This window comes from Cibotium barometz, chromosome 35, assembly GCF_041138505.1.
Source record: "Cibotium barometz isolate CiBa-2024 chromosome 35, ASM4113850v1, whole genome shotgun sequence".
Taxonomy (NCBI): domain Eukaryota; kingdom Viridiplantae; phylum Streptophyta; class Polypodiopsida; order Cyatheales; family Cibotiaceae; genus Cibotium; species Cibotium barometz.
In genome coordinates this window covers 26,159,333-26,303,511 of record NC_141080.1, presented here as the reverse complement: position 1 = coordinate 26,303,511, position 144,179 = coordinate 26,159,333, and the positions used below count along the sequence as shown (strand labels likewise).

Sequence of the window (144,179 nt, the reverse complement as noted above, 5' to 3'; positions counted from 1 at the left end):
GTGAGCTCCCCCCCAGATGTATCCTATCTCTGACATAACGATAATGAATCTCGATATGCTTAGTACGTGCATGAAACACTGGGTTTTATGCCACTAATATAGAAATCCGATTGCTAGTGAGTACGGTAGTGGGTGTTTGTTGACACTCACATTAAAGATCATCAATCTCCTCAGCCATACACAATCTATTGTGGTTGTAAAGGCTGCCTTGCACTCGGCTCACAAGTAGATGTGGCAATAATGGGTTAATTTTTTCTCAACCATGATATACATGAATGCCCCAAAAAGAAATAATTCCCACTGGTGGATTACCGTGTATCATAGTCACCAGCCCAATCTAAATCACTGTAAGCATGCAAGCTGCCCCCTAGGATATAGTAAAGCAAGATCCAAGTGCCCTAAAGATAGTGGAATATTCGCTTCACTGCTTGCCAATGCTTTGTAACTAGGCTGTGCATAAATTTGCTATACTAAGAAACCCCAAATTGAATATTTGAGCGTGTGTTACATAAGTATATAAGGAAGTCCATTGCTTGGCTATAAACACTCATATTACAAGGCTCTCAAACATCATACATGCTCAATTTGAGCCCTGGTTCCATCGGAGTAGAGATGGGCTTACATTCTTGAAACCCAAACTTGTGCAACAACTTTTCAATGTACTTTGATTGTTGTACATGAATCCCAACATCCTTCAATGCAAATTGTATGCCCAAATAATAATGCAACAATCCTAAATCTGTTATCTCAAATGAGGTTCGCAATTCAGCTTTGAAGGCTGAAATTTTATCCTTATCATTCCCAGTTAGCAACATGTCATCATCCACATGAAGAATGAGCATATTCAAAGTGCCATGATCCTTTTTCACATAGAGGGTGCTCTCTATTGGACTATTACAAAAGGCCTAGCTAGACAAATGAGACTATTGTAACCCACAAAAATGCATTTCATGGCTTTTTCATCAAGCTTACCTCGTAATTGTTGAGGTACATGTGTATAAGCAATACATCCGAAAACTCTAAAGTGTTCAACTTTAGGTTTCCTCTCGTGCCAGGCCTCATATGGCATTATGGTTTTCAATGCTTTGGTAGGGCATCTATTCAACACATATATGGCACACATGATTGCCTCCATCTAGAATTTGTGAGGCAAGCCTTTGCCTTAACCATAAATCTAGCCATTTCCATCAATGACTTGCTCTTTCTCTCAGCAACACCATTTTGATGAGGAGAATATGGCATCATACATTGATGCTTTATGCCCTTTTCTACCATAAAAGCTTTGAAAGCAATGGACATGTATTCCCCCCCTCAATCTATATGGAGGGTCTGCACTTCACAACTTGTTTGATTTTGAGTCTGTGCCACAAAACGCTCAAAACATGCAAATACATCAGATTTTGCTTTCAAGGGATACACCCAAGCAAATCTAGAGTAGTCATCTCGATAAAGATTACAAAGTATACATGCTTTCCAATAGATGGTGTCCACATAGGACCACACACATCATTGTGCACAAGTTGTAATTTCCAAATAGCCCTTGTTGATCCATCTTTTGGGAATGCATTTATGCACATCTTACCCAATATTCACCCTTCACATACATATTTTGGTGGCGGTTCTACATGAGGCATGTCTTGCACTATTTGATGCCTTTGCAATGGCATCAGATTGCCATAATTCACATTCCCAAACCTCGCATGCCACAATTTAGCCTCTTGCATGGCACGTGTAAGAGTGGTAACCACATGAGCATCATGCTCTCTCCTGTCAAACCTGTCAATCTGATATAACCCATGGTACAATGTGTCGGATGTGACTAAAACATAGCCACCTTTATAGTCTTTGATTATGCCCCTGCCATTCTCAAAGTTCACTGCATGTCCTCTTTTAACAAAAGAGGAGACAGATAGAAATTTCTTCTTAATCCTAGGCACATACAAATACATCTGGAAGACATAAGTGTACACCATCTACTATTATGAGGATCACCTCACCAACACCCTGAACTAGATAAGAAGAATTGTTTGCACATGTTACTCATTTGCCTTCAAGGGAAGCCACAAGATTCTTAAAGAAATTCCTTTGTGAGCAATGTGTTTAGAAGCACCACTGTCAAAGTACCATATGTCATGTATTTCATTGACACTGAGAGACATATGCTCTAATGATGCATCATATAACTGCAAGCAAGAAAATTCCACTCATCTTGCACAAGATTTACTGACATATCATATTTTACTACATGTGATGAAGAAGAATCTACATCTATGCCTCTTTCCTTTTTCTTATCCTTTGCAAGCTACTTTCTGCACTCATTTAAATAGTGACCCGACTTTTTGCAGTAGTGATACTTGCCCTTTTTCTTGGGCTTGTCTGCATCATTTTTAGCCTTTTTCTTGGGCTTGTGTGCATCATTTTTAGCCTTTTGTGAAGGTTGTCCCAAATCAGCCTTTGGCTGAAAATTGCTTTTCGCTTCTCCTTTGCCCTTGCCTTGGGCAACAAAAGCCCCATCATTGTGCCACACATGACGGAAGATTTGTTCTTCTAATCCTACTCCTCTTGTAGCAACAAACCAACCAACTCTTCAAACATAGATTGGTTCTGGGTTTCCCTGCATAGATAAGAGTGAGCGATGTGTGGAAGTTCAGGTAAGTTTCTAGAAGTGATGGTAGTGTCCTAGAGACTAACTCCTTTTCATGAATGACCTCATCAATGTTAAGCAACTTCTCCCAAAGATCTTGGACCTTCATAAGATAATCAGCCATGCTATCCCTATCTTTCATGGATACATTTTCCAACTCCCTTTTAAGAAAGGCAACTCTGGCCTCATTCTTAGCTTGATACTACATGGTCTCCAATACATCCCAAGCTCGCTACCATGAGGTCTTGCAAGTCCTGATATGCGATATGATTGATCGCTTTACTGACAAAGCAATCAAAGCCATCGCTTGGGTATCACGAGTATCCCATCTCTTCTACTCGCAGCACTGGCCAAGGAGCAGTGTAAAGAACACCACAAGCAAGCCCGCCAGCCAGGGAGTAGCATCGTGAAGAAGCTGCGCCAGCGAAAAAAGCAAAAAGTGGACACCATCGGCCCTCCATTAGCAATCCCTAGCAAGAGAGAGTATGGTGGTCTCAACGTAAAAAGCAAACAAATCGCCGACACCAAATGACGATAGAGTAAGTTGAGCTGCACCTAGCCATAATCATCTCAGTCAGAAAACGTTGTTGAACTGTGTGATGATTAAGCTTTATGGCTTTTACGCATGTACTGTCATGTGGCATTGTAACCGCCTCAACCTCTTTAACAATGACCTAGCTCGTCCTCTGCATTAACATCGCATTACCTAATACACACACACGAGAGAAGTGCTCATTTTTTGCATCATTCTTTTTACATCATTTATCATTTACACTCATTTCATCCAGTGATAGCCCAAGCCCAACCTAAGGAGGTACCTTAGGGGTGTTTCCAAGGTCTTGTCACCTTTCCCCAGCTCAACTTGCTTGTATGCAGCAGCAACAAGAAATACATGCACGTTAGATAGAGGCCACTTGTCCTCCGCTGACAACCCACTTGACACACACGAGGCTAGTATTTCTCATGGTACGACCCAGACCTTACCATTGACCTCTAACGACCCCATAGATAAGTCTGTAGTAGTGGGGCTGAAGGCGACCCACAATTTGGGAGCATATGATGTAGATCTAAACACTTGCCAAATGAGCTTAGACATGGACAAGGACCTCTTAGACACTAAGTGGGATGATGCCATAGATGTGAAACCCGATGAGGTTCCGCATAGGAGGTTTTGCATAAAACCCTTGTGGAGTTGTTTAAAAGAACCCAAACTTTAGAGAAAAACCAACGAGATATCTTGAAAAGACTTTGGGACATACACCATCGTTTGGGGGGCTAGTCTCAACAGACAGCAGTCTGGGAAGGGTGGGGCATCGAAATTTAAAAGAATTTTTTGAAATGACAAGGGACATAGGGGAAAGGGGGGTCATGGAGAGGGCAAGAGAGTAAAGGGGGACAAGGGGGCCATTGAGAGATATAAAAATCTCACAAAGAAAGGAACCCCACACACATGCAAAAGAAAAAGCAATATAAAAAGCAAAAAAGGATAATTTATGCTTTCACTGCTTTGAACCCGGACATAGTAAGGCATCTTGTCCTAAGTTCAGTGCTCAACAAAATGCCAATGAGGTGAAGAAGGATGCTAAGCCTTCTAGGCAAGTACACACGGTGCAGGTGTTGCCTCTCCAGACCACAATGTTTAGGGAGGTGACAGTCTATCACACTAATAACACTCACACTTGTAGTGTTACCACAAGCAATGTGGCAGCCATCATTTGGGCCACATAATTTGATCCGAATGCATGGTTCAATCAATGATTGTAGAGTCATCATTAATGATCCGACAACAGTGCCACGCACAATTTTCTTAACTATGCATTAGTTAAGAAATTGAAATTAAATGAAACCTATAGCGATCATAAGTACATTGCCTCATTGGCAAATGGCTTTGATAAGACCGTTTTGGGCACGGTGGTTTTAGGAGTGCCTATCTCAATCTAGGGTTATGAGACCAAACTTGACTTTTAAGCAATGCACTTGACTAGAGCTGATGTGATACTAGGGAAAGAGTGGTTATTCCACTTGGGCCCTAGCCTGCATCATAGTCACTAGCACAACAGCTTTGAGTTTATGCATGAGGGTAGAATCATTACATTACATATTGAGCATGATGTGTCGACGTCCTTGTTGATTTCTTCCATGGAGTTGTACCATGCCATCGAGCTCAACCAGGTTGATCATGTATATTCTTGTACTCCTTGTTTTGAATATGTTATTGTTTTGTAGTTGAAACAGAACACATTAATGACTTTGGCGGAGACCCACTGTGTGTAAACCATGTTTAGGTCTCCTCTCTCTGCAAGTTGTAGTGAACTCAACAAGCCCTTGAAGAAGAGGTCATAACTCCTTTAAGAGATCAAGGGATGAAGACTATTGCCAAAAGTTAGACTAGACACTTGAGACATTGAAGAGGCATACATTGTGTAGTTTATTTACATAGTTTTTTTTATCTATCTTTTTCATTCAAAGAAGGTTGTTTCTGCGATCATGTGCTGCTATCTTTCCTAGGTTTATATTAGTATTATTAATAGTAGTATTGACAACTCTTGGTGATAGTCCTGGGTGACAATACTTGTGGTAGTTTAGTTGATAGTACTAGTGTTAGTATTGGTGGCAATACTATTGCTATTTACAGTCATAGTCCTAGGTTTATATTAATACTATTAATAGTAGTATTAACAACTCTTGGTGATAGTCCTCATCATGACAATATTGTTGCTAGTATAGGTGATAGTACTAGTGTTAGTATTGGTGACAATATTGTTGCTAGTTACAATGATAGTAATGGTGACAATAATGTTGCTAGCACTGGTATTGTTGTTGTGTTTTTTACATTGGTGTTTCTCTTTATGCTCTATTTTAAATTTAATATAGTTTAAATTTTAGGTTTAGTTACAATAATGGCATAGAAGAAAGCTCCATTATGTAAGATGCTCAGTTAATCCACCCTTCCTCATTTCCTACATGCCAAACTAGAGAAGATGCCAGAGTGGGGAAAAGCCCAGAAAAATGATAGGAGGGGGCAAGCTGAGAAGCACAATAGGAGGGGGTATGGTTGCCACTTGGAGTACCTGTTTGTAGCACTTTGAAGAATGAGTGGAGGCAGGAGTTTCTCGACTTGTATGCCTGTATATATGAGACTTTGACCATCACAAATAGAGAACTAAGTACTATTGTGGTGCATGCATTTACTACATACATGTCTAGTATGGACTGGGTAGATTTTTCCCTGCATCATCAAGATAGTAGATCCCACATCCATGAACAATTCCAAGGTATAATTTAGCATGTTTCATAGGTTAGACATGGAGAATAGACAAGCATGGCATGTCTACGGACTAGGCTATTTTGTCCTTGCATTGGGGTAGTAGATCCCAAGGTATAACTTAGCATGGTTTTTTGGGAATTGCATGTTTTGGACACCTTGCCTTATGACATTTCTTAACATTATGTCATAGTAACCTGCACCACCATAAGTTGTTGGGAGGAATGACAAGCGAGAAAGATGCGGAGAAGATGGTTAAAAACCTCAAAGGAAGCCAATTCCACATCAAAAAGGAAGTCGAGAAGCTCGAAGGCTCAACTCAAGCCCTAGCATAGTAACATGCACCACCATAAGTTGTTGGGAGGAATGACAAGCGAGAAAGATGCGGAGAAGATGGTTGAAAACCTCAAAGGAAGCCAATTCCACATCAAAAAGGAAGTTGAGAAGCTCGAAGGCTAAACTCAAGCCCTGGCATATGATTGATGAGGAGGCTTTAGGGTGAGATGGCAAGCTAATACATAGGCTTGAACTTGTAAAGTTTACATTCTTTGAAGATTGTGAAATGCACCAAGGATGAGCAACACATGATTCGGTTCAAGTTGAACTTATGTATGATGGTGTAGATGACCACAACATTCCTGTGCTCCAATTTCACACCCTCTGGCAACACAATACACCTCGATGTATAATTTTTTAAATTATAAAGTAAGATTATATATTATGCATATTATTCTAATAATTATTGCCTATGGAAAGTCAGTTTATACATATTTTAATGTGTATTTGTTTTATTTCTTGTGGACATTTGTGTATATCGCCGCATGTGACTCTATGCTTGATGTTATTGTGACTCCATGCTTGCATATCTACCACCTCATTTGTTGTTGTGACTCAAACAAAGGCCTCTTGATGTTATCGTGACTCCATGCTTGCACATCTACCACTTGATTTATGAGACAATGGACCTTCATAACTCCTTGAAATGCCACCATTGTATGTGTAATGGAATCACTGAGGTTCCGCACATGCATGGGCTACAGCCGTGGGTTTCACTCCTCTGTTTGTTGATATGTATTTTTTTGTGTTTACACAATATTTTACTACTTTTATATAGCTTTTATGAATAGTGTTGGAATAGTATAGAAATAACAGTCATGCAGATATGGAGTTGGGACACTAAATTTAATCAGTCCATTACATAGAACAATATTACTCTAAATGTACAGTTGAGGCACTATAAATCAGTCCATTATATAGAGCGATTCAATTAGTCCATTATATAGAATAATATTACTCTAAATGTATAGTTGAGGCACTATAAATTTATCCCAAAACACTCTACAGTACTATCATATAATAGTATTAAATAGAACAAGTTGTGGAGTTGGCCCATAAGATTGTCATCACTATATAATATTATGTAGAACAAGATGTAGATTTTCCCTACAAGACTATAGTCATCGTATAGTATTGTGTATAGAATAATAATAGTCCAGATGTGGAGTTGGGACACTACATATTTATCCCAATAGTACTGTTTTTCAATATAATATGATATAATAGTACTCTAGATGTGGAATTGGGAAACTACAGAATAGTCCCATCTAGAGTGTCATTACATAGTAAGTCATAATACAATATTAAAAAGAATAATAGTACTTTAGATGTGGAGTTTTGATTTGTCCCACAAGCTACACTGTTGTGATAATACTATGTAGTGGTACTATTCTACAATACTATGTGCCTGAGATACTAATGTGTAATAATATTTCTGATTTATGGTACTATTGCACTACATGGCCCAAAATTCCAAGTGAATCATCATGAAAACAAACATCTCAAGAAAGGAGATTATATCATACTCTACACTTTTGAAGATATGGGGTAGTACACAACAATGTACCCCTTCACTTTATGTTTCCTTTGTTGCATTAAGAACTTGATGGCCACCATAATCTCCATATGCACAAACACTTAGTACATCTATAAGCAGCACACAAATGTTTTTTTAAATGGAAGTTTAGTAAATACTCGAGATAAATGTGTCCCTTCTAGACTGAGAATACATTTACCCACCCATCCAACCCTAAATTGAATACATTTCCCCACCTATACAACCAACTTGAAACTGAATACATTTCCCCACCCACCAACTCTAGATTGAATACATTTCCCCATCCATCCCACCAACTTTGGACTGGATACATTTCCCCACCCATCCCACTAACTTTGGACTAAATACATTTCCCCACCACCCATACTTGAGATAACAGTGTCCCCTCTAGACTGAATACATTTCCCCACCCATACTCGAGATAATTGTGCCCCTTTGAATACATTTCCCCACCTATACTTGAAATAATTGTGTCCCCTCTAGACTGAACCATCCACCAACCCTATATGTAGAGGCTTTCCACACAAATTATGAAACAATTTTAGGGCTTTCACATAAATTATGAAGTAATCAACATTTTTAGAGTTCTTACGTTGTGTAGAAACAATTATTAAATTATCTCCAACTTCCATAAAACAACGTGGACTACCTACAATAGCTCAGTGATGTTGGAAATTGCCTACATTAGCTAGTTCCAACTTAGTTAGGTGCCATGAATGAGAATGATGCAAACTTGTATGCTTGTCCTAAATCTTGTCCATACATTAAGTACAAAATCATGACAAGAGAATGGTCTCCCTAAGATCTTTATATCAATAAAGACAAAGCCAGATGCTTGAATAAGAAGGATTTCCCCTATCAATTAATAGCGGAGCCAGACGCTTGAATAAGAAGGATTTTCCCTATCAATTAATAGCGGAGACAAACGCTTGAATAAGAAGGATTTTCCCTATCAATTAATAGCGGAGACAAACGCTTGAATAAGAAGGATGTCCCCTATTAATTAATAGCGAGAATGCTTCACAAGAGAGGTCAAAATGACATTGTTTGTGATAAGATGTGTACATGAAAGTAAATTCCTCCCCATTAAATATGCCCACTCTGGCGACACTTTACAATGGATTTCACTGCTCTTATAAGGTTCTTCAAGCGGGCTTATGGATGCTTGCACTTTTTGGTTACATTGTAGAGTCAGTTAAATGAAAGTAAATTCCTCCCCGTTAAATATGCCCACTCTGGCATTAGTGAAGTACACTTTGCAATGGATTTCACTGCTCTTGTAAGGTTCTTTAAGCGGGCTTATGGATGCCTGCAATTTTTGGTTACATTATAGAGTTTGTTAAATGATGTAATAAGTTTACCACAGCCCTTGGCATCTATAATTTCTCTTCATCCTTTCGAGAAGTGGGGCATTGACTTCATTGGCCTTATTAGCCCACAGGACATGACATGCTACATCATAGCTCCAAATGGCCAAATCTAAAGCTACCAAAAAGGTAGATACATGATCCCATATTCCTTTATGCCACAAGCAAATGGCCAAGCTAAGAGCACCAACACAATCACACATAAGCTTGTCTTGATTTGTTGGAGTGATAGGGTGTTTAATTAAGCTATGAGAGAGTTTCATGGTAAGTGAACTTCCTATACTATTTGGCTAAGTTACATCATATTATGTTATACATCGCGATTGAGTTTCCTTGTGCATGTAGGCTCAAGGGCTTGAACAACCAAAGTTGGTGGTGGATGAAGGCTAAGGAGATTTCAAAGAAAAGGCCCACCAAAAGGGGGGTTATGGTGTGGAATACATCAACAAGATAGCCCACCTTACTCTCTTTTTTGTTTCCACCATGTATATCCTCAAGTTGGATGATAGGCTTCTTTTGTAATAGACATCAAGGAGATAGCCCACTTTGCTCTCTTTTTTTGTTTTCGCCATGTAGACCCTCTACTTGGGTGCTCAAGTTAGGTCACATGCTTCTTTTGTAATAGATAGACTTTGGTTTCTTCAGGCATTTTATTAAGTGTGCCCTTATGTATAAATTGGCGATCTTGCTAGCAAACAACGCAATGAATTGTGTTTACTTTTATTCTTTATTGTGCCTTGGCCTTTTGGGATATTGTGTCTTTGTTCAATTTTTCTTCAATAAAGTAACTTAAGTGTTGTATAACCACTTAAGTTGCTATAGTGTGCTCAAGTTTTTTACATTGCTGTAAGGCTCTCTCTTACCCTCATGGTTAGTGAGGATTACACCAACTTTTATGGCAGGGTTTATTACAATATTTATAATTAGATTTTTTCAAATGCTTGGGGTGTTACTTAAAGCCTTGCTATTCCCTCATAATATAAGGGTGTTGACACACTACGGGCCTGCCCACAAAAAAGGTTGAGAGATGTGGGCAAGCACCTTTTTGATAAACAATTGTTGGGGCAACAATACCCTTTACAAACCGTGGGCATACCCACGAAAAAAGAGTCCTGCAAAACTAAGAGCTGTGGGTAGGCTATTCCGCCTGGAATTGGAACGATGGTTGTTGGGCTCCAGTCAGCAAACACATTAGCGCTAAGGGTGTATGAGCGTGGTCACAGTCTATAAAAAAAATGTCAAACGGACGGGTGATTGTTTGGTTGGGCAAAACTTTTTCGTGGACTTCAAAACACCTAAGCCTTGTAGGGCTTAGAGCCTTGCTATCCCCTCATTATAAATGCTTATATAAGCCTTGCTGAAATTTTAGATGACATTAGGCAGAAGAAGGGTCGACCCGTCCCTCGACGTCTTGCCAGGGCGCCCACAAGCTTGAGGTGGGCTCGAACGCAATCACCCTCCCGGTCCATCTTTGAGCAGACTTAACTTTGCAGGTTTTGAAGGAGAAACGCCGCAATGAAACGAGTGTTTGGAGTGAAGAAGGAGAAGGTGCCCCCTCCCACAGTCGAAGAAACCACTGAACGGGTAGATTACACACTATCTTGCCCATCAAATTCCTCTTTGAGCTCAAAATTTTAATGAATGATAAGTAAAACTGCTGCTTATTTCAGGGTTTTATCAACATAGAGTTTATGTAAGCGTTAGATCAATTCGTAATTTGGCTCTTCAATTATTATCATGATGTCATAAGTAGGTGTGTTACAGGTAATTCGACGGCGGTGATCACACAAGTAGGGTTGTTATATGTAGGCATGCTATAGCATTTAATTAGTGCTAATTAGGGGTTTTAACATGTAATTGGGCGGAATGACATTAGTAGGGGTGTTCCTTGTAGGTATGCTATAGCATCTAGTTAATGCACGAGGATGGCTATTATGGTTTCCCCTTCCTTTGTGTCATCTACAGTGCATTTCCTCCCTTTTCAGGGCTCACATCAAGGCTCACCAGCTTGGTTGTTTTGATTGGCTCAAAAGTCAGAACTTGGGTTCTCACCCACTTACCAATAAGGCTGCCACCTAGTGTCCATAAAAAGAGAAAACTTGGGCCTCCAAAGGAGGCTGAACATGGGATTACCACACAAGGAAGAACCGATCAAGACGAGTTATAGTTTTCAAAGGAAAGGTTGAGTGTCCCACCTTTTCATGAATGCATTTGGCAGTGTATAAATGATGTCATGTCCCGAACCTGTCTTGATCAAGTACTAACCTGGGGTTGGATAACCAAAGGTTAGGATGAGAAGCTAACCTAAAATCAGCTGGGCTGAAGGTTAGGACTAAAAGTCAACCTATGAGTGTGGGGTAAGGCTGAGCGAAGCTTAGGGTTAAGATGAATCTTAGGGCAAGGGAAAGGCAAGGGCTAGCCAAGGCTGGGCCTATAAAAGAGCATCTAGGGCTCAGTATGGAAGGGAGGACAAGACATCTATCAAGCAAGTGGAATCTCTAGGCCAAGAGCAGCCTAGTGGGCATGGACACACCCGGGACTTGAGTGGTGTTCTGCAACTTGGGTAATGCTTTAGTTGTGGGATTTGAGTGGTGCTCTGCAACTTGGGCAATTCTTCTTAGAATATTCCACTTTTGAAACCTTTGTTCTCCTGGAAGAGGTGTTTTTTCTCTTCTTTTGATAGAAAATCCAAAGCCGTTTTGTGGACTTCTCATTCTTCTTAGTGCTGCCGGGCTTTTGATCTATTGTTGGAAAGGTCAAATACATTGTCTGGCCCTTCTTGGTTGTCTCTGGATACATCTATGAGACAGAGGGAAAGAGTGGATAGATTTACGGCTTTTTTTTAGGTAAGTGAGGCTGCATTTGACCACCTCTCAAGAGTTCACGGTGGGTAAGGTACCGAAGTAGGTGCCAGGTGCCCACAAAGGTGTCCATGTCCACGTTCATTAAAAAGGGACCACACTTTAATGAAGTTGTGAACCTCCAAAACAAAAAAATAAGCCATAACTCTTGTATGTATAAAACGAAGGTTTACACACTACTTACCACCTGTTCACATGCCATGGAAACATGTCAGCAAAAATTGCGTGCGCGGAAGCCTTGCTTTACTTGATCCAGCTGATTAGGAACACTTACGCAAAAGCAATGAAAAGACATTAGAGAGAAGAGGGAGACGAACTGTATTTTCAGTATATTGACATGATACAAAAAGATGTGCATATCTCTACAACTTCCATGGCCTTTGGCCTTCCAAAAGAGGACTGAAATCTAGACCAGAAGGACTGCCTACTGACTGACTTAGGACCTGCCCCAATTGGGGATCAGATGACTAAAGACTAAGTTTAGCCTAGCTATTTATAGGACTCAAAATTCACAGGTCAGCCAGTTTATCTGCTGTTGGCCAGATCTTCTTGTCCGCGATTTATATAAAATGCCAATAAAGCCTGAATATAATGGTCAGCTTGTTTTTATGATGCCCACGTCTGAATACATGCGAGCTTCCAGATGTTTAGAATAGCAAAGCGATGGCCAAACGCTCCTGTATGTGAGTTGGTTATAGGCTGAGCCATGTGGGCCTCCTACTCCCTTGCCTGAGCTCGCTAGTGCCCTAAATAAGATTGTTGCCTAACCAAGGATTAGATATGAGGTTAGCCATGTCCACATGTGTGCACATGACATTCCCTCCTGTTTAACTTGATGATGGGTTGGAAACCCTTCATTTTAGAATAGCAAAGCGATGGCCAAACACTCTTGTGTGTGGGTTGGTTATAGGCTGAGCTTCTAGATGTTTGGAATAGCAAAGCGATGGCCAATCACTCCTCTGTGTTGGTTGGTTATAGGCTGAACCATGTGGACCTCCTTCTACTCCCTTGCCTGAGCTTGCTAGTACCCTAAATATGTTGCCTAATCAAGGATTAGATATATGTCCATGTGTGTGCACATGACATTCCCTCTTGCTAAACTTGATGATGGGTTGGAAACCTGTCATTTTTCCTCCCTTGACTAGTGACTTTGTACTTTGACTGCCTGACTTTTGACACTTTGATTGAAAACCTTGTCATTTTGATTCCACTCGGTTAAAGAACTGTGCATATGTTCCACTTTGTCCCAATGCATGGAATCCCTTTCACTTAACACAGCTATGGTCTCCTATCAAGAATGATCATGCCTGATGCTCCACCTATCCTAAGGGCCAATGGTATGCTCCTTTGAATACACAACTGCTTTTCCACTGGCTTTGCTTGCTGTCGACCACCTCATAAATGCTACCTTGGCTGCATTCTTCCATGGATCTGTGCACCTTTCTTGGGACACTTGAGTGCTTAGATGGTTGAGCGTGAATGCTTTGATACCAATGTTGCATGCATAGAAGCCTTGTTGTACTTGATCCAACCCTAAGTCTACTGATTAGGAACACTAATGTAAAAGCAATGAATAGATATATGAGAGAAGAGGGAGATTCACTGTATTTTCAGTATATTGATATGATACAAAAAGATGTATATGTCTCTAGAACTTCCATGGCCTTTGGCCTTCCAAAAGAGGACTGAATTCTAGACAAAAAGTACTACCTATTGGCTGACTAGGACTTGATCCCAACTGGGGATCAAATGACTAAAGAATTAAGTTTGGCCTAGCTATTTATAGGACTCAAAATTCACAGGTCGGCCAGTTTATCTACTGTCGGCCATATCGTCTTGTCCACGACTTATGTAAATTGCTAATAAAGCGTAAATATTATGATCGACCAATCCCAATGATGCCCACGTCTAAATATTAATACTTATCACCTGTTCACATGCCACACAACCATGTCAGCAGACAGTTTCATACGCATGGTTCACGGGCGGGCGTCCCCTTACCCGGAACCACACATTGGTCAAGCAAGCATGAAAATAGCATGCAATTGCAAGCAAGCACATAAAGATGCTATGCAATGCAGCATTGGTATGGACAATCCCCGTTCATGAGACTATACCAAAATAGACGTGCTCCAGGCAAGTACACGAGGTACTAGACCCAATGGAACACCAATCCACCAAGCATTTCCGGGCATGTACACGGAGGCACAAGTCCCAACGGAAAGCCAAGTCTACAGTATCACATGAGTGGCATCAATCCTTGGCATAAACAACTGCCATGGACACCAGTCCAATGTACATACATGATAAGAAAGCACGGGTGGACCAATTGGGTGGCCAAATGGTGACACAATTCATCGTAACTTGTTTTCCCTACTTCATATCATATATGACTGGCATTCCTTTGTTTCCTTCCATCTCTGGCCTGAGTACAAGCAAACTTGTTTCCCATTTTGGATAGCCCTCGTAGCCATCAACCATGGCCTTCGAAGTATGATGGGATAGCCATCTTCCTTTGTTGGCATCACATGCATATCCACTTCGTATTCTATACCACATATTGTAATTTTCAGAGCTTGTATAACTCCCACAAAGTTTACCCTAGAGTTATTGGCCAACTTGACTTTGAATGGAGAGGATGAGTCTGTCTTCAAACCAAGTTTATGCATGGTATCCTCAGTCATAATACTCACCTGGGCTCCACCATCTATGTAGACCTTGGAAATCTTGTGTCTTTTTATCCAAGCATCCAAACTGGGTTCCACATCAACTTGTGGCTTCAATTTGATCAGATTTGAATGAACTATTCATTTCTTTTTGGGTAATCTGATGCTGACAACCCTACTCCATTGCCTCCTCATCTTTGGTGCTAACTTCAAAAGCTGAGACCATGTGATGTTTGGCCCTTTCCCTGTGTTTTAAGTCTTTCAAAAGGTTATAAGGTCTCTAACCATGTCCTAATGGAAAATCAGAGCAAGGGTTACCTTTCTCTTGATCCTCTTCTTCTTCTTACTTGTTTCCAGTTCCTCTTGCTTATCCACATCTTTGCCTTTGTCATCCTTTCCTCTTTTTCTTCTTACACAATCTTCATAAGTTTTAGTTCTTTCTCCTTCTTTTTGATTTGATCTTAGTTTCCTCTTTTGCACTGGCATGAGATTAGCCTCTTCATTTGTTTTCTCATCATCTTCCAATTCAACTTTCTCAACCTTTATGATGTTGATGTTTCTGTTAGCTCCCTAAATTGGTTGAATAGGTGTATTTACTGGGGCTGGTCCTCCTACTTCGAGAGGCCTTCTTTCTTGCATAGGTGGTGGGGGTAGCTCACCCTCTTGATTAAACACCCTTCCTACTTGTTCCGGTCTTTGTAATATGGCTAGTTTGATTTGGACAGGAAGTACTCTCCCCGGATCTCCTCTAGGATATAGACAGTTATTCATTCCATAGCCTCTTTCATTACAATTGTAGTATACATATTCTTGTTGTTGTCTCCTAATTGGTCTGTTTTGTTTTCTTGGAATAGCTTGTCTTTGTCCCAAACCTTGCATCATATGCAGATTAAGATTTTCCAATTGCTGAGTAATACTTTGAAGTAGATGAATCTGTGGCACATCCTTGATTTGTTTGATCACTAGCTCCCTGATCCTCTTCAGAAATCTGCCCTTATCCCTAGTCATTTCCTATTCAAATCTAATTTTCCTCTCCTTTTTCTTAGCTACAGTAGTGGCTTTATCAAAATTTTGAGGAAATTTACCCTGCACCTTGTAGTCCTTCTATAAATGTCTTTTTTTTTATAAATCCGGTCCAACGCCTTGTAGTGATACTATCCACTTCCTCCATAAGTCGTGAAACTGAGCTTCAAGATGAGTCCAAATACCTTCTAAAGTTTCTCCACTCCCACATTTTGTCATGAAAGCTTCCAAAAACAGAGGCCAGCTATTCTAAGTATTAGCTGGCAAGGCTGTGAACCATACTTTGGCTTCATCCTTGAGAAATAAGTGTATAGTCCTCAGTTTCTCCTCAACAGTGCCCCTTCTTGACTGAAAGTTGAAAAGCTTGAGCTCATCTGTTATGAGACTGATAGGAAACACTAAAAGGTAAGACTAGGAAAGATTATTTATATGTAAAAGGTCTGCATACAAATAAGGTTTAGGGGATTTCAAATAGGAAATACCTAAGCAATGGTTAATAGGCATTAAAGTTAAAGTAAAATAAGAAGTAGATTGTGCACAATGGAAGCCCAAGGGACACAGAAGAGAGCGCCCCCTTCTAGGGGTAGTTGAAGAGGCATTGGTTAATGAAAAGGCAATGTCTAGCCAATGAAAGGTTAAGGGACTGAAGTTGGAAGGTCATGCATTACTTCAGGCTATTTGGGATGTGGTTGGGTGGAGAATCAAAGTACTAGTCTTACAAGTCCTCAAGCTTATAATACAAGGAGCATTACATTGATATCAGAGCCAAATTCTTGCTCTTTCATGTTTCCATTGAGCCACTCGTTGCTAACTCTAAGTCTACTTATACGCATTATTTTCTACACCTTAATCTCTTTTCTATTCATTTCCATAAGCTAATCACTATATTTCTCAAATCTTCTCCATACAAAATACCTCTTGCCTAATAAATTGGGTATACTTTGGAGTTCTATATGGAGCAAGTGGAGTACAAGACAGCTTTGATGGTCTTTTTGCCCAGCAAGAAATGAGCTTGCTTGCTAAACCTGTCCACAATTGTCCAAATTGTATCATTACCCTGTTGGGTGCGTGGCAAGTCCATAATGAAATCTATTGTAATACTTTCCCATGGCTGCATGGGAATAGGCAATGGCTGAAGCAAACCTGGTGCCTTTTGCCTACCAAATTTCACCTTTTGACAGTTGATACATGCACGTACATGTGTCTCTAAGTCCTTCCGCATACCTGGCCAAAAGAAATACCGCTCAATCATGTGCGTAGTAGGCATTACGCCTCTATGACCAGCATATGGACGAGCATGGCACTCATCCAAAACCTTTTGCCTCGTGTCCGACACCACACATAGGCAATTATCTTTCATGAGATAACCCTCTTTGATCACATATGAGGCATGTGCATGACCAGCCATCAAATCAGTATAAATAGTGGCAAAATCAACATTCGTATAATACAAATCACGCATGGTAGACAAGTCCCCATGAGAGGCAACTGAGATAGCTGCTATATATGGCTTTCGTGACAATGCATCGGCCACTACATTCTTCTTTCCTGGGGTGTGCAAGATCTGAAAATGAAGCATAGAGAGAAAATTGGCCATTCTCATATGCTTCTCTGACAACTTAGTTTGGGTAAGAAAATACCTCAAACTCTGGTGATCTGTCTTCACAGTGAAATCAGCCCCAAGAAGGTAATGTTTCCATATAGTAAGTGCATGAATTACAGCCAAGAGCTCTTTCTCATAAATGCCAAGAGATAGCTCTGCATCATGCAATCTACGGCTCTCATAAGCCACGGCATGTCCCTCTTGATTAAGAACAGCTCCTATGCAATTTCCAGATGCATCACATTCCACACTAAAAGGCTTTTGCAAATCCGGAATGATCAACACTGGACCATGAGTAGTTGCATCTTTCAATTTGAGGAATGCATCCCTCGCTAGATTAGTCCATTTGAACACGGCCTTCTGTTGGGGTAAAGGCATTATGCCCACCCTTCCACGGCCAGAAGTAGAGGAAGGAGAGTTACCATCGATCCGAAAGGACCGGGAGGCACAGGCACAGATGTGGGATCGTGTCAACGCCAGGGTCCGTTCGTTTATCTTCCTCAATTGCACACCGCAGGTAATCAATCCTGTAAAGCATATGACGTTGGCTAGAGGTATATGGCAGCATTTGGCTTCTCTTTACAACAGGGTATTGCCCATGAAGAGGATTTCCTTGGAAGTACAGATGCGGGTTATGAGCCCTGCAAAGTCGTTGACGATGCAGGAGCATATTAACAAGCTGCAGGCTCTTCAGTAGGAAGTTCTTCAGGCTAGGAAGGAGATATCGTTAGAGGACATGGTCATAACGTTGCTGTCGCACTTGCCCTCTCAGTACTCAGCATTTTACTCGTCTTTGATTACCAGTGGTGGCAGGCTCAGCACCATCACGTGGGAGGAGCTTGTGCCCATGGTCTTGGACCAGGAGGAACGATTCTCGAATCCTCCTCAAGGTGGAGGTTCAGAGGCCTTAACTGGCCAACGGTCGAAAGGCTGTAACACGGGCAAAGGGAAGGCTTCATCGGAGAAGTCTTCTGAGAAGAAGTCTGTCTCGCTGACCGCAAGAAACTAAAGACAGAGAGGACATGTAATGATTGTGCTGAGAAAGGCCACTATTGGAGGCAGTGTCCCAAGCAGAAGCCCGAGAAGGGTGAAGATTCCTCAGCAGCAATCATGAAGACTCCGGCTTTTGTGCACCTGGAGGTGATGGACACCGATGTTTCATTTTTTTCAGGCAGGGAGGAGGTTGGAGGATTCTCTGCAAACAACAGATACTCGGGAGTGGATTCTAGATAGTGGTGCTTCCAGGCACATGACTCCTTCCCGTTCAGATTTACAGGATCTCTGCAGGTATTCTGGTCACATTCATACTGGGGATACATCCACTGTCCCAGTTCACAGTGAGGGCAGGTTGGAGATAGTTCCCGATGGCAGAGGGGGGAAGCATTCCTCCCAGGTGTTGTATGTTCCGTCACTTGGTTTTCATCTGTTGTTAGTGCATCAGGTTTGCAAGACTGGCGTACGGGTGGAGTTTGATGAGCATTTTGTTGCTCTCCGGGACAAGGCAACAGGCCATGTAGTATGGAAAGGCGGAGTGGAGAATGGAGTTTACAAGCTTTCAGCACTCTCTCTCCCAGGTTCTCAGGTTTGTGATGAGTGGCAGTCTAGTAATGGCCACTTAAGTGTGGTCACGTTGCAGGTGCAGGCTTTCCGGGACCAGATGGTGGATAGCTTGCCAGTTGATGGCAGCAATTGGCAAGAACTTTTCAGTATTGATGTTGGTGGTTCTTGTGTTTGTCAGTCAGAGGAAACTGAACAGGTAACTTATGCTATGATGTCTCGTAGTATTCGGGACAAAGAAATTCCTGTAGATAAGGATGTTCTTTCCACGGGAACCTCTCGAAAAGCCAGGCAGGTGGCAGTTGATTACTTGCAGAAGGAGGTGAATTCTCCAGGCTTTGTGGTTCCGGATTCAGAGGGGGTGGTTGACAGGTTTCAGAAGGCCGTGCGTGGTCTTCAGCAGGTTTCGAGGACTTGGCTTTGCACCGTAACAGGTGTTGATCCTTGTGAGCAGTGTGATGCCTCTGTGACTCAGAAGCCGAATGGCTCATTGATTTGGTTGATGGACACCAGATTGGACGTGAGCTTCCTGATGAGGCAGTGGAGCTCATGGTTGCAGATGACTCTTTGGGAGGCAGGATTGCGTATCTTGTGGTTTTTGCGGCGTGCGAAGGATCATGGACTCTTTTACACAGGAGGGGGGTTGATGGATGGAGTCCGACTCCACGGTTGGAGTGACTCAGATTGGGGAGGAGATCTTGACACGAGGAGATCTACTTCAGCTCAGGAGCAGTAAGAGGCAATCATCTTTTGCCTTGTCGTTGACAGAGGCAGAGTACCGGGCTACTTGTGAGGTGGTGAGGTTGCAGAGGTTGCATTGCAGGATTGGGCTTCCATTGGAGGAACCCATGGTCATCCAAAGGCACTTTGTTCGTGAACAGATCGTTGCTGATGACATTTTGCTAGTCATCTCCTATCTTTACTGAGACACCAGGGCCTCTGTTGTGGGTGTGCCCGCCCGTATTAGGTGTTTTCTCATTCCATATTTTTTTCCTATTTTTACCAGATGTGGGAGGCTGTCCTTAGTAACCAGGTGTTAGCCTATGCGTCCTGCTTCTCTTTACTGCTGGCCGACTCCACACGTGTGAAGGCTGATTCACTAGAGCTGGCCGACTGAAGTTGCTGCAGGTCGTGGACCATTTCTGGGCTGGCCGACTGGAGAGGACCTGGTCGTGAGGCTGTCGGCTGTCCATAATGCTGGCCGACTGCTCATATGGGGCCATATAAAATGGCCCCATGGCCTCCACATCTTTGTGTATCACTTCGGGATCTTCTTTGTGTATATAGAGCAGAGTTACACGCCTCTATCTCTCCCTCTCTTGTGCTGTTTTTCTGCATTGCGTTTGCTCTTGTGTTCCCAGATTTGGTCATCATCTCCGCTGCGCATTCTGACAATAGATGCATCCCTAACACCACCATACACTCATGCAAATCCTAAGTGTTGGAGATTATTTATGTGATGAACTTCTTGCAGATTAACAAACGAGGTGACTCCGTTGATGAGAAGATCAAGAAACTCGATGCTGAACTTGTCAAATATAGAGAACAAATAAAGAGAACCAGGCCAGGTCCTGCACAAGAGGCAGTAAAAGCCCGTGCAATGCGCATCTTGAAGCAGAAGAAAATGTGAGCTCTGTAGTTATGCTGTTGTACTACATCTCCTGGGAAGCTGCATGTGGGCTGTCATGGTGAGTGTTTCCTTGCAGGTAGTGGTGAAACATGGCTAACTTTTAAGAACTATTTCTGTTGCCAGGTACGAAGGTCAAAGAGACACACTGTACAACCAAACATTTAACCTTGATCAAGTTGCATTTGCAACAGAGGGAATTAAAGATGCCCAACAAACTGTGAGCATGCATTCTTGTCCTTCTGTTTTAAGAGCATTGACATGGACACGCGTACGCACATGCACACGCCAAAACATCCAACACCCATGTCCAAAAACCTTCAAATGTCGATGCACAAAACATCTTTTAAGAGTATTAACACGCTCATGCACATGCATGCGAATCAAAACATGTCTTCTCAAGGGCATGCCCACTCCCATGCCCGAAATGTTCTTAAAGAACGCCCACACCCATGTCATCTTTCGAGTATGCATGCTCACGTGCATCAGCCTGCACCCCAGCTCACACCATTCATCTCCCTCTAAGGGAATCTTTGTTTTCTGCAGATGGCTGCAATGAAAGCAGCAAACAAGGATCTGAAGGGAACCTTGAAGACATTGAAGATCGAGGATGTTGATGTAAGCAATCCCAGTGTTCAGTATCAGAGGCTGCGGGCTAATGAGCATGCTAATGATTACTGTTTTGTATTTGTAAGCTAATATGTGCTTGTTTGTGATTAACAGAGAATGCAGGATGATATGATGGATCTCATGGATATCAGCAATGAAATACAAGAGTCATTGGGACGAAGTTACAGTGTTCCTGATGACATTGATGAAGATGAACTTCTAGGAGGTGATTATCTGCATTCTGAAAATTCCTAAAGCTTGTGTCTTAGTTTGACTGACAGATTTGCATGTTATTGTGGTATTACGTCAGAGTTAGATGCACTAGAGGCTGATATGGGTACAGAAACAGAATCCAGTGGAATGCCTTCTTACCTTCAGCCAGATAAGGAACCGGAACTAGATGCGGAACTTAGCCTACCGCATGTACCCTCTGGGCAGTCCACAGGCCCACAACCTCAGGTGCACAATTTTTATAGTAGCATCTATCTATTCAACTACAGCTTTTCTATTATGAGATTTGGTTAGGTTTCATTTCCGTTTGAGAGAGAGAGAGAGAGAGAGAGAGAGAGAGAAGAGAGATATTATGGCCCATGGGCCTATGAGACCAAAGTGATACAATAATGTCCATGGCATATCTCATCATGGAATGGAAAATAAAATAGAAACAAAAACATAGCTATCTCACTGGGGTGATACAAAACTGTCCATGGAAACTCATCATGGAATACCAGGAACATGAGAGAGAGAGAGAGAGAGAGAGAGAGAGAGAGAGAGAGTAAATGTCTACGAAAATTTCAAAAATGAGTGACAATATCTTCATGAGGGAACTAGATCATGTAAAAAGAAAAGAACAAGTAGCTACACACACAGTAGTGATCATTTGAAGAGAAGATAACCTTCGGAATAGCTACCTGAATCATATCATATCATGAGAGAGAGAGAGAGAGAGAGGTTTATTAACATTTTTGTCTCTGGAGGACGAAATGGGAGAGGCTGATGAGCCCAATAATGAGACTGTATGTATCAGTACTGTGGGGGGGGAGAGAGAGAGAGAGAGAGAGAGAGAAAGAGAGAGAGAGGTTTATTAACGTCTATTTTCTGTCCAATTCAGGCAGCTGACGAGTTTGGGCTGCCAACTGTTCCAAGGGCATCGCTTCGCTCATAGTTATTTTTATGTACATTGTGGTGGATTTGTTAGAGATCCTGGTGTCGACACTTCATTGTACATTCTCGTACTTAGCTAGTTTAGCTCCTTGTACACTACATTAACTAACCGGAAAAGAAGAATAAACAGCTACTTGAAATGCATAATGTTTTTGATTGGTTAACAATATATTAAAATTTTCTAATTATTTCTTTGTTGTGAGCCTAGACCATTCATTCAGATTGGGGCCTTTGTTTGTTGGCTAGAGTGAGACATGGAGCTCTCACTCTAGCCCAAAGACCTATGAGACCGAATACATAATATAAAGCCCATGGAAGCCTTGGGCCTAGTTTGCAGACCAAAAGAAAACATTATGAAGAAAAAAACTACTAGGTAGTGAGATGAGTAGCAATTATCAGGGGTGTTTGCAAAAATTGGCTCTACCCTTGTTAAAAATTGTCAAATTTTCCTCTTTGCAGGCCACTCAAACTATGGCCAATCTTGCATTCTGATGCTTGAGTTGCATATGGTCAATTCCTTCACTATCCATATCTGAGAGAGAGAGAGAGAGAGAGAGAGAGAGAGAGAGAGAGAGCATAAGCATTTATCTATGAGGATGATGGGAAAGATTTGGAGAAGTTATTCTTGAGAAGCCAATAAAACAGTAAAACAAAAGTGGTTTAAAATATAAAAGAAATGAAATCTAGCAAACACAACAAATACTTAAAACATGACATATCGATAAATAACTTTGCCCAAGTAATACTTTGATCACTTTGCAAGATTAACAAAAGATGGGGAAGAAGCAACAAGGTGAGTAGTGTAAGGTTTTCTTATTGCTTGTTTTTTTTAATGTGAAGAAGAGGAAGAAGAAAACTTTCTTCTAAAACAAAAGAGGGGGGAGAAGTAGTAAGGTGAGTGGTTTGAGTTTTTTAAAATGCATGTTTTTTCATTTGTGAAGAAGAAGAAGAAGACCTCTTCTTGCTATTTCCATTCTTCTATATTCTTCTGTCTTCTTCTTCTTGGAGAGAGGGAAAGAGAGTAAGGAAAAACTAGGACGAGATACATGAAAGATATATTACCTCAGAGAAGAGAAAAAAAACCAAGTGTTAGAATATTTTACCCTGGAGAGTTCTAGGACATCAAGCTTCCACTTTTTAGACTAATAGGGATTGCAGGAAATGGGAAATGGAAAATAGCATGAGCATGAGGAATTTACAAAAAGGAAGGAAGAGCCAAAGAAGCTTTAAAAAAGGTGCTTTCTCGAGCAAAACGTGCATCACTAGTAGGGCTTGAAACTTTCCAAGTGTTGGTGATGACCCCTCCCCCCCCACTCACCCCCCTTTTTTTTCTCTTATTTGCAAACTTGCATGGGATTGCATGCAAACGGGTTGCTTTTGTCTTGCAAGGGATGGTGTTGGGAAATTGTTCATCCTTTGTGACTGTGGGCCATCTTATGAAAAGAGGGTGCCATTTCCATTCAAAAAATGCTAGAGGGCTCCCACTTGGGAGCATATAACAACTATTAAACACACATGCACGTTTAAGAAAGATTTGAGGATGTTGTTGACCAACTACACAAGACTTTGGGAGTCAATACACACATCTTCATCTCCTCCCTTGTGTTCATGATGTGCATTTCTACCAGTCACAACTCCCAATTTCTTATCAAAGCAATACCCAATTAGAAGTTCTTACTACCTCTCTATTACTAATTCGATGAATTCTTGTCAGATAAACGTGAGTCTTTTTGTTTTTGTATAGACTAAATTGGACCATCTTATTGTTACTACTATTTAAATGAAAGTTGAGGGTCTCTATATGATGCAAACACAGACTATCGATAATGAAGAAAAGATATTCATATCTAGAATTTATATATATAGTCTTTTAGAAATACTAAGTCTAGGTTACCAATTAATCAATTAACCTATACATACGTTGATTGTTATCTCTTCCCACTTCAAATTTTCATACTTTAATTAGATATTTTTGTAGTCTTCGTGACTACTCACAATGATACTAGTAATTTGTTCTTTTTTTTTTTCATTTGTTATATAATAAAAACTTTTTGAACGACTAGTTAAAATGGATTGGGCTAAAGAAAAAACTTTTGATGCTACTTTCATCGATTTAGCCCTCCACACACGGTTACGAATTCTTTTCCTTCAGCTAATGCTTTCTTCTCTTGTTGTTTTGCCACTCCAAAGCCCCTCGAAATCCGGATGCAATTTCAAGAATATTTTTGCGATGCTTTCGAGCCATAGATCCGTGTTTTACCCTGGTCATTAGATGTCTAGCCTCATAGAGGATCAGATTTTAACTTTTGAAAAATCCATTTATTTTTATGTTCCTGCTGCTTTCACAGATAGTTCCTATCCTAGTTAGACATACCACAGCAGGCAGACGGAGAGATTGTTGTATTGGAATATGTTTTATAGAATCAATAGAATCTAAGTCTATTACTACATGGATTTAATAACACTACGTCCGTATCCCAACCTTCCCACATGTAATGACTATATAGACTTATTATCATTAAAGGTATAGACAAAAAGGTAAATAATCTTCTCACTCCTTTAATTATGTCTTGAGAACGTATATTCCATTCCATGTAATGCATCCTTGTACACATGACTTGTACATGATAAACCAATAAAAATTCACACAACTTGTACACAATCTAGAATCAATCAACATTGTTGGAAGGGTAGAATCCTTCATTTACAAATCAACATCGGTGGAAGGGGTAGAATCCTTCATTTCTAAATCAACAAGGATGATAAACATCTTAGGAAAGTTAAACATGCCTACCCACCCTCATTCTGAAGTTGGAGCCAACACAGGGGGTACAAGATTTGGAGCAAACTATAAGTACAAAATCATGGCTCATTGCATGATAATCACATGACTTTGCTTAGTGATTATTGTTTTTTTAACCTGATTTTTTTAGTGGGTTTTGTAAATCTATGTTGAAGACATTTTTCCCTAAAATTGTGTTGAGTGTGGCAGTCCCTAGAATGCTTGACCACACCAAGGACTTTCAAAGCACTTCATGTAGATCTTGAGGAGATCTTATATGCAGGAGAGAAAAAATCTATGCTTGTTGTGGGGGAGGGGTATTCTTCTATAATACTTCTCACATTGTCCCAACATCACAGAATGGCTATGGTGGAAGACTTGAACCTATCCTTCTTCCACAAAATCTATGCTTCTTGTGGGGAAGGGGTATTCTTCTACAATGCTTCTCACATTGTCCCAACATCATAAAATGGCTATGGTGGAAGACTCGAACCTATCCCTCTTCCATCAATGGGTAGCCCTAAATGGCCCCTCCTTGGCAACCTCACCATCGAAAGCTTTTGACATAGGCTATGTCAACATCCATGTCTCCATAAAGTGCACATATGAATCATATAGAGCTAATTTGTCGTGGTTCATGCCACTTCATATTTTATTTTTATTTTCCTTAGGTGTTAACACCCACTATATATCTTTGCAAAGGAGAATGCCATCAAGTTTCATGAATTCCTTCCCAAAGGCAGGACACAAAGGAAGTTGAACATAAAGGGGTCTTGATCAAGTGTTCAATGCTTAAAGAGAAGAAGATCATTGTGAGGTTTCACATAGGCAAGAAAAATCTCACAATTGTGTTCCCTTTTTACAGGCGGTAGAAGTATACTAGAAAGAATGGATCACTATAAGCAAGAGGTTGAGCTTCCATGACACCAAGTGGTGAGGTTGAGCTTCCATGACACCAAGTGGTGAGGTTGAACACAATCAAGTGGGGTTCGATGGAGTGGAGAGGAGGGTGGTGTGTCTAAGAAGGAGATGGATCACCGTAAGCAAGAGGTTGAGCTTTCGTGATACCAACTGGTGAGGTTGGACAAAATCAAGCGGGATTCGATGGAGTATAGGAGAGGGTGGTGTGTCTAAGAAGGAGATGAATTAGTTGTAGAAGAAGAGGGTGATAAGGGGAAGTTTCCTCAAAGTATCGATGCAAGCAAGGATGGTGGAGAGGGTCAAGGTGGAGATTGGGTTGGGAAAAATGATGTTGAATTGAAGGTGGTAGAGGTAAAGGGTAGTTGATGTGGGTGAGAGTATCCACCACAAGGGACTGACAACTTGTCGAAAGGTGTCAAGGTGGGCTATCCCCAAGAGACGAGAAAATCCAGCTTCTTTTGGTATGTCCTTTAATAACAGGGTATCATCCGAGGTGGTGGCTTCCAACCTTTTAATTTTACATGTGCCTATGAGATCGTATTCTCTTTGCATTGTAGGAGTTCTTGGAAAACTTTATCTCTATCCTCTTTGCATTATAGGAGCTCTTGGCAAACTTTATCTCTATCCCCTTTGCATTGGAGGAGCTCATGGTGGTAAGCTTTATCTCGAGCCATCCACCTTGTGTGCAAGTAATTGAAAGATAATTGATCTATGTACAAATAGCAAGATTTACCCAATAGACCCTTTGTCAAGTTTAACACCTCCCCTCAGCTTTGCCTTCTTATGTAGGTTTCTTCTAACCTCCCTTTGACAAGATTTTCCTCCATGTTTCTACATCAAGTTAATAAAATAGCTAGAATAATATTAGCATTCTAACCCAGGATAGCAAGTAGATATCGCTTCACTCCTATGTAAAAACTTTTCAAAACAGACATGTGAGCAAAAAGTTATGAGCATTTTTATACGGGTATAAAACTACCCAAAATTACATAAAAACATAGGTAAATAAAGCATAACTGTTCTTTATGTATATGGCTACACTAAAAATTACCTACATAGTTGTTTATGTATATGGCTACACTAAAAATTACCTACATAGTTGTTTATGTATATGGCTACATAACTGTTCTTTATGTATATGGCTACACTAAAAATTACCTACATAGTTGTTTATATCTTGAAGAGAGCTTTGTGCCTATTATAAAAACTTTTTAGAACAGAAAACCGAGCAAAAGTTTCACCTTGTGTTTCTTGGGTAAAAGCAGTGCTAGCATCACATGTCCTTATTCTTCTCCTCCTACATGAACTCGTCTTAACATGTAAGTTCCTCTTGTTATGCAAGCATGCAACTGAACTTAAAAGAAAAGATGCACAAATCAAAGAGCTACAGCAAGAGGTAGAAAAGGAAAGGGATTAGGAACCAACTAGCCCAGACTCTACAAAGTTGATTAGAGAAAATGCTGAAAAAAGTAATTAATATTTAAATGGCCATGCATCTACCAGTGCTAGTGCCCAGCACAATACTTGTAGTTGGCATCCCATGCAATCTCCTAAATTTTCATATATCAATAATCACAGCAGATTATTGATAGTGCCTAGCACAATACTTGTAGTTGGCAACCCCATGCAATCTTCTAGTCCTGCAGCATCACAGCCCAGCACAGTACTTATAGTTGGCACCCTAGGCAAACTCCTAAATTTTTAGATATCAGTTGATCGGCCTTGGACTAGCCACTTTAAGCTACATGGAAAGGTGCCCATGGAATATATGCCCTTAGTGAACATGCTAATCTTTAAGGAAGACATCTTCTTAAAGAAACTAGATGCATGACATTTATGTTTAAAAAATGCAACCTATTATGGCCAACTATCAATCTTGGTGCTCACTCTTGAACAACCCATGTGCACAAGCATACAGGCCTATGGAATATATGCCCTTTCTACAAGCTATGTAGAAAGGTGCCCATGGAATATATGCCCTTAGTGAATATGTTGATCTTTAAGGAAGATATCTGCTTAAAGAATTTGGCTAACATTTATGTTTAAAAAATGCATTCTATTATGGCCAACTATCAAGCTTGGTGCTTGCTCTTAAACAACCCATGTGCATAGGCATACATTGAACAAACACTGCTAAATGTTGAGCAATTTGTAGAGCCCACTACATTGGGTAATGAAATGATAGACCATGCCATGTAATGGATTAATGGACAAGGCCTCACACTTATGTGACACATATAAGGTTATGCAGGCTAGTCCTTTGGCTGCCAATTATAACCCAATTAGTGTAGTAGTCCTTTATCACCTGATTGTGGATTAAATTGAAGCACAAACAAAAGGGGGCAGCCACCAATACCCGAGTCTGTGATCATGTAGGCTAAGTGATGTGTATGTATGTGTCTCCATTAAAGGGGGAAAAATGTCTATGTTATGCCAACCTTTGAGCTCAGTGTGAGCGAGATAAGGTGGAAATGGACAGTTATGCTGATGTATGTTCATGATGTAATCACCTCTAGAGTCAGTGATCATGTAGGCTAAGTGATGTGTATGTATGTGTCTCCATTAAGGGGGGGAAATGTCATGTCTATATATGTCACATTACCTTCTTGGGATGAGACCCATTTGGGCACCAAGAGGGGGTATTGAAATATGGTGTATGGGGCACATGTATGTGGGAGCAAGGTAGACAGAGCCTAGGATGCCATGAAATTAGAATGGATGGAGGCTAAGGTTATTAGAGGATGTGAATGGATGAATTTAAAAGGTGGTCAATGGTCAAAAAGTAGGCACATGGAAGGTGCAAGGGTGTACAAGACATGTGTAACATTTATGTGGGTGATGGTGAGTTGCATGTGGGCAAGGCATGTGGACCAAAAAGGAGATATTATCTCTTTGATGTATATGTAAAGGCCATATGTGGATGTAAGATGATGGATGTATGTCATTATCTCTAATGCAAGTCGTGATCATGTGATTAGTACCTCTCGCTCTCCCTTAATTATAGTAATTAGTATTGATTTCTCTCATTAACTATGGCATTTCTCATGGTTGAACCACCATAGCTTCTGTTTAGCACTCTCTTTCACATGAATGCTATGATTATCAACACTAATTGGCTGGTAGGTGTGCGAGGTTCTGTGGGAGTTCCTCCTCGACGAACGACCTTTTTTCAGCTTTTAAGAAGAGGTTTAGTGGGTTGGACGTGCTTGGACGGGGACCATGTGCCCATTGTGGCGTAGTTCTCTGATTTTGCATCGACAAAACCTCATATTCTCTCAAGGGCTTTTGGGCTCCTCTTGATTGTGGTGGCTCATCTAACAGATCAATATTAAGATCAAGCAATTTAGTGTCTCGTGGCCCCTCACCTTGTTCCTTATCTAGCCTCTTGGATGACTTTGCATACTTCGATGGTTCTTTCATCACCATGCTGGAGGAAAGTGGCTCCTTGTCTCCTTCTCGGGGTTCACCTCAAAACATTTTAGTGTACCATGTGCGATCCAAAGGAGGGGTATTTTAATTCAAATTTTGAAAAAATTTAACAGGATTACAATAACAGGAGGGGTATTTTAATTCAACTTCAAAAACAAATCCATTAGTTCATAAGTAAAGAGGGGTGGTTTTATTGGGGAAAATTTTTTAGTTAACGGGTTTTTTTAATGCCCCTTGAACGCACGTGATACATATGATTTTTTAGAAGTGCACCCCCTGAGGTCCCCTTCTTCAATGTCTTCTCTGTGCCTTCTCCAGATCCTTACATGAGGCCCTTAGGGTCTTGGCCTCCTGACTTGTGGAACTTGTCAAAATATTTTTTTCATGTTTAGATATTCAATGAAGTCTAGTGCCTCATCTTCTTCCATCCTATGAAAGGAGGGATATGCCACATGGTGATTACATCATGAACATACATCAGCATAACTGTCCATTTCCAACTTATCTCGCTCACACTGAGCTCAAAGGTTGGCATAACATAGACATCATCATAGGACATGACATAAAACATCATCACATCCACATATGGGCACATCTTGACCTAGGGCTTCCCAATCCCAAGGTTGACATAAAAATCACATAACTTATATGAAACAAGAATAGACCTAATCTTGAACTTCTAAAGAGAGTGTGTAATTTTCCCCATGCAACTTTTCACCACCAAACGGTGGAGAATGGGGCCACAAGCGGCTACATTATTTATAGGTTGGGCCATCTCTCTAAATCTTCCTTCAAATAGGAAACTACCCAACATGCTTTGCCTAGAGCCTATGCTTTGATATCATGTAAGAAAACACAATAGTGGAAACAGAGACAATACAACGCACAAAATTGTAAAAAGAAAGGGAGTAAATAATATAAATAATATTATTGCTTTCGCCCCTCCGTGTGCTCTGAGTAAGGAGCTTTGATGGATATTTAGATAGACTCTAGACGAAAAATATCTTCCTTACAAGAGTGTTTGAACATAATGAACTCAATCTAGAATAACTCTGGATGGAAGATGTCATGCTTACAAGAGTGTTTGAACATAAGGAACTTGATGTCTTGCTTACAAGCGTGTTTGAACATAATAAACTCGATGATGAACAAAGGCTACCAAATTAGTTTATATATAGTGCATGCATGTGGATCGGCCCCACATTGGCCAATTGGTCCAAAATGACCAACCAATTGTATCATTCGACTCTGACCATATTAGACTACAACTAAGTCTAGGACTTAGTGCAACTAACACGGCCATGCGAGACCATCTTCACTCTCAACAAACTACAGGCCGGTAACTCGAGAATAGTGTCCTCGGTTTATTGAACGCTCACTAATATGGTCATATAGATCGCATGAGCATGCATCCTACTTGGAAGAGTGCCAAGTCTACATAAGTCATCTCCTAATCATTTGGCAACCATCCATTGTCCAAAATGGAAACTTCTGGGTGCCCAAATGCTTACCATAATGCCTACTCCTCATATAGAGGGCCTTACAAAATAGAGCACATTTGTCACACCCTACATCTGTCACCCACTTACGCAGTAACAACACGAGGGTGAAGCATTGAGAAAATTCTTTTCCAACACTATGTAGGTAAGAGAATGATCTAGAAGAAGAGTTTCAAAACCCAAAAGGGCTTACAATGAAACTATAAGACTTATAATAAAACTATTATGAAGGCTACAATGAAGGTAATGTCTTATATAGTCATTTATAAAGTTAACTTTTTTAAAACTCGTAAAACGTTGAATAATCAAGGAACATTATCCCACATAAATCTTGAATGATAAGAAAAACCACCATGCACAAGGCTTGGTAATTTAGAACTTATTGTGTGTAAAAAAGTTAATAAAGTAAATTTACACATGCAAAACTCGAATATTAAAAAACTTACTATGTACAAAAAACTAGTTAAGAAAGAAATTTTAAGCATGTAAAACTCAAATATTGAAAATTTTACCATGTACAAAACCAAGTTAACATAAAAGATTTATGCATATAGCTCTTGAATATTGAAGAAATCACCCTAAACCAAATTAACTTTTTTTTAAAATCACGCACAAAAGTATTGTATAGAAAGAAAATTATAAATTCATCCAGGCATTCTTGGACAACGCTATGCATGCTTAATTGAGATAGCACCGCCGGGGGGGGGGGGGGGGGGGGGGGGGGGGGGGGCGGGGGGGGGGCAAGGGGTGCTATAAGTCAAGGCAAGCTGTTAAATTCTCTGCCCCCACCCCTAAACAAACTCCGGTGGAGTGCCAGGGTGGAGTGCCAGTCCATCCGCATGGCCGACCATAATGCCACCACTTTGGTAGCCGAGCTTTAATAACCACCATGGCACATGAAGCTCACAAGGAAAATCTCTTAAGAAAGATTAAATTGAAGAAGCTGAAGCAATCAATGCTACTAAATCATTTTGTAAAATAATGCAAAGAAGCCATCAAGGAAACCAAAGAAAAAATAAAGGCTCTGATATAAAAACTATGACTAGATAATTGCTAGATAGACAACTAGAGATAAAGCTTACCACCATCAACAATGAATATTACCCAAGGGGCATCCTCCAACTATATCAAATTGCCTACATGTACCTCAAGCCCCCCCTAGCAATAGGAGGTGCAATCATTGACAATGGCATACCTGCAAGATCTTTTCAAGGATGGATGAGGGTGTTGATATGTGGGATTTACCCAAAGTGTCGACGGACCTCATGAAGGTGGTGAAACTACTGCCCACCCCTTAATGGACTACGACGACCAGCAAAGTGCCAGTCCATCCACATGGTTGACTATAACGCCACACTGGGCACTGCCATCCACATGGCTGCCCACTGTACCTACTACTTTGTATAGTACTTTGTAATCATCAACTGTTAGGATCTTAAATGTAACTAACAAAAGGGAAGATGTATAAGTAGTGACCCATGCAGACTTAGACACAGTTAGTGAGTAGTGAGTGAGTGTCTACTTCTCTATGTTAGTTGAATGACTCATTGCCCCATAAACAAGGTGCTAAATAGCTAAATGGAGCACATAATAAGAGACTCTCATTACAAAAACACACATGTTGGGGCAAGATCAAAAGCATTGTATTCATTCCCTTCTCTCTTTTCCATTCCATACAAAAGGGGCTTTAAATAGCCTTGTCAATGTGGCTTTTCAACTTCCATGAATAGCTTCTTTCCCCACATCTCCACTCTCACGTAACTCTCACACATGTGTAACTCCTAATGACTTCTTGATGTGACATCTTGTAACTCCTATGGCTAATGAAATAGTCCCATGCTTTGTTATGCTAAGTAGTTTAAGTGCTAACCTTATAGACATATGGCCATAGGATATGGGCAGCCAAATGCTAAATCAAATCATGTGAAACATAGCTCAATGAGAGTCAATCTCAAGAATGTAGGTGTGGAAAATGTTTCCGCCCCCCTGCCGCGCCAAGTTGATGCCACCTAGGAATCTGTATGAAGGTGTGCCTAGGTGTGAGTATGGAGGAGCATTTGCCTGAAATTCTGATGTTGAAGTAAGTGTCATAGAAAACATCATATGACAAAAAAGATGATGAGCTCACTTCTAGGTCCAAAAAAACAAAATCATGTGCATAATCTTCCAAATAGTGCAAGAACTGTTGTACTCAAGCATACATTCTAGATTATCAAGGAATGTGATTTTCAAATCATCAACATGATGAGCATGATCTACCCATCACTTTGAATGAGCATGTAAAAACAGCCACCTCAAGTGGTGGAGATAAAACAACATTAAGAACTACCACATCGGAAAAGTCAAATGGTGAGACTGTCTGGATGGTCAAAATGTATGGTCGGACTGTAGGATCATTCCAAATATTAAGGCTGCAAATCAAGTTGATTGAAAAATGCGAGAAATTGGAATGGTTTGTACCTACCTCAGTCGATGAGATTCTGCAACCAAATCAAAATATTGAATTATTAAACACATAAAGATGTACAGTTTGGTTGATTGGGATTACCTAAAAGATCTTTTATGTACTTGCACCAACCAAATAATCAAGAGGTCCATTACAACCGTGGCAATAAGAACTAGTTAGATAGAGCACAATCTATATAACAGCTTGAGCTATGTTCACATAAATGAATAATGAGTGTGTGTGTGTGTGTATAGATGTAAATCCATCTTAGTGCACGTTAGTACATGTATTTTAACATTGATTGGTTGAATCAAGCTTAGATTAAGCTAGTGTTCTCCCCTGCTATCCATTTATTATTGTAATAGATCATTGCTTTATTATTGGCAAATATGAATCTAGTGACTAATGCCTAATTCCTCTGCTCTCTCTCAAATTCACAGCTCTCTCTCAAAATTCACAGAGCTCTCTCTCTCTCTCTCTCTCTCTCTCTCACACACACACACACACACAACAAAAATACCAAGTTGCAATGGCATCCTTCCTGTAATGACTTCGACATTGTAACAAAAAGGCACAAGATTAAAGAATAATTTTATAGGAAGGGATGCTGCTGAGTGGTAACGGAAAGGCACAAGATTAAAGATAATTTTTGAGGTTGAGAATTTTTTGAGATTGAGGTTTGTTGGTCTAAATGCACCAAAGGTTATAAAACCTTATAATCACCTTTGAAAAATAAAAGAGCATATCCTAGAGTTAATTACTGAATATGAATTTTTACTTACTTTGGCCTTTGGCCCCCTATTTTATAGTGTATATTCAGAATTTTATTTGTAGTGTATATTCAGAACTTTATTTGTAACTGTCTCACTGACATGGCATTTAATTAATACAACCTTAATATATGAGTGCCCCCTACCCCTACCCCTCCCTCTCCTCCTCTCTCTCTCTCCCTCTACTCGTAGAATGCCCTTTGAGGCCTTTTATAGAGAATTGTGTGACTTTAAATAGAAAGGGTATAGAGGTGAATGCACACAAATAGAAAGCATATAAGGGGGTCATCATTTCCTTGCCTTAAATGGAGAGGATATGGAGGGTTGAATGCATCATTTCATTGCCTTAAATAGAGAGGATGTGGAGGGTCATCATTTCATTGCCTTAAATAGAGAGGATGTGGAGGGTCATCATTTCATTGACATTTGCAAGCATTAATCATCTATTACATATTAACCATGGACAACCAAGGCACAAGGAGAGGAGAGAAAAAAGAAATCCTACATTTCTAAAAAATAAGAGGAAAAAATCCCATTGATTTGACCCTTTATATTTCGGCTTCCATTCTTGATTTGACCCTTTGTATTCCGGCTTCCATTCTTGCATTTTGCTTCTTAATGGCTTTTACATACCACAACAACACGCAGGTTGAGTACTAGTTACATACTAAAATAAAACCTTAGAAAAATACTCTTATTCTTGATAAATCTCACATAATATATTTCATGGAAATGAAAAAAAAACATTTTGGTGCCATATTATTGGCCCCCTATTTTGAAGTTCCAATTTTTTTGTTCTCATTTTATATCTTTTTCTGAGATGCACCAACGAGAGACACAGAGACAAAGAGAGAGAGAGAGAGAGAGAGAGAGAGAGAGAAGGGGCTGAAATCTGTTCTTCTCATTGTACACCAAATCATTCCTATGAGAAATAAGACAATGGAATGTCTATCAAATTTAAGGTTCTGTTTTTTAGGCTAGAGTCTGGCCGGCCATGGCCATTTTCTTTGCTAGGGTTTTTTTGTTTGCTTGTGGTTCGAATTATATACATACTAGGTTTTATTCTACCTCTAAAATTTTTGTTGTTGTGACTTCTCCCTGTTAGATAAGTTCTAGGGTTTGCTTATGGATCCCTTTGAATATATGTATATATATATACATACATATATATATATATATATATATATATATATATATATATATATATATATATATAGAGAGAGAGAGAGAGAGAGAGAGAGAGAGAGAGAGAGAGAGAGAAAACGACCACCTTTCATAGAAATGTTTATAACCAAATTATATTGTATTTATTCAATTTCTCAAACCTGACACTAACATATTTTCATCTCTTCATGATTTTATCAATTTCCATTTATCATAAACTATGAAATAACATTTCTATTTCAACACTAATAGATGTGCTATTTTTATTAGATGGCTCAACATGGATCACACCATTAAATTAATCTTACGACACCCATAATAGAGTAGTAGTCAATTATGGTTTTAGAGGTGTTGCTGATATGCCTAGGTAGACAAGAAAATTTTGAGGTAAATCACCAAGAGGATGTGTGGCTTGATCCTATCACATGACAACATTGCTTTTACAAAGTCACTACATCCCAAGTATCATGGGATGGCATTTCTCCATGTCCTCTCTATAACTTGAAACGAGTTGATGATGTACCGTTGACAAAGTTGAGAGCTTGCTACCATCCACTACCTTGGTTTTAGAGTTTAATTCCCTAGTGCAATTTATTTAAAGGCTTTCAAAGGCTCATGGAGCCATTAGATTCGTTCCTCTCCTCCATCAACATGTGAAATATTTTATATGCATTGTCTATTTCAACATCTACAATTTGGGGGTGTCTATCCACGTCTTTAATGGCACAGACTAGAAAACCAAATGCACAAGGTGTAGAGGAATGGTGGGAAATATATTTCGCATGTGATTCTCACCAACGGCTATTCCAATATAACAAATCATAGTGGAAGAATTAATAAGCATTGCACAAGTGCATTCATGGGAAATGCAAATGTGTGTGGTAGATGTATATGAGTGTTTATTGAATCATCACTTTATCAAGTGGGCGTGGAGATAGACAAGGAGACTCCCTGCCCATGAGAATGGGCAAGGAGATCTTCTCATGTCCTCTTCTTCCAAGAGTGTACAAAGACCCTAACACATCTTGGTCACGCTGCTCCATCAATGAAAATGTTCCTTGAAACCATGTGGAGGGGCTTTCTTCAACTTTTCCTTGTTTGATAACTTCTTGGCCATCAAAAGTTAGTGCACAAGGATCTCACATACACAAGCATTCAACTCAAGAGGAGTGAACCCTTACGAGGGATCTCCACCTCATTCTTGGCATATCAATCATGCATTACAAAGATATTTGTAGGAGTGCTAGGATTACTTTATGTACTTCAATGGTGAGCCTCTTTTTGGAAGATTTATGGTTCTTGTTAAGATTCATTGAGTGAAATTAAAACCGTACTGTTTATTTCATTTTTATATCTCTTGAATTTCTTTGAAGACCTAATTCACATAGCTTTCTTTCTAGATACCTATTTAATATTTCAATAATATTGGTCACAAACCAACTTAAGAGGGGTCAATCAATATTTGCATTTTTTTTGGAACACACGAGGGTGGTAGAGACTTGAAGCTATGGTGAAGATGATGATACATTTTAAAGGGCAACCTTGTTGTGTGCTCCCTAGTGGATGCTTTGAAGAGCTCGCTCACGTACCCTTAGGTCTTTTGTCAAATTGCATGTGGAATGGAAAATGGTGTGCCCCATGTTGAAGTCACCCATGAGATTAAATAAATTATACAAAGGTCTTCTCTTGGGCTAAATAAACAAAATCAAGGCACTTAGGATGCAAGGCAAGCATCCTATCTAGAAGGCTGAATTCAATGGAGATGGCCGTATACAAGAAAGGCTACACACCACTCTAGTAGCATTCATACTTGGCCGTGGTAGCGATTACATTGAGGCTGGTTTCAGACTAGCAAAAGACCCATCCTCCCATCAGGGAGGGATGGACCCCGTCCAACTCCCCGCATAGGTGTGGAGAGTGTTCTCTCTATCCACCCTCAGCTCTCGGTTCGTGTAATGTTCAAACTACCTCTACCGTCACATGCAGAGCATTTACGCGAACCAGAACAATTCACACAGTAACTCCACTTTTTGGCCAGTCTGTAGATGAAAGACATGGAATTAGGACACATGATCCCCCCCCCCGCCCCCAACACACACACACACACACACACACACAACCCCCAAACAGCAAAAAAAGGAAATGTGAGCAAGCTAGTTTTAGAGCCTCACCCTGCAGTGTACCGTGTAGCTGCATTTTGCGCATTCGCTCGAGCTTTTGCTGCAGCATCTGCTGAAAGACCCTTCATCTGAAAGCCCTCACCATTGCAGGAAATGCACAAACCAGAACCATCGCAAGCCTCACATTTGGCCTGCAGAGGCAATGAATGCGATAAGAAGAAATCAGGACTAATGAAAGCACATAATTTTCTATGCGCATACAAGGATGACCTGTCACATTTTCTTACCTTTTCTGATATTGCAGCACTTGATTTATTCTGATTCAGCCATATAAGGCCACCCACAGAAGCTCCAACAACCATTACAGTGGCTGCTGCAGACACTGCTTCCAGTGGTAAAGCCTTCACAATAAATCTTTCAGCCCACCGTCCATGTTTTTGAAGCTTATGAAATGAGATCTGAGATGTATTTACGCTGAAGCCAGTTCTTTCACAATGTTCAAAAGAATAAAGGCCAGTCGCCTCCAATCTGCTCAAGCAGCAAAATTTCATGCAAAGTAAGATACCTTCCATCCTAAGCCTTCTCAAAAGACCTCTCTCTCTCTCTCTCAAAACCCCATCGGATCTCCTCGCAGAACGCTCCTGGTTCGAGACTCGAAACCTGCAAATAAACAAATAAACAAGAAGGGGGTGCAGGCCTGACTCACCACCCAACCATGACAGCCGTGGGCAAGCCCACAATCTTGGCTGCCCCCACCGAGCCACGGGCTGAGCTAACTAGGTTGACGTACCGACCAATCTCTACCTCGCGACGTCCCATACCGCCACAAAGCTACCCTCGCGGGCCTCGAGATTGCTGTCGGCCTCGGCTACGTAAAGCAGGTGCACGTCTGCACTGGATCCAGGCTCCAGACCATAGAGCTCTCACAAATCTCGCGAGACTCTACATGACTAATGACTAACCTTGGCCACCCTTTTATAGGCTCTTGGCCGGTCATCGGGAGTCCACACTTGGGCGCTCGCCCGTTCATACTTGGGTGCCCGTCCGTTAGTCTATCCCTAACTCAGCTCGCCAACCAGCCTGCCTAGCTCTAAGCTTCTCCAAACCTCGAAGCTAGTCTTGTGTGCGTGTAGCACACAGTAGATACACACTGTGCACATGACATACTCCCCTTCCTCTAAGAGCTCACTCCTAAGCTCACTAAGAAGCCAGGGTAATCTCTCTAAAGAGTAGTCAATGTCTCCCATGTAGCGTCCTCCTCAACACGAATTTTTCACTTGGTGATAACGTATTACGCAATCTTCTTTCACGAAATCCAAGAATCTTTTCAGGTTCGTGTAGAACAAATATCATATCCTCGACATCTATGATTTCTTGAGGAGTAACTAACTAGTCTGTTCCACCCAGTACTTCCTTAAGTCTACTGACATGAAATACGGGATGAACTTTCACATGAGAAGGCAAATCCAATTCATATGCAACTGAACCAATCCTTCGTGTAATACGAAATGGTCCACAGTATCTAGGGGATAATTTCGGAGATCGACCTGTCCGTAAAGTCTCGGAATCTTTCAGAACTCGCAAATACACCATCGTTCCTTTAAAGTACTCTCTGGGTGAACGATGTCTATTAGAAAAAAATCTGTCTCGATCTTGAGCACTTCTAATAGATTCCTTCGCAACTTGTAACATTTCTTGCATATCTTGCAAAACATTACGTGCTGCATCATGTTGAAGTCCTGAGAATCCTACTGTAACAGGTGATCTACCATACATAAGCATGAAAGGACTAAAACCTGTACTCGTATGCTTAGTACTGTTATATGCAAATTCTAACATAGGAAGATAATCCTCCCACGAACTATCTTTTGGATACATATGCCACATGAGGGCTCCACACAGTCAGTGAGCATCAAGTAGTCAACCCCTGGAACAAACCTGTCAGGGGCTCTGGAGGGTCTTGTGGACGTCCGTACCCAATGACCATCATTTGCAGGATGTTGTCCAGCCTGCATATCACCTATTGGTGGTTCCTGTTCCATGCCATAAGGCTGAAAAATCATGCCCGGTATCTCCTCTAACTGTGGTATATCCATAGGAATATCTTCTGCCATCTCTGGCTGTCCATTTGGACCATTTTCAGCACCATTTAAGGGCTGGTTTTGCTGCTGTAATGGCTGATTTACAGCCCTTGGTTGTTGTCCATGATGTCCATCATCATCAAAGATGACTCTGCCAGGCTCCTGTTGCCTTGCAGGCTCCTTATACATGCATGTTTCATAAAAAATGACATCATTGCTGTGTATAATCTTTCTATTTACTGGATCCCAAAGTCTATACCCCATTTCACCTCTATCACCATATCCTAGGAATATGCATTTGTGAGACTTAGGATCAAGTTTGGTGCGCATTTCCCTGCGTATGTGCACGTACGCAACGCAACCAAACACTCTCAAGTGCTTGTATGACGGAGGCTTCCCTATCCATACTTCCTCTGGCACTTTCCCACCTAGCCTCGTGTTAGGTGACCTGTTTATAAGATGAACGGCTGTCATAACAGCTTCAGCCCCAAAACCATGAGGTAATGCAGCATGTGACAACATAGAACTGACCTTCTCCTGTATGGTCCTGTTCCTCCTCTCTGCTGTCCCGTTTTGTGGAGGATCATAAGGAGTAGAGAGCTCCCTCTTGATGCCTTTAGCATCACAAAAGTCCTGAAACTGTTTGGACATATACTCTCCACCATTGTCGGAACGCAAAGCCTTCAGTGTTTTGCGAGTTTGATTCTCAACATCATCAACAAACTTCTGAAACACTGAGAATGTATCACTCTTAAAACGAAGAGGATAAACCCACACCTTGCGTGTGGCATCATCTGTAAAAGACACAAAGTATTTTGCCCCTCCCAAAGAAAGCTGAGGCATCTCACATACATCTGTATGCACAAGCTCTAACTGAGCATCTTTCTGTCCAAGAGCTTTCTTGTGGGGGCACTGGAGTTGCCTACCATATATACAATGCTCACAAAACTGAAAACTTGAAAACTTTAGAGAAGGCAAGTAACCCAAACGAGACAATTGCTCCATTCCTTTGACACTCATGTGTCCCAACCGGCTATGCCACATAGAGATTTCCGGCAGCTCGGTTGCATTTACATTAGCATGGTGACAAACACCTGCATGCATGAAGTATAGAGTGTCCACCTTAGAGCCTCTGGCAACAACCAGTGAGCCCTTACTAATCTTCCACTTTCCACGACCAAATGTGGTAACATAATCAGCATCATCAAGCTGTCCAGTAGAAAGCAGGTTCTTCTTGATCTCAGGCACATGCCTGACATCATGGAGCATAAGCTGTGAGCCATCTGAAAAGCCTCACATCACCTCTGCCAAGAATCTTGCATGCATGGTTGTCACCCAAATAAACTACTCCTTCATTGCCAGCAGTATACCTGACAAACAAGTCTCTGCAACCTGTGACATGAAAGGAGGCACCTGAATCAATGATCCATGAGTGCATACCATGACCATCTCCTGCAAGTAGCGAATGGGCATCAAGTGAAGACGTGAATAGGACCTCATCCTCACTGTCACCTGCATGTGACACATTGACTTCTTCAATCTTGACTCCACTTTTACCCTTTGGCTTTACATCTTTGGCTTCATCTTTGTCTTTGTCTTTTCCTTTGCCCTTCTCCTTTTGATCATTCTTCCATTTGTAGCATTGCCTTTTGATGTGTCCCTTCTTGCCACAATAATGGCATTCCAAGTCCTTTTTGGAGCGAGACTTGCTCCTTCCCCGTTCTTGGCTTTTACCCCTTTGCTCGGATCTCCCATGTGCATTCATTGCATTGGACTTTCCAACAGAGTTGTTTTTCCTGTTCATCTCCTCTTGAAGGAGAGCACCCTCAACATCTGCATATGACAGCATAGCATTCGAATTGCTAGTGGCTGTCCTGAATGTGTCCCAACTCTCTGGCAAAGTGCATAAGAGAAAGGTGGCTTTGAACTCATCGTCCATTGCCAACTTTTGATTGATTACCTGGCTGACAACACCATTAAACTCATTTAGATGGGCTGCCATAGACGCCCCTTCCTTCATTTGAAGACCTATGAGTTTCTTCAACCAATACACTTTGCTTGAGGCACTTTGCTGGGCATACAAGTCCTGCAATCTTTGCCACATTCCCCAAGCTGTCTTCTCTTCACGAATGCTGAAAAGTAAAGAGTCTGACACAGACAACATGATAGTAGATCTTGCCAGCTCATCCATATCTTCCCACTCTTCAGCAGTAAGAGAATCGGGCATTACACCCCTTTCTTTGATAGGCTTGTGCTGCTTCTTCTGGAGCAACACATTATAGCACTGGGTTTGCCAAATATCATAATTATGTGAGCCTTCAAGCATCTTGATGTGAAGCAATGAAGAGCTCTCACCTGTGGTTGCCATAGCAATATGCAACCTTTGTCAATGCCTGACTCCCTGCAAGTGTGCAAACACTGCACCAAAAGCTCACAAAGTGCTCACAGTTGTTCTCCCAAAGTTTATCTCACATTGTGGAAGCACAAATGCAACTCTACTCCCACTGTATGTGATGAAATCACCAAAATCTGGTTGCTGCAGATTTAGGACAGCACCTTAGATGTGCTCTGTTCCCCTTCCAAAGTATTGTACAATAGTACTAAGTGCTAACCAATGATGTACCAAACCTGTACCGGCAAGTACAACAACTGAAAATGAACCTTTTCCTCACTCAAATCAGTGTACAGCCACGCCAAAACTTGCACAAAGTTGTACCAAATCTGTACCAGCAAGTACAGCAGCAATAAATGCTCTCCTGGCTGTCCAAATGAGTGAAAATCAGACTTTTACAGTCCCGACCAGTGCATACAACAGTCCCGAACAGAAATTGGGCAAAAGCCCCTTGATTGCAAGCTGATTTCTGAGGATTCAAGGCATCAAAGTCTTGCCTACTGCTTTGCCAAGCTCAACAAGCATAAAATCTTGAAAAGCCCCTTGATTTAAGATCAATTTCTGATCATACATGGTACATTGACGCACATGAAGGCATCCAGAGTCTTCATAATGCTTCCCCCTGGCCACATATACATGCAATACATAAAAGCCCCTTGATTTACAGGCACATTGAGTGCTTGACAGGCATCAACACATTGCCCAAAGCATCAAATGCGAGTGCCTGCATGCAAATCCACCCAATCGGCACAAAAGCCCTTTGATCTGCCCTGCAATTTGCTGCAATTTTGCTCGAATGTGCGATTTCTCACATCATACAGCATGTATGAATGCCCAATTGCACAATTACATCAAAAGCCCCAAATTTTGACATCCAATTTCCTGCAATTGATCCTGAATGTGACCAATGTCACCCAATTTTGCCAATTTTGCTCAAAGTTTGAGCAATTGGCACCTGTACCTACTCAATTGATAATTGTATCTGCTCAATTGCAAATCCCAAAAAAAAATTGAAGCAAATACCTTTGCAATTTTTGATTGTAGGAAAGAGGAGGGGGTTGTGCTGATGATGCTGCTGCTGTATTAGTGCAGAAGACATTGGGTGTTTAATGTTTGGTGGTGGCTTTGTTTGACAGTCTGTAGTGTCGACACAGGTCGAAGTACCATGCAAAACGTTAATGGACGTAAACGGGCAGCGCTGGCCCGTTTGTTTCTTGCGCTGCTGTTCGTACAGGTGTAGCGATGGCCACTATGTGCACAGACTGCGCCCAGCACTAATGCGTTTGTCTGGCGGCAGGGCGACGCTAGTGCGTGCGAGACTCTCCATGGCCGCCCGATTTGGCCTCCCGTTTGAGGTCCTGTCGCCCACGAGGCGGCGTCTAACGCTCAACGTGTTTGCTGCAAGCGCATGCACGCGTACACCTGCAAGCGTGTTCGCCTGAGTATGGACACCCACCTGCTTACGTGTCCACCTGAGTATGGACACCCGCCTGCTTACGTGTCCGCCTGAGTGTGCATACTCGACTGGTTCAACGCAGGGACACACAGTCGACCAGCAACCAGCTCTTCACACAGGCGACCAGTTGTGCATTCGCTCCGTACAGCACACGTAGACTCATTTTGCAGCTCTTCTACAATCGATTTCCAACTTTGCGCACTTGAGAACAAAACCCTAAAACCAGGGCTCTGATACCAGTTGAATGGGAGATTAAGAGTTAGGGTTTCATGTGAGAGACATACACAGAGAGAAGAAGGGAGAGAGAGAGAGAGAGAGAGAGAGTTGTGGGGATAAGTCCACTCATAGGAATGAGTGTGTGACTCCCCTATCACACATGTATATTACACTAGTACACATAGTGCACTTAGTACATTAAAAGTACTAAGTGTACTATGTACTATAACTTAAGGGCTCGTACACACTATAAGGGTGGGCATAATGCCTTTACCCCAACAATAGTCAATGCTCAATCCATCTCTAGTGATCTTGTGTCCCAAGTAAATGATGTCTGTCATAAAAAACTCACATTTACTTAATTTAGCGTATAGTCGATTCTGTCTTAAAATAGATAAGACAATCGTGAGGTGTCTAACATGATCCTCAAGAGTACGACTATATATCAAAATATCATCCAGGAACACCACCACAAATTTTCCCAAATGTTCACGAAAAAGATCGTTCATCATTTGCTGGAAAGTGGCTGGAGCATTGGTTAACCCAAAAGGTAAAACGAGAAACTCGTAATGGCCATACCTAGTCCGAAAGGCGGTTCTTTCGACATGCCTTTCATGAATACGTATCTGATGATAGCCAGTACGTGCATCTATCTTCCTGAAATATTTCGCTCCTGCTAACCAGTCAATCAAGTCATCTGATCTAGAGAGAGGATAACGTTTCTTAATTGTCACCTTGTTCAATCTCTTGTAATCTATACACATTCTCTAGGTGTTGTCCTTCTTTCTCCTAAGCAACACAGGTGCACCCCAAGGTGATTTACTTGGACGGATCTAGCTCATCCTCAAATAATCTTCGAGTTGTTTAGCCAACTCATCTTCCTCAGCTTAGCTCATCTTGTAAGGTGGAATACTGACAGGATGAGCACCAGGGATTAAGTCAATACGATAATCTACTGCCGTTTCAGGTGGTAAACCCGATGGCAGTTCCTTAGGAAATACATCTTGAAACGAGTCAAGTATCTTCTGTAATTCTTTGCTTTCAAATACACTTAATTCATTGACATCCATGGAAGGTATAAGAAATGAAGAAAGTGGAATCAATACACAATGGAAAGCGGTATACAAAGAAGAATCCATTATATTTCCAAAATCAACTGTATTTACAAGAGGTTCCTGAGAGGGATGTATACAATCACCTAAAATACTATACTGGGTGTTCCTTTGCTGAAAAGAAAAAGTATGACTAGACCAATCTATCTGGACTTGAAGAGTCTTAAACCACTCAATCTCTAATAACAAGTCTACATTTTCTAGGTGCATAACATAGCATTCCAGAGTATCTTTGTAGTCCTGAATCCGGATTGGTAGCATCTCCACCTTTCGATCCCATACTTGCCTTCCCGCAGGTAGGCGTACCTCTTAGGTATGATCGCTGGGTGTCGTATCAAGACTCAATTTCTGCACAAGTTTGTAGTTAACAAAGTTGTGTGAGCTGCCAAGGTCTAGAAGAATGTGGATTCTATGGCCATTTGATTCTCCATGAACTTGGAGAAGATCATGCAAGCCAAAAACTTTAGAGTTGAACAAACAATCAGAACATGTACTAGGGCGAGAAAGTACACTAACTGACGTACCTGTTAAAGACAACTAGTTAGCTGCCTTTGGCTTAGGTCCTGCATTGGTCTTTGCACCCTTTTGCTTCGGGCACTCGTTACGCATGTGTCCTTTTTCTTCGCAGATAAAATAACGGCCCTCCTTCTTGAGCTTCAAAGCCTTAAGGAGTCGTTTCTTCTTCGCTGGAGTCGAACTTGGATTCTTCGAAGATTGGTCCGAAGACTTTCCTTCAGTCATGTTAGTCATAGGTGCGGAGAACTTTCTTTTATGCTTGTTCCCCTGCTCGGTAACTGGTTTAGACTTGGAAGAGACCATTGTATCATCATAGATACGAGCTCAATGAATGGCTTCGTCCAATGTTTTGCATTTGTTATTTTTAACCTGTAAACGGTATGAGTTTGGTAAACCAGCTACGAAAACCCCAAAAGAGTAGTGGGATCCATCTTTGTAGCTTTCATCTGCAAGTCCCTAAACTTTTGGAGGTAGACCTCATAAGTGAGGTGCTGCGAGGTCATGGTCAAAGCGGTAAACCGGGTAACAACATCATAATCATCCTCTTTCTTGAGGAATTCCTTCTTGAAGACGTCTTCAAATTGTGCCCAAGTTGTTGGCTTAGGGTTGAGTTCCTTCCACCAAAGCAAAGCTTTGCCTGAGAGGAAACCTGCTGCTAACTGGATCTTTTTTCCATCATCATATGGATGAAACTGAAAATGGAAATGCCACTTATGTAGCCAAGTGTCCACGATCTCCTTGGTACGCTGCTTTTGCTCGCCCCCGAACTGTTCCGGAGTAATATTGGGGCCTAAAGCAGAGCCAAGGTATCCATACCCGAAAGAGTAGATAGGATAGTGGTCAAGAGAGAGATGGAGTTCTGCAAAGCTTGAATCTGGGCGGTGATTTGTGCCTGACGTTCCGAAGAAGAAGCTTCGAGAGCTACTTTGAACTCTTGGAAATCGGATTTTGACACATAATCGTCAAAAAGATCGGCATCGGTATCTTGTTGAGAGCTTGAAAACTCGAGAGATGTGTGGCAAGAAGCCCACTTAAGGGGTTTATATAACCTTCCCCAAAAGCAACTTGAGCTTTTGCTTTTGTGTTTATAAAAAATTTCTTTAAAAAAAACACACCTTTAAACCTTAGAGGCCTCTAAACTCTTTTATTAAAAAAAGTTTAATCTAGAAAAAAAAACAAAAGCACCCAAATCGGCGAATGCTTTTAGCGAAATTTTTTTTCTGGAATTGGCGCCGCCGACTTCGCCTTGCTGCCGTCACCTGCGATGCTGCCGGGTGCGTTTCCGCCGGCGCCTGCGTTCGCTCAGGTGGCCTGCGCCAACCTGCGCCCAGCCTACGCCTGGGCTTGGCTGCCTGCGCAGGCCTGGCCGCCTGGCTGCGGAGGCCTAGGCGGCTGCCAGCAGGGCCGCCTACGTAGGCCTGGCCAGCTGCCAGCAGGGCCACCTGCGTAGGCCTGGCTGCTTACATGCCTACGCCTACTGCTTCCGGTAGCCCACGTCCAGCACGCCAACAATCTCATCGTTCACATCTCTCGCTCGCTCTCTCTCTCGCGTTCAACGAAAAGCAAACATGCTTTTTTTTTTTTGAATGTAGCCTTCTTCTTGCAAAACAAATCAACCCTATTCTTTGATGAAAAAGCACATACTATCTGAAAAACAGCAGCATGCATAAACAAAACAACAAGCTTCTTGAACACATACCTTTCTTCGACCTCATCTTCTCTACCTACCGACTTGCTCGTTCACGAGGCACGCTCTGATTCCACTGTCAAAACCCCACTGGATCTCCTCGTAGAACGCTCCTAGTTGGAGACTCGAAACCTGCAAATAAACAAATAAACAAGAAGGGGGTGCAAGTAAACCCGGTCTATGGACACATAAAGCGGTAATTCATTCACAAATAACCTGGACTTACTCAGACACACAATCACAGAATCCTCGCTCCCTCGCTCAACAACACATTGGCCCCGAAGTCCGGCACCCCTTGCGGTATTTCTTTATTGTTAAAAAGTTGGAAAATACAAAGCTCGAGTGCAACAGAGCACTCTACTTGCAACAGCCAAGTTTTACAAATTCTGGGAGAAATTTGCCAGCATAACTGCACTAAAACTGTTCCATAACATCTCAGAATGAGTCCCAACTGACAGGCTCACTTCCATAGGCATCAGACTACCCAATGGAGTCCAAAACATCACAATTCAGCTTGCTGTAATTTTCTGCACAGACCTGTTTTCAGCTCTGTTTTCAGCCCAAATTAACCCTTGTACTGTCCTGGAAGACTTTAGCAAAGTCCTACTGCATTCTGGCATCAACCGGGCAACATAACAGCCCAAAAACAGCACCTAAACAGTGCTGAAATAGCGTTGTATTGAAGAGGTTATTACCCTCTTCTATCCCTGCTTTGGTGTAGGAACTAACTACACCGGTTCCTGTTCAAGGAGGCAACTAGCCTCTGCATATAAGCATGAAATTCACACAACTGTACCTGATTTTATCTGATGAGAGCATTACCATAGTCTGCAAGAGAAAGAGAGAGAGAGAGAGGCTGTGGGGAGCAAGCTCAACCCTCAATACATGAGTTGCAGGGCAAGGGAGTGCACCACCATAGCTCTTAACCTGCAACAATCCACCATCCTGGCTGCAAATGAGCCTCCTTCAGCCCAAAATCCCACGCTTCCCTCTTCCCAATGTGGAAAATGCACATAAATTTGACACTTCACACATTTTTAAGCCTTTTCCACATGCAATCTTCCAAGCTAAAAATCTCCTGATTGGTTCACATTCTCACAACAGTCCTTTGCCAGCTTTTGGTCCCCTTGACATTCTGCACAAACTGACGCGAACACTTTTCAATTCCGACACTCACCAAAATAGCAGTTCCCTAGATTTTAGGGATGATGTCATCTGCATTCCTTCTGGTCTCCTGACCATCTTTGACCACTACGGTCACTTCAGAATTTGCTTAGAATTCAAGATACATTCACATTTCAGCGGCGGCCACTTACTAGTGTAAACCGGCCTATGCCCTCATTCAGTGGCCATGTCCTGGACACTGTCATTCATCTTTCAGTGCCCATGTCCTGGACACTGTCATTCATCTTTCAGTGCAGTTCTCAGGCTTAGCCAACCACTTGTCCAAAGTCCCACTGGCTGACCCATTCTGACATTGCAATGGCCCAAGCCCTTCCAAGAGATCCCGGGGGAAAACAACAACAACCAAAGAGAAAGAAACGAAAAATATATATTTATAAAGAAATATAAATAAAGAAAACAACTGCAAAAAGTTTCACCTCCTGGTGACATACCCCCCTCTTGAAAGAAGCAAGCGACCTCGATTGCAAGTCCACATGCAAACGGATGACACAGGACGATCACAAGATTCCGCAGGTGATTAGTGTCATCTCATGTATCTCCTGCCAACGGATGACACGGGACGATGATAGGGATTCCCCACTACCATTTGTGCCATCGCAGGTTCAAGCCTTTCAAATACATGTTTCCGGATGCAACACAGGGCGATAGCACGTGTCCCCGCACTATTAGTGTCACAACACGTATAATCATTCATTGAAGTGTAACAGATACAACTTCAAAGCACTGAAAGTCCATTCATTCATTTATTGACAACAAATGTCAAAACTGTACATTGCCAAACATATGATACAAGTGTACAGGTCATTCAAAATTCAGGTTCAAAAAGCAGATCATGACACTGTAGTGTCTAACATGAAACCTTTTGTACCTTCGTCTAGTGCAGACAAATCAGTTTCAGCTTCATTCAGTTTGTGCCATGCTGTCATCACATCCACTTCAAAAGTGTTTGTCAGCCATGCAAAAGAGAACTGCTGCTTGAATTGGACCCATGTAGCAGGTGCCTGTCCTTGCATCAACAGTGAGGTCCACCAGTGCAATGCATTTCTTCTTTTGGAAAAGAACGGGTGCTCTCTAAGGAGAGTTGCTAGGGCGTACAAATCCTTGCTCAATGAGTTGGTAACATTGCTTCCCTTGAGCTCAATGGATTTAGGGAGAGACATCTTATAGGATCTTTTGGAGACAGGTTGAGCACCAGGAATTAGCTCAATCTCATGGTAGACCTCTCAAGGGGGTGGTAGTCATGTAATTTCACCAGGAAGATGTCAGAGAATTCTTGGAGCCAATCACAGTCATTGAGTGGACCAGAAGAGTCCTCATCTAGTGGTTCTGTTGATAGACCATGGAGTGGCAGGCTGCATCATAATACCAGTCCTGAAAATGTAATTGGTACACCACATGAAGGCAAAAAGAAAGTGGTTGAGCCCCTTGGTATGCCTGATATTTTTGGAGGGCATTCTCTTGCTGATGGAGATTCTAGTGGCTCGGAGATGAGCCTTGATGAGGATCTTGGTATTCTAGCAATGAGAACACCTGGTGTGAAGAAGGTTATGGAAGCCATGAATGAAAAGTTACAAAGATATGGAAGAGTCAAAAACCATGTGTAGAGGTTGACCATAGTTGTCACGGTACGAAAATACGATACGGTACGGTACGATACCGTACGGGAATATTCGGTACGATATGAAATTTTGGGATACGGTACGATAAAATACGGTTTTTATTTTTTACACTTACAAGCTATGGAGCTTCAAGCTTGAATGTGAGGGAAGATTGGGAGGGGAGGAGTCTACAGTGCTTGAGAAACCAGTACATGGATATGTGTCTCTCCCGGTTGGATCTCCCGATTGTCTCCAAAAAAGAACCTGGATGGGTAATGCAATACCAAAGGTCTCCCAGTGTAGCGTTTATGACTAAGGGACCGTCCTTGCACAAATACGAGGAGTGCATCTAGGGTGATAAGTTTAGGGACTCCTCTCTAGATCAAAATGGCCATGTCCAAATGTTCTCCCTTGTGCATAACTTGAGAATCTAATTGTCTAGCCTACCTATACCAGGGATCCCCAAGTGATGTAGCAAGATTCTCTCATCCTACCAATCAAGTGTACACTACCAGTCTACCTCACCAGATTTTTTAGGTCTCTCCACAACCCCATATGGAATACTGAGTGGACACGAAAGTTGCGAAGTATTGCGAGCATTTGGGATCTTCGTAAAGCAGGGTTTCTATTTTTTTTAAGCATTTGGAAATTTTTTTTCAAGGGAAAAAAATTTTTATTGGAAAAAAAAAAAAAAAAAAAAAAACCTAACTCGTACCGTACGATATCGTACGAATTCGTACGGTATCGTACCGTACGACTCGTACGTACGAATAGGTTCGTACGCGTACGAGAAACAACTATGAGGTTGACTTATGATGGTTATGTGGCACATCACTATGCTTATATGGCAAAAGTTGTGCAGGTTGTAGAACCCACATGTTTTGATGAGGCTATTGGAAATGTGTATTGGGAGAAAGCTATGGATAAGGAGATGGATGCATTGTATGGATATAAGACTTGGGATTGTATGGATATAAGACTTGGGATTTGGTGCCATTTCCTGAAGGCAAGAAAGCTATTGGTTGTAAGTGGTGTATAAGGTGAAACATAACAGTGATGGTAGCATAAGCAGGTACAAGGCTAGATTGGTAGGCAAAGGATATATGCAGATACATGGGATTGATTATGAGGAGACATTTGCCCCCCCAGTTGCAAATATGGCAACTGTGAGAGTTGTGATTGCAGTGGTGGCTGTATCTAAAGGCTAGCAATTTGTCCTGCATCCCACTGAAAGTCTCAAACTTTACTGCTTGACCTCCTTCTTTGTAATCCTTTTGCACCTTTTTTGCATCAGTCCTTACTGCTCTTTGTCCACTAGGCTGAGAAAATTCAGCCACATTAACAGGTGCTGCACGCATCAAAACTGGACTGAAATGTGTCTGAAGTCCAGGCTGCACACCTATGTTGGCATAAAGAGGATTCACAAATTCTGTAGGCATCAGTCCTGGTGACCCTCTTGGCATCAAACCTGGCAAAGCTGTGGGCGGTCTAGCCATGGTCTGGAGAATAGACCCACCACCAAAATAACTGGGTTGGGCAGCAACCAAAGGAGGAATGGTCGGCAGAACCATTTGTGCATTACTGCCCTGACCATTAACTCCCTGATCCTGTGCCTGTGTAACATGCTGCACTGGATTAGCTGCCACTGCTGGTGTTTGCTCTACATGCTGTGGCATCCTTGGCACTTGTTCCTGTGCCCTCTCTACTGCATGTTGGGATGCTTCAACCTGGGAATCCCCTGTACGTGACTGCAAAAATTTCTTCATTCTGGGATTCTTAACTGGCTGCTGAAAAGTTCCAAGCATGCTAAGAAGCTGTGCCTGAAACAAATCCTCCTGTTCCTATTCTTCCTCTAACAAGGCTGGCTGTACTACTGGCTCTGTCCGAGCAGAGGCTGACACCTGGGCACCTGTCACCTCTATACGCTATTTGCGAGTAGAAGAGGAACTCTCTTCGGCAAGGAGCTTGCCTTTCCCTTTGTCTGTCATACTGTCAACTGAAAGTTTAAGGGAACCTGTATCCAAAGAAAGAGACCGTACTCTTTCTCACCTGTAATCAGTTGTACCTCACTATGTGTGTCTCCTGTTCACCCAATCCAATCCGTGTCCGGGCTCTTGCAGAAAAGAGGACCCTATCCCGACAACGGAACCATAAAACCGGTCTATGGACAGCACAGTATGTCATTCTGAGGATTGGACGTGCTCAACGTCTATGTGCCTAATCATGCTAGTGCCAGAGCAGAGTTCTGGACCCAGGTTACGGATGCATTGCCAGAGGCCGCACATTGGTGTGTCGAGGGAGACTTCAACATGCTTGAGGACCCGGCCGATAGGAGTCATGTTACAGTGCACGGCACGGAGCTTGCAGCTTGGGACCGGTTTTGCATGTCACTGAGGATCACTGATGCATGGCAGCATGGGGCCTTCTGCCGCTCTCAGGACAGTCTTAGTTTCTCTCGGTCGGATCGCCGACAGGGAGGGACTAATCTATCACGGCTTGATCGCTTTTATGTGGGCGACTGGTTGGGGGAGCGAGGGGGCTCCGTCGGCATTCTCGCTGGCACCTCATTTTCAGATCATGCGCCAGTTATCCTGACATTGGAGGAGAGGACACGGGAGCCCAGCTTGCAGTTGAGGATCCCAGAGAGGGTACTTACAGATCCCAGTCTCGCTGAGGACATTGAGAGGATCTGGCATGATAGTCAGTGCTCTCACCAGGATGCAGCAGGCCAGTGTGCCCAGGGACTCATCGAGCTTAGCTCTTTTCTGCACGCTGCAGTTTTGACACGGCTGGGAGAGATTCGCAAGCGGGAGCATCGGCTGAGACGCAGCCTTGCTTCGCTACAGCGCCTTCAGGAGCGGCAGCCTGCATGTGAGTGGTTGGCGTCACAGCTGAGCCAGGCACGCCAGGAGGTTAGAGAGGCAGAGGAGCAGAGACATGAGTTTTACTATCGTCGTCAGGCCTCTCAGTGGACGCAGCTTGGTGATAGAGTGACTGGGGAGTTTTTGAGATCACTGGACCCTGCCATGCTCGGGCAGGAGTCCGTCTGCTTGGTAGACCGGATGGTTCGGTAGCTACTCAGCCCGGGGAGATCAGAGCCATTGCCACTGCATTTTATAGAGACCTGCTTTCAGCGGAGCCAGCCACTGAGGACAAAGATGCTTGCAGACAGACTGTGTGGGCCCATGTGCAGAGGAGGGTCACCGATCGTATGCGGACAGTTCTTGGTGCGCCTCTTTCAGAGATTGAGCTTGCCGAGGCCTTGAGGGTCCTGCCGCGACATAGTTGCCCAGGGGAGGACGGACTGACGCCGGCCTTTTTTATGCGCTATTGGGACCTTTTGGGGCCAGGCCTCCGCAGGGGCTTTCAGTATGTTTTGGACACTGGGGTGATGCCACAGAGCTTTTCAGAGGGCTTGATCTTTCTTATCCCCAAGGGGGAGGGAGTATCAAATGATATTCGGCATTGGAGGCCTATTACGATTCTCAACACTGTCTACAAGGTCTTGGCAAAGGCCTTGAGTTTGAGGATCCAGCCCTTTTTGGGGGAGTTGATTCATGCTACCCAGACAGGATTCGTCAAGGAGCGCAGTATCCTTGACAACATCTTTACTTTCTGGGAGGCGACGGCCCGAGCTAGATTTCTTGGCGAGGACTTGGTCGTGATGCTTCTCGATTTTGCGAAGGCATACGATAGAGTTGATTGGGGTTTCTTAGAGGGCACTATGCTTCGCCTGGGCTTTGAGCCAGGATGGATCAGAGGGGTGGCGGCTCTATACTCCACAGCTCGTAGCCAGGTGTTGATTGCAGGAGGACGGGGGCCGAGTTTTGAGCTGACCAAATCAGTCAGACAGGGGTGTCCCCTCGCCCCTTTTCTTTTTCTCTTCTTTGCGGAGGCTATGAGCATGTATTTGACGGCAGAGGAGGTTGGTTTGAGAGGACTCCAGCTCCCAGTCCGGGGGGAGGACCTGCTTGATGCTGAGTTTGCAGACGACACGGGCTTATTTTTGCATGGCCAAGAGGCCAATCTTCTTCGGGCAGAGCAGTCGCTCCAGGTTTTTAGTGCAGCTTCGGGAGCATTGATCAATTGGCGCAAGACAGTGGCCTTTTGGATCAGCAGTGCTCCCACTCCGGCATGGAGTCCGGACCCCAGTTTTAGATGGATTCCTCCTGGCACAGCAGTGCGGTATTTGGGATGCCAGATTGGATTGGATTTGTCACCTGAGCAGAGATTGCCCCGCTTCTTCTGAGCATTCGGAAGAAGCTTTTGTATTGGAGTACAGCTCGACTATCCTTGGCTGGGAGGGTGGTGGTGGCAAATCAGGTGCTGCTAGCGACCATGTGGTACATTACGTCTTGCTGGATCTTCTCGAGCTCTTGCATCAGCCAGGTACAGAGGCTGATCAGGAACTTCCTTCGGTCTGGACGGGACGGTCAGCCAGCCCGGGCAAAGGTTGCATGGGCAGTTATTACACTTCCGCTAGCTCAGGGAGGCTTGGGCATTATAGATCCAGTAGATCAGAGTAGAGCCTTATTGGGGAAGCTTATTGTTCGGGGGCTGCTTCCAGGCGCTGAGCCTTGGAAAGAGCTTCTCTTGCAGCGGCTGCAGGCTCGGGCTCCCCCAGCAGGGGGCACTTGGGCACCAGAGATTCACTGGATCTTCATAGAGATGAGAAGGACAGGCCTCAGTAGAGGATGGGAGGACAGATTTGCTTTGAGTATCCTGAGAGCTTGGGAGCTGCTGAGACCGGGGCTCTCTCAGCGACCTCCTTCTTGTGTTGAGGAGCGGGCCAGACAGCCGCTCATCTGGAGCCCAGCGGTTTGCACAGAGCAGGGTCATATGCTGGGTTCTCGGCCTCGTCTAGCCTGGGGACCTTTAGCGGCAGGCCCAGCACGCAGTTTTGGAGACTGGCAGACCTTCTGCAGTCCCCCAGAGGAGATCCAGGTGGAGAGGCTGAGTCACTTCAGAGGGGGGATGATTATGAGGGATGATATTCAGGAGGCACTCACAGAGGAGTGGTTCACACCTTTCGAGCCAGTGGCCCCACGGTGGATGGGAGCCTTTACTCAATTGGAGATCCTGATTGCTGTCAGAGCTTGCACTGAGGATGGCAGATGCCTCTACTATGAGATTCAGGATGAGGGCAGACTTCAGAGAGTGGAGGTGGAGTCGCCTTTGGTTGCAGAGTGCACCTTTCAGAGGATACGGGTAGTGGCCGCCGCTTCTCGGAAGATGCATATTGATCCCGACCCTGCTGATGTGCTCCCGGATTGGCGTATATGGGCATATGCAGCGCGCCCCTTGGCCCGGTTACAGTGGGACCCAGGGGAGTACGAGTGGCATGATCCTTATGCATCCCTTGAGGCCACAGAGATCACCTTTTTCCAGTATACTGTTCGGCTGGGGAGGCATATTTTGACGGCGAGGAGGATATTTCTCCAGCTGTGCAGCGGGGCATTGGCGGCTACAGGGACTCTCACAGGAGTTCCTGGAGGATTTCTGGGCTCGGCTCTAGGCTAGTCGACAGGCCCGCAGGATCTCGACTTTCCAGTGGCTGGTCGCCCACAGGGGCTCAGCAGTTGGCACCTGGCTTGTTTACAGCGGTCTTCCGACGGCCTGCGTCCGATGCAGCCACCCTATGGAGACACAGAGACATTGCCTTTGGGATTGCCCTCAGGCGCAGCAGATTTGGCTGCGGATGCTGCAGATGCTGCGTATTCTGGCCCCCCTCTCTCCAGAGGGTATGTTTACGTGGGGTGCCGCTGCTTGGTCGACTTCGACAAGGCCTGCTATGGGCTATGAGATGGAGCATGACAGTCAGGCCATCAGATTCATTAGGGGCCAGCCTCGCCTGGTTCCGGCACCGGATTTCTCGTCCGCCAGCTGGACACAGGAGAGGGATTTACGATGGGAGCTCCTCAGCGGCCTGACCATCTGGTTCACCTGGAGGGCCCGGTGTTTCACAGCCTTTGAGGGGAGACTCGAGCCACCAGCAGAGACTGTTCGGGGGATCTGGCAGGAGTTGATCCACACCCTGCGAGGACAGTATGACCGCATCCGGGGCGACTCGGACGAGGCGATCTTGCGGCGCGCCAGGCCTTTCACACCACCTGGCGCAGCAGCCCTTTCTACACCTTACACACGGGATCCCCCCGTTGGCATTACAGGCCACCTGTTTGGCTATTCCCCCCCCCTATTGTATGATTTAGCCCCTCAGTCCTTAGTATTGATGCTTGTATTTTGCAGCACCTAGGAAAGTCTCCCGGGTTGCCTTGCTGTATTCACTGCTCTGTTTCTCTTATGAGCAGGAGAGATCTTTTGTAGCCCTACGGGCGTTTTTATATAACTAATGAAAGGATCTTTTCTCAGAAAAAAAAAAAACCGGTCTATGGACACAAAGCGGTAATTCATTCACAAATAACCTGGACTTACTCAGACACACAATCACAGAATCCTCGCTCCCTCGCTCAACAACACATTGGCCCCGAAGTCCGACGCCCCTTGCGGTATTTCTTTTTTGTTAAAAAGTTGGAAAATACAAAGCTCGAGTGCAACAGAGCACTCTACTTGCAACAGCCAAGTTTTACAAATTCTGGGAGAAATACTGTCCTGGAAGACTTTAGCAAAGTCCTACTGCATTCTGGCATCAACCGGGCAACATAACAGCCCAAAAACAGCACCTAAACAGTGCTGAAACAGCGTTGTATTGAAGAGGTTATTACCCTCTTCTGTCCCTGCTTTGGTGTAGGAACTAACTACACCGGTTCCTGTTCAAGGAGGCAACTAGCCTCTGCATATAAGCATGAAATTCACACAACTGTACCTGATTTTATCTGATGAGAGCATTACCATAGTCTGCAAGAGAAAGAGAGAGAGAGAGAGGCTGTGGGGAGCAAGCTCAACCCTCAATACATAAGTTGCAGGGCAAGGGAGTGCACCACCATAGCTCTTAACCTGCAACAATCCACCATCCTGGCTGCAAATGAGCCTCCTTCAGCCCAAAATCCCACGCTTCCCTCTTCCCAATGTGGAAAATGCACATAAATTTGACACTTGGCACATTTTTAAGCCTTTTCCACATGCAATCTTCCAAGCTAAAAATCTCCTGACTGGTTCACATTCTCACAACAGTCCTTTGCCAGCTTTTGGTCCCCTTGACATTCTGCACAAACTGACGCGAACACTTTTCAATTCCGACACTGCCCAAAATAGCAGTTCCCTAGATTTTAGGGATGATGTCATCTGCATTCCTTCTGGTCTCCTGACCATCTTTGACCACTACGGTCACTTCAGAATTTGCTTAGAATTCAAGATACATTCACATTTCAGCGGCGGCCACTTACTAGTGTAAACCGGCCTATGCCCTCATTCAGTGGCCATGTCCTGGACACTGTCATTCATCTTTCAGTGCCCATGTCCTGGACACTGTCATTCATCTTTCAGTGCAGTTCTCAGGCTTAGCCAACCACTGGTCCAAAGTCCCACTGGCTGACCCATTCTGACATTGCAATGGCCCAAGCCCTTCCAAGAGATCCCAGGGGAAAACAACAACAACCAAAGAGAAAGAAAAGAAAAATATATATTTATAAAGAAATATAAATAAAGAAAACAACTGCAAAAAGTTTCACCTCCTGGTGACAGCAAGCCTAACTCACCACCCAACCATGACAAGAAGGGGGTGCAGGCCTGACTCACCACCCAACCATGACAGCCGTGGGCAAGCCCACAATCTTGGCTGTCCCCACCGAGCCACGAGCTGAGCTAACTAGGTTGATGTACCGACCAATCTCTACCTTGCGACGTCCCATACCACCACGAAGCTACCCTCGCAGGCCTTAAGATTGCTGTCGGCCTCGACTGCGTAAAGCACGTGCACGTCTGCACTAGATCCAGGCTCCAGACCATAGAGCTCTCACAAATCTCGCGAGACTCTATATGACTAATGACTAACCTTGGCCACCCTTTTATAGTCTCTTGGCCGGTCATCAGGCGTCCACACTTGGGCGCCCGCCCGTCCATACTTGGGTGCCTGCCCGTTAGTCTATCCCCACACGGTAGATACACACTGTGCACATGACACGCTCTCTCTCTCTCTCTCTCTCTCTCTCTCTCTCACTCAGGTGATACGGGGGAGATTCCATTGCCTCTTCCGAGAGGGGTTTGGTCCACTCGCACCAGTGATACAATACAATGATCAGAGATGCTTGGGCATGTACTTGCTATGAAGGGAGAGAATTAGAGTTAGGGTTTCATGTGGGAGACATACACAAAGAAGAAGGGAGAGAGAGAGAGAGACATATGTGGGGATAAGTCAACTAATCAAGTGTGAGTGTGTGACTCCCCTATCACACATGTATATTTGCTCTAGTACACAGTGCACTTAGTACATTAAAAGTACTAAGTGTACTATGTACTATAACTTATGGGCTTGTACACACTACAAGGGTGGGCATAATGCCTTTACCCCAACAACCTCCCACTTAAAGGCAAAGTGCCCTTAAATAAAAGAAAAGAAAAATCAGCATGTACATGATAATATACAAGGCCATATCAAGGCTGAAACTGGCCTCATCCAATGCCCATCAAGTGTCTGCAATGAGCAAATCGCTCTGGAGGCAAACTCTTTGTCAACAGATCAGCCGGGTTGTCATCCGTATGAATCTTAACAAGCTGAATTTGCTTGTTCTCTATCACCTCTCCGATGAAGTGATACTTCACATCCACATGCTTCGTCTTTGCATGAAAGACAGGGTTCTTTGCCAACTGAATGGCACTCTGACTGTCACAATGCAACAATGGAATATCCCCTGTATAACCCAAGTCAACCACTAACCGAGATAGCCATAATGCCTCCTTGCAAGCCTCTGTGGCTGCAATATACTCGGCCTCTGTAGTAGATAAGGCAGTGCACTTCTGCATCCTGGATATCCATGACACAGCACCTCCTGTGAATGTAAACACATAACCGGTAGTAGACTTCCGGTTATCTGGATGACCGGCATAATCCGAATCCGTGTAACCATGCACTAATGCATCCTGTTTGCCAAAGCATATGCACATATCCTGTGTGCCCTTCAGGTATCTCATGACACCTTTCACTGCTTCCCAATGCTTCTTGCCAGGTTTGGCCATGTATCTAGAAACCACTCCCACTGCAAATGCAATGTCCGGCCTAGTAGCAACCATGGCATACATGAGACTGCCACAAGCTGAAGCATACGGAATCTTGACCATATCAGCCCTGTCACTATCTGACTGTGGGCTGTCCATAGCACTGAGTTTCACATATGGAGGCAAAGGAGTATTAGTCTTCTTCCCTCCGTCCATATTGAACCTCTGCAAAACTTTGCCAATGTATTCCTTCTGAGACAAATACAACACATGCTGATTTCTGTCCCGAAGTATCCGCATACCCAAAATGTGATTTGCATCACCCAAATCCTTCATATCAAAGGTTTGATGCAGCCTCTTCTTCAAGGCATCCATCTCTTTACGAGATTTCCCAACAATCAACATGTCATCAACATACAAGATGAGGATCAATAGACTGCCATCCAAAGCTTTCTTGGTGTATAAGCAGTGATCTATGTCACTTCTCCTGAAATCCTGGGATTTCATGAATGTATCAAATTTATGATACCATTCCCTTGGTGCCTGTTTGAGCCCATAAAGACTCTTTTTCAGCTTGCATACAAGCTTCTCCTTTCCATTCACTGCATAACTCTCTGGCTGTTGCATATATATCTCCTCATGGAGATCACCGTGAAGAAAAGCAGTCTTCACATCCATCTGAATCAAATCCAGATCATCATGAGCAACCAAAGCTAATACAGCTCTAAGTGTGGTCATTTTGACCACTGGAGAGAAGATCTCATCAAAGTCCACACCATATTCCTGCTTGACGCCCTTACCCACTAACCTGGCTTTGTATCTTGGCTTTGCATTTGGTGCAACTTTGAGCCTGTAAACCCACTTGCATGGCAAAACCTTCTTGCCTGTAGGCAAATGCACCAACTTCCATGTTCCATTTTTGTGCAGAGAATCCATCTCTGACTTCATAGCACGCTCCCAAAGAGCCTTGTTTGCCCTCTGTAAAGCCTCTTTATAACATGAGGGCTCCCCACAGTCAGTGAGCATCAAGTAGTCAACCCCTGGAACAAACCTGTCAGGGATTCTGGAGGGTCTTGTGGACCTCCGTACCCAATGACCATCATTTGCAGGTTGCTGTCCAGCCTGCATATCACCAATTGGTGGCTCTTGTTCCATGCCATATGGTTGAAAGATCATGCCCGGTATCTCCTCTAACTGTGGGATATCAATAGGTATATCTTCTGCCATCTCTGGCTGTCCATTTGGACCATTTTCAGCACCATTTAAGGGCTGGTTTTGTTGCTGTAATGGCTGATTTACAGCCCTTGGTTGCTATCCATGATGTCCATCATCATCAAAGATGACTCTGCCAGGCTCCTGTTGCCTTGCAGGCTCCTTATACATGCATGTTTCATCAAAAATGACATCATTGCTGCGTATAATCTTTCTATTCACTGGATCCCAAAGTCTATACCCCATTTCACCTCTGTCACCATATCCTAGGAATATGCATTTGTGAGACTTAGGATCAAGTTTGGTGCGCATTTCCCTGCGTATGTGCACGTACGCAACGCAACCAAACACTCTCAAGTGCTTGTAGGACGGAGGCTTCCCTGTCCATACTTCCTCTGGCACTTTCCCACCAAGCCTCGTGTTAGGTGACCTGTTTATAAGATGAACGGCTGTCATAACAGCTTCAGCCCAAAAACCATGAGGTAACGCAGCATGTGACAACATAGAACGGACCTTCTCTTGAATGGTCCTGTTCATCCTCTCTGCTGTCCCGTTTTGTGGAGGATCATAAGGAGTAGAGAGCTCTCTCTTGATGCCTTTAGCATCACAAAAGTCCTGAAACTGTTTGGACATATACTCTCCACCATTGTCGGAACATAAAGCCTTCAGTGTTTTGCCAGTTTGATTTTCAACATGAGCAACAAACTTCTGAAACACTGAGAATGTATCACTCTTCAAACGAAGAGGATAAACCCACACCTTGCGTGTGGCATCATCTATAAAAGACAAAATATTTTGCCCCTCCCAAAGAAAGCTGAGGCATCTCACATACATCTGTATGCACAAGCTCTAACTAAGCATCTTTCTGTCCAAGAGCTTTCTTGTGGGGGCACTGGAGTTGCGTGCCATACATACAATGCTCACAAAACTGAAAACTTGAGAACTTTAGAGAAGGCAAGTAACCAAAACGAGACAAATGCTCCATTCCTTTGACACTCATGTGTCCCAACCGGCTATGCCACATAGAGATTTCCGGCAGCTCGGTTGCATTTACATTAGCATGGTGACAAACACCAGCATGCATGAAGTAAAGAGTGTCCACCTTAGAGCCTCTGGCAACAACCAGTGGGCCCTTACTAATCTTCCACTTTCCACGACCAAATGTGGTAACATAATCAGCATCATCAAGCTGTCCAGTAGAAAGCAGGTTCTTCTTGATCTCAGGCACATGCCTGACATCATGGAGCATAAGCTGTGAGCCATCTGAAAACACAAGCCTCACATCACCTCTGCCAAGAATCTTGCATGCATGGTTGTCACCCAAATAAACTACTCCTTCATTGCCAACAGTATACCTGACAAACAAGTCTCTGCAACCTGTGACATGAAAGGAGGCACCTGAATCAATGATCCATGAGTGCATACCATGACCATCTCCTACAAGAAGTGAATGGGCATCAAGTGAAGACGTGAATAGGACTTCATCCTCACTGTCACCTGCATGTGACACATTGATTTCTTCAATCTTGACTCCACTTTTGCCCTTTGACTTTGCATCTTTGGCTTCATCTTTGTCTTTGTCTTTTCCTTTGCCCTTTTCTTTTTGATCATTCTTCCATTTGTAGCATTGCTTTTTGATATGTCCCTTCTTGCCACAATAATGGCATTCCAAGTCCTTTTTGGAGCGGGACTTGCTCCTTCCCCGTTCTTGGCTTTTACCCCTTTGCTGGGATCTCCCACGTGCATTCATTGCATTGGACTTTCCAACAGAGTTGTTCTTCCTGTTCATCTCCTCTTGAAGAAGAGCACCCTCAACATCTGCATATGACAGCATAGCATTCGAATTGCTAGTGGCTATCCTGAATGTGTCCCAACTCTCTGGCAAAGTGCATAAGAGAAAGGTGGCTTTGAACTCATCGTCCATTGCCAACTTTTGATTGATTACCTGGCTGACAACACCATTAAACTCATTTAGATGGGCTGCCATAGACGCCCCTTCCTTCATTTGAAGACCTATGAGTTTCTTCAACCAATACACTTTGCTTGAGGCACTTTGCTGGGCATACAAGTCCTGCAATCTTTGCCACATTCCCCAAGCTGTCTTCTCTTCACGAATGCTGAAAAGTAAAGTGTCTGACACAAACAACATGATAGTGGATCTTGCTAGCTCATCCATATCTTCCCATTCTTCAGCAGTAAGAGAAGCGGGCATTACACCCCTTTCTTTGATGGGCATGTGCTGCTTCTTCTGGAGCAACACATTATAGCACTGGGTTTGCCAAATATCATAATTATGTGAGCCTTCAAGCTTCTTGATGTGAAGCAATGAAGAGCTCTCACCTGTGGTTGCCATAGCAATATGCACCCTTTTACACAGTCAATGCCTGACTCCCTGCAAGATGTGCAAACAGTGCACCAAAAGCACACAAAATGCTCACAGTTGTTCTCCCAAAGTTTATCTCCCACTGCGGAAGCACGAATGCAACTCTACTCCCACTGAATGTGATGAAATCACCGAAATCTGGTTGCTGCAGATTTAGGACAGCACCTTAAATGTGCTTTGTTCCCCTTTCAAAGTATTGTACAGCAGTACTAAGTGCTCACCAATGATGTACAAAATCTGTACCGGCAAGTACAGCAGCTGAAAATGAACCTTTTCCTCACTCAAATCAATGTACAGCCATGGTAAAACTTGCACAAAGTTGTACCAAATCTGTACCAACAAGTACAGCAGCAATAAATGCTCTCCTGGCTGTCCAAATGAGTGAAAATCAGACTTTTACAGTCCCCACCACTGCATACAACAGTCCCGAACAGAAATTGGGCAAAAGCCCCTTGACTGCAAGTGGATTTCTGAGGATTCAAGGCATAAAAGTCTTGCCTGCTGCTTTGCCAAGCTCAACAAGCATAAAATCTTGAAAAGCCCCTTGATTTAAGATCAATTTCTGATCATACATGGTACATTGACGCACATGAAGGCATCCAGAGTCTTCACAATGCTTCCCCCTGGCCACATATACATCCAATACATAAAAGCCCCTTGATTTACAGGCACATTGAGTGCTTGACAGGCATCAACACATTGCCCAAAGCATCAAATGCCAGTGCCTGCATGCAAATCAACCCAATCGGCACAAAAGCCCTTTGATTTGCACTCCAATTTCCTGCAATTTTGGCCCAAATGTGAGATTGCTCACATCATACAGCATGTATGAATGCCCAATGGCACAATTACATCAAAAGCCCCAAATTTTGACATCCAATTTCCTGCAAATTGATCCTAAATGTGACCAATGTCACCCAATTTTGCCAATTTTGCTCAAAATTTGAGCAATTTGGCACCTGTACCCGCTCAATTGATGATTGTACCTGCTCAATGGCAAATCCCAAAAAAATAGCCTTGTGAACTGGCTGATGCTGCTGCAGAAAAACTGTGCAGATGGCACTTCCTCAAGCGGGAGCTCCTCAGGCGTGCTGCAGAAGACCGAGTCGACTCAGGTCAGCAACAAGGCGTGGAGTCAAAATGACAGGCGACGGGCAAGCGAACCAGTCGTGATGCGTGGTCAAACTGACAGGCGTGGAGTGTGGCGAGACGGCCACGGCAGGGATTAAGCGACGACGGCGATCTCTCCGTCGCACACGTGGGAGATCGTAGGCCGTTTTCAACAGTCCCCCACGGCGATTCGAGAAAGTCGAAGGTTCGCCCCCCTTCCTGGCGCGCCACCAGGCCGTGTTTGTTGCCGCCGCCTTCGCCTGCGTGTCTTTGCGTTAAGGCCGCCGTCGACTTCCTACTCTTTCCGCCCACCTGCCTGCGACTGGTTCAACGCAGGGACACACAGTCGCTTTCAAAGCAGGGACACACGTGCAACCTCTGTCATTGTCTTGCAGCGCCCAACACGACAGCAAGCTCTCCCAAACCAGAAACAGGCCGCCCTAGTAAAGCTCTCCTCTGCTCGTGCCAAGCTCAAGGCTCCATAGCCGAGCTTCTTCTTCGCAATGAAGATGACTCCGCACACCCACACACACACGGACACACCCGCTCTGATACCAGTTGAAGGGAAAGAATTAGAGTTAGGGTTTCATGTGGGAGACATACACAGAGAAGAAGGGAGAGAGAGAGAGAGAGAGACATATGTGGGGATAAGTCAACTCATCAAGTGTGAGTGTGTGACTCCCCTATCACACATGTATATTTGCTCTAGTACACATAGTGCACTTAGTACATTAAAAGTACTAAGTGTACTATGTACTATAACTTATGGACTTGTACACACTACAAGGGTGGGCATAATGCCTTTACCCCAACATGCTGGAGCTCAGACATCATAGGGATGTAGTACTGAGACAGCATCACCCCTGACATGATACTTCTCAGAGTTCTAGTACAGATTTCTTTAGTCTACATCCATCCACATCAGAGCCTACCACCTCCACTAGCGGTCCGGCCCTGCGTCCCAGAGGGGTCCTCAGTGATAGAGCCCAATCTATTTTGCGGGCCAGGCGCCCCAACACAGCATCACGACCCTCCACCTCTGACAGATACAGATCCAAGAGGCTCTTTGATGCCATGACATGCTTCCATCATAGAGGCTTGATATTCTCTTGGCCATCAGATCGGTATTGGCTGAGGCGGGTATTACCATTAGTTGATCATGGCTAGTTTACCTCATACACATGGTTATATGGTGATATCACATGTGTATATACTAGTGATAGTTGTTTTTAATTTTCTTTCAATTACTTTTTCCAGCAGCACCTTGGCTTCTTTTAACTTCTCTTGCACACCTGCTTTTCAGCTTGAAGGGTGCCCACCTGCTTGTCCTCTTTGTCAAGCTTGAAGTGCCTGACAGCCAAACATTTCTCTTCCACTCCTCTGCCAGGGTGGCAACACACCCTCTATACATTTTCTGCTCTCTTCTACCATCCTGAAACTCTTGCCCACCTGCTCTTGGACTCTTCTCCTCTGTCTTGCAGCTGCTGACTCAGCTTGATGCCCAGCTTGGCTATCATTCCCAGAATATAGGCATCATCAAAGCCTTGAAGGTAATCATTGGCTAGTCGGGATATACAAGCTGGCCGAAGTGTATCATATGTTCAACTGAAAATTATCATGTTCATTGTTTGGAAGTTATATGTAAAAGAGCATCTGAGATACTCAGCTGACAGACGAGCCAAATGAAACTCTACGAAATACACCGTCTCTAGGACGTGTGACGCGTAGAGAAGTGAGGACCTGCAGTGGCTGTGTCGCCATAGAACAGTACTACGTGGGACCTGGGGCATATAGTAACGATGTGATTAATTACACCCTTAAAGGTATTATTATTGTTATGCTTTCAAGCTTTCTTAGAGAAGGTGGGAGGTGGTTAATAGAATAAATAAATGTTTATTGTGTTTATTGCCTTCCACAAACTGAGGTGTCACCGAAATCTAACACAAAGTTTGTCTACATAATGAAGGAGAGGGATAAGCCCTGCAAAATGATGGTTAGTGATTGCTGTTGCCGTTCCTCAGCACACAAGCACAAGCTATTGGAGATACGGAAGGAAAGGAGAGAGTAGAGAACGACAGCAGACAGAATGGAACAGAGATTGCAAATACCACTAGAGTTATCTCTGTCAGAATATGCAGCGGAAATGATATCCAAACTTGGGTAGACAAGAGCAAGTAGACTGCAGAAAATAACCAGCACAAGAAACACTGAGAGATGTGTGTAAACTCTTCTCTATACACAAGATCCCGGAGATAACTGAATGAGAAAGTGGAGGAGGATGGGGGGCAATATATACAAGCCCATGAGGGCAGTCGGCCAGCACTAAAAAGTGCCCACGACTAGGTAAATGTCCACGACTGCTGACAAAAAGCAGTCGGCCAGCATCTGGTGCCCACGTCTGCACAGAACAAGTCGGCCAGCACTCAGACAGCCCATGACTGCTACAAATGCAGTCGGCCAGCTTCAGAGTGCTCCTGGCATCAACTGGCAGCCCTCCAGCCACTAGAAAAAAATGGGAAAAATAGGGAAAAAAATACGGGGAGTGTGGAAAAATGATATACGGGCGGGCACACCCACAACAGAGGCCCTGGTGTATACAAATAGACAGGAGATGACTTCTAACACCCCCTCTCAGCTCCTGGCTGTGTAACCAACCCCAGGGAGCTGGAGTGCCGCCTGAGCGTAGCCTGAGGTAGAGACTTCGTGAAGAGGTCCGCCGCATTGTCCTCCGTCGAACAATAAAGTAGCAAGATGTCACCCGCCAAGATCTTCTCACGAACAAAGTGATACTCTATCTCTATATGCTTGATCCGGGCATGGAAAACCGGGTTCCGAGCAATAGCTATACAACTCTGGTTATCACACTGGATGACTGTGGGCTCCCTCTGTGGAAACCCCATCTCGCCAAGCAGCCTCCGCAGCCATACAACCTCACAAGCAGCACCACAAGCAGCCCGATACTCTGCCTCTATCGAAGAAAGGGCAATAGTCGGCTGCTTCTTGCTGCTCCAAGAAACCGCTCCTGAGCCGAGGGTAAAAGTGTATCCTGAAGTAGATCTCCTCGTGTCTGGATCTCCTCCCCAATCTGAGTCACTCCAACCTTGGAGCTTGACTCCATTCCCTCCTGTGTAAAAGAGTCCCAGATCCTTCGTACTCTGCAGATACCGCAAGATCCGCAATCCTGCGTCCCAATGAGTCTTCAATGGCGTCTGCATAAAAGAGCTCAACAGCCCCACGGAGAAGCTCAAGTCCAATCTGGTGTTCAGCAACCAGATCAATGAACCAACCAACTTCCGGTACTGCGAGGCATCAACTGGCTCACAAGGATCTGTAACGGTTAACTTTGTGTTCGGGTCCATCGGCGAAGTAATAGGCTTGCAGTTCTCCATCCCAAAGGCCTCAAGCAACTCATGAACATACCGCTGCTGAGAGACGAAAAACCCCCTCTGGGTCTGCCAGATCTCCAATCCCAAGAAGAAGTGGAGTAAGCCTAAGTCGGTCATCTCAAACTCCTTTGACAAGGCAGCCTTCGTCACTCCAATGTGCTCCACATGACCGCCGGTGAGAATGAGATCATCCACATAAAGGATGATGAGTGTGACCATGCCGCGTTCCCGAAAGAGATACAGGTTCGGATCTGCAACCGATCTCTGGAATCCAGTCCGAATAAAGAAGGAATCAATCTTCTGATTCCAAGCCCGCGGAGCCTGCTTAAGACCATACAAGGCCTTACGTAACCTGTAAACCATCCCTTCCGATCCTGGAACAATGAAGCCTGGAGGCTGCTCAACGTACACCTCCTCCTGCAGGTCACCATTAAGGAACGCCGATTTTACATCCATCTGGTACACGGGCCACCTCTGAGAAGAAGCAAGGGCAAGAACGGTCCGAATCGTGGTCATCCGCGCTGTCGGTGCAAAGGTATCCTCGTAGTCGATGCCTGGCCGCTGAGCATAACCCTTAGCCACGAGCCTGGCTTTGTGTTTGTCCACCGACCCATCAGCCGCGTACTTGGTCTTAAAGACCCATTTGACACCAATGACTGACCGCTTCGACGGCCTCGGTACCAACTCCCAAGTGTTGTTCTTCTCGATGGCGTCAAGTTCCACCTGCATGGCTTCCCTCCAAGTATCCTGTGAAAGGGCTTCCTTTACGGAAGTGGGCTCTTTATCCCGTATGATACGAGACATAAGAGCATAGTTCACCTGAAGAAGCTCCGCCGTGTTGCTTTTATCTCGAACTCGATGTGATCTTCGAGGGCCGTCCTCTGTGGTCCACTCGGAGGGTAGCTCCGTGACACCTGACTCCCGAAGGGTGTCCATCAACCACCTAGGTACTCGAACAGATCGTGGAGCCTCCTGTGGTCGCGGGGGCTCAACTCCAGCTGCGGGCTCAACCTCCTGTGATGACTGAGGCGGATCAACTGGAGTGGTAGACTGGGAATCATCATCAGACTCTGGATCTCCAAGAAGTGGCGGCTCCTCGACAGTGGATGCTGGAACATGCTCGTCAAAGACCACATCCCGGCTGACAACAATCTCGTTCCTCTCTGGATCATACAACCTGTATCCCTTGGAAAGAGAGTTATACCCCACAAATACCAGCTTGCGGGACTTGGAGTCAAGCTTCCCCCTCTGCTTCTTCGGAATATGTACATACGCGTCACTCCCAAAGACACGGAAGTGCGAGACATCGGGTTTCCTGCCAAAATATGCCTCAAATGGAGTCATATGGGGTACAGAAGTCGTCGGAGAGCGGTTAATGGTATGGACAGCTGTCGCCACAGCCTCACCCCAAAGTGGACGAGGAAGATCTCGATGCTCCAGCATGGTCCTCGCCATCTCCACCACAGTCCTGTTCTTACGTTCAACAACTCCATTCTCCGAAGGCGATCCGGTATTGGCCAATTCCCTCTTGATGCCATGATCTGCACAAAACCGAAAGAATACAGTCGAGGAGAATTCCCCTCCTTTGTCAGCCCTGAGAGTCTTGACCTGAAATCCAGACTCTTTCTCCACCATCACGTGCCAATCCTTGAATCGAGCAAAAGCCTGGTCCTTCTGTGAAAGAAAGTAGACCCACGTGAATCTGGTACAATCATCAACAAGCAGCATGAAGTAGAGAGATCCTCCCAAGGATGGTATCTGCTGTGGTCCACACAAGTCAGTGTGAATCAACTCCAAAGGTTTCGAAGCCCGCCTGGAAGCCTGCTTCGGAAAGGATTCCCTGTGCTGCTTACCACGTATGCAAGAACTGCAGCGTCCTTGCCTACTACCAACATCTGGCAAGCCAACCACCATCTGGTCCCGGAAGGCGCGCCGCAAAGCATCCACATTTAAGTGGCCAAAACGAAAGTGCCACAAGTCTCCGACCTGAGAGCCTGTCAGTGAGGAGAGTGCAGAGAGTTTGTAGATACCGTTCTCCACACCGCCTTCCCAAACAACTTTGCCTGTCTCACGGTCCCTTAGAGCAACTGAATGCTCCTCAAATTCCACCCGAAAGCCAGTCTTGCATACCTCATGCACTGACAAAAGATGAAAGCCCAGAGCAGGGACATAAAGAACACGGGAAGCATGCTTGCCCCCCTTGCCGTCGGGAATGATCTCCATCCGGCCCTCACTATGAATCGGAATAGTGGAGTTATCACCAATAAAGATACGACCTGACTGCCGCTTCAGATCCAGGAAGAAGTCACGGGATGGAGTCATGTGCCTGGAAGCACCACTGTCGAGAATCCATTCCCGGGTATCCTTTGCGGTGAAGCCAACTGCCTCCTCGCTCGAAGACGATGAATCATCGGAGTCCACCATCTCCAAGTGCACAAATGCCGGAGACTTCGCAGCTGAGGCTGAGGACTCAGCACTCTTCCCTGTCCGCTTAGGGCACTTCCTCCAGTAGTGGCCTTTCTCGCCACAATCATTGCAAGATCTTTCGGCCTTCAGCTTCTCTCGTTCTGGATCAGGCTTCTTCTCGGAAGACTTCTGTTGAAGCCTTCCCTTTGCCCTTGTTGGTATTACGGCCTTTCGACCGTTGGCCAGTTAAGGCCTCCGAACCTCCGCCGTGAGGAGGGTTCGTAAAACGTTCCTCCTGGTCCAAGACCATTGGCATAAGCTCCTCCCAAGTAATGGTGCTGAGCCTGCCACTCGTGATCAACGAGGATTAGAAAGCGGAATACTGACCAGGCAAGTGAGAAAGTAACGTGATGGCCATATCTTCGGACGATATCTCTTTCCCAGCTTGAAGGACTTCCTGCTGAAGGGCCTGCAGCTTGTTAATGTGTTCCCGCATCGTCGAAGACTTTGCAGGGTTCATAACCCGCATCTGCACTTCCAAGGATATCCGCTTCATGGGTGACACCCTGTTGTACAAAGAAGCCAAGTGCTCCCATATGCCTCTCGCCAACGTCATGTGCTTCACATGGTTGATCACCTGTGGTGTGCAATTGAGGAATATAAATGACCGGACCCTGGCGTTGACACGGTCCCACATTTGTGCCTGTGCCTCTCGGTCCTTCCTCGCGGATAAAACCTCCCCTTCCTCAGCTTCCGGCCTTGGCACCCCTTTGATAATAAAATCAGCAAGATCATATGACTCCAGAACTGACTCCATCATGACCTTCCAGATGCCATAATTGGACCCGTCCAACTGCCGATCCACTGGGAACGTGGGAAGAGTCGGAATCTTCACGTGCTTCTCTGCCATCTCGAGTAAATCCGCCATCTCGGAGAGTAACCTGAAAGGGTGGGTGGGTGGGAAAAATCTGAAAAATCAGAATATATGCAAGTGGCTGTCCAGCCCCTCTGCCCGCCTTCCTCTTGCACCTTCACTTCCCGTTCAGCCCGAAACAGTCCACCGATCAGCAACCTGTTGCTCCCCCTCTTGCTCAGAAAAACGCCCAAGATCTCCTAGAGCCTAGGGCTCTGATACCATGTCAGAATATGCAGCGGAAATGATATCCAAACTTGGGTAGACAAGAGCAAGTAGACTGCAGAAAATAACCAGCACAAGAAACACTGAGAGATGTGTGTAAACTCTTCTCTATACACAAGATCCCGGAGATAACTGAATGAGAAAGTGGAGGAGGATGGGGGGCAATATATACAAGCCCATGAGGGCAGTCGGCCAGCACTAAAAAGTGCCCACGACTAGGTAAATGTCCACGACTGCTGAAAAACAGCAGTCGGCCAGCATCTGGTGCCCCACGTCTGCACAGAACAAGTCGGCCAGCACTCAGACAGCCCACGACTGCTACAGATGCAGTCGGCCAGCTTCAGAGTGCTCCTGGCATCAACTGGCAGCCCTCCAGCCACTAGAAAAAAATGGGAAAAATAGGGAAAAAATACGGGGAGTGTGGAAAAATGATATACGGGCGGGCACACCCACAACAGAGGCCCTGGTGTATACAAATAGACAAGAGATGACTTCTAACAATCTCTTAGCATCTATCACTTGCGAAAAAGCTAATTAGCACTAAGACCCTCATTGCAAGTAATAAGTTAATTATTTTCTCCATCCTTGATAGGTTGTAGAAGCTGCATATTTGTCACGTGCATCCTGCACTTGGATGCCACAATGTCTTAGGGTGTTAACGGCCCTTTGTGAGCCCTCGTCCTGGACGAGTCAGCCAGGAGTCCACTAGGTAGTCATGGTCAGGTGTACAAGTCCCGTACATGGTCATGATCAGGTGTGCATGTCCCGCACATGGAGCAATGCTGCAGTACCAGACCATACTGTGTGTCACCCTCTGGAATGATGTAGAGGCGTATCAAGCTTTGCCTGGGGCACCAGTTTAGGGAGCCAGGATCCTGTTTGCTTGCATATCATTGGTATGTGGTGCTGTAGGCTAGAGGGCAGCCTGTTGGGCCACCCCATAAGCCTCTTTAAGCCTGGCTTACATAAAGGGCAGCCCCTTGTGGGCCACCCTAGGGACCAACGAAGCCCCAGGCCCAAGTGTCAGCCCACATGGGACCCATGGGACCAGTCGGCAGCCCTTGAAAGGCTTCAGTAGCAGTCGGCTAGGCCCTAGGGGCCCTGACAGCAGGCGAGCAGCAGCCCTGTTTGTCACGTGTGACAAGGCCCCTATTAATCCAGTCGTGGAACATTCAGCAACTCGCCAACAGCCCTTTCTACAGACTGACCAGTATATTGACCCTATAAAAGCATACGCTTGGCAAAAGGCTAATCTATCTCATTATTCACAAAGTGCTGAAGACTCCAAGGGACAGGACAGCCAAAGGGAGACTAATGCAAGGTGAACTTGAAGGTCAAGAATAGGTCATCTTCAGGCTGCTGATTTCCAGCCAAGGAAGGTCTCCAAGAAGTCAGTTTTTTTCATCATTCAATAAAGCAAATAGGTCAAGAATAGGTCATCTTCAGGCTGCTGATTTCCAGCCAAGGAAGGTCTCCAAGAAGTTAGTCTTTTTCATCATTCAATAAAGCAAATACACCAGTCCTTGGTGGGGCCCTTCAGAGGGTATTTGGGACCCAATCGCATGTACTCGTCTTCTCTCTCTCTCTCTCTCTCTCTCTCTCTCTCTCTCTCTCTCTCTCTTAACTCCATTGCATTGTTCTATCGTCAAGAACCAAGGTGCTGAATATTCATTATCAAAGTATAACCTTGTATGTAAGCTTCCACATGTTACAATATTTGCAAGAAATTCCTTTTGTAGGGGCAAGGGGAGGACTCACCAACCAAGCTCTCGTCATTATAATCGTTTGGGGTTCAATAAAGCAAATATACCAGTCTTTGGTGGGGGCCCTTCAAAGGGTGTTTGGGACCCAATCAGCTGTACTTGCTCGAGGACCAGCACAGAGAGCTCTCACCGACTTCTTCCATACCAGCACTCCGAGGGCCTATCCACCCATCATACCCAGACCACAGGCTAGTGTAGGAGCTCGGCCGAGAGGTGTGACACTCGACAGAGCCACTAAGTTATGCAGAGCTTGACGCCCCAAACCCCATGACCCTCGCCCACGGCCACGCCACCACACGAAGATCCGGGCCATCATCTCCCATCATCGCAGGACCTTCTCGCACCAGCTCAGTTTTACCACCTTGAGCACCATGTCACAGCGGCCCATGAGGGATGTATTAGGGTGATATGAGAGCTCTCTGCTCATGTACCTAGATCAGATTTTAAAGTTCTAGATTTTTGTTATCTTTCTTTGTTACTATTTTGTACCCAGGAGGATGTACCTCATGGATATGATGTAACCTTTTGGTCTCATAGGTCATCTTGGCCTTTTGAAGACGTTAATACAACTTTCTCTCTCTCTCTCTCTCTCTCTCTCTCTCTCTCTCTCTCTCTCTCTCCTACATTGTGCTATCATCAAGAACCAAGGTGCTGAATATTCATTATCAAAGTATAATCCTGCCTGTAGCCTGTAAGCTTTCACATGTTACAATATCTGCAGGAAATTCCTTTCGCACGGGTAGGGGCGGACTCACCAACCAAGCTCTGGTCTTTAAAATCGTTTGGAATAGGAAAACATTTTCCCATTTCACTTATAAATTATTTATTTACTGCTTGAAATGCAAACGTCTCAAATGCAGGCCAGCTGACCGTAAGCACAAAAAATGGAGCACAAAGATGCAGTAAAAAATGAATAGCATTTACTCACCTTTGCATTTTGAAGACCTGCAAAACCTGGAAGAAAAGGAAGGCAAATCTGTTAAACAACCTACACGTAGTCTGAGCAATAGAGTATTCTGAAATGGTGACAAGTGGCAAGCAAGAGTTGATCATCTTCACTCACATATGAAAACAGGAAAATACCTTCAACAAAGCTTTCTGCCGAGACGCAATCCATAGTCCTTCTCCCTTGAAGTCCGAAGCTAATTCGACTGCGTAGATTATAAAGCATGTGTCCATCTTTTATTAATCATGTAAATCTGGCAAGGTTCTTCAAAGCAATTTAAAAAAGCCACCAACAAACATTAACATTCCCCTGCCATGCTTTCTTCAAGTCTGAATCCCCCCACAGTTCCACACTCGACAATTCTTTAGAACCTCACTGTTTCACGCACCATCCTTACATGAGTGCCCTGAATACAATTCCTCTACTTTGCTAATTTTATCTCAATTAACAAGTATTTATCTCAGTGAAAAAGCTCAAATCTGCTGAAACCAGTACCTCACTGTGCTCTTAGCATTTACTAAGCCATTGTGTAACAAGCCTTGAAAAAGCTCAAATCTGCTGAAACCAGCACCTCTGTGTACTATTAGCATTTACTAAGCCAAGCGTAGAGAACGGTGACCCAGGAGAGGGGGACACCTGATCAACAACCTCAGGGAGCAGCATTTGGACGAATCCAGAACCTCCTATGGGGTGCGTGTGGCAGCCTTGCCGTCGAGAACTTGGTCATGCAGTAAAATGCTCACAATGGTTACCAATATGTACCGTTGCCTTGAGGGGGAAAGGGGGGGGGGGGGGTGCAGGGGCCAAGGGGGGAGGAATCCTGAACCTCATGCAGGGTGGGTGTGGCCACCTCGCCGCATCGAGATCTTCGTCCTACCATAAATGCTCATAATGGTTACCAGTAGCTACCGTTGCCTCAAGGGTCCTGCAAGCCTGGCCGGGCTAGCTGCCAGCCGCCCGTCTCCTCTGAGTGCTAGGCCTGTTGCTAGACAAGACTTGGAGTGGGTCTAGGTGCGGGTCTGAATGGACCTCTGTGGATCTAATGTCGAGGGAAGGCTCTGGTTAGGTGTCCCATATGTCAACAAATGAAGCACTTCCTAAGCAGTCATCTCCTATCTCACAGAGGGCCTTTGTTGTGGGTGTGCCCGCCCTATACCTTTTCTCATTTTTCCCCATCTCCCCATTTTTTACCCTATTTTCTGTGGTCATGTGGCAGTAGATGCTGGCCGACTATGCTCAGTTCTGGCCGACTGGATTTTATCTGGCCGACTCCCATTTTTCTGGTCGTGAGTAATTGGGACTACTGTTGGCCTATTTTGGGCTGACCGACCAGCAGTCCTGAACCCAGATATATAGTAGGGCTGCCCCCCACACTCCATTGTATTGGGTATTGTGTGCCGGATCTTGTACATAGTGCAGAGTTCATTCATACAGCTTCACTCTCTCTCTTCTGCGTTTTCTCTTCCACACACAGTTCAGCGTTTTCCAGGCTGGTGGATCTCTTGCGTTTGCTCATCTTCATGTTGGTGTCTTGCTACGTTGTTGTCACCCGCCCGTATTTGTGAGAAATCCCCAATCCAAAACCCTAATCAGCTTATAGGGAATTTTGTATCAAGAATTTTGAAGTTAATAAAACTTGGACATGTTATCTGACCTAGCATGGCAGACTTCATGATTGGACATGTGTTTTTTTTCCAAGGAACCATGATTGGACATGCTTCTATTCCGAAATGGAAGAGCATAATATTACATGCATGAATGGACATACTTCCATCTCGAAGTGGGGAAGTATGATTGGACATGCTTCATAAGCATGATGGACTATGCACTCTTACCATTATGGGAGAGCGTATAGATAGATACAAGTGTATGGAACGGATGGTACTCACCTTAGGCACATGCACAATAAGCTGTTTGAAGATCTTGCATTGGATGCTGATTTTGAGAATGTTTGAACATTTAGGCATTCATCTTAAAGCATCGAACTTGTGCATAATACTGGTTGTTGATCTAACGACTTGTATTTTGCAGGAGATTAAGTATGTTTCTTACTTAAACTACTTTCAATTTTGATAGTTTTACAAGATATGTACCTTTTAAGTTGGAGGCCGATTTTGAGGCCTTTCCCTTCATCTTTTGGAAAAACAGAGACTAGAATCGGAATCAAAGCGGTTGAAAATTCCCCGAGTAATTTTTAAAAAAAAATTTAAAAAATATTTTTATTTTTATTTTTTTGGAGGTGACGTGGCGACTCGCCCAGGCCATCTTAGCAACTGTCTCTTCAGTTGCACATGCAAATTCGTTTTAGAGCTTGAGTTATAAGCATCTCTTTCTATTTTCCAAAGAGGAAAAGAGAACTAACTCTTTCTATTTGTTGACAAAGGAAAGTTTCCCATGCAAAACTAAACATGTGTAAAAGTTTCCCATGCAAACTAAAACATGTGTAAAAGTTTCCCATGCAACCTAACATGTGTAATCTTTTTCTATTTTGAACTAAGAAAGCTTTTTAGAAAGGAATTCACCTATAAAAGGAGATGATTCCCTTCATTTTGGAGGAGGAGAGTTCATGTAAACTTGTGCATTTTTTAGAGCAAGAAGGCAATAAGACTAGCTTCTTCGCTACCAAGTGTAGAGAACCATTTTTCAAGAGAGAAGGCTATCATGTGAAGACGGAGGTGCTACTCAAGAAGAGGCTTTGAAGAGTTGAAGAAGAGCTTGCTGATTTTCTTCATCAAAGGACTTCACTCTTGTGAGCATCCTTGCCACAAGAGAACTGGTTGTGTGACCCATTGGTAGGCCATTGGGGTGGCACACAGACGGGTGAGTTTCTCCAACACTTGTGTGTGTGTGGTAGGCCACCATATACAAACTAGGAGATTCCAAAGGCTTTGTTTTCTATCTTGTTTGATGGCGGTACCATGTTGATTCAAATCAGCCCATACACTTGTAAAACTGTGGAGGAATAATTCATATTCCTGTGAAGGGGACCGGCCATTCCGGATCTATGCTGTGTCGTCTCTCTCTCTCTCTCTCTCTCTCTCTCTCTCTCTCTCTCATTTATTCTTCCATCTATTTGTCTCAAGTATTGTTGGCTAAAAATTCACAAGTTTTACTTCAATTTTCAGCCATGGTTAAAAGTGGATTAATGTGATTTAGCAGTGATAATCTTGTTACGCAACCTCAGCGAGTTTCAATGGTATCAAAGCGGTGTTATCTTCCCTACCTTGTTGGTGATTGAAGACAATCCTTGGGAACAAGCCTTTTACTGCTAAAGAAGAAGATGTCAACCCAGAGAGAGAGATCAAGATCGCAGGCTCATCCTAGTGAGTCAATGGAAGTCTCTTCTTCAAGAAGAAGAGGTGGTGGTGCTGACAGGGAAACAAGGCAAAGTGGTGATTCTCCACGAACTTCAAGATCCCTTGGCCAAAATGAAGAAATACGGCGTAACTCTCATGCCTATGGTGAGGAGGCGCTCCATTGCCGAATCAAAGAAATGGAAACTTGTTGATCGATCCAGATGTGTAAGCGGTGGTGTCAAAGAAGGCCATCAACCATTCCAAGGTATCTCATTTTGAAGATTATGTGAAGAAATCAGATTTAGGTGATCCTATGCTGTTTGCAAAGGAATACCTCTATGAGAAGGGAATCATTGGTCCCGATCCATCTGGGCAAGCTGTTTTCTTGGAGCCCTACATCATAGCTTCCTCTAATATATCACCAACAGAGCCACCCATGATGGTGAAAAAGGCAGCTGTTCAAGATACCAAGGAGAAAGAGAAGAAAGAGACCTGCAAGTTGGGAGATCGAAGTGTGAAACTGGGAAGGACCGTGACATCTCAAAGATCTTAGCCTTCATCCGGCCTGCTTTGGAAAGGATTCCCTGTGCTGCTTACCACGTATGCAAAAACTGCAACGTCCTTGCCTGCTGCCAACATCGGGCAAGCCAACCACCATCTGGTCCCGGAAAGCTCGCCGCAATGCATCCACATTTAAGTGGCCAAAACGAAAGTGCCACAGATCTCCGACCTGAGAACCTGTCAATGAGGAGAGTGCAGAGAGCTTGTAGATACCATCCTCCACACCGCCTTCCCAAACAACTTGGCCAGTCTCACGGTCCTGTAGAGCAACTGAATGCTCCTCAAATTCCACGCGAGAGCCAGTCTTGCCTGACAGAAGATGAAAACCAAGAGCAGGGACATAAAGAACACGGGAGGCATGCTTGCCCCCCTTGCCGTCAGGAATAATCTCCATCTGACCCTCACTGTGAATCGGAATGGTGGAGTTGTCGCCAATGAAAATGCGACCTGACTACCATTTCAAATCCAGAAAGAAGTCACAGGACACAGTCATGTGCCTGGAAGCACCACTGTCAAGAATCCATTCCCGGGTATCCTTTGCGGTGAAGCCAACTGCCTCCTCGCTCGAAGACGATGAAGCATCGGAGTCCATCATCTCTAAGTGCACAAATGCAGGAGTCTTTGCAGCTGAGGCTGAAGAATCAGCACTCTTCCCAGTCCGCTTGGGACACTTCCTCCAGTAGTGGCCTTTCTCGCCACAATCATTGCAAGACCGCTCGGCCTTCAGTTTCTCTCGTTCTGTTTCAGGCTTCTTCTCAGAAGACTTCTCCGGTGAAGCCTTCCCTTTGCCCTTGTTGTTATTTCGGCCTTTCGGCCGTTGGCCAATTAAGGCCTCCGAACCTCCGCTATGAGGAGGGTTCGTGAAACATTCCTCCTGGTCTAAGACCATGGGCGCAAGCTCCTCCCAGGTAATGGTGTTGAGCCTGCCACTAGTAATCAAAGAGGAGTAGAAAGCGGAATACTGAGCAGGCAAGTGGGACAGCAAAGTAATGGCCATATCTTCTGATAATATCTCCTTCCCAGCCTGGAGGACTTCCTGCTGAAGGGCCTGCAGCTTGTTAATGTGCTCCCACATCATCGACGACTTTGCAGGGTGCATAACCCGCATCTGCACTTCCAAGGAAATCCTCTTCATGGGTGATACCCTGTTATAAAGAGAAGCCAAGTGCTGCCATATGCCTCTGGCCAGCGTCATATGCTTTGCGTGATTGATTACTTGTGGTGTGCAATTGAGGAAGATAAATGACTGCACCCTAGCGTTGACACGATCCCACATCTGTGCTTGTGCCTCGCGGTCCTTCTTCATTGACAGTAACTCCCCTTCCTCTGCTTCCGGCCGTGGAACCCCGATAACAATGAAATCAGCAAGGTCATATGACTCCAGCACAGACTCCATCATCACCTTCCAGATGCCGTAATTGTTCCCGTCCAGCTGACGGTCCATTGGGAACGTGGGGAGAGGGTTGGGATCTTCACATGCTTCTCAGCCATCTCTAACAAATCTACCATCGTGGGGATGTAACTGAAAAGGGTGGGTGGGTGGGAAAAAAAACTTTAAACCTGCAAGTTGCTGTCCAACAACTTAGCCCGCCTTCCTCTTGCTACTTCTCTTCCCGAACAATCCCTAACAGTCCACCAATCAGCAACGTAACAATCCCCCTCTTGCTCAGAAAACTCCCAAGATCTTTCAAGAGCCTAGAGCTCTGATACCATGTCAAAATACGTAGCGGAGATGATAACAAAATTTGAGACCACAAGAGCAAGTAGAGTGCAGAAAATAGACAGCACAAGAGAAGGAGAGAGATAGGCATGTAACTCTTCTCTATACACAAGATCCCGCAATGAAAACAAGATACAATAGGTGGGGGGCCATGGGGCAGTCAGCCAGTAGAAGGACAGCCAATAGTCGGCCAGCATGTCAGGGTCGGCCCTCACACATGTGGAGTCGGCCAGCAGCAGAGAGCAACTAGGACTGCCTGTGATCAGTCGGCCAGCATCTGGTTCAGCCGACAGGTCCTACACTATCTCCCACACCCTGGAAAAATAGGGAAAAATGGGAAAAAATACGGGGAGTGAGGAAAAATGATAAAACACCTATACAGGGCGGGCACACCCACAACAACGGCCTTGGTGTCTGATAAAGACAGGAGATGACTTCTAACAGCCGACTGGTCATTTGGGGCCATACAAAATGGCCCCTTGTTTGTATGGCCCCTTGCCCCCCCACTCTTCTCATCATTGTATCCGGGATTTCTCTTGTGTATATAGCAAAGTTATACGCTTCTCTCTCTCTCTCTTCATTTCTGCATTTTTCTACTGTGCACTTGCTCTAGGTGTTTTCAGATCTTGTCTTCATCTCCGCTGCATATTCTGACATGGTATAAGAGCTCTAGGCTCTTGGAAGATCTTGGGAACTGTGTGAGCAAGAGGGGGGGCTATTTGTGTTGCTGATTGGAGGACTGTTTTGGGCCATACGGGAAGAGGAGAAGCAAGCGAAAGGTGGGCCTTGTTGCTGGACAGCCACTTGTAGGTTTAGTTCTTCATTTTTTCCCACCCACCCTGCCTTTTCAGTTACACCCCCATAGTGGCAAATTTACTTGAGATGGCTGAGAAGCACGTGAAGATCCCGACACTCCCCACGTTCCCAGTGGACCGTCAGTTGGACGGGAACAACTACGGCATATGGAAGGTAATGATGGAATCTGTTTTGCTCACCACCATCACATGGGAGGAGCTTGTGCCATGGTCTTGGACCAAGAGGAAAGATTCACGAACCCTCCACAGGGCGGAGGTTTTGAGGCCTTAATTGGCCAATGGTTGAAAGGCCGTAATAACAACAAAAAGGACAAAGGGAAGACTTCATCAGAGAAGTCTTCTGAGAAGAAGCCCGACTCAGACCGAGAGAAACTGAAGACCGAGAGGACCTGTAATGATTGTGGCGAGAAAGGCCACGATTGGAGGAAGTGTCCTAAGCGGAGCACCGAGCAAGGTGCAGAATCCTCAGCAACAACCGTGAAGACTCCAGCTTTTGTGCACCTGGAGGTTATGGACACCAGTGTTTCATCTTCTTCGTGCAGGGAGGAGGTTGGAGGACTCTCCGCTATCGATACTCGGGAGTGGATTCTAGACAGTGGTGCTTCCAAGCACATGACTCCTTCTCACACGACTTTACAGGATCTTTGCAGGTATTCTCGACACATCCTTATTGGGGATTAATCCACTATCCCAGTTCATAGTGAGGGCAGGTTGGAGATAGTTCCCGATGGCAGAGGAGAGAAGCATTCCTCCCAAGTGTTGTATGTTCCATCACTTGGTTTTCATCTGTTGTCAGTGCATCAGGTTTGCAAGACTGGCATACAGGTGGAATTTGATGAGCATTTTGTTGCTCTCCGGGACAAAGCAACAGGCCAGGTAGTTTGGGAAGGCGGAGTGGAGAATGGAGTTTACAAACTTTCAGCACTCTCTCCCAGGTCCTCAGTTTTGTGAAGAGTGGTAGTCTCGTAATGGCCACTTAAGAGTGGGTACGCTACAGGTGCAGGCTTTCCCGGACCACATGGTGGATGGCTTGCCAGATGATGGCAGCAGGTGGCAGGAACTTTCCAGTACAGATGTTGGTAGTTCTTGTGTTCGTAAGTCAGAGGAAACTTTACAGGTAACCTATGCTCTCATGTCTCGTAGCATTCGGGACAAAGAAACTCCTGTAGTTGAGGAAGCTCTTTCCACGAGGACCTATTGGAAGGCCAGGCAGGTGGCAGTTGATTACTTGCAAGAGGAGATGGATGTTGCACATTCTCCAGGCTATGGTTCCGGATTCAGAGGGGGTTGGTTTACAAGTTTTTGAAGGCCTTAAGTGTCAACAGGTTTCCAAGACTTGGCATCCCACCGTAACAGTTGTTGCTCCTTGTGAGCAGCATTATGCCTCCTTGACTCAGAAGCAGAATGGTTCATTGTCTTGGTTGATGCATACCAGATTGGACGGGAGCTTCCTGATGAGGCTGTTGAGCTCATGTTTGCAGAGGACTCTTTGGGAGGCAAGATTGCGGATCTTGTGTTTTCTGCAGCATGTGAAGGATCCCAGACTCTTTTACACAGGAGGGGGATTGATGGATGGAGTCAGACTCCAAGGATGGAGTGACTCAGATTGGGGAGGAGAGCCAGACACGAGGAACTTGACATCAGGCTACAGTTTTTCCCTTGGCTTAGGAGCTGTTTGTGGTGCTGCTTGCGAGGTGGTGAGGTTGCAGAGGTTACTTGGCGGGATTGGGTTTCCACTGGTGGAACCCGCGGTCATCAAGAGGCATTTTGTTCGTGACAAGATTGTTGCTGATGACATCTTGCTAGAGTTTTATTCGACGGAGGACAGTGCGGTGGACCTCTTCACGAAGTCTCTATCTCAGGCTATGCTCCGGCTGCACTCAAGCTCACTGGGATTGGTTCCACATCCACGACTGAGAGGGGGTGTTAGCAGTCATCTCCTGTCTGTATATTTACACCACGGCCTCTGTTGTGGGTGTGCCCGCCCGATTTAGGTGTTTTCTCATTTTTCCCCACTCTCCATATTTTTTCCCTATTTTTCCTTGGTGTGGGAGGCTGTCCTGTGCCTGTCGGTTGTTCTAGATGCTGGCCAACTGGACTCTGCTACCCCCAGGCTGTCCCCTGTATGCTAGCCGACTGACTACTGCTGGCCAATAGGTGTTTTTGCTGGCCGACTGGAGGAGAGCAGGTCGTGAGCATTTTTGGTGGCTGTCGACTGCTTTTTAGCAGGCCAACTGGTCATCTAGGGCCATATAAAAATGGCCCCTTGCCCCCCCACACTTCTCATCATTGTATCCGGGATTTCTCTTGTGTATATAGGTTATACGCTTCTCTCTCTCTCTCTTCATTTCTGCATTTTTCTGCTGTGCACTTGCTCTAGGTGTTTTCAGATCTTGTCTTCATCTCCGTTGCATATTCTGACAGCTTTGCCCAAGAAAATGAATATTGGTGATATTGTCCAGCTCGCCATTGAGAGCTGCCTAGAGGAAATCCCGATTTTGACTACGTGCTATGCAACTCCCCACAAGCTTGCAAAACAATGAAGAGGCCCTGAGGGAGGATATTGTCGATGCCAAGAGCTGAATGTCCGCTTCGGAGAATAGGCAGGGGCAGCGGCCTCAGTCGGGGATGATGGAGCGGCTTCCATGGAGTCCTCCTCAGAGGGTGAAGGCCAGAGTAAGGTGACACTCACCGCCAAAACTGCAACCCTAGCACTGGAACCTGAAGATGGAGGGGTGGGGGAGGAGAACACACAAGAACAAGGTGCTGAAAGATGGGGGAAGGGCAGGGAGACAAAAAGACGAGGGCAAAAAAAGGGGGAGAAAGGGCGGTAAGCAAAAGGGCAGTGGATGAAGAGGGGTGGGGGGGGGGGGGGGGGAGTCGGGCGAAGGAGAGGTGGAGGGGAGAAGGCAGAAGGCGGAAGGCGGGCGGAAGGAAGGTGGGCAAGGAGTAGACGACAGGCCGACGAGCAGGTAGGGAGGCACGGTCGGTGAAGGAGGGCGGGCAGAAGGGAGGAGAAGGCGTAAGGCGTAAGGCTACGGATGGGCAGGCAGGTAGGTAGGAGGGAGAAGGGGCGAACAGGAGGCGACTCACGAGAAGCACTGGCAAAGGCTAAAGGGTAGGCGACTGGGACACAGTCTACACACGAAGAAGCTAGCATGAGGGGGGACTCGAGAGCTCCAACTCTTGTTTTAATAGTCTAAAATAAATTTAACAGTGCTCCTTTCTCCTCTCTCTCTCTCAAAAAAAGGTGCGTGCTCTTTCTCCTCTCTCTTAAGAGAAGGTGAATCTTTTTTCATTCCTCCTCTTGGACCAATGGAAGATAATGTCCCCATTTGGACTACTGGTCATGACAGTATGACTTGAGAACATCAAAGGCCAACTGGTTATAAATTTCTGTTTGGCCATCTCTCTGCGGATGGAATGCACTAGATAACTGCAACTTAGTTCCGAAGTTCTCAAATAATGCCCTCCAGAAATGCGAGGTAAACTTGGAATCTCTATCTGATGTTATGGTGCTAGGCAAACCACAAACTGGATACCAATGCTTGAGAAACAGACGGGCTACGTCCTCGGCTATGGCCGTATGCTTGCATGGGATGAGCATGCAGAATTTACTAAAGCGATCCACAATGGTAAAACACTGAGTGTTACGGGATCCGGTGGATGCTGGTAGAGGCCCTACAAAGTCCATAGATATGTCGATAAAAGGTCCGTCGGGGATAGGCAAAGGTTGAAGTAAACCAGCCTTCTTTGTATGTGGAACCTTTACTTTTTGACAAATCTTACAGGCTTGTACATGTGCATAGACATCACGCCTCATCTTTGGCCAATAAAAGGACCGTTCTAACTTCTCGAGGGTACTGTTGATACCTCTATGTCCTCCAACTAAGGAGTCATGGGCATCGTGGAGAAGAGCGGAACGCTTTTCTCGAATGACACAGGCGATTCTTGAAGAACAACCAACCGTTCTGGATGGAATAATGGCCTGGCTCAGTCTGGAGGGCCAAACTGTACTGAGTACCAAACTCAGGGAAGTCGACATATTGGTCTTTCATACTATCTAAGTCCTTCCCCGTGATTTCAAGAATGGTAGATTCTTGGACTGCCTGGATGCTGGCCTTTCGACTAAGAGCATCTGCTACTGGGTTATGCTTACCAGGGATATATTCAATCATTCCTCCAAACTGTTGGAAGAGTTGACTCCACCTGGCCTATCGATCACTCCACTGGGCACTGGGCATAGTTTGAAGCCACTTAAGTGCTTGGTGGTCAATTTTCACTGTGAAAACCTGTCCATAAAGAAAAGCTTCCAATGTTTGAGTGCTATGATCAAACCCAAAAGCTCTTTGTCATATACCGAATAATTCTTTTCGGCGACATCCAACTTTCTGCTGTAATATGCCACGGGTCTATTGTCCTGCTGGAGGACTGCACCTATGGCTACATTGCTGGCATCGGTGATGACCTCGAAAGGTTCGTCCCATGATGCTGACTTTAATACAGGTGCTTCTGAAGCAGCTTTCTGGAGTGCACGGAATGCATCAAGCGCCTTGCCTGTAACTGAGACTTTATGCTTGCGAGTCTTCACCCCCTTGAGCAAGTCGGTAAGAGGTGCTGCAAGGTTGGAAAACTGATGGACATGGGAACTAAAGGCCTGACAAAGACCTACGAATGAGCGGATTTCTTGGGCGGTCTTAGGAATGTCCCAATCTAAGATCTCCTGAACCTTTGATGGGTCCAGTCTAATTCCATCGAAACCGATGATGTAGCCCAAATACTAAACTTCCTTAACACCAAAGACAGACTTTTTGGCATTTATGTAGAGCTGATTATCTCGCAAAAGTTGCAAGACTTTCTCCACATCTTTCTCATGCTGTCCGCAGTGGCTGAGAAGACTAGTATGTCATCAAGGAATATGAAAACACACTTCCCAATGTGGACTACAAAAATCCTAGACATCATCTTATTGAAGGTTGCGGGTGCATTTGTAAGCCCAAAATTCATGACTACGAACTCGTAGTGACCACGCTCTGTCTGAAAAGCTGTTTTTGGAATGTCAGCTTCAAAAATGCAAACGTGATGGTAACCACTCAGGTGTAAACCCGTCCACATCCAGATGATATGGGACTAATGTGCAGTTCAATTTATTAGCCAGCTGGGGAGAGATGGCGTCTTCAGAACTACCCATATCGAAAAGGACTACAAACTGTCGGCCCTTGGCAGAGCCATAAGCTCAGATGAGGCTCTTCTGTGCAGCATCACTCTCACCCTCCTGCTTAGCATCAAATACCACTAATGGCATAGGATGCATAGAAGGTAAAAGTTGAACCGCATTGGTGGTAGTAGGCGGGGCTGGAGGAGCTGGGGAGGCTGTGGCAGAAGGGGCTTTAGCGGCTTGTTCCACTTGCCATTTGTGGCAATCCTTCTTACCATGCCCTATGATGTGACAGAAAAAACATCTATTTTCTGACTGATACTTCTTTTGCTCCTGTGGAGAAAGATAACCTCCAGTAATGCCTGCCTTAGCCTTTTCATCGGGGGTTTTCTTAGGCTTAGATTCTTTGTCTTTCTTACCCCCTGAATTGGAGCTATTACTGCCGTCCTTCTTAGCATCTTTAGAAGATGCGTTACCTTTTCCTGGCTTTGCAGTGGATTGCTGCTGCTGGGGTTTGGTACTGGACTGAGATGACTGCTTGGGCTTGCCTCCGTTCATCTTCATTTCTTCATTCTAAGCGAGAGTCAAAGCCCGGTCATATGTACTGGGTTCAAAGTTACGAACAGTGAACCGAATGTTAGGATCCAATCCACGAATGAATTGCTCCATCTTGGCCTGTGCAGATAACCCTAACTCTTGTGCTAAAGTGATAACCTTGCCGGATAACTGAAGCACTAGGGATCCGTTTTGTCTGAGTCCATAGAACTCATCTGCCAGACCTGTCATGTACTGGGGCGGGAGGAATTTGGTCTTCAAGTCATGGACAAAGGTATCCCAGCTGAAAGCTGTGACACCTGTGGTCTGGTCTGTATAGAGATTAGACCAATGCTGCCACCAAGTGACTACCTTACCAATGAGATGGGGAGCCGCTACGTGGACTCTATCCTGAGGATCTGTGATCCTAGCTAATGGAAAATGAGCAATAAATTGATGAATAAAATAATTTACTGCTAAATGATCACACTTATCATCATACTTATTGAAATTAGGTTGACTTCGAATGACGGTAGTTGATGCTGCGGACTGCTGCCTGGTGGCACTTGAGACTGGGGATGCTGAAGAGAGGTGTTGGTATCTAAGATGAATGGCCTCCTTTTCCCTTTGGTGCTCGAGTAACATACGTTCTCGATCGAGCTCTCGTTGGTGCTCCCGAGCGGCGAGTTCAGCCTGACGCCGATCTTCGTCGATGCGTTGGGCTTCCTCATAGTCCCATCTTTCTGCTTTTTCTTGTTGCTTTCTAGCTTCTACTTCTGCTTTTTCTTCTCTCCTTTGGGCCTCGTCCTCTCTCCTTTGTTGTTCCATCTAAAAGAAGAGGGAAATGTAGTCGGGTGCTGCTGGAGGCGGAGAAGGACGTGCTGTTGCTGCCTCCAAGAGTTGGAGATGCTCCATGAGCAGTTGGTTCTGAGCTCTAAGAAGAGCTATGGTGTCTGTGGTAGACGGAAGAGCAAGGTCTCCTTCAGGGGAGACGTCTTCCGCGTGGCTGATGAGTACTCTCCTCTATAGACATGATGCTAAAGTCGGTGGTCGTGCCGGAACACGATCTAACCATCCAAGGATGCCCTCACACTAGGATACGGTGTGTGTTGTGTGTGTGTGTGTACAAGCTGAATCTGATACCAATGTAATATGCAGCGGAAGTCTTCGTATTGGAGGATCCTGTCACACAAATGTTCACATCGTCTTCTGTATCCTAAGTTTCGTGAGTTTAGCAATCCACTTTAATACTTCAAACTTTAGAGAGATATGAGAGAGAGATGAGAACTGTACACCGTATGGGGTCCCGAATTACCCACTGAAGGGCCCCCTATCCCGTTACCGAGATAGTATTTGCTTTATTATCTTTTAAGAGACTGACGGTGTGACTGACGATAAGCCAAACGCAAGACCTCTGAAGACCAAGTGTTGGGCTGAACTGTGCACTGCAGTAGAAGTACCAAAGATGTCCAATCTCGAGCCTATGCACTCTTCCCAGTGGTATGAGAGAGGGATGCAAAGCTAGGGCTGAGAGGGGCTGTGTTTGGGACTGTTCTAGACTATATATGAATGCTGTAAATGAATGAGAATGCTGCGTTTTACCTTCACCAAGTGGCTAGAGCAAAACGATGAATGAATGAATACTAAAAACTGTATTGATGCAGAAAACGCAAGATGGACTGAAGGCTGAATGCTGAACTGCTGCGTTTTACTGATGTAGATGGCTGAATGCTCATGCGTTTGAGGCGCCTAGGGCTGTAGGAGACAAACGCTGAACTTGATGGCTCTCTTGCTGAATATGATGAATGACTAAATGATTATGCAAGGGCTCTATTTATATGGGTTGCATGAGCCAGTCGGCTCTATAACGCGCGGAAGCTCTGGGTAGTCTTCTTTCAGCCCTAAACACTCTTGGAAACCTTCTGATGCAAAAATGCACCATCTGATGCAAAAACGCAGGTAGAGAGAGAGTAGAGAGAGAGAGAAAGAAGTGCTGGAATTTCAGTATATACTATGGTACAAAAAGGTACATGTCTTTGCAGCCCTTGGCTGCCCTCTTGAAAAGGTGATAACACACCAAAATACTGCCCTAGACTAGGACCCTACTGACTCAAACCCCTAGTGGATTGAATGAATGAAGCCTTGAGCAAGAGGGGCTATTTATAGCCCCTTGGACTACATGGGGAACTGGCCGACTGCTGGTCCGCCAGTTCATACTTTATTAATGCCTTTTTTAAGCCAGCCGACTGGATATCCTCCTGCGCATGCTGCTGCCCCCTTATCTGCTGGTTCAGCCGACCCTGTTATGGGCAGCCGACACCTCCTGTCCTGCAGCCGACTCACTTCTGCAGCCAGCCTACTGCACTTATCTGAATCCCACTTGTCCTGCTCCACGTCCACTTCAGATGAGACACCTGAAGCTCTGATCATTCTGGTTCTACCTATCTTCTACTGGTTCATGGTCTTTATCTGTTTGCCCCTTCTGGATTTAGCCTTGAGAAGGTCCATGGCATTGCTTATGCACATGACATCCCCCTCTGCTAAACTTGATGACGGGATTCCAACCTGCTCTTGGATGACTATCATCATCCCAATCCTATCCCGAATTCCCTCTGTCATCTTCCATCCCTGGCAAACCTTTTTCTCTGAAAATCCGGTCTGTTCTCCAAACCACTCTGTCTCTGATGAAGATCTATGCATCTGGTCTTCCTCTAGTCCACAATCCATTCCTGCCCTGACTCTGAACACCGTCTTGGTCTTCATTCCTGGAACTGAGTCTGGCACTCTCACATCACCCTTGGAGGATCAACCTCCCTTGGGACCGTTACCTGAGAACCTATCTGGCTCACGGAACTGCCATCCCCATCTGGCACTGCGGAACACCACCAACTAACTGTCAGAATATGCAGCGGAGATGATGACCAAATCTGGGAACACGAGCAAAAGCAAAAACGCAGGCAGAAAAACAGCACAAGAGAGAGAGAGATGTAGGCGTGTAACTCTGCTCTGATATACACAAGAAGATCCCGAATATGATACAAATAAGGCATGGGGGCTGAGGTCCTATATATACCCCCCTAGAGGGCAGTCGGCCAGCATCAGGAATGCCCACGACTGATGAAAAGACCCACGACTGCATAAATGCAGTCGGCCAGCAAAACAGGTGCCCACGACTGATCAAATCCAGTCGGCCAGCAGCCCTGAAGCCCACGACTGATGTAGATCCAGTCAGCCAGCAATAGGGTGCTCCTGGCATCACCTGGCAGCCCTCCCAAGCCTCAGAAAAATGGGAAAAATATAGGGGAAAAATACGGAGAGTGGGGAAAAATGGGAAAACACCCACCCACAACAAAGGCCCTGGTGTATAAAACTGGACAGGAGATGACTTCTAACACCCCCTCTCGGCTCCTGGCTGTGTAACCAACCACTGGGAGCTGGGGTGCCGCCTGAGCAAATCCTGAGAGCGACTTCGTGAAGAGGTCCACCGTACTGTCCTCCGTCGAACAGAACTCCAGCAAGATGTCATCAGCAACAATCTGTTCACGAACAAAGTGCCTCTGGATGACCATGGGTTCCTCCAGTGGAAGCCCAAACCTGCAATGTAACCTCCTCCTGCTCCGTAAAACTGCTCCTGGGGCATAAGTAGATCTCCTCGTGTCCGGATCTCCTCCCCAAACCGAGTCACTCCAACCGTGGAGTCGAACTCCATCCAACAATCCCCCTCCTGTGTACAAGAGTCCATGATCCTTCGCATGCCGCAGAAACCACAGGAAACGCAATCCTGCCTCACAAAGAGACATCTGCAACCAAGAGCTCAACTGCCTCATCAGGAAGCTCCCGTCCAATCCGGTGTCCATCAACCAGATCAATGAACCATACAGCTTCTAAGTCACAGAGACATCACACTGCTCACAAGGATCAACACCTGTTATTACGGTGCACAAGCAAGTCCTGGAAACCTGATGAAACCTGTCAACCACCCCCTCTGAATCCGGAACCACAAAGCCTGGAGAAACCACCTCCTTCTGCAAGTAAGCACCTGCCACCTGCCTGGCTTTCCGAAAGGTCCCCGTGGAAAGAACGTCCTCAACAACTGGAAGTTCTATGTCCCGAACACTACGAGACATCAGAGCATAAGTGACCTGTTCAGCTTCCTCTGACTCACGAACACAAGAACTACCAACATCAGTACTGGAAAGTTCCTGCCAACTGCTGCCATCTACTGGTAAGCTATCCACCATCTGGTCCCGGAAAGCCCGCTCCTGCAGCGTATCCACACTTGAGTAGCCATTACCAGACTACCACTCATCACAACCCTGAGGACCTGGGAGAGAGAGTGCTGAAAGCCTGTAGACTCCATTCTCCACTCCACCTTCCCAAACCACTTGGCCTGTTGCTTTGTCCCGGAGAGCAACAAAATGCTCATCAAACTCCACCCGTACGCCAGTCTTGCAAACCTGATGCACTGACAACAGATGAAAACCAAGTGCCGGAACATACAACACCTGGGAGGAATGCTTCCCCCCTCTGCCATCGGGAACTATCTCCATCCTGCCCTCACTGTGAACTGGGATAGTGGACGTATCCCCAGTAAGAATATGACCAGAACACCTGCAGAGGTCCTGTAAACCGGAACGGGAAGGAGTCATGTGCCTGGAAGCACCACTATCGAGAATCCACTCCCTAGTATCTGTTGCGGAGAGTCCTCCAATCTCCTCCCTGCCTGAAGAAAATGAAACATCGGTGTCCATCACCTCTAGGTGCACAAAAGCCGGAGTCTTCATGATTGCTGAGGAGTCTTCACCCTTCTCGGTCTTCCGCTTGGGACACTGTCTCTAGTAGTGGCCTTTCTCGCCACAATCATTACAGGTCCTCTCTGCCTTCAGTTTCTCGCGGTCAGCGTCGGACTTCTTCTCAGAAGACTTCTCCGATGAAGCCTTCCCCTTGCCCGAGTTACGGCCTTTCGACCGTTGGCCAGTAAAGGCCTCCGAACCTCCACCCTGAGGAGGGTTCGTGAATCGTTCCTCCTGCTCCAGGACCATGGGCACAAGCTCCTCCCACGTGATGGTGCTGAGCCTGCCACTGGTAATCAAAGAGGAGTAAAATGCTGAGTACGAAGAGGGCAAATGTGACAGCAACGTTATGGCCATGTCCTCTGACGATATCTCCTTCCCAGCCTGAAGAACTTCCTGCTGAAGAGCCTGCAGCTTGTTAATATGCTCCCGCATCGTCGACGACTTTGCGGGGCTCATAATCCGCATCTGTACTTCCAAGGAAATCCTCTTCATGGGCGATACCCTGTTGTAAAGTGAGGCCAAATGCTGCCATATACCTCTGGCCAGCGTCATGTGCTTTACATGATTAATTACCTGTGGTGTGCAGTTGAGGAAAATAAACGAACGGACCCTGGCGTTGACACGATCCCACATCTGTGTCTGGGCCTCCCGGTCCTTTCGGGTTGACGGTAACTCCCCTTCATCTACTTCCGGCCGTGGAACACCAACAACGACGAAATCGGCGAGATCGTAGGACTCCAGAACGGATTCCATCATCACCTTCCATATGCCGTAGTTGCTCCCGTCCAACTGACGGTCCACCGGGAACGTGGGGAGTGTCGAGATCTTCACATGTCTCTCGGCCATCTCAAACAGATCTGCCATAGCGGGGATGTACTCTGAAAAGGGTGCGTGGGTGGGAACAAAGAAGAACTAAAACCTGCAAGTGGCTGTCCAACAAATCAGCCCGCCTTCCTCTTGCACCTTCTCTTCCCGATCAGCCACAAAACAGTCCCCCTCTTGCTCACACAAATCCCAAGACCTATCTAGAGCCTAGGCTCTGATACCATGTCAGAATATGCAGCGGAGATGATGACCAAATCTGGGAACACAAGAGCAAAAGCAAAAACGCAGGCAGAAAAACAGCACAAGAGAGAGAGAGATGTAGGCGTGTAACTCTGCTCTGATATACACAAGAAGATCCCGAATATGATACAAATAAGGCATGGGGGCTGAGGTCCTATATATACCCCCCTAGAGGGCAGTCGGCCAGCATCAGGAATGCCCACGACTAATGAAAAGACCCACGACTGCATAAATGCAGTCGGCCAGCAAAACAGGTGCCCACGACTGATCAAATCCAGTCGGCCAGCAGCCCTGAAGCCCATGACTGATGTAGATCCAGTCGGCCAGCAATAGGGTGCTCCTGGCATCACCTGGCAGCCCTCCCAAGCCTCAGAAAAATGGGAAAAATATAGGGGAAAAATACGGAGTGGGGAAAAATGGGAAAACACCTCATAAGGGCGGGCACACCCACAACGAAGGCCCTGGTGTATAAAACTGGACAGGAGATGACTTCTAACACTAACCTCCTGGGAGTTCTTCCCGATCTGTGTTCTCGCCTTGGGCTTCGAATCCGTGTACTTTCTTGTACCTTGGACCTGTACACCATCATATGGGACTGAATCAGTGTTTAGCTTTGCTGAGCCTGGTGCTTTGATACCAATGTAACGCGCGGAAGCTCTGGGTAGTCTTCTTTCAGCCCTAAACACTCTTGGAAACCTTCTGATGCAAAAACGCACCATCTGATGCAAAAACGCAGGTAGAGAGAGAGTAGAGAGAGAGAGTGAGAAGTGCTGGAATTTCAGTATATACTATGGTACAAAAAGGTACATGTCTTTGCAGCCCTTGGCTGCCCTCTTGAAAAGGTGATAACACACCAAAATACTGCCCTAGACTAGGGCCCTACTGACTCAAACCCCTAGTGGGTTGAATGAATGAAGCCTTGAGCAAGAGGGGCTATTTATAGCCCCTTGGACTACATGGGGAACTGGCCGACTGCTGGTCGGCCAGTTCATACTTCATTAATGCCTTTTTTAAGCCAGCCGACTGGATATCCTCCTGCGCATGCTGCTGCCCCCTTATCTGCTGGTTCAGCCGACCCCGTTATGCGCAGCCGACACCTCCTGTCCTGCAGCTGACTCACTTCTGCAGCCAGCCTACTGCACTTATCTGAATCCCACTTGTCCTGCTCCTCGTCCACTTCAGATGAGACACCTGAAGCTCTGATCATTCTGGTTCTACCTATCTTCTACTGGTTCATGGTCTTTATTTGTTTGCCCCTTCTTTCAGCCCTAAACACTCTTGGAAACCTTCTGATGCAAAAATGCACCATCTGATGCAAAAACGCAGGTAGAGAGAGAGTAGAGAGAGAGAGTGAGAAGTGCTGGAAATTCAGTATATACTATGGTACAAAAAGGGTACATATCTTGCAGCCCTTGGCCACCTTCATAAAAAGGTGGTTAACCCTAAAATCTGTCCCCTATGGGACCTCTAATGATCCAATCCCCTAGTGGGAGAGAATGAATAAGACATTGAGCAAGGGGGGCTATTTATAGCCCCTTGGACTACATGGGGAACTGGCCGACTGCTGGTCGGCCAGTTCATACTTCATTAATGCCTTTTTTAAGCCAGCCGACTGGATATCCTCCTGCGCATGCTGCTGCCCCCTTATCTGCTGGTTCAGCCGACCCTGTTATGGGCAGCCGACATGTCACCAATTGGCCGACCATTTGGTCCATTCCTAGTTTTTGCGTCTCGTTCACTTGAGGCCAGGCCGGTGTCTCATGTGAAGAGGCCAGTATTTTGCTGACATGGACGGGAGCCAAACTGGTGCCACCCGTGTGTTAGCAGGATGGTGTCGTATGGACGGGAGCCAGATCAGTGCCACCCGTGTATGACCTGGACTGTGTTCGATCCATGGGACTGTCACGCCATGGAAGAGCCAGTATTCGTGCCGTGTTTTCGCCTATGGGACTGTCACACCATAGGGAGACTCGTGCCTGGAACTGTGTCTTACCTATGGGACCGTCACTCCATAGGAAGACCAAGATTTTATGTTTTTATGTCGTGCCAGTTTTGTGCCGACAGAAATTTTGTACATGTTCCATGAACGGGAGATATGTCCATGTTACTATTTGCACATGCACACATGATTTGTATGCTTGAAACTGTTTTCGCATGACATGTATTCGTGTGTTTGCCTGCCTGACGTGTTACTTACTGAGCGGGGACGCCTGCCAGTGAGTCGTGAAGTTTGCCCTGTATTCTGACGAGTTTCAGTGCATGTGAACAGGTGGTAAGTATATGGTACATGTTGTTTTAATGTTTTAAATTCTAACCCTTTGATTTATAAGGTTAGGGGTTCACACTTATTTAAAAGTGGGCACCCCCTTTGGGCACCCACTTTGGGGCCAAGGTGGGGAGCCTCACTTTTAAGTGAGTGTGGGGGTGGGCATGGTCACCTACCCCCACTAATCCCCCACATGCATGCGTGGAAATCTTGAGTTGTATCTTCACATTAAATTTTATTAAAAAGGTTTCCCCCTTCAAGCGTAAAATCCATCGCATCCTCTTGGCGTTGATTTTCATCATCCGATTTCACCATCCTTGTGAAGATTAAGAAACGGCGACCACCTCCTACTCCTCTGCTCCTACAGCAACCAGGCGGCTACCTCTGCTGTTGCTGGCTGCGCCTGCCTCTCTGCAGGTGGCTGAGTATACTTGCAGGCGGCTGCTTTCTCCACGTAATCATCTCCTACAGGCTGCTTCATCTTCCCTCTGTACTGCTGGCTGCGCCTGTTTTATTACAGGCGGCTGTGTTGCCAGCCCAGCACTAACTGCAGGCGGCTACTCTCCCCCACACGACAGTACACCAGCAGGCAGTTACTCCTACTGGCGACAGTACGTGCAGGTTGTTCTTCTCTTCTGGCTGCGTTGAAAACCTGCAGGGGACTGCCTATGCTGCTGCTCTCCACAGGCGGCTGCCCCTCTACAGGCGACTGAACTTGCTTCTTCAGGCGGCTGCTACTGCACTCAGACGTGGGCTTTCTTCACAAAGCACTGCTGCGCATACAGCCAGGCCCATTACATGTTTTGCCTACACAGAGTTGGCTGCCATCACATGAAGGCCACGTATTACCTCTGAATTGTTTCCCCCAGGCGGCTGTGTCCTTTGTGGCGATACATCATCTTCCCGGGTGTTCTACAAGGAAGACTTCGCATCACCTGAGTGGTTTCATCATTCCGCAAGTTTTGGTCTTTTATCAACCAACTACAAGTAAGTGATTTTCAGATTTGAGTAAAGCATTTAATGTTTAAATCTGATAAGGGATTCATCCCTCTACGGCCACACCCGTTCGGTGCCGGGTTGTCCAAGCTGTATTGGCGAACCTCGGTCCAAAGGTGCTGAGATCGGGAGAGCCAGGCGTTAGTACGAGAGCGCCTGTTTGTGCGTGGTCTCGGAACACCAGTGAGGCGCTCTCCGCGGAGTCCAGTGAAAGCACAGGACCGCAGAGATTGGGCCACAATAGTGGTCGTTCTGCTTCGAGTTTTCTTCATCGAAATCCGAGCCTACTTGTTTGGTACTGTTTTCATATGTACATGGACATTATTTGGTTCTCAGAACCCATGGAGCATTGTATTCTTTAAATACTCCCAATAAATATATCATATATTGAGGGGGGGGTCGGCCCGTTCCGGCCCCAGTGCTGGTGTCCATCTTTCCATTTCTGTTCATTTACTTTTTCAAGTTGTTATAAGTTGTCCATTTCATATTTGTGGTTTTAAAGTTGTGCTATTAAGCGTGTGGGTGTCCAACGGAGTCTTTCCCACTTGACGGGATCGGTTTCCCACTTGACGGGATCGGTTTCATTGGTATCAGAGCACGGTTGTTTCCCTCTCCCTAGTGGGGAAACGAACCTGTGTACTGGACATCCCGCTTTTAGCAAACTTTGAACACAATGGACAGCCAAGGCAACCCTTTGGAAGTACCAAATTCGAGGGGTCCCTCTAGTGCGTCTCGTGGGTCTGATGCCCTGCGTGGTAGGCACAAGCCCCTTGAAAGGGTTCTTGATAGTGAATCCAAAGGTCAACTGTCTCCAGGAAAGACAGTTATGCTTGAACAAGACCCTGAAGCTATGAGGGCTGAAATGGAACATATGAGAAAACTTTTGCAGGCTCAAGAGCAAGAATTAAAGTTTTTGCATGAAGATCCACATCTGCAAAGTGCTATTGAAGCCAGGAAGGCTGATGCTATGGTCGATGTAACCTTTGAATCAATGGCTCGTGAAGTGGGCAAGAAACCAAGGGAGTTGGCACTTGCCTATTTCCTTCGCAAAGGTGATATCAAAGAGGGGGATGACGGAGAGCTGAAATTCAGAAATCCACCTCGTTTAAAGCATGGAGATCCCGCATCCCAGAGGCTGAAATCTTTTATGCAAAAGGAAGAGGTGACTGTCACCTCTCGTCATGCATCTTCTCCGCAAGGCACTAAGCCTGACAGATATATGTATGCCAGTGCTCATGGAGGGCACGAAAGTCACATGCATGCAAGATATGTATCTCATGGTGACAGGTCTGCTTCCAGAAAAATTTTGCCTTCTGAGTTGTCTCATGGAGAGACCATGCCATATGCAGGTAAGTCACATGCATCTGAGCTTCGAGTTCGTGGAGCACATGCCACCGTGCCCCATGAAGCTTCTTTGACGGCCCATGGAGCCCATGCAGACAGGGCTACCCCGTTGGATAAGGGGAAAAGAAAAAGAGAGGACCATGAGCCTCATGCCAGGAAGCTCAAGGAGTTCAAAGCAGGTGATAAATCTGTCAAATTTGATGTCTTTCATGGTGAACATGATGCCTCTAAGGTGTTAGCGTTTGTGGCACAGTTCGACATTGCTTTTAGCGATGAAGACTTTACAGAAAAGTCGAAGGTGCGCCATGCTAGCATGTTTCTGAAAGGCACTGCTGCCCATTGGTGGATCACTGAAAAGATCACCAAGGATCCCATCTCTACTTGGAAGGAATTCAAAGATAGATTTTATGCTCAGTTCTTGCCACCCAATGCGGAGCAAACTCTCACTCAAAAGTGGGACAGGCTGGAACAAAAAGATAATGAGAGTGTGCAACAGTATGTTAACAAATTTTGGAAAGTGTTGCTGGAAGTGACTCCCTTCATGCTAATCTCTGAGGATGAAAGAAAGAGGAAGTTTCGTTCTGGATTGCAACCTGCATATAGATCGGGTATTGAATTGCACCCAAAGCATACGTTGCAACAACTCACAGCTTCTGCTCTTGCTACAGAGCAATTGGTGCTCAAGATCAAGCAAGATCAAGGAGGTTCTAAGGGGAAGGACAAGGCTGTCCCGAATCAGCAAAAGGGTGGACAGCCACCTAAAAAGAACTTCCGGGAGCCTTACAAGGGTGCTAAAGCTGAAAATAACCCATCCAAAGAGCAGGGCCCAAGAAAGAACAAATTCGGCTTAACTCCAGAGCAAAGAGAGCAATATGCTAAGGATGGAAAATGCTTTTCTTGTGGTAGCAAAGACCACATGTTCCGACAATGCCCAGATCGCAAACCAAAGCACGAGGACAAGCACACCAAAGCAAATGTTCATGCAGTTCCTGATGTGCAAGGTAATACAGGTCGTGATGCAAAAGAGCGTATGGTTTGCAAGGCTTGGGGGCAAATCAAGGATCAGCCCGCACTATTCATGTTTGATGACTGTGCAACTGACAATTTCATCTCTATGCAAATGGCAGCTGCATTGGGTATTGAGGTTGAAAACATGGGACCTCAGATTGAAGCCGAAGCTGCATTTATTGGTAAAGAGGTGCAGGTTGCCCCTTTGATTGGGAAGTTGCGTATCCATATACAGGGCTATCTTGATAATGAGCATTTTCTAGTTGCTCCACTGAATGGATGTGATGTATTGTTGGGCAAGCCGTGGCATCATAGGCTTGAGCCCCGCAAAGACTACAAGTCCAATATGATTTCTTTTATGCATAAAGGCCGCATGCACTTTATTGATGCTGGCAAGGAAGGGGATTCTATCCCAGTTGTATCACACATCCAAATTAATAAAGCAATGAAAAAGAGTCTTTCTGCGTACTTGTTTTTTGTGCGTGATAGTCTTGTGCCAAATCATCAAAATGTGGATGCTATGTCTAATGATAGGCTGAATTTTCTTAATGCATTCAAAGACTGTTTTGCTGACTCATTGCCAGGTGAATTACCTCCCCAAAAGCCCGAAGATCACCGCATAGATCTTGTGCCAGGTAGTTCTCCACCTAACAAACCCGCATACCGAGTGAGTGCTGCACAACAAGAAGAAATTATGAAGCAGGTAAACGAGCTTTTAGAGAAAGGTTTGGTTCAGCCCAGTTCCTCACCTTACTGCTCTCCTGTGCTTCTTGTTCAAAAGAAGGACGGATCATTCCGTATGTGTGTGGACTATAGAGCTTTGAACAAGCTTACCATCAAGAACAGATTTCCAATTCCACGTATTGATGATATCTTGGATAAGCTTGATGGCTCAGCTTGCTTTAGTAGACTTGATTTGAAGAGTGGTTATCACCAGATACGCGTGGTGCCACAAGATGTCCATAAGACTGCATTCAGGACAGCCTTCGGATTATATGAATTCTTGGTAATGCCTTTTGGTCTCACCAATGCTCCTGCTACTTTTAATCGTATGATGGATAGGATATTCCGATCCCATCGCAAGTTTACAGGAGTCTTCTTTGATGATATCTTGGTTTTCTCCAAGAATGAGCAGGAACACAGAACTCATTTGGTCACAGTGTTCGAAGAGTTGCGGAAGCATAAACTTTTCGTCAATGCCAAGAAAAGTGAGTTTTTCCTTTCAGAGATTCATTATCTGGGACATATTGTATCCAAGGATGGAGTTACAATGGATCCTACAAAGATAGAGACTATTCGGAATTGGCCCGAATTGCAAAACGTACATCAAGTACGTAGTTTTCTGGGATTATGTTCGTATTACAGGCGTTTCATAAGGCATTTCGCCATGATTGCCACTCCTCTACATGATCTCACGAAGAAGAAAACTGTTTTCAAATGGACTTCAAAGGAACAGGATGCTTTCTTGCAGCTCAAGCATGCGATCATATGTGGTCCAGTATTGATTGTTCCTGACTTGCACAAGTCATTCGTGGTTGAATGTGATGCTTGTGGTGATTGCATAGGAGCTGTCCTAAATCAAGAAGGGCATGCAGTTGCATACGAGAGCCGTCGTTTGCATGATGCTGAGCTTCATATGGATATCTATGAGAAAGAGCTCTTGGCTGTAATTCACGCCTTAAAGATTTGGAAACACTACCTTCTTGGGGCTGAATTTGTGGTCAAGACAGATCATCAAAGCTTGAGATACTTTCTATCTCAAACCAAGCTTTCAGAGAAGCAAATGAGAATGGCAAATTTTCTTTCCATGTTTCATTTTCAGATTGTGCATACTCCAGGAAAGAAAAATGTGGTGGCCGATGCACTATCTAGGAGGCCTTATATTGCTGCAGTCTCAGTGGCCTCTCATGGAGATCTATCTGCTATGAGAGATTTGTATCATTTGGATGCTGATTTTTGCCATATATGGACTGATTTGATGGCTGGTCATTCACATGCCTCTTATGTTATCAACGAGGGTTATCTAATGAAGGATAATTGCCTATGTGTGGTGAAGGATTTGCGTCCAAAGGTTATGGACGAATGTCACGCTCCACCATATGCTGGTCATAGAGGTATTATGCCTACTACTCGCATGATTCAGAGGTACTTCTTTTGGCCGAGCATACGTAAGGACATTGAGGCTTATGTGCGTGCATGTATTACTTGCCAAAAGGTGAAATTTGACAGGCAAAAGCCTCCAGGTTTGCTTCAGCCATTGCCTATTCCCTCGCAACCTTGGGAAAGTATTACGATGGATTTTATTATGGATTTGCCTAGATCCCAGCATGGGAATGATGCTATTTGGACTATTGTGGACAGGTTTAGCAAGCAAGCTCACTTCTTGCCCGTCAAGAAAACCATCAAAGCTGATCATATGGTAAAGCTTTTTCTTGCTAATATTTTCAAGCATCATGGTATGCCTAAATCCATTGTTGGGGATAGAGATCCCAGGACTACAAGCCTATTTTGGAGGGCTTTGTTTGATAATATGGGTACTAAGCTTGAGTTTTCATCAGCTTATCATCCCCAAACGGATGGCCAAAGTGAAGCTGCGAATTCAGCTGTGTTGGATTTATTGAAGTGTTATGTGGCAGATCAGAAGAGTGCATGGGAGAAGTATCTTCCACTTGTTGAGTTTGCCTACAACAATCAATCCATGCTTCCACAGGAAAGGCTCCGTTTGAGATTATTTATGGCAGAGTGGTCTTGCCACCCATCCTTCGTACCAAGGATGAGATTTTTGCAGCTGATGAATATGTTCGTGACTTGGATGTTGCCTTTGGTCAGGTGCGGACAGCCATTGCAAGATCTCAGGATAAGCATAAAATGGCTGCTGACAAGCATAGAAGGGACATGGAAGTCAAAGAAGGTGATTGGGTATTGCTGAAATTTGAGAAGGCTAGGCTTCGGAAGAGGCCAGGACGAGAAGGATCATATCCTAAGCTTTCTCCTCGCTATTATGGACCCTTCAAAGTGATTCACAAGATCAATGAAGTGTCCTACAGGCTTGCTCTACCTAGTCATTGGAAGATTCACAATGCTTTTCATGTGAGTCTATTTCGGAAATATGTGGGGCCAGATCCTGATGAGCCTGTCACAGAAGATCCGCCAGAAATTGAAGAGCTTGAGGAGATCCTCCAGCCAGAACAGATTGTTTTTCACAAGGAGAGAAAGCTACCTGCAGGAAAGCTTTCCAGGAGATACCTTGTGAAGTTTAAGAATTATTTGCCTATTGATGCCAAATGGGTAAATGAAGATTACTTTGCAGATTATCCGCAATTGTTGCAGGCATATCTTGAGGCTTTTAAGTTGAGGTCAACTCTTTAGAAGCCCGGGGGGATGTCACCAATTGGCCGACCATTTGGTCCATTCCTAGTTTTTGCGTCTCGTTCACTTGAGGCCAGGCCGGTGTCTCATGTGAAGAGGCCAGTATTTTGCTGACATGGACGGGAGCCAGACTGGTGCCACCCGTGTGTTAGCAGGATGGTGTCGTATGGACGGGAGCCAGATCAGTGCCACCCGTGTATGACCTGGACTGTGTTCGATCCATGGGACTGTCACACCATGGAAGAGCCAGTATTCGTGCCGTGTTTTCGCCTATGGGACTGTCACACCATAGGGAGACTCGTGCCTGGAACTGTGTCTTACCTATGGGACCGTCACTCCATAGGAAGACCAAGATTTTATGTTTTTATGTCGTGCCAGTTTTGTGCCGACAGAAATTTTGTACATGTTCCATGAACGGGAGATATGTCCATGTTACTATTTGCACATGCACACATGATTTGTATGCTTGAAACTGTTTTCGCATGACATGTATTCGTGTGTTTGCCTGCCTGACGTGTTACTTACTGAGCGGGGACGCCTGCCAGTGAGTCGTGAAGTTTGCCCTGTATTCTGACGAGTTTCAGTGCATGTGAACAGGTGGTAAGTATATGGTACATGTTGTTTTAATGTTTTAAATTCTAACCCTTTGATTTATAAGGTTAGGGGTTCACACTTATTTAAAAGTGGGCACCCCCTTTGGGGCCAAGGTGGGGAGCCTCACTTTTAAGTGAGTGTGGGGGTGGGCATGGTCACCTACCCCCACTAATCCCCCACATGCATGCGTGGAAATCTTGAGTTGTATCTTCACATTAAATTTTATTAAAAAGGTTTCCCCCTTCAAGCGTAAAATCCATCGCATCCTCTTGGCGTTGATTTTCATCATCCGATTTCACCATCCTTGTGAAGATTAAGAAACGGCGACCACCTCCTACTCCTCTGCTCCTACAGCAACCAGGCGGCTACCTCTGCTGTTGCTGGCTGCGCCGCCTGCCTCTCTGCAGGTGGCTGAGTATACTTGCAGGCGGCTGCTTTCTCCACGTAATCATCTCCTACAGGCTGCTTCATCTTCCCTCTGTACTGCTGGCTGCGCCTGTTTTATTACAGGCGGCTGTGTTGCCAGCCCAGCACTAACTGCAGGCGGCTACGCTCCCCCACACGACAGTACACCAGCAGGCAGTTACTCCTACTGGCGACAGTACGTGCAGGTTGTTCTTCTCTTCTGGCTGCGTTGAAAACCTGCAGGGGACTGCCTATGCTGCTGCTCTCCACAGGCGGCTGCCCCTCTACAGGCGACTGAACTTGCTTCTTCAGGCGGCTGCTACTGCACTCAGACGTGGGCTTTCTTCACAAAGCACTGCTGCGCATACAGCCAGGCGCCCATTACATGTTTTGCCTACACAGAGTTGGCTGCCATCACATGAAGGCCACGTATTACCTCTGAATTGTTTCCCCCAGGCGGCTGTGTCCTTTGTGGCGATACATCATCTTCCCGAGTGTTCTACAAGGAAGACTTCGCATCACCTGAGTGGTTTCATCATTCCGCAAGTTTTGGTCTTTTATCAACCAACGACAAGTAAGTGATTTTCAGATTTGAGTAAAGCATTTAATGTTTAAATCTGATAAGGGATTCATCCCTCTACGGCCACACCCGTTCGGTGCCGGGTTGTCCAAGCTGTATTGGCGAACCTCGGTCCAAAGGTGTTGAGATCGGGAGAGCCAGGCGTTAGTACGAGAGCGCCTGTTTGTGCGTGGTCTCGGAACACCAGTGAGGCGCTCTCCGCGGAGTCCAGTGAAAGCACAGGACCGCAGAGATTGGGCCACAATAGTGGTCGTTCTGCTTCGAGTTTTCTTCATCGAAATCCGAGCCTACTTGTTTGGTACTGTTTTCATATGTACATGGACATTATCTGGTTCTCAGAACCCATGGAGCATTGTATTCTTTAAATACTCCCAATAAATATATCATATATTGAGGGGGGGGTCGGCCCGTTCCGGCCCCAGTGCTGGTGTCCATCTTTCCATTTCTGTTCATTTACTTTTTCAAGTTGTTATAAGTTGTCCATTTCATATTTGTGGTTTTAAAGTTGTGCTATTAAGCGTGTGGGTGTCCAACGGAGTCTTTCCCACTTGACGGGATCGGTTTCATCGACACCTCCTGTCCTGCAGCCGACTCACTTCTGCAGCCAGCCTACTGCACTTATCTGAATCCCACTTGTCCTGCTCCACGTCCACTTCAGATGAGACACCTGAAGCTCTGATCATCCTGGTTCTACCTATCTTCTACTGGTTCATGGTCTTTATCTGTTTGCCCCTTCTGGATTTAGCCTTGCTTATGCACATGACAGGCTCTCTTGCTGAATATGATGAATGACTAAATGATTATGCAAGGGCTCTATTTATATGGGTTGCATGAGCCAGTCGGCTGGCTAGAGCTGGCCGACTGCTCATGTCCATAAATAATGCATTAATGATGTGAAAAATGCTGAAAATGATATAAAATTTACCAGAAAAATACTAGATAAATCCTGGATGCTATCTGAGGTTCTTGCAATGGTCTAGATGTTATTCATGAATGATGTGCAATATGCAGGATGCTTTCTAATGCAAACCCTAAGGTTTCTACTGACTGTATATGCATGAATGTGTCTCTTGAAGTGGGTTAAGGGACTTAGATTGACTGACTGACTGACTATGGCTGAGAATGACCTACGTAGCTCGTGCCTGACTTATCCTAGACTGAGGATATACAATGGGGTCATGGCCAGGCTTAGTTCCGTACGTCGTACGGATCCGTACGATCAGGTACGAATTTCGCCTGTTTCTGCCCGTTGGAAGTAGCCGTTTTCTGCCCGTTTTTCTGACCGTTTTCTGCCCGTTTTTTTGGTTGTTTTCCTTCATCTCTCTTGAGTCCTTCTATAAAAGCCTCAAGGACCAAGCCTCTCCTCCATCTACTCCAAGCCTCTCCTCCACCACCCTCCATCTACTCCAAGCCTCAAGCACCAAGCCCCTACTCCAAGCCTCTCCTCCACCCTCCTCCACCCTCCTCCAAGCTTCTTCCATCCCACTTGAGCCTCTACTCCAAGTTCTCTTCCTCCAAGCTCTTCCCATACTTCATCTTCTCTACGCTCTCTCCTCTACTCCACGCTTTAGCCCTTCTCTTATCCATCATGCCTCAGGAGAAGCATGAGGCTTTGATTTGCATTGTCTCAATGTGGAGAAGGACACCAAGAAGTCCAACTCCCATCATTGGACATGCCGATATTGCGGCAAGTCATACACCAGTGGAACAACAAGGCTTCTCCAGCACCTTTCGAAGATTGGGGGACAAGTTGCCCCATGCAAGGAGATTCCGCAAAGCATTGCCGATGACATTTCGTGGAAGATGAGCGGCGGCTCAAATTCAAGTAGAGGAGCATCATCAACACGCGCACCGGCACCACCACCGGCACCACCATCGGCACATGATGAAGCGGCCACCGGCTCTTTCATTGGTGTATCCTCCACTGCCACTTCCACGGATGCACGGTCCGCCTCCGCACACCGGGCAAAAGGCAAAGGGTGGTGGAGCGTGAAGGGGTGCAACCCTCTCTCCACCAAGTCACGGGTAGTGTGAGAGGTTCGGTTGCATTCCTTAAGGAGCGGCAACGCCTTGATTGCTCGCACCATTATTGAATGCAATCTTGCCTTCAATGTACTCCAAAAGGAGCAATGGAAGATGATGGTGACGGCGATTGCAAATGTGGGCCCATGTGAGGGGTGGACGGGGGTCTCTTACACGGCTATGCGCACGAGGAAGATTGATGAAGAGAAGGAGAGAATTGATCGAGCCCTTGACCTGATTCGAGCCGCATGGACGAAGTATGGATGTTCTATTCTCACAGAAGGATGGAGTGATCAAAGGAAGCGTGGCATTATCAACATCCTTGTGTCTTGCCCGCTTGGCACATACTTCTTGCGTGCGGTTGACACCGGGAGAAGGGCCATATTAGGCAAGCGATCATAGAGGTAAGCATTATTTTACTTAAGTGTGGCTGATTTTGTCATTTGTGCAAAGCCCTCAACTCATATGATTTATCTACCATGTAGGTTGGGGCTCAAAACGTGGTGCAAGTCATCACCGACAATGCATCAAATTGTCGACGCATGGGCCGCTTGCTTGAGGAGGAATTCCCCACCATTGTGTGGACTCCATGTGCGAGTCTTTGCATTGACTTACTCATGGAGGATGTGGCGAAGCTCGGCTGGGTGAAGAGGATTGTGCAACAAGCTACATCTATTGTCAACTTCTTCATGCTAAAGGTGAAGGTGCTTGCTATGTTTCGTGAGCATAGCAGGCTTGACTTGAAGAAGCCATCGGCCACCCGCTTTGCCTACATGTGGCTGGTTTTGGAGCGTCTATACGATGTGAGGCCCGCCCTTCGCCAGACAGTTGTTTCCACCATGTGGAACGATTGGGATGAGCACGTCACTGAAGAGGCCAAAGCCATGCAACGCTTTTGCCTAGAGGAGAGATTTTGGACTAGAGTCCGAGTAATTGTCATTGCTATGACTCCATTCTATAGGCTCTTGCGGATGACAGATTGCAGGGGTCCACCATGGGCCTTCTTGTCCACTTCTTTAGAGCTGCCCTTGTGGAGTTGGAGGCTTGCACAGACATTACATCCGAGGAGCGAGCACAAATCATGGAGATTGCACAGAAGAGATGGAGGTGGATGCACAAACCAATCCACGGGTTTGCAGCATTGGTACATCCAGCCTACAAGTCTCCAGTAGTTTGCACCGATAGGGAGAAGTTTGCACCGATAGGGAGCTTCGACAAGATCGGGATGCATATATGCTTCGAGCTGTGCCAGTTGATGAGCACAATGCCTTTCTAGAGGAGTTGGGCTGCTATGTTGATCAGAGAGGTCAAACCTCCTTTTCGTCTCCCACTTGCTGGAGGAGGGAGTCACTTGTGAAGCCCCTTTTTTGGTGGGACAATTTTGGGTATGGACTAGAGCATCTCCAACCCATAGCCTTAAGGGTCCTAGCCCAGGATTGTTCTTCGGGTGCATGTGAGAGGAACTGGAGTTCCTATTCTCTCATACACACGAGGATACGCAATCAACTGAGCACACGACAGTTGGAGCGGTTGGTCTACTGCTGCACTAACTTGCGCATGATGCAGGGCATTCTTAGTATGGGTAGTCCCAAGCAAGTAAGTGACAAGTCTAGACTCTAACTTGTCATGACTCATAACTTTTAAGTTTTGTGTACACTGTACAGACTCTAACTTTTGTGACTTAATGTGTAGGTCAATGTTGACACTTTCACGTTGACGAGTGAAAACTTTGCAAGTGTCAATCAACAACCTGATGAGGAGGAGGAGGCAATCTTCATGGAGCTCTATAGTGAGCTTGTGGCAGCAGATACTCGCAGCACCAGGAGTCAGCATGGACGGGGCCGAGCAGTTGGAGTTCATAGGCCTCCGCCTTCGACATCGGCAAAGGGTGGCCTTCGCACATATGTGAGGCGGGGATCCTCGAGCTCCAATCCCCGCCTTCATGATGATATTCCATTGCCCCCTCATGATGATACCCCACTGCCTAGAGAGCCCTTGTTTGATGATGATGGCAACCTACTTAGCGAGAATGATCCCCAGAGTGTCTCGTCCACCTTCGAAGAGTCCTCTTCATAGAACTCTCTTGATGGACACTCTAGTAGTGATCATGTTGATGATCATGCAGATGTTGGTGATGATGTAGACTTTTGATATGTTATAGCTCTCTAGGCATTGGGCATCTATCTCCTTCTAGCCCATCGATGATGTATTGTAGTATGTAGTATCATGTATGTACGCATGTTGGCGGTCACCCATGCCATGAGTTTTTGGCCTATCCTTTTGTAGCAATTTTGTACTCTAATGGCATGATGACATTATGTTCATGGTTCTACTATTTTGTAACTTCTTGTCTACAATTTTTAAGTTTAGGAAGTATTTTTTTTTAAAAAACGTACTAATATCGTACCGTACCTCAAAAAATTTTAAGGTACCAATTAGTACCGTATTTTATCGTACCGTACCGTATCATACCTTTCGTACTAACTAACCATGGTCACCGCGTACGACAAATATCATCTTGAATGGAACTAATACTGTACAAATGTTGCATTGCTGATGATGAGCCGGTTTGTCACCATGCACTACAGTGCAGAGTGCATGTGACATTAGGATTGTTTCTTCTTCTTCCACCGAGGCTGTGTACAAATCCTACCTTCTCTCCTCCACTGAGGCACTTTGGATTCATCAGATTCTTGAGCATTTGTGCTGTGCCGACACTTCCCCAATTACCATATTCTCGGATTCTCAGAGTGCTATTGCTCTAGCTCAGAATCTCGTAATACGGGGACGATCCAAGCATATTGAGGTGCATTATCATTTTGTATGTGACTGGATCGAGTTCAGAATCACCACGAAACGTTTCAAGTCTGCAACGTTTCACTCCGAAACCTGGAGTTTCAACCCGAAACGTTTCACTCTGTGATAGGCACGAACTGAAACACCGGCCCCAAATGCCTATATATATATATATATATATATATATATATATATATATATAAATGCAATAGAGATAGATGCTAGGTCTACTTTTTATTAGTAAAAAATTCTCAAAATTACTTACATAATACATTACCACGAGTGATAACACAAGTATAAAACACATCTCTGCTATTAATATTTAAACTTCAAATCTCAAAGTTTCAAAAATTTAGACATTTCACTTTGAAGGTTTCAGTGGGGGTTTCATTGAAATGTTGAAACGTTTCACGCGTTTCATAGGTTTCACGTTTTAGGCTGCCGAAAACGCGTTTCACGGTGACCATAATCGAGTTGGGACTTCTTCCACTAGCCTACTGTTCTACCATGGACAATGTGGCTGATCTCTTCACCAAACCACTTCCGAGAGCTACTTTTGTCATGTGCAAGACATGCACTAGCTGATCTCAGAGCTGGTCCTAAAGAGGCAACAAGAGAAAGAACCAAATAGAACTAGATTTTGGAGCATGAGTTGCTGTTTTTGGCAAGCAATTGACTAGTGTTGGACAAGGGGGCTGTTGGCCAGCATGTACCATAGCCTATGTTCAATCGGCTGCAGCAAAATCATTCGCTTTTGTCCAGGAGCTGGCCGACCGGCAGTCGGCCGGTTCAATAAGTCATTCCAAGGCTTATAAAAGGGCACAAGTGTTCATTGTTGGGACCATTCAGTCCAGCCAGGAATGGGTCTTAGACCTAGGGTTAGATTTATTACCTTTTTAGGCATTCCTAAGGGTGCCAAGACCTGTACCTTTTTGTACATTATGAATATACTGAATACTCAACTATCTATCTCTCTCTTCTCTAGCATCTACTTGTGTTTTGCATCAGCAGGTTCCCAGATGGTGTTTAGGGCTGAAAGAAGACTCCTAGAGCTTCCGCATGTAACAACTTTGGAAGTGTTACTTCAGCGTGCTGACCCTCTAGCGCTGAAGAGGAGGTGTTGGATTATATATCATCTCCAGAGGATCTACATTACCTTTTCTTGCTTGTATTGGTCATTTTATGAGACCCTGCATTGGCATATTTAGCAGATATTAATTATGCATTTTTCTACCATTTTGTAGGCATTTTTTAGCATTTTTATGCTACATATTAGCTGTCAGCCTGCTACAACTGGCCGACCAGCTCATAGAAGGGGTATATAAGGATGCACACCCTTCCCCTCAGTTTTCATCTCATTCTTGCATATCTGCTGGCGGTCATTGGCTGTAGCAACAGTCTCTTATGCTTGTAAGCACCTACGGGCTTCCCTCGTGCTCATTTTTCAGCAATAATCAACTATTTCCAGCCTTCTACAGCTTGTGCTTTGGACTTACAACCTGTGATGCTCTTTCTTTCACTCATACCACTATAACATGCGGAAGCTCTAGGTAGTCTTGACTCTTCTTTCAGTCGTAAGTACTGCATAGGAACACTTGATGCAAGAACAATCAGCATAGAGAGAGAGAGAGAGAGAGAGAGAGAGAGAGAGAGAGAGATGGTTGTATATTCAGTATATTCATAGATGTAACAAAAGGGTACAAGTTGTTGGCTGCCTTAGCAACCCCAAAATCCTAATCTAGACCTCTAGGTCCTATTCTGAACCTATCTCCAAGAGGGAGATGAGATGACTACAATGTTTTCTAACATGGCCTTTTATAGGTCCTTTGGGGCTGCCAGTCCAACTGGCCGACTGCTGTCGCCAAGTCCAATAAATCACATGCGTTGCTCTAACAAGAAGTACGTGTGAGAGATATTCCAGTCGTACGCACCTGCGCAAGCACGCACAATCTCTCTCTCTCTCTCTCTCTCTCTCTCTCTCTCCAGAAGACATTGACGGTTGTACATTGATTTGTCTCGTAGGTCGAGTTCGGCCTCTGGTAGACGTTAATACAGCTTTCTTTCTTTCTTTCTTTCTCTCTCTCTCACACACACACATTTGTAGGACGGAACTTGAACTTTTGCAACCCGCCCTCCCTCAAAACAGCTCCTCTTCGTCATGAACGTCATTAGAAATTAAGAAGACCAGATGGGAAGCTTACCTCGAGCCGAGGGAATAGCGAGTGCGCTAGAACTCATCGTCCCAGTGGCCTTTCGTGCACTGAGCAAAAGAAGATATATTGGATAATAATTTCGAGGATATGCTAATTATATATAAATATGTACCCACAACGTTCTTATAAGTACGCAATAACTAATGAGCGTGTATTCTCAAAAGGTTTCATTAAGGTTTTCTATCATGTTTTATGGGATAATGTTCCTTAATTAGCAACATTTGACAAACTGCATTTCCTTAATTAGCAACCTCTGCCTCATGAATACGTAACCCCCTCTCTCTCTCTCTCTCTCTCGTGACTGCTTCGCTGCTCTGCAAGTGATGTGCTCAGGCTCGCTATCCTGCAGGTTCATCCTGGCTAATGTGCCTGCTTCAAAAATAGGCACCCTCTCTACTTGGTATTTCTCTCTCTTGCATGTGCCTTGCCCTCCCGATCCCTCCCTTTTTCTTCGATGCAAAGACGCATCCCCTCTGCTGAGTCCTGCTCAAGCTCTAGGGTTCTCTCCCCTCTACTCAGTCCTGCTCATGCGTGTTGTGTACATGTTTTCCTCTTGAAAGAGGGCATGGCTTGTTTTGTTGTTTCCTCTATGGAAGAAGAGAAGATGTACGAGCACCTATTTGCCGTAGCATCACATGGCCTACATGTGGCCAGCTATTTATAGCAAGCATAGCAGTAGGCATAGCAATAGAAGTAGGATTAGTAACTTCTAATTGAGACCTTCATTGTATTAATTAATGCCCGCGCGAAGCGAGCATTAATTAATACACCATAAAAAAAACTCTGAATATACACCATCAAATCTAATTATATATATTATATTGTGCCAAACAATATAATATATATTAATTAATGCTATTGATGTAGCATTAATTAATATAACCTTAGGTTTAAATAAACCTAAGGTCATACATTACAACTTTTCCACAATGCTACCGTCATCTCCTCCCATGGAAATGTCATCTCCTCCCATGACCCTAGTCTACATAGAAATGAACACAGGTGCGTCTGCACGACCAGGGCATCTCTTTAGGAGGTTTTTTCCCTCGGCTGGTATATACGCCCATTATTCTAGGGCTAACTTATCTTTGTACATTGACACAATCTAATTCACTGTGTGTTGTGTGCATTCTTGCTTCTTCTTCTCCAAGCTTTGTGTGCTTTTTTGCAACCCTAATTCCAACATTCTCTTGCTCCATTCACAACCCTTGGGCACAGTGGCCAATTGCTGAGTGATTCTTTTTCGAGGTCCTCTCTCTGGTGTCCACAACACAGAGGCTTCTCTCTCATCTTTGTTTTTTCTTTGGGTGGACCGTTTTCTCTTTGGGGGGGTCTTCGGTCCTAAGTGTGTTCACACACATCACTGCCTATATATATGGCAACAAATCCCCCCTGGGAGTGATGGTGTGAACGAGAGCTGGCACTCATGTATAGGGAAGTGCCATGCCCAAAGTAGATCAGTCCACAAAGGGGAGCTTTGCAGAAAGCTTTGCGGAAAGCTTCAAACTTCTCGCGAGGAAGCACCTTTTTGTCCTGTGTTGACACATATGCCAAGCTGATCTCTCCTGCTGAAAGTCTCTCCCTGACATAGTGATAATGCACCTCAATGTGCTTTGTGCGAGCATGAAAAACTGGGTTTCTCGCAACAACTGCCAATGTGCTCTGACTGTCAGTGTAGATAGAGGTGGCAAACTCCTATCCAACACCCAAGTCAACCACCATAAGCCATCTGAGCCACACACACTCAACCGTAGCTGTGAAAGCTGCCCAGTACTCAGCTTCACAACTAGAAGTGGCCACAGTAGGTTGCTTCTTGCTCAACCAAGATATGCATGAGCTACCGAGCATGAAACAAAAACCACTTGTGGACACTCTTGTGTCATAGCAACCAGCCCAATTTGAGTCCGAAAAAGCATGTAAATCTGGCGGCAACGATCCCCCCTTGGGATAAAACAGCCCAAGATGTATGGTGCCACTCAAGTAGCGAAAGATACGTTTAACTGCCTTCCAATGCTGAGACCCTAGGCTATGCATAAACCTGCTCACCTGTGAGACTGCAAACTGAATGTCCGGCCTCGTAATGCATACATAAATGAGGCAACCAACAGCTGTCTGATAGAGTGTGACATCAAAGTGATCTCTAGCATCATGAAAACTCAACTTCAAACGTATCTCCATTGGAGTAGCAATAGGCTTGCAATCTTCAAGGCCAAATCTCCGCAACAATGTGTCAATATACTTTATCTGACACAAAGCAATACCTCCATCACACTACTTAAATTGTATCCCCAAATAATGATGCAAATACCCCAAATCTGATATCTCAAAAGAGGCATTCAAACCAGCCTTAAAATCAACAATATGACTCTCATTTGGTCCTGTGAGCAGCATGTCATCGACATAGAGAGCAATGATTAGATGTACATCATCCACACGTTTAATATACAAAGAGAGCAATGATTAGATGTACATCATCCACACGTTTAATATACAAAGTGCTTTCTGTTGGACTATTCTGAAAACCATATGTAGTCAAATATGCTTGTATCTTTTCATACCAAGCCCGTGGAGCTTGCTTTAAACCATATAAAGCCTTTTTCAACCTGTACACTTTGTTTTCCTGCCCTCTTTGAACAAAACCACAAGGCTGCGATACATACACCTCCTCATGCAAATCTCCATTCAAGAACATAATCTTTATGTCCAACTGATGTACATTCCAACCATTATGAGCCGCCAATGCACAAATGTTATGAATGGTAGTCATACAACAAGTGGGAGCAAAGGTCTCATCAAAATCAATGCCCTTTTCTTGAGCATAACCCTTTGCAACAAGTCTAGCCTTATAGCGATCAACACTGCCATCTGGCTTTCGTTTCAACTTAAAAACCCACTTACATCCAACGATCTTTTTACCAATAGGCAAATCACACAAAGACCATGTACCATTCTTCATTATAGCATCATATTCACTTTGCATTGCAGCCAACCAATTTTTTGATTTTTGTGCCTCATCAAATGAAAGAGGTTCTTCCTCTTCACACATACTAGACACAGCCAAAGCATAACAATCTGATGCATAAGAGGCATGCTGAAAACCTAAACGAGTATGACTAGACATGGGTGCATCAATTTTACTATCACGCAAGGTTTGCACCAGCCATTTAGGCATACCTCTAGCTTGCTCATTTTCAGCCCTACCCTCATAAATTACATCCTGTAAATCTGCGTCAGAAATAGGCTGATCTATGATGTCGTTTGAAATCTGCATAGGCTGAATATTTGCCTCATTAGGACTTACATTTGAATCTGTAAACATAGGCAACAACGTATCAAATACATCCCGTGAGCTCACACCTGTCTCTCTGGTACAACATGACAACAAAGGTTGCACAGCATCTTCCACAAAAACAACATCTCGACTAATCAAGATACGCTTTGACTGCGGGGATGATACAATCTGTAACCCTTGCTCTCAGCACTGTAACCAACAAAATTGCATTTGACAGCCTTATCATCCAATTTTCTACGTTGTTGCACAGGCACTAAAGCATAAGCCAAGCAACCAAAGACACGCAAGTGACCAATAGAAGGCTTCCTGCCATGCCAAGCTTCGTATGGAGTAACAGACTACTAGTGGGACACCTGTTGAGTACATATGCAGCACACATGACAGCCTCAAGCCAAAACGCATGTGGTAAAGCTTGGCTCTTGACCATACATTGTGCCATCTCCATAAATGACCTGTTTTTCCTCTCAGCAACACCATTTTGCTGAGGGGTATACGGCATTTGTACATTGGTGTTTTATCCCACAACTAGCCAGAAATGCATCAAACTCTTTAGACATGTACTCCCCCCCTCGATCAGAACGGAGGGTGCCCACAGTACAATTGGATACATTTTCAGCCATAAGCAAAAATTGTTTGAAGCACAAAAACACTTCGGACTTTGCCTTCAATGGATATACCCATGCATGTCTTGAGTAATCATCAATGAAAGTCACGAAGTACAAGTGTTTACCAAATGACGGAGTTTGCATAGGCCCACATACATCACTATGTACAAGTTGCAATTTGCGAGTGGCCCGCACAGAACCATCCTTTGGAAACGCAGAACGCTGCATTTTGCCCAAAATACAACCTTCACAAACATGTTTCAATGGTGCCTCAAGAGGGGGCAATGAAGCAACCATATCAAATTTCTGTAAACGCAGCAAACTAGCAAAGTTTAGATGACCAAAACGAGCATGCCATAGTTTTGCATCTGAAACTGCCTTTTCATCAGAAACTGCATTTGCTGAATCTTCCACACACTTGTTATAAGAATTGAGCCTATACAGCCCACGAAACAAGGTGCCAGATGCAATAATCGTACCACCAGAAGTCAAATCATGAACAGTACATCTGTCATCCACAAATTTGACTACAAGTCCAAGTCTAGCAAGCGCAGAGACAGACAATAGATTCTTCTTTATCCCTGGCACATACAAGGCATCTGAAAGTGTGAAAACGGTGCCATTTGCAGCAAGTATAATTTTACCAACGCCCTTCACTGGGTAAGAAGCATTATTGGAACATGTGACAGTATTCTCATTAAGACAGCCTCAAGACAAGTGAACATATCACGACCCTGGACTGCGCTTCTTGCAAGAGCTTGTTGACTAAAGTATCATACTTGACAACATCAAGTCTGTCCTCAGTAACAAGTCTCCACGTGGAAGCAAAAGTCTGATATGACTCAGGTAAAGCATCAAGAACAGTCTGCACAAGAGAATGATCAGGAATAATCTCACCCTGCAGAAATCAACTGTTCCTTGAGATCTTTAATCTCAGCAAGAAAAACATTCTTGTCATCATCTTCTTACATAATCTTCGATTCTAGCTCTTTACGCAGGTAAGAGATTTTTGCCTCGTTCGACCTGCATACAAACCAGCTAGAATATCCCAAGCCAGCTAGAATATCCCAAGCCTGTTTTGTTGTTTTAGCTGAACAAATATGTGGAGTGATGTAACGTTTGACAGAAAGTGCAATCAAGGCATGAGCCTGCGCATCTTTACCATCCCAACGAGCTTGTTCAGCAGTGGGTAAAACAGCAGCAACAGTAGAGCTGCTAGAACCTGCAACATCCTCAACAGATATCCAGAGAACTTGGACGTACATCCATACCCTACACAATGTTCCACACTCCTTTTGCAACCAAAACATGCTGCATCATGTATGCCCAAAGTGGGTAGTTGTTGTCTCCATCCAATTTGTCATCGCAGACAACATGCGAAATATATCATTGCTGTTATCAGCCATGGCCACTGATTGAAACTGATGTAAAAGCTACCTGTAATAATGAAGCAAAGACTGAACAAAAAACAACTCGTGCTATGTAGCACAGTCCACAATAGAATACGTATGCCTGTTTTGCAGAAGACTACACTGTCGAAATTTCTCAATCGGAGAACGGCGTAGCCCCCCTGGGAGCCGATGCCTTCTCTGATACCAATTGTTGGAATTAGGGTTGCAGAAAAGCACACAAATCTTGGAGAAGAAGAAGCAAGAATGCACACAACACACAGTGAATTAGATTGTGTCAATGTACAAAGATAAGTTAGCCCTAGAATAATGGGCGTATGTACCAGCCGGGGGAAAAAACCTCCTAAAGAGGGAAAAAGTGCCCCGGCGGTCCTAAGTGTGTTCACACACATCACTGCCTATATATATGGCAACAGAGAAAACCTGGAAGAACTGCGTGGTCTCTCTCACCTGCAAAAAAAACTGCAAGTAACGTGGACGGCGCTAAGCGCGAAAAAATCTTGCATGGCGGCTCCCCTCTCACTGTCGAAAGCCACTTATCTATCTTCTATCTATAATATAACTAGAGAATTGTTGACTTCCCAAGGGCTAACACATAGCGGGTGTATAGCACCCTTGCCATGTGGCACTTTGTGCATGGTGCCGCCACACGTAGCCCAATGCATGGTGCCCCCCTCCCGCCTCCGTTCTTAATGGCTGCATACCCTCCGCCTCAATACTTGATTGCTGCAGACCCTCTCGCCTCAGTTCTTCATGGCTGTAGAGACCTTCATGGTGGTCTCGCCTCAGCCTCGTCTCACCGATCGCCATCCCATGCACTTCACCCATCCCGCCTCAACCGTTTTCTTGAATACACGACAGCAAAGAGTTGGTGGTGCAAAGGGTGTGTTTGCTTTTCGTTTGGTGGCATCGTCAAGATTCTACACACATCGGTGACCTCTCTCTCTCTCTCTCTCTCTCTCTCTCTCTCACACACACACACACACACACTCTCTCTCTCTCTCTCTCTCTCTCTCTCTCTCTCTCTCTCTCTCACACACACACACACACACACACACACAAAGTTGGTGCGTTTGGTGGAGTTGGTGTCTGTCGTGGACATTCTACACACACTGGTGACCTCTCTCTCTCTCTCTCTCTCTCTCTCTCTCTCTCTCTCACACACACACACACACACACACACACACACACACACACACACAAAGTCTGTTGGTTTTTTTTGTGCTATTTCAGAGTGCGATCTGCCATCTTTCTCCCGATGTCGCTTCAGGTGACTGCTCTCTCTCTCTCTCTCCCATGGTCGGCAAGTGAGTGCTCTCTCTCTCTCTCTCTCTCTCTCTCTCTCTCTCTCTCTCACTGTTCTTTTTTTTTGGGCTCGGTCATTTTGTCTCAGCCTCCCGCGCACAAGAGGGTGTTTCCCATCACCCTCTCTGCCACCGTCGTGTATATCCAAGAAGTGAAGAGGTGGGCCGACACACCGATGACCTCTCTCTCTCTCTCTCTCTCTCTCTCTCACACACACACACACACACACACACACACACACACACACACACACAAAGTTTGTTGCTTTGTTTTGGGCTATTTCAGAGTACGCTCAGCCATCTCTCTCTCCTAGTTTCGCTTTGGGTGACTGCTCTCTCTCGTGCGAATGGTTTCACTTTAGGTTAGTGCTCTCTCTCTCTCTCTCTCTCTCTCTCTCTCTCTCTCTCTCTCTCACTGATTTTGTTGGGATGACAGAGGATACCCCACACAAGTACACTGATTTGTCTCATAGGCCGAATTTGGTCTTTTGGAAGACGTTAATTAAATCTCTCTCTCTCTCTCTCTCTCTCTCTCTCTCTCTCTCTCTCTCTCTCTCTCTCTCTCTCTCTCTCTCTCTCTCTCTCACTGTTGTTTTTTTAATGGCTTGGTCATTTTGTCTACCGTCGTCCAAGAACTGATGAGGCGGGATGGGGGTGCCATGCAGTGGATGCGTGGGGACGGGTCAATGAGGGGGGGTGCCATCTCCTGCACACAAGAGGGTGTTGCCCATCACCCTCTCTACCCCGTGGTTCTTGGCCACCTAGGAGGTGTGGTGGTGGTGGTGTCATGCAGTGGACGCACGGGACAGTTGAATGAGGAGGGTGCCATCTCTCGCACACAAGAGGGTGTTGCCAGGAGTAGGTATAGTAGGGGGCTGCGGACGGTGATGTGGGAGCTCTGTAGCGGTAGTAGTGATGTGTTCTACAGACAAGTGTCATTGCCTACATGCGTATGACTGACTCAACATATTTGGAGACTAGACCCATAAACATAAATAAATATATTTATTTATTCCTTTGTGTCAGGCACTAAAAATCACTAAAATCTATGTATTTGGAGACTAGACCCTAAATAATTATATTTATTCCTTTGTCTCAAGCACTAAAAATCATTTGATTTGCACTAAGAAGCCTATTGAATATTTAAAAAATAAATAAAAGCCCAATTCAAAAAAATCATTCGATTTGCATTCTAGAGACGCGGGTCCATTCATGGGGTAGAATGGCCCGGGCTAGTAGACCACGCACAACCCTTTCTTAGGCCACTCCGTTCGTGAAGTGGCAAGGAGGGGTGAGCTCGATTCAAACTCACATCCTTGGATGTAGAGCTCCAATGAGCTATATTGTCCCCACCCCCCGCATAAGTTGAGTCCCAATGTTTTGCCATTTAGAGAGCAAGTTCAAGATGTATGTTGCCCATGTTATGTTTTTTAAATATAGCTATGTTATGTTTTTTGCCTACATACATATACACATATGGTGACACACACACACACACACACACACACACACACACACACACACACATACACACACACACACACACCCACACCCACAAACACTCCCACACACACACACATGGGTGCATATGCATACATTTGTTTATCAAGTCAGGGTGTGGGCATGTTTTGTAAATGGGGTGACACTCACATGTGTACACACACCCACCCACACACACATGTAGAGCACACATGGATGCACACACACACACACACACACACACACACACACACACACACACACGGGTGCATATGTATACATTTTTTTATCGAGTCTAGAAGTGGGCATGTTTTGTAAATGGGGTGACACTCACACACACACCCACACACACACACCCACACACACATGTAGGGCACACATGGATACACACCCACACACACACACCCCAAAAAATAATGCCACATGTTATGTTTTTTGCCTACATACATATACACATATGGTGACACTCTCTCTCTCTCTCTCTCTCTCTCTCTCTCTCTCTCTCACACACACACACACACACACACACACACACACACTCCCACACACACACATGGATACCCTTGCATGTTTGTTGCCTTTGAATGAGTTTTTTGTAAAGTGGTAAAAGGTTATGTGGTTGAGTGAGTGTGTGTGTGTGTGTGTGTGTGTGTGTGTGTGAGAGAGAGAGAGAGAGAGAGAGAGAGAGAGAGAGAGAGTATGTGTGTGTGTGGGTGCGTATGCATACACACAACCACACACACACACACATGTAGAGCACACATGGATGCACGTACATATTAGAAAATTTGTATAGTGTAATGTATTTTAAATTAGAAAGCAAGTTCAAGATGTATGTTGCCCATGTTATGTTTTTTGAATATAGCTATGTTATGTTTTTTACTACATACATATACACATACTGTGACATTCACACACCCACAAACACTCCCACACAATACATATTACACTTGTATAGTATAATGTATTTTTTATAGAGAGCAAGTTCAAGAGATGAGACTATTTTCAAGATGAGCAACACACACACACACACACACACACACACACACACACACACATGTAGCGCACAAATAGTGCATTCCTCTCTCTCTCTCTCTCTCTCTCTCTCTCTCTCTCTCTCTCTCTCTCTCACGTGTTACATCCAAAATTTTAAGCCGATGGACTTGGTTTGAGCTTAGGTATGTATGACTCCTACCCATCTTCAAATCTTATGAAAAAGAAAAAAGTAAGTACTACTTTTATATTTACATTTATTGTCTTATTACATTTATTCTACTTTAAGTGCTATTATCCTCACGTATGATCTTGGCATGTATATCACACATATAAGCCTACTCTCAAGGATAGACTTCGCACATTAGCTAACATTGTGTAATTATTAGAGAGATTTATAGAGAAAAATGCAATCAATTTGCACTAATAAGTGATATCCTCTCTCCATCTCTCACCTTTCTTTGCCAAAGAGAGAGAGAGAGAGAGAGAGAGAGAGAGAGAGAGAGAGAGAGAGAGAGACTAAGAAAAAAACATAGAATTATAAAACATGTTCAGAGATAAATAAAGAAAGAGTAAAGAATAAAGACTTCGAGAAAATAGAAAATTCATGAATATCGCCCGGAGCGTCAAAGCAAGAAAGTTGAATACAATTTTCTCCTAGACAAAAACATCATGCTCTCATAAAATCTCTAAGCAACTGTCATGTTTTCCAACATATGGCTCATCTTCTTCATAATAACATTGAGTCGGTTAACGGATATCTTTAGACTCAATACCTTCGAACCTAATGCCCATACTTGCTCTTTTAATGAATCGGCTTGTTCTTTACATTCCCTAGTACATCCACCTAGATGCTCCCCTATTTCAACATGCAAATTTTCCACAAAAGAAATTATGTCTAATTGGTTGGCCTCCATGCGAGCACTGCTATCAAGAACGCGATGAAAATGATGTGTCAACTCATCTCTCATCATATCTCCCCTTTGAGTTCCACTTCCACGGACCTCATCCCAAATGGCATATAAGAACTCCTTGTGCAAGCAACATGATTTTTCTCGGTGTGCTCGCATATGTCCTTAATAGTCTGTAGACATTTAGGGCTTGGCTATTCTAATGGAGATCTTGATCGAGAAAGTTTTTTTTGCAGCATAAACGTTCATAAGCTCTCGCGAGGTAGACAAAGCCACATCAGAATTGGAAGGTCCACATGCCTCCACTACGGCTTTTGATCGGTTGTTTACCATTAGACATCTCCATTTACTAAAATCCAAATTGAAGATCTTCAAACTTTTAAATATTCTCTTAGGTCATATATTCTCTCTCTAGAGCTTACTCTACAATCAAACACAATGTCCTATAATCGAAAAGTTTCTAGCGTAGCCAACCTTGCCACTAAGGTATTAAATAATATTTCTGTGCACACACAAAAAAACATCACAACATTCACATTTACCATTCCAATTATCAATTTTGAAGCATTCAATGAGACAATAAGAGATGTACAAAGTATTTTAATGTGCGGTATCTTCTCTCTCTCTCTCTCTCTCAACAAAAAATATACAAATAGATAGAGAACGAAGGGAAATAATAAGACCTACCTCGTTGGCTAGCAATCTTGTGCCTTGCCTCTACAAAACAACAAAAAACCTTATGATTTCTCTCTTTCTCCCCTTTCGATTTCTAAAAGACAAGGGTAACTATTTGTGTGTTACATGTGTCAAGTGTGTGTGTGCGAAACCTTTGGAAGGGTTGAAGATGAGGAGCATAGAGAATTCTATGCTGGAATTCACTCTAGGTCAGGTAATAGAGCAAATCCTATTGCTACGGTTCTTCAAGAACTTAGCAATGAAAATCTGAATGTTCGGGCACATAGAGATATGGCAGGAGGTCCTATTTCTTTCGATTTAAATGAGCCACCTATAGATGAGATTGGTTGTGTTGAAGATTTTCAACCTATTTCCTTCTTTGTTGGCGATGTGAAAGGTATTAAATCCAGATGCCATTCTATAAGGCGTGTTTTTTCATTTCCTTTAAATATTAAGCACCCAGCAACCATTGTGTTATGTTTCGGAGATTGTACTCTTCACTCGGACCCTTTCTTATTACAAGTGCCATTTTTGTGAGGCACTAATTTGGAAATGTGAGGTATCAAGAAAGCTTTGACAACATGTGGGAAAACACTGTTATGCAAGTGGGAATGTCTCTTTATTGCCTTTGGAAAATCCTCCTCCTACATTAGCGGATCTGTTACTTTTGGTAATGATAATGTAAGTAAGGAATACAAGAAGAATATACGCTCTTATAACAATGCGTTAGCATTCGGTAAATGATGACTACAACAGATTTACAAGCATGAATACACCAAAAATTGCATAAAGCCAACGATAATTAGATTGTACTGAATGGCTGGGATATCAAACCAACTTCAAATTGCAATCTAAAGTGATAGAGATCTATATTAGATACCCAATGGTAAGTTTCAACCATCAATTGCACCACAATGAAATGATTAGTGCTAATTAATCATTGATTAGTGAAATAATCTCTTATTTTGTGTGCAAAAAATAGAGTGTCCGGGGAGGCCAAATCTGGTGCCTTAGAGTTCAAATGAGCTCAAATGCTTTCAAAGGAATGAATAGCAGTTAGTCTAGTAGAGGATGAAGCCAAGAAACAAAAGATTTGACCAAACATTGAATGCTTAATCTCTGTTTTACCAAAGTCACTTTAGATTTGATGCAGAGTTTGATGTAACTTCTCCTTGAAGAATTTCAAGATTCTGAGGCCACCAGCATGTTCAGAGCATCCAAAAATGCCTTGGGCTAGCTCCATTGCTCCCAATTCTAAGACATGAGAGAAAATTTATAGTTTTACTCAAAAAAACAAGCGTTGGCGATTTCACGAATTCCTGCTTCACCTGGCGGCGGTTTGACGTGCTAGCTTGATGGGCTAAAGCATGGGAAGATAGCTATATGTGGTTGAAAGCTTTTTGCCTAATGTTGAGGCTGGAGGGAGATCAATCCCCTCCATTAGCTGGGGGTGCAGAGTATAGTTGAAAAGGGGTTTAAATGGGATTAACTTTTAATCATGCTTAACAAGATAATTATGCTTAAATTAGATGAATCCTAGGCTATGGCTCTGATATCAAGTTAGAAATGCAAGCAAGAGTGGGCCATGGTGGATCAAACACAAGAATCAATATAATTACTAAGTAATTAGAGGATGATTAAAATGAGATTATTGAAAAACTAATCTAATAGGATAATGTAGGCATGGATACTCAAAAACCAGCAATTTCTCATTAGGCCAATGCCTCAATTTATAGGTTTTACATCCACAAGATGCCAAGCATCTAATCCCACTGATTTCTCCTTGATTTGTTCTACTTCCCCTACATCTGGGGCACCTTTTCCTAGAATCTTTCCACACCCCTATATTCACTCATGCTACCCTTAATTCTCTCATCAGTAGATTCTTCTCACCTTTTTACTGCTACCCACTCTATTACTAACTCCCTTTTACGATCTCTAGCTAAGGGCTTGTTCCCGCACACACCCATTCACTTGTCTATTTCAACATTGGAGACCTCAAGGGTTACAAGGAGCAGCCCACCACCACTGGAAAGATCCTCACACGACAGTTGTGGTTCACCAAGTGATCTCTTGTTGGATGTGTTTCAAGGGGGGTTAGGGTGAGCTATAATATTTTTGGTGTCGTTGTGGGGAGCCATCCCTTGGCTTTTTCCATTTTTCCTCTAATCTATGCATTACGCATTACGCATTACCCATTCCTCTAGAGATGTGGATTTGATGGAGATTTGTGTGTGATTTTGTGAGAAATAGCTCTCTTCTTGTTTTGTAAATAATGTTTTTTTGCTTAATTCTTAGCTTAATTTGTTATTTTTTTGTTGTTAATGTGGTTTTTAATGTTCTTAGGGCTTGCACATAACTTGTATTAGGCTTAGTTTACATCCATTGCATCAAACAATGCAATAGAATGTAATTTTTAGTGAATGTTAGCTCTCTTTAATGTTCAACATAGAACTAAAATCATTAATTTTAGCTTAATTTGTGTGTTTTTTGTTGAAATGGTTTGCATTAGAGTGTTAGCAAGCATTAGGAGTAGCTTAATCATTAAAAAAATTCTAAAAAATATACAAAAAAACTCTTGAAAATGACTAAGTTCTCTTAACTAACTGGTTTTTGTCATTAAGAGTGATTAATTCACTTCAAAAGATAAAGAATTTAGAAAATGCATTATTTGGGGTCCAAATTGATCATGTAAGTAGTCAAATTAATCTTTTTGAGTGTTTTGGTAGCATCTACATGCTTCAAGACACCTAATTACATCAAGTTCTTTATCAATTGGCTTATGATAAAAAACTCAATAATCTAATGATGATATTGTGTAAAGGTGATTAAATGACTGTAATTAAGGTACCAAGGGATGGTCTAGCTCTGATACCATGAGAGAAAATTGAAATGATCATGTAACTATGGTGGATCAAAGCATATGTATGCCATCACTAGAAGATGATTAATAATATGATTAAGATATGATTAAACTAATTACACAAGCATGAAGAGGGTATAGATCAAAACACTTGTACTGATTTATCATTCCCAAAGGTGCCTTTTATAGGCCAAGAGTACATCCTTGAATATAGGAGATGTGGCTAGATTTTAGGAGAGGTGGAGAGGAATGTGGAGAGGTGGAGTGATTGTAGGAGAGGTGGAGAGAATGTTGCTGTGGGCATTGCCATCATATCCACCATAGCTCATCACATTGCTGCAAATTTAACATGGTATCAGATCCTAGATTAGAATCCATCAAATTTATGAGCCCATTATCTTACTAATCACCTAGCTAATCAAGATGATGTCGATTCTAGCATTTGATCCACCATAGCTCATCACATTGCTACAAATTTAACATCCCCATTGTGCATACAAGGAACCTATTTTTTTGTACTACATATATTGTAAAACCTTTGGTCATAATACTACAAACTGTCCCAATTCATCAACAATCGACTCTAAACCTTCATCTCCCGTGCACCAAGCAGAAACAATCTAAAGGGTAGAAACTACTCAATCAGGAAGCAGTTAATCAAACACTTTAGTGTTTCTATTGTCGTGGACCGCACAAGGTGGTTGATTCCACAGTTTGGAATACTTTCATGCCCACAATCACTGACACCTTGCAACCCCTATGTGAACGATGTGGTATTGATCACATGTTCCAAGATTTCTCAAGGCGAGTTGCTTCAATGTAACTTGTCTCACAAAATCCAACTCTTAACATCTTAAGTATACAAAACAGGAAATTGTCCACGATACCCTTGAATGTGCTTACAAGCCAAGGCATGAGGAGAGACAGTAAAAAACAATGCAAAAGATAACACTTCGAAATGGGTAGAAGAACATGCCTTAAAGCAGAAACCAAAAGAGAAAACAAAACCTTCTAAACAACCCAAGAAAAACAAGGGACAACAAACTATCAAAACCAAGGTTAAATTAAAGGACAGGGAAAAGGACCCTGTGGGGGACATAAACCTGAAAGAGCCAAAAGCTACACATGATGCAAAAGCATCCACCTCAAAGGCCACCACACAAACCACAAAACCCATATGTGCGACACAGGATACAAAAGACCAAAAGAGAATTCAATCTCGTCACATGGGTAAACATAAAGAAAACCTGACGATCTAAAGAAAGTCAGAAGATGAAACAAGTTCTAGTACATCACTTAGTGAGGATGAAACAAGTTTTAATTCATCACTCAGTGCACTTAATAGACCAATCAAGAAACTAGAACCCACCCAACCACCCCAAATTGATAATCATGATCATATGACATATGTGAAACGTAAAAAGCAAGCTCAAGAGAGCATGCTTAGCATGGTTGAGTGTCTTATAGGATTACCGGTTGTGATTGAACCTAATAATGTCAATCTTAAAAAATCAACCAAAATACAAAACCCAGAGGACTACCGCTTCCCCTTTCAAGAGAGACAAATTACAAGAATTATGCGGTTGAGAAAGCACGTGAGGAATTCAATAATTCCCTTACAAAATTAAAGTAGTCTCTCAAAACCTCATTTAGAGGAATGCTCTTCTCTCAATAATTTTGTAAGGGAATCCAATAATTCCCTTACAAAATTAAAGTAGTCTCTCAAAACCTCATTTAGAGGAATGCTCTTCTCTCATGGTGGTGAAGCTAACATAGCATCAACACTTGCACCTTTAAGGGCTCAACATTAGTTATACCAAGACATAAAAAGCTCCATAGAATAGGATTGTGAGGATTCACAAGTTTCCAAACATAACGCAGTTAGAATTGTGAGAGGACCAAGTGTGCCATTTTACACATTGGGTACTCTTGAAAAAGCCGAGAGCCAAAAAGAGGACGAAAGTGAATGGTAGCATGAAACAAAAATGAGATCTGAAGCTAAAACACAAACTGAAACATCCATGGTTCCTCTTGAAGATTCTATCATGGTATGTTTAGATTTCCTTACAAGCAATGATGTTAAGCACAAACGCGCATTAATTAGCCCTCGAACTAGTCATAACATCATGACAATAGACACTTGGGTGTCATGGGATAACCTAAACTCATCTCTATAGACAATGGTCTTACAAGAGGAGACATTGGACAAAACATTGAAGTTCCCAATTACTTTAGCTATGCTATTCAAATAATTAGTGGAGATGTGGAATTTATATTCCATGTTACCCTAGATTCCCTTGAGTATGATATCATCCTTGGTGGAACTTGGATACGTGACTCATTTTATTCAATTGATGAATCCATGCAAACAGTCACCTTGAACACTCCTGTGCAAGCATTGTACAATTGCTATTACAGGAGGAAGAGACCTTGGAGGAACTGGAACTTCCACAATATCTTACTGGAAAGATCCATAGGATTCTGGTTGGATTGGAACTTTCTAATAAAATCACCACAGCTCAAGCAATAGCTTTATCCAACATGATAACACAATCTCATGACCCTCGAGTTATGGAATTTATTAGGTCAACCAACACTCACGGCTCATCCTGAAAGAATTCCCTTTACACAAGACTCAAACATGCCATGTTTGGGGTACTTTGAACATAAAATGTATATTGAAACTAACCCCCTTACTTGCAAGTTTTTTGTGGTTGAGTATGTGTTGGAAGAAGATTTGATCTTGGGGCATAAATGGACTATTGCTACCCAAGCACCACTGTGCTTTGCCAGTGATAGGGTCATCATGATGGTCAATGGCACAAAGTTGACAATACCATACTGCAAGGAAGAGGATCCAACCCTAATGGATTTCTATGATGTTGATCACAAAAAGTTACAAGTCTCTTCCACGACGATGACCTACCATCTGCATCAATGACCGACTCTGATAAAGCATCTACTCCTTCAACCCCATCCTCACCAATGAAGTTTGATGCCAGAACCTCTCAATTAATAGCTATTCATGAAGAAGTTCCCCTGCGTAACCATCTATCTGTACACAAGGAACTCAAGGGAAAAGCCCTGGAGCCTATGCCTCTTCATCGACAAACCTCACTAAAGGAGACAACCGTAAGCTCAAAAGCCTCATCATCGAATGCCACTCTGCAAGAGACTCGAACCTCATCATCAACAATGCCCATGAGTCTCAAACCTGTAGCCTCAGCACCAACTAATGTGAAGGAGGGCTCACAACCTTCCACTTTAACCAAAAAGAAAAATCTGCCAAGATAATAAAAATCAAGGTATGTTAATGGTATCAAAATGTGAGTGGAGAAGTAGCTACTTCTTGCTCAAGGCTACTACGAAGGTGCCAGTCATTTGGGTGCCTCGACAGTAAAAGCCTCTTCCTCAACGTAGCACTCAGAGACCAAGGAAAAAGAAAAGTACTCCACAACACCGTCCACAAAAGCCTATGTGAGTTCCTCAAAGAACTCCACTAAGTCAACAAGTGTGGGTACTAAAATGATTACTACAAGCACAAGGGTACAAGATAATACAAAAGCTTGGATTCCCAAGCATATCAAAAAGTCCCCTCAACATGTTCAAAGAAACAAACCTCAGCACTAAAGGCATCAGCCACCAGTTTATAATGTACATCAAAGATAGGTGCCTATGCATGTGCTTCAACAACCAGGATACTATGATGGTAATCCCATCATATGGTTGCCAAAATCAAACAACGTGAAGAAAGCCTCACCACCGACTTCAACCCCAACATCTTCACCTAAATTTCGATAAGAATGGAGGCCCAAACAACACAAAGAAAGTCACTCAACCACTCTTGTGCATTCACCACCTACACAAGATCTTGTGTGTTCAAGCAACCCCACTGGTAACCAACCAGCAGTCTTATCTACCGCTCCACAACATTTGAGCCAAAAATTCAAGAATAAACTCTCACATCTACCAATAGAGACTTATGAGTACATCAAAGACAAACTCACAATGCTCTTTTTACCCCTCTAGATGTGAAGCATAAGTTTAGTAGCTACGCTGCAGACATAAGAACCTATTCTCTCAAAAAGGAGAGTAGCCACAAGAACCTGTTGCTCATAAGATGGTAGTCAAAAAGAAAAAAAAAGCACAAGGGATTCACACATATGGCCTACCTAGAAGTGATTAAAAAAACATAAGGGAGTCACACAAGCAACTCCCAAAAGGATCTTCAATAGCCATTATATCTTGTTGAGATTATCGCATACTATTTTTTTGGCTATGTTAATATAGCAGTTGCTCCATGAGTACATATCCATGCTTATGCACTTGAGGACATTTTCACCAAAGCCTCACCAATGACAACTTCCAGGTACATCTTTGGATGGGGAGGCCATGGTAGGCGAAAGCTTGGTCAATGGTACAACCCATCGCCTAGAATTTTTCTTCAAAATACAAACCTATCCAAACAACGCTAGTATCTTCACAAATCAATGATCTCAAATCCTTAGTGAATATATCTTTATTAGCCTTGCAAGTCGACGTAATTCTTTCAATCCTCGCCAACCAATGGCTACTTCGACAAAAAGCAACAGCTTACTAAGAGTCTATTTGACTCAATTCTTGTACTTCATGAATATCTGCTTCATAAGAGCACTTAAATATACATAAAAACATAAAAAGCACATGGGAAGAAGCATGCAAGAACAGGTCCTACTCAACAACATTTGACAAGAATATTGCCACACAAAGGGACATCATCAAAGGCCAATTTCTTCAAAAGATGAATTTTGCTTCAATGAATCAAATGAGGAACTGAGAATCACCATCTCGTTCTGTCTATGTTCCTCTACATCCTTCCCTCTCTTCTCTCCCATTATTAACACCTCTTAGCATCCCCATTAACACAAATCAACTGTAACCTTGCTATGATTTCCTCAAAAACAAAGTGAGCAAATAACCTTTTTTAAAAAACAAAAACAAAACAAAACATGCTTACATATATAAAAATGCATTCATTTGCAAAAAACCCCACCCCCCCACCCCGTTAGGAATTCCCAATAAACCACTAACCTTTTCATTTACTAACTAATATTTCTCATTCCTTCTAGAGGAACAACGACCATCGCATGTCTGTAAGGTCCCTCCCAAGCCATGTATGTATGTGTCTCTTTTAATATAGATTTCAATAAGGAAAGAGAGTGTACTTAGAGAAGAGTGAGACAATAAGGCTAGAAACATTAGGAAAGTGTTAGAATAAAAATATTAGCTCCAAAAATCCTAAAAGAAATAAGAAGACAAGAATAGTTCTATTAAGAGATAAGTATCTCCAAAAATAGATTTTTGAATTTAGGTGATAAGAGGTCATATTTAGAGTACTTTTACATATTTAGAGTCCATGCATACTAAAAATGTAGAAAAGCAACGCGTTTCTAAAGATGGCATGTTTGTGGCTATATACAAACGTTTTTGCCTATTCTACCATGATGGCTTGTAGAATGATACAAGCACAATTTCATAGGATGATTGTCTCAACATGTGAGGATATTCAAATCACTTCTATGGCCAGTAGAGATGATTGATTCGTCCTCATATGATAAATAATCACTTGTTTTAATCCCTTGATAGTTAACCTTTGAAAAACAAATCCTAGGAACTAAGATCGGCTCTGATACCACTTGTAAGATTCCCCCCTTCCAAAAATAGGGGAAACACTTAAGGTAGTCCACTAAGTCTTATCTTGGAGAAAATTTCCTACTCATCGACACCTTGACCATGCAGAGATTCAAGGATACGATTCATAGGTAAGACCTAGTTCTATCCCGCAGGGGGAGCGTGGTCTTCTAAAAATCAAATCACCCATAGGGTAATTGATCATAATTTGGGCAACTACTAGTCTTGATTCCTAGAGACAACGCTTTTTTCCTCATCCATGCAAGGCACAGCCGCTGGCCTAGTCTTCTAGAATAGAATTGCCCGAGAACCTATTTATCTAACGTAGGGCTTTCACTTAATATGTTGGAAAGCTACCCGACTAATCGGGTCCCCCTGTCCGTAGGATGGTGCCGTCGGGGCATTCCATCCTCCCACTTTCCACCCTACTGATGCGTTAATTTGTTTTCTAATTAATCGTACTCACGCGTTAATTTGTTTTCTAATTAATCGTACCACACTGTTTGACATAAATAAACATGTTCCTTAATTAAGGCCCTTTTCACAAGGTTTGTTAAAACAGCCTTTTTACACAATACAATAATGCCAAGATAAGATTTATAAAAAAAAGTTTATACATGAATCAATTTCATACAAGCCAAACCGGCTCTCTTATCCTTTATACCGTCGATGATCTAGAATTCGGCCTTCCAGCCTCTACATGTTGGGCAAAACCCTACGAGACCATACACCTCATCGTCGGCTGCCGCCGCTGGGCGAGGACTCAAGCCGGCCTGTCGCCCTCTCAGGCTCCATCGCTCGATCCTCCCGTCCCTCAGAGGGATGTCTGCACACTAGGGTGGGCTAATTCACCGCACTAGCTTGGGCCCTCAGAACTAGGCAGCATCACAATCACTCGCCTTAATCGGCGAACCTCATTCTCCCAATGGTATGAGGGATACCATGGGCCAACTCTGGGCCTTACTAACGTCTCCGCCGTCCGGCTATACAAGCACAAGAACGGGGTAGCATCAAGGCAGGGAGAGTTATACCCGTACCTTAATTTAACCAAGATAACAATCCATTTACTCAACTAGACCATAGGACTAGAATCCATGTTACCTTCTTAAGAAAACAATCATTTTCACAAAGATTTTAGCATTTCAACTTGAGATTGTGATAAGACATTCTTTATTAAGACATATGCTGTTGTTTGAAAGAATATAAACTTTAAATAGTAAATCAATCAAATAGATCATTATTAACAATTAATAGAGAATCCGGGGCCATACCTCAACCCCTACGAATTATATATAAGTGAAAAACAAAATATGTATATACCTTATAGAAATTTGTCGTTTATCGTTGCCTTTGCTCGTTAAAACAAAAGCTTTAGAACTTGACATATAAGAATAGAGTCTTCTAATACCTTGTCTTACGATTGAAATCATCTAATCATCCAATCATCCCCAAGCTTTATCTCCTCTTACTCGTACTGTGACTCTTCTCTCTTTCTAAGGGCAAAATAGCCTTCTCTTCAGGGCTATGGCATACTATTCTTTCTCTAAAAGAAAAACTGTGGAGTTTTGGTCTCTTCCTCCGAAAGAGACCAATCATCCAATCATCCCCAAGCTTTATCTCCTCTTACTCATACTATGACTCTTCTCTCTTTGGCATACTATTCTTTCTCTAAAAGAAAAGCTATGGAGTTTTGGTCTCTTCCTCCGAAAGACCATAGCAATCTAAGCTTCTTTTCTAAGATATTAGATAAGAATGAAGGGATATATACATCTCAAGCTCTAGGATTACCTTGATGCTACTTGCTGACTTCTTACAGTTTTCCCTGTGTAGAGACCCTGACAGAATTAGCAAATTGTTTCGGCCATAACTCTTTGATAAAAACTAAGAATATGGTCACATAACTAGTCAAAAGAAAAAACATAGGGTGATCAAATTAAGAAACTAGTGAGAGAATGAATAGAAGGATAGACGGAAACTTTGTTTAGAGACATTTTCAGGATATATCTAATTAGTTTGCATATTATAAATTATTTATCTGACTTCCATGTCAATTCATGATAGTATCCAAGGGTTTGGTTAAGTGGTTGCCCAAGGCTCTTGCCAAGTGGGTGATCAAGGTTATAGCCCACTGTCTAAATCTTCATGTTATGTATGAATGGCTCTAGATCGGAGGAGGTGTTCTTCCATTTTTATGGAGGAGTTTACTTCTAGTGTAACTCTAGATCCAAAGATATCTATTTGAGGAGTAAAAGAGATAAATGGAATCCATTCAAAGAGAAAAAGAGCCAAAGGGAATCCATGTATGGGTATACAATGCATCTTTCTTATTTAAATGACTAAATCATCAAAACAAAGAAAGCATGTTAATATAAGCCTAATCTTAGATTAAATGACTAATAATAGATTATAAATTATAGATAGTTTAATTAAATGCATTAAGTTAGAGATAGATTAAATGCATTAATCTCATAGGTTAGTCAAATTAGTGACAGCGTGAATGATGAATTAGTATAATCAATTTAATTAGTGATGATTGATTAAATATATTAATCGATAATAGTTAATAAATATTAATTAATTAGTCTAATTAGTGATAATGTTAACTCTAAATAAAGATTAGTTAATCAAGATTCATTAATGGCATGCAACTTTCGTACTGTATAGGAGAGAGAGAGAGAGAGAGAGAGAGAGAGAGAGAGAGAGAGAGAGTCATGGACAAAGCTATTTTAGAGAGAGAGGAGATAAACTCTTCTTCTACCAAATCTCTACACAACAAGCTATTTTTCAGATTATGTTTGGTGGAGAAAGGGGAGGGAAAGATTGATTCTGGTTTAGGGTATTATCATCACCATCACCATCGTGCAATTTGTTTCTGCAAGGCTTTGCTAGGGTGAGACGTACACACACACACACACACACACACACACACACACACACACACACACACATGCATATAGATATTAAAAACACACACACACACACACACACATATGTATACAAACACGTACAATCACATATAGATATTTAATATTTTATTTGTATATATGTTTATACACACACACACACACACACACACACACACATACACACACACACATACACATACACATGCACACACATACATACACACATACACACATTTGTATATATATGAAGATATATCTAAAGGTTCAATGAGAACAATTGGCCAAAACTAGAGCCTTGATAGAATTCCATGTTAGAGGTTGATTTTGACACTTGGTCAAAAATAGGGCCTTGTTAGAACTCCATGTAAGAGGCTCATTTGGACACTTGGGCAAAACTAGGATCTTTGAGTTAGAAATCCATGCTAGAGGTAGGTTAGGATACTTGGTCAAAACTAGGTCCTTGCTAGAAATCCATGTTAGAGGTAGATTTGGACACTTTGGCAAAACTAAGGACTTGTTAGAAAACCATCTTAGAGGTTGGCAAAATAGGGCCTTCTTAGAAATCCATGTCAGAGGTTGATTTAGACACACTTGGTCACAAAACTAGGGCCTTGCTAGAAATTAGGATTATCTCCATTGATTTAGACACTTGGGTAAAACTAGGGCCTTGTGCGGGTGGGAGTCCCCCATATGCTCCCAAAGTTTGGTCCCCATCGAAGCATGTTTGGGTTAGTATTTAGCACCCAGTGCGGATTCTTCAAGTCTCGTGGTGCTTAAGAGGCCATGGAAAATCCGTGTCTTCCCCATACCATCATGCCCAAACATGCTCCAATGGGGACCAAACTTTGCAAGAATGTGAGGGGGACCCACCCCCACATGCTTGCAAAGTTTGGTCACCCATCGGAGCATGTTTGGGTTACTAATTAACGCCTAATGTGGATTTTTCATGTCTCTTGGTGCTTAAGAGGCCATGGAAAATTTCACCTTTTCCCATACCATCGTGACCAAACATTGCAAGCATGTGGGGGTGGGTCCCTCCCACATGCTTGCAAAGTTTGGTCACCACCATCAAAGCATGGTTGGGTTAGTAATTAGCGCCTAGTGTGGATTTCTCAAGTCTCTTGGTGCTTTGGAAATCGCGGTCTGTATCTGCAACAATTCCTGAACTATTTGCAAACATCGCAACACTCACTTCAGGCATGTTTACATTCAATGTAAACATTATGCCCACTCTGTTGCCTTTTGCAACCAACCTGCACTTGTCTTTAAAGTCTTCAATATAACAACCATCAGGGTTAAATCGAACCTACCAGCCCTGCTCAATCATCTGGCCAATTGAAACCAGATTCTTTGTTATATTTGGAACATGAAGTACATCTGCAAGGTACTTCACTTTGCAATCCTGCATAGACAATTGCACATCTCCAACATGGGCAATTGGATGAGCAGTGTCATCCCCTGTTTTCACAAAACCTAGTCTTTCAAGGTTTTTTATCTCCTTGAACCACTCCCCATGACTTGTCATGTGGTTCGAAGCACCTGAATCAACATACTATACATCATCTTTTTATGTGCTGCTTCAACATTTTTAGACATGGCCTTAACGACATGCTGCATAACAAACAACCTTTCTTTATCCTCATTGTTTCTGCTTGAGGATGCATAGTTGTTTTGTTGCAATTTTCCATTTTGCATGTCACCTTGCTCCTTATAACAATCTGCCTACACATGTCCAGGCCTACCACAAAAAAAGCATCCACGTGTATCGTTATATTGCCTTTGCCAATTTCCATGACCTCTTTGAGTCCCCCTGCCTCTGAATTGGCCTCTTCCACCTACGTGTTGTTATTGTTGTGAATTCTGGGACTATTGTTGTTGCTACTGCTGGCCATAATTTTGATTACCTGTTCGGCCACCTCCTTTGCCGCGTCCACGGCTTCCTCTACCTCGTCCTCTTCTTGAACTTGTGTAGAAGGCCTGTTACTCTGAACTTTTTTTGTTTTGTGAAGACTGTTGGTCTTCACCTAAGCTCTTCTCTTCTATAATCAACATAGATACCAAATCTGTGAAATTGGGAATGTTTTCCCGAGTCTGAATAGATGTCTTGAACGCCTTGAATTGTGGCCCGAGACCACGTAGACAGACTTCCACACCTTATTATCATCATCATTTACTGAAACACCAATAGATGCAAGGGATTCCACAATCCCCTTAATCTTCAATGCTGCATAGTCATTCATAGACATACTCTTTTTCTCCACAGTATGAAGTTCATTCTTCAACTGTATCTTTCGCGCCTTGGTATTCGTTTCATAGAGTTTTACCAAGGTGTCCCATGCCTCCTTGGGAGACTTGGCATCTTGTATGTGCCCAATCATGGTGTCCTGTATACTGATAGAGAGACAATATATAACTTTTCTAGCTCCTTGGTTCCAATCCTTAAACTCTTTCACATCTGCAGCAGTCGGATTGATCTCCGATATCTCCGGTGCCTCTTCATGCTCACCTTCTATATAGTCCCAGTAATCCTTTCCCATCAGGAAATTTATCAACCTGAACCTCCAAGCATGGAAGTTGTTCTCATCAAGCTTCTCAGCAACAATTTGGTTTATGCCATCATTTGACATCTTGCACCAGACACACAAATTTACCAGAAACAACACTCTAGTTTGCTGCACAAACTGCTGTATTTTCTGCAGCGGTATTGTACTACACTCAAATGTCACAACCAGTGACCTTAATGTGCATACATACACCCAATGGCAACTGTTGACGACCTTGCAGCACACACAATGTCTGCACAACCAATCTGTCTTCCCGCAGTTCTTAAAACAGAGTTCTGCAGAGAATTGATGACTTACCCGTAGTGCTTGAAATTGCCTGCTTTTTGAAAAATGGAGGTCCTAACGTGCCCGGAACGCATTTTCGGCCCAAAAAACTTTATCCAATAGGGTCTCCAATACGACAGTATAGTTTCCCTATAGCTTTACTCCCGCAAAGAAAGCTCCTCAATCAGAGATCATTTGCCGGTGTGCCTCCCGTAGAGCTCCCGACAAGGGTGTATTGCCAACACAAATAGGGAAGAGTAGTTGAAGCTCTTACCCTCGTACTGCTTCCTGTGCTTCTCTTGCTTGCAGCTCAGCCCTTAGCATGAACTAGGCTGCTCTGATACCATGAAAAGATGCAGGGGAGAAGAGAGCTTGAGCTCTTGCGAGCACACACACACACACTCACAAAACCCTAAAAAAGAACACACAAGGTGAGGCTGAAAATCTTCTTCACACACACTCAACACACCATATACAAAGATAAGAGTACACACCATATGAAAAGGCGCTCAACCAAATATATACTAGGGTTCTCTATAGTGTGAACCCAACTAAATGAGCTGGCACTATAACTATGCCAGTCTCAAGAATGGTTGTCACACAGCCTGTCATCTCACTGGCCGCATATCATCCATGATCTCACCAACCATGCCAGTGGTGTAAGTGTGGGGCCTATCCCCTAGGCGGGTCATCAGTGTCCACCGCGCCGCACTAGATGAGCTCGATATCTCAACAGGAACTTCATCTTGACTATTGTGTAGTGGATGGCAGAGGGGGAGTCAAGAGAGTTTACCAACTTACTTCGATGGGCAAAGGCCAGGACATTAATGCCATAGGTAGAAGAATGCCTCTTCAATGCTACCACTGTCAAAGTCCCCATCGAGTTTCGGAATGCCCTCTCAAGTTTCCTTATCTCAACCAAGAAGTTTTCTCAAACATGCCACTAGCTACCTGTAACCGTTGTGGCATAAATCATGGATTAAGGACTACCCCAACAAAATTATGGTGACAAGTCCACAAATAGGACACATCATCACACCCCTAAACATGATTGGGTTAAGTAATCAAACTTAAAGGCATATCCTTAAAAATATAGATCACACACCATTGAATGCTATCACCTGACCCAAAACTAACATGTGCTTGAGAAACGATCTATGGCCCTCAGTAGTGGAATCCAAGAAGAAGAAGAAAAATAGGAGAAAAAAGTCGATTAAGAATGGGAAAATAAAGGAAACCAAAAAGACAACTCTTGGGATGCCTCAAGAGCCAGTCTTCATTAGGAACCTAGATGAGGAATCCAAATCCTTAGACACAAGGGTTGATTCTGAACATGGTATGGAAATATCCTCCAAAACTAGGAGCATAGGGAAGGAGACCCCACGAGAACATGTTATTCCTAAAACTAGATCACACATGACAAAACTTGCCTCTTATCCTTACCCTCAGATGGAAATTGAGTAACTCCAAGAATTTGGTGATTTAGTTACAAAAACCCAAGAGGAGCTTGAAACAAAACCCAAGCAAGTGAGACTCTAAAATTACTAAGATTCATAAATCTCTAGATGTACCGAGTGTCATCATGGAAGAGAATGAGGCCTCCACCTCTCATAGTTTAATCCCTAATTGGTTGAAGGGACAATTACCATACAAAAACCCTGAGCCCATCTTGAAAATGGAGAGGAGGTCATTAACGCACCTCTAAATATCCCCAAACTGTTAGACTTTATGAACTCGCAAACTAGTAAAACTATAACACCTCGATTGAGTGGAGATCTTGAATTGTTTGAAGTGATGAGATATCTCCTTAATGGGGAACTCAATGTAGGATTACCACCATTTGTTGACATGCATTAGGCAAATCCCCACCATACAATGGAGACACCTTGAGTTGTACCCAAATTGATAGTCCTAGAGTGAAGAAGAAAATACTAAATCTATGATTAAAATTTCACACAACAAATTGGGACAATATTTTGAAGGTGATGAGTCTAACGCACTACTACCAATTATGGCCAAGGGCATCACAGTAATGGGAGTCCTAGATGGTGGTGCGGGAGTGAGCATAATCACCAAGAAATGCTAGGAGAAGATGGCCAAACCATGTCTAGAAGTCTCAAACATCATTGTTAAGATGGCTAAACCTATTGGGATGCTACGAGATTTCAAGATCAAGGTTCTTAAACATAGGTTTAAACATACCTTCATTGTTATGGACTTTTCCAAACAATAAGAATCATATCAAATTATCTTAGGATGCCCGTTCATGAGAGAAGGGAAGATGGTACACATGACTGGTCTAAGAACCGTGTCTACCTCCAATTTGATGATTCCATCATTAGGGTTGATCTTGTGACTAGCCGCGTACATCCTATGGGTAGTGGAGGACTTTTTGAAAACCGTTCAGACACCACCACTCATTCAACCCCATTGCAATATTGCTATACTTGTAGAGAAGCGATTGAGGCAAAAAAGGATCGAGCCCACAAGGATGCAGATAAACAAGCTATTGTGAGCCTTAAGATGATCTTAGTTGGATACATATGATGGCTACAATCGATAGCTAGGGAGCTAATGGATCTACATGGGTTACACCTGATGGTGAGGAGCTCCCTAAGGTCCTCTACAAATGATTTGTGCTCTACCTTTCAATGTATAGGGGATAGGCTATAGTGAACTTAAGTCCAAATGGGAAGACTCAAGCTCAAGCACAAATAGTAATGAGGGGTCTGAAACAAAGACTGAAAGCAACACCAACTCCTCAGTCACCACAAAAAAAATAGAGCTCACAACATCCAAAGCCTGTTAGGCAAAATATGGACTCTCATTTTTGTCCCTTAAGGATTTCCACACCTCCTCTCCCTAGACAAATGGGCTCATGGTGGTGAAAGTTTTGCAAATTAAATCAAAACTTGGAAGAGATTGCACATTTGGAATCTACTCATCGAGACCCTTCCAATGATATAGCATGATGGAAAATTTTGATTATTCAAGAAGTCCCCAAATTGGTGATGACATGGCATTGGGGACTTCTTGAATAATCAAAATTTTCCATCATGCTATATCATTGGAAGGGTCTCGATGAGTAAATTCCAAATGTGCAATCATCGCCAACTTTTGAATTGATTTGCAAAACTTTCACCATGAGCCCATTTTTCTAGAGAGAGGAGGTGTGGAAATCTTTAAGGGGGAAAAATGAGAGAGTCCATATTTCACCTAATTTAAAACTTCAAGGAGTAGCTGCTAATCTGATACAGATTCCCAATATGAAGAAAGGGATGAAGTTCATGAAGATGCCAAGGATCATCTCCAAAGATGGCAGAGATGTAAACGCTATGCAGCGAATCATCATAAAAGGCTACAAGAAAGAACCAGTACCACCCAGCGGCTCTAGTACATGGGTGCAATTGACTTACATAAAATTTTTATAGACAATTAGGGAGAAGAGGTACAAAAGATTTAGTATTGCTGACCACCCCCAATTGATATAGCTAAGGTGGAAGTCTCTGATGAACCAAAACCAAGCCGCTCTGCTAGAAGGAAATGAAATCGTGAACTCACACAGAAGGAATGAGAGGCTAAAGCTGTTGACGAAGGAAAGGAAAATGAGCCAAATTTACGCCTTACACCTGAGCATTACAAGTCATACACCATAGGGGAACGCAAGTTAGTTTTTTGATAATGCCAAACATAACCCCACAAGTAAAAGTGAAGGATTCTATGATGGGCTTGTAAAGGTCAAGGAAGTAGACTTGGCAGAACCATGGGAAGATCCTAAGCCTGTCTACATAGCCAAGGACTTAAATAAGGCCAAGGAGGCTGAACTTGTAGCTCTATTTGAAAAGTATAGGGATTGCTTTGTGTGGACATACCATGATATGAAGGGAATTCCCGCAGAAGTGATTTAACACACCATCCCCATGGTACCTGAAGTTAAACCAGTCCAACAGCGATCCTATCCAATGAATCCCAAATATACAAGCATTGTCAAGAAGAGATGAATAAACTCTGAGTGTGGATTCATCTATGAGATTGAACACTCATAATAGGTCTCACCCATTGTGGTTGTGTCCAAGAAGAATGGAAAATTTAGAGTGTGTGTTGATCTTAAGAAAGTGAATGCGGCCATGCACATGGATCACTACCCCTTGCCATATTCAGAGCATGTTCTCAAATGAGTTGAAGGCAAGGAGGCTTATCGCATTCTGGATTGATACTCAATCTATAATAAAATTTTGATTGCACTTGAGGACCAAGACAAAACATCCTTTGTCACTGAGCATGGTGTATATGCTTGAGAGTTATGCCATTCGGTCTAACCTATGCACCAGCCACGTTCCAAAGACTTTTGAATACTTCTTTTAAGCACTTCTTTAAGAAAGTTTATTGAAGCTTTCTTGGATGATTTGTGCATTTACTTGGAAAGAGAACCTAGCATGCCGAAAAAAGGTTTTGAAAGGTGTCTATTTTATCACAATCTTTAAACCCTTACAAATGCGAGTTTTGGGTGAAACATGGAGTTATTCTTGGGCATAAAGTGTCCAAAAATGGGATTTCCACTAATGGGGAAAGATCAAGTTCATCTTGGAATTACCCCCATCAACAAACTACAAGGGAGTCTAGACATTCATGGGCCATGTCGGCTAGATACCATGTGCTTATTCTTTTCTATGCAAAAATAGTTCATTCTTTGTACAATGTCAGGACATAGGTATGACTAGGGGGAGTCGGGCAGTTCAGGGGAGTCCGAACTAGTGTGGATGGTTAGGGCTATAGTTAGCGGCGGCTAGGGTTCCTATATCTGGTTGGGTAAAGAGTTTCCCTATTCTCTTCTACCAGGTTTCATAAAGGCCTCTCACTGGTATTAGATCTAGTTCATCCTTTCTTTGCTTTCCTCTGCGTAGGAAGCTCTCTCCTAACCATCCTCACAGCAATTCCACACCTTGTTTGCATGAGCCCATGGGAGAAGAAGTTGTGCTCTAGCCCGTGGAAGGTTCTAGGTAGATTTCGGGGTGCATGTGTACGTGGCAGCAGTTGGTTACTAGTTTAGGGTTTCAGAATGTCTCGGTTGATACTCCAGGGACATCTAATCCTAGGGGGTCAACTTATGACACTAAATTGGAGACATTATCTCTACGGTGCTAAGTTTGAGATTCTCTTTGATCCTCACGAGAGCATCAAATGGTTGACAACTCAAACTGATTTGAAAGGTCGTAATGCTCGGTGGGTCGAAATCCTCTAAGAATGTGACTTTTAACTTAGGTATCGAAACAACTAATACGATGTCGTTTGGCTGATGCCTTAAGTTGCATACCTCAAGTCAACTCGTTGAGTTTCACGGAGTTGAAAAGTGAATTTTTAGATTCTCTCAAAGGTAAATGCGAACATGATCAGTCATATGCACACGTGTGGACGGTTGTTACACACAACGATTTCCACAGCCAGCTCTTCTCTTTCTAGGGATGAGCTTAATCGTTAAGAGCATTTTTCCATCGACAATGGGTACTTGTTACACAAAGGAAGAGTGTGTGTACCCTTGGACTCTGAAATTAGGCACCAAATACTTTATGGTTGTCATGATAGTTCAAGTGTAGTTCATCCTGGAATTAGGAAGACCTATGCCTTAGTGAGAAGGAAATTGTATTGGCCTAGACTTCACAGGGACGTCCAAGAGTATGTTTTGAATTGTCAAAAATGTCAGGTCAATAAATTTGAGCGTCTTAAGATAGGCGGGCTATTACAACCCTTAGAAATCCTTGATGGTAAGTGGGAAAGCATCTCTATGGATTTTATTATAGGTCTACATACAGTTAGCAGAGGTTATGATGCCATTTGGGTTGTAGTGGACAAGCTAACCAAGATGTCTCGGTTTATTTTGACTAAAACCATAGTAAAAACGCCAGAGTTAGCTCAGCTTCTCATTGAAAATATTTATCAACTCTATGGTCTGCCAACCAATATAGTCAATGATAGAGTTCATAAGTTTAATAGTCACTTTTGCTAAGCTTTTCATTGAAAATATTTATTGACTCTATGGGCTGCCAGCCAATATAGTCAATGATAGAGTTCAGAAGTTTAATAGTCACTTCCGGCAAGCACCGTTCAAAAGGTTGTACACAATGCTCACCATGAGCACTACTAACCACCCCGAGAGTGATTGGTCAGACAGAAAGAGTCAACCAAGTGATTGAGGATATGCTAAGAGCATATGTGAGTAAACATCAAATGAATTGGGAAGATTACTTACCAAATTTAGAATTTATCTAGAATAGTGCGAAGCATGTCACCGTAGGCTTTAGTCCTTTCATGCTTATTTATGGCTTTTAACCCCGATCTCCAATATCTTTGGGATTAGCTACTCAAAGAATTCAAAAGGTTAAAGATTTTTTGCTAGATCATTTCATGACATACTGAAAATTGCTAAGGAAAATGTTAGACGGTTTCAAGATCATTACAAGCATTATGTGGATGAAGACCGCAGAGTGGTCACATCGAAAAAAGTTGACCAATTATTTCTCAAGGTTCCTCCAAGTTTGGAAAATTTGAATACGTGCAAAGTGCCAAAGTTGTCGCCAAGGTATTGTGGACCTTTCACAATACTTACGCGTGTAGGTGAAGTTGCCTACAACTTAGCTCTGCGAGAACATTCCAAGATTCACCCAATTTTTCATAATAGTCATCTGTAGGAAACGACTAGGAGAAGATGCCAATGTGGTGGATATAAGTGTTCTTGTAGATTTAATTGAGCCTCCGGTGTTACCACATGAGCTAGAGCGCATCTTGGATTTTCAAAAGAAGAAAACTCATGACAGCATTAGACAACAGTTTCTAGTTAAGTGGAAGGATAGACCGGAAGAAGGTTCAACTTGGGAGGATGTTAGTACTCTCAAGACCTCATATCCTACCTTTGTTTTCAAGGACAAAAACTCTTCCAAAAAGGGACATTAATATTAGGACATGAGTAGGACTAGGGAGAGTCTAGCAGAAGTCCAAACTAGTGTGGATGGCCAAGGCTTTAGTTAGCATGGCTAGGATTCCTATATCCGGTGGTTGGGTGGAGATTTGCCCTATTCTCTTCTATTAGGTTTCATGGAGGCCTCTCATACAAGCTATTGATTGTATTTATATGGACTAAGGAGTGTTAAAAAGCTTATGATACACTGTAAGGTTCCCCCCCTTCCACAAATAGGGGAAACGCTTGAGATAGTCCACTAAGTCTAAACTTGGAGAAAATTTCCTACTCATCGACACCTTGACCATGCAGAGATTCAAGGATACGATTCATAGATAAGACCTAGTTCTATCCCGCAGGGGAAGCGTGGTCTTCTAAAAGTAAAATCACCCATAGGGTAATTGATCATAATGTTGGCAACTACTAGTCTTGATTCCTAGAGACAACGCTTTTTTCCTCATCCATGCAAGGCACAGCCGTTGGCCTAGTCTTCTAGAATAGAATTGCTCGAGAACCTATTTATCTAACGTAGGGCTTTCACTTAATATGTTGGAAAGCTACCCGACTAATCGGGTCCACCCGTCCGTAGGATGGTGCCGTCGGGGCATTCCATCCTCCCACTTTCCACCCTACTCACGCGTCAATTTGTTTTCTAATTAATCCTACCACACTGTTTGACATAAACAAACATGTTCCTTAATTAAGGCCCTTTCACAAGGTTTATTAAAACAGCCTTTGCCTTTTTCCACAATACAATAATGCCAAAGATAAGATTTATAAAAACAAAGTTTAAACATGAATCAATTTTATACAAGCCAAACTGGCTCTCTTATTCTTTTCCTTTATACCGCCGATGATCTAGAATTCGGCCTTCCAGCCTCCACATACTGGGCAAAACCCTACGGGACCATACACCTCATCGTCGGCCGCCGCTGGCGAGGACTCAAGCCGGCCTGTCGCCCTCTCAGGCTCCATCGCTCGATCCTCCCGCCCCTCAGAGGGATGTCTGCGCACTAGGGTGGGCTAATTCACCGCACTAGCCTGGGCCCTCAGAACTAGGCAGCATCACAATCACTTGCCTCAATCGGCAAACCTCATTCTCCCCATGGTATGAGGGATACCATGGGCCAACTCCGGGCCTTACTAACGTCTCCGCCGTCCGGCTATACAAGCACAAGAACGGGGCAACGTCAAGGCAGGGAGAAGTTATACCTGTACCTTAATTTAACCAAGATAACAATCCATTTACTCACTAAACCATAAGACTAGAATCCATGTTATCTTCTTAAGAAAACAATCCTTTTCTCACACAGATTTCAGCATTTCAACTTGAGATTACGATAAGACATTCTTTATTAAGGCATATACTGTTGTTTAAAAGAATACAAACTTTAAATGGTAAATCAATCAAATAGATCACTGTAACAATCAATAGAGAAGCCGGGGCCATACCTCAACCCCTAAGAATGATATATAATTGAAAAACAAAATATGTATATACCTTATAGAAATTTGTCGTTTATCGTTGTCTTTGCTTGTATTAACAAGAGCTTTAGAACTTGACATATGAGAATAGAGTCTTCTAATACCTTGTCTTTTGATTGAAATCATCCAATAATATCCAAGCTTTATCTTCTCTTACTCATACTGTGACTCTTCTCTCTTTCTAAGGTCTATGGCAAAATAGCCTTCTCTTACAGGACTACGGTCTACTATTCTTTCTCTACAAGAAAAGCTATGGAGTTTTGGTCTCTTCCTTCGAAAGACCATAGAAATCTAAGCTTCTTTTCTAAGATATTAGATAAGAATGAAGGGATATATACATCTCAAACTCTAGGATTACCTTGAGACTACTTGCTGCCTTCTCACAGTTTTCTCTGTGTAGAGACCCTGACAGAAATAGCAAATTGTTTCGGCCATAACTCTCTGACAAAAACTCAGAATATGGTCATATAACCAGTCAAAAGAACGGGAAGGCATCTGGTCTACAAGCCATCGTGGGCAGAATAGGCAAAAACGTGTGTATATAGCCACAAACGCGTCATCTTTAGAAACACGTTGTTTTTCCACATTTTTAGTATGCATGGACTCTAAATGTGTAAAAGTACTCTAAATATGACCTCTTATCACTTAAACTCGAAATTCTATTTTTGGGGATACTTATCTCTTAATAGAACTATTCTTATGTTCTTATTTCTTTTAAGATTTTTAGAGCTAATATTTTTATTCTAACACTTTTCTAATGTTTCTAGCCTTATTGTCTCACTCTTCTCTAATTACACTCTCTTTCCTTATTGAATTCTATATTAAAAGAGACACATACATACATGGCTTGGGAGGGACCTTACAATCTCCCCCACTTAAAAGATTCGAGATGTCCTCATCTCGCGAGGTAGGGTAGTATCTAAGTAAATCCTCCTGTCTCTTTCAAAGCGGTGTCCCCACTAGTTAAAAATCTTCTTTTATCTAAACATTGTTCCGAGCCCCTTATTTCATGTGTTTGGCTTGTTTTGTTGTGCCTCCAAAAGGTCTCTATTATTCTAAAGTTAATTGGCCTTATTATCCTAATTTCATGCATCCATATACCTCTCATATGATATGAACCTTCGAATTCCTTATTCTATACGCCCATGTAATATGGTACTTAATAAATTATCATGGAGAAACGTAAGGGAATCAATCCTTTACGCAATCTAACCTATGATAGTAATTTCATAATCTTAGTACCGTCTTTTAGAATACCTTTATTTATCATGCACATTACTTCACATGAATCTTGCACCAATCCTCTTCTATTTACTCATAGAAATACTTGTTGAATTCGGTTATCTTTAATTCTGCTATCCCTATTTCTTGACCTAATTTTTTTGCTCTAGCTCATGATTCCTTGTAGCCAGGGGTGGGCTTGACGTTCCTCTTGAATTAGGAGACCTCTTCTTGATTAACATGGAAGGACTCATGTCCTTCTTGACACTTTCTATATATATATAAAAACTTTATCACAGTCTCTGGCTATAATTATGGCTTCTGAAATAGAGGATGTTTTCACATTCTTGATGAGGTTATTCAAAGGTAGATTAAGCTTCCAAATGAATCTATGGAGAAGAGTTACCTCATCCATCTCTAGAGCAAATCGAAGAAGTTTAACAAAAGTTTGGTGGTATTCTTTTAAGGTCTTCCTCTCTCGGGTTAGCTCCAAAAATTCATTCATTTTATCCTCTTGAAATCCTGGAGGACAAAACCTTTCACGAAGGTGTACTTTCATGGCATCTCATAACTAATTCTAGCTCCAGTGGTTAGATTGACAACAATGCTTCTAACTTTTTAGCTCCAATGGTTAGATTGACAACAATGCTTCCAACTAATTTGGCATTTCTTACGATTTTTAGACGCGAGCAAGGGTGAGCTTGCTTCTTTCATTATATCCATTAAAAGTTCAAAACTATCAAAAATACTTATTATAGCACCACATTTGAAGGCAGTCATGATTAATACATCTGAGATCTTCATTTTCTTGAGGATTACACATCTGGTGCCTAGGGATTGACACATCTAAAGATTATCAAGATTGACATATCTGAGATGATTAGTTTTCTGAAAATTACACACCTAGTATCTAGGGATTAACACATCTAAGAGCATGAT

General features: G+C 43.8%; 3 protein-coding genes across 3 annotated transcripts; 2 read left to right on the top strand and 1 right to left on the bottom strand.

Moving 5' to 3' along the window:
• Positions 1-10,506: 10,506 nt before the first annotated feature.
• On the top strand, positions 10,507-22,475 carry LOC147618271 (vacuolar protein sorting-associated protein 60.2-like). Its single transcript, XM_086774713.1, has 7 exons — positions 10,507-10,754; positions 20,355-20,506; positions 20,634-20,727; positions 21,054-21,125; positions 21,231-21,342; positions 21,427-21,575; positions 22,228-22,475. The coding sequence occupies exons 1-7, from the start codon at positions 10,686-10,688 to the stop codon at positions 22,279-22,281; spliced, it is 702 nt and encodes a 233-aa protein (XP_086630839.1). The 5' UTR covers positions 10,507-10,685; the 3' UTR covers positions 22,282-22,475.
• A 14,433-nt stretch (positions 22,476-36,908) lies between these two features.
• Positions 36,909-108,752, bottom strand: LOC147618269 (uncharacterized). Its single transcript, XM_086774721.1, has 6 exons — positions 108,636-108,752; positions 73,247-73,314; positions 73,092-73,117; positions 37,699-37,939; positions 37,463-37,602; positions 36,909-37,330 (listed from the first exon to the last, which is right to left on the bottom strand). The coding sequence occupies exons 1-6, from the start codon at positions 108,670-108,672 to the stop codon at positions 37,228-37,230; spliced, it is 615 nt and encodes a 204-aa protein (XP_086630847.1). The 5' UTR covers positions 108,673-108,752; the 3' UTR covers positions 36,909-37,227.
• LOC147618270 (uncharacterized) lies at positions 105,128-105,813 on the top strand. The gene is made up of 2 exons (XM_086774722.1): positions 105,128-105,234; positions 105,331-105,813. Exons 1-2 carry the CDS (start codon positions 105,196-105,198, stop codon positions 105,712-105,714), a joined length of 423 nt encoding a protein of 140 aa, XP_086630848.1. The 5' UTR covers positions 105,128-105,195; the 3' UTR covers positions 105,715-105,813.
• Positions 108,753-144,179: the final 35,427 nt, after the last annotated feature.

What these genes read in the sequence shown, in the direction of transcription:
- LOC147618271 (XM_086774713.1), top strand. Translation starts at nt 10,686, where the DNA reads ATGAAACGAGTGTTTGGAGTGAAGAAGGAGAAGGTGCCCCCTCCCACA. An exon ending in TCGAAGAAACCACTGAACGG is followed by an intron (nt 10,755 to 20,354) that starts GTAGATTACACA and finishes AACTTCTTGCAG; the next exon opens with ATTAACAAACGAGGTGACTC. An exon ending in TTAAAGATGCCCAACAAACT is followed by an intron (nt 20,728 to 21,053) that starts GTGAGCATGCAT and finishes TGTTTTCTGCAG; the next exon opens with ATGGCTGCAATGAAAGCAGC.
- LOC147618269 (XM_086774721.1), bottom strand. Translation starts at nt 108,672, where the DNA reads ATGAGTTCTAGCGCACTCGCTATTCCCTCGGCTCGAG. An exon ending in CAGGTCTTCAAAATGCAAAG is followed by an intron (nt 37,940 to 73,091) that starts GTGAGTAAATGC and finishes CTGCTTGAGCAG; the next exon opens with ATTGGAGGCGACTGGCCTTT. An exon ending in GCTACACGGTACACTGCAGG is followed by an intron (nt 37,331 to 37,462) that starts GTGAGGCTCTAA and finishes TTTCATCTACAG; the next exon opens with ACTGGCCAAAAAGTGGAGTT.
- LOC147618270 (XM_086774722.1), top strand. Translation starts at nt 105,196, where the DNA reads ATGATGCAGGGCATTCTTAGTATGGGTAGTCCCAAGCAA. An exon ending in GTATGGGTAGTCCCAAGCAA is followed by an intron (nt 105,235 to 105,330) that starts GTAAGTGACAAG and finishes CTTAATGTGTAG; the next exon opens with GTCAATGTTGACACTTTCAC.